We start from the raw sequence: 144,179 nt of genomic DNA on the forward strand, positions 1-144,179 counted from the left end.
TCCGAGTGAATTGGTTGAGGTTGTTTCCCTCTGTATTTGTACTCTCATATTTATAGTGGATTGCTCATCTCCTTTGTGGACGTAGGTCAATGGACCGAACCACGTTAAATCTTTGTGTCTTTTGGTATATTTCTCGTTGTCTTCTTACTCGTGGTCTTTCGAGGTTTGTTTTGCTAGCTTCCGCGTTTACACCTACTTATTTTCGGTCCTAACAAATCTCGCTCCCCTCTCTCTTTCCTCAAACATGTAGCTATGAATTATAATTAGCAAACTATAATTATAAAGCATAATTAAGCTATTTTTGAGTAGCTAAATATAAAAATTTCCCTTTTTAAGTTTTAAATTCCTTTTCTCATGGAAACAAATCATGTAAATCTTATTTTTGACCGATACATATTATTTATCATTTCAGCAGGGATAACCAAGTCCTTATTGATAAGTTTGGTGATGAAAGACTAGGAAAATGGTACATGTGGTTGTAGACTTTTAGAAAATGATTTCTTAGGGAAAAGTTGGTGTTTTGCTGTGCCAATAAGAAAAGGACATCCAATAACTCGATGAATTCAAAATTTAAAATTTATAAATATTTATTTTTATATCTTTTAAATAAAATTTACTAATTTATGTTTTCTTAAATATAATTTATTGCTCTTTCCACAAGAACTTAAAAAAATAACGAGATCCACAGTCTGTGGATATAATTTGACTTGGATTAGTACTAAATATTATCTCTAAAATTGCATTAATCATGTTCAAATTCTGAAATTGTTTGTTTTAGTTTTTCAAGAACGATTTCTCTAATTGTTTGATTTTGTTGTCTGTTGTAGCTTAAGCAAGTGATCATGTTCATCTTCTTCTAATCCTCGTATTCAAAGATGACTATTTTTTTAATCGTCTTAATTAATATTAAAGAAAGGAATTTAGTCCTCCAACATTTTTTTAAATATATGTCCTTATCTCATATTTGAACGAGGAATCGTTGACATTTCATTCGCTCTCATACCGTATATCTCGCGCATTATATTAATATATCATGTCTAAAATATATCTCGTACATCAAAATTAGTGTATCTTGCACATCAAATTAGTATATTATGTATAAAATGTACATAAGATTAATATATCATGTATAAGATTATCTAACTTAATGATTAATGCATCTCGCATTAGATTAGTATATCAGCTTTTATATTATTGTATCCGTTTTGAAAATTTTTTGTAATTATAAACTTTTAAGAGATAGACTGTAATTTTGCCTTAAAAGTATGTGATTTTTGTAATTTGTTCATCTAATTATCACTAAATATGTACTTTTAATAGCAATCGGCATTTTATATAAATGCCTCTGACGTTTATAGCGACCTTGGATTCAATGATAATTCAGCACTCTTTATTAATATGTTCATATTCTTCTAATCCTCGTATTCAAAGATGACTATTTTTTTAATCGCCTTAATTAATATTAAAGAAAGGAATTTAGTCCTCCAACATTTTTTTTTTAAATATATGTCCTTATCTCATATTTGAACGAGGAATCGTTGACATTTCATTCACTCTCATATCGTGTATCTCGCGCATTACATTAATGTATCATGTATAAAATTTACCTCACGCATTAGATTAGTGTATTTTGTGCATCAAATTAGTGTATTATGTATAAAATGTACATCAGATTAATATATCATGTATAAGATATAATGTATCTAACTTAACGATTAATGCATCTTGCATTAGATTAATATATCAGCGTTTATATTATTGTATCCATTTTGAAGAATTTTTGTAATTATAAACTTTTAAGAGATAGACTGTAATTTTACCTTAAAAGTATGTGATTTCTGTAATTTGTTCATCTAATTATCACTAAATATGTACTTTTAATAGCAATCGGCATATTTTATAAATGCCTCTGACGTCTATAGCGACCTTGGATTCAATGATAATTCAACACTCTTTATTAATATGTTCATATATTATCAATAAAAATAATTATAGTGTAGCTAGGGGTGTACAAAACCGAAGCGAAAATCGAACCAAACCGCAAATTGAGTCAAACCGAAAAAAAAACCTGACTAGTGATTTGATTTGACTTGATTTGGTGTTGGAAAAAAACACGACTATATTTGGATTGGGTTGGGTTGGTTTCAACTATGGTAAAATACTTACTTTAATATTATTTTTAAACATCTCCTATACTTTTTCATAATTTTTATACTTTAATATACTTATTTCATGTTTGGAAGTTAGAATGCTTAGTGATCTAAATAAAAGCTATAGTCCATACATGTTGATAATTATAATAAAATTTATAAAAAAATCAAATTAATACTAATGCAAAAAGAAAATCAATTTAATACTAACAATGACAATAATATTGAATATTTATTTTTTAGTTGTATATGATCTAATTTTACTTTCTTTTAATTTCGTCATGTAACTAATACTTACTAAACTTATTTTTGCATGATTTAGTATTTTAAATTATGGTCAATTTCATTATAACTTATTAATTTGCAATATTCGTTTTACGCGAATTTATTATTATTTTTTTGTTGGATATTTTACCATTAATCATATCATATTTTTTGTTATTTTCTTGAGAAATAACTTAGATAATTGCATTTTGGTAGGACTAAATAAATATTAGAAGTACAAATAAATGTATATGTTTGTTTGAATACTTTATCGAAAAAAATCCAAAAACCAGAAAAAACCCCAAGTTAAAAAACTCGAATTTTATTGATTTGATTTGATTTATAAATTCAAAAATTCGACACAAACTATTTGAGTTAATATTTAAAAAATCCGAACACGTGAAATATTTTCCTATTCCAATTATGTATCAATCCATTGGAGTTCCAAGTCTACATACATTTGACTATGAAATTTTTCTAAATTTGCAATAGTAAAATTTCTTACATATTTTCATGTTGAGTCGATTAAGTTGTAGAAAATTTTTTCCTTAGTAGAAAAGGTATTCCTTAAAAAACAAAACATAATTGTCTTAATATAAATGTCAAAATTAAATTCGATAAATAAGATTTTATATGAATTGTGTTCTTGCTATAATTATATACCAAAAAAACATTAAAAAATAGGAAAAATTTTCAAAATGTCAAATCATCCATAAATATTTTTTAGAAAAAATATTTTCCTCCCTACAAATACACCCTAAATCCTAATCTATTTTTTTTTTAAAAGAGTATGCACCCCCATCTCCCCAACCCAACAAAGAAAATGGTTAAATGGTTAATTAAGGTAATTCAAAAGTCAGACTTATAATTATAACATTTTTTCCTACAATTCATAATATATATATATATATATATTGACTTATAAGTCCGGAGTTAAATGGGTAACAAAATGTTTGAAAATTTTAAAAAGGTAACAAAATTGATTATCAAAGCAAATTTCAAAATTCTAAAACGGCGTAAAAATTTGTTATCCTTTTGATTTAATAATCAATTTTGTTGTCCTTTTGAAAATTTTGAAAGCTTTTGTTGTTTTTTTGACTCCGAACTCTAATATATACAGTAATGAAATAAGTTATCATATATAGTGGGATGATTAATATCATGAATAACTTTATCTATCTACTTTCTCAACACATTTATATAATTAATAAAAAAACAATGATTTATCCTTATTTACTTAAATTGAAAGTTATTTTCAATCTATTGATTTTGATACTTACTTTTATTGAATTTGTGTTAATTTTCTTGTGTTTTTATAGAGGATGTGTGAACGTATTTCTAATTAAATGTTTCAAATTTTTGTTAGTTCTCCCAATTTATCACCTATAAAACTATGACAAAAATTAATTCTTTATTAATTTTTTTTGGTCCAAACCGCCTAAAAGCCCTAAATTGAAATTATTGTTGGTGTTTCATTGTTTTCAATATCAATCATTAAGTTAACTAGTTGATTAGCCTTGACAGAAAGAAAATTTGTTAGTGTTAGATCAATAAGATAAATATAATACCACAATTATCTTTAACCCTGCGATAAGAGTCAAATATTTTATCCAAAAAAAACATAGTTGAATTTATATGTGATGTTTAAAGAATATATAGTTTTATTTGATAAATATAGTGAAAATAATCAAATATTTAATATTGTAAACAGGAAGAAAAATAAAGTGATTGAACTATAGATAAAATGTAGTCTGTGTTGGTCTGAGCTTGATTGAATAGACAGAATTTCAGAGTTCGAATTAACAGGGGAATAAAATTTTTCGAAATTTTTAAAAAGACAATTAAATTATTTATGACATTAAAAGGGCAATAATTTGTAACACTGTCTGAATCAGGGTTTGAAAGGAAAGACGTAGAAATCGATGAGCCTTACAAGGCTCAGCAACTTTTTAGCCTTGTAAGACTCATCAGTTTATGCGCCTTCTATTTTAAATCTTGATTAAACACCGTTATAAATTGTTATCCTTTTTGTATCATAAATAATTTAATTGTCTTTTTGAAATTTTCAAAAAAAATTATTGCCCTTTTTATTCTGGACTCCAATTTCATATTCTAAATCTCAAATTTAAGAAGATAAATTTAAAAATATACTTATTTTTTTAAAAATATTTTTCTTCGTATCAAGCACTTACTAACATAACGTACACAATTAAAACAAATGACATATAACGCGGTTTCTTGCCGAATAAGTTCTCCATTAATTTCAAAAGGTTTATTAGATATAAAAAAAACACGTTCATGTGTGTGCATGTGTCATCATTCTTTTGGAATAATTAAGAATTAAATAATTATCTTGACAAGATTTTGGATTAACATTCACAAAAATTAAGAAATGTTGAAGTCAAATATCTCAAATCATACCTTAATTAAAGCAATTAGATACATGTGGCATCCTTAATACGAAGGCTTGGGTACCAAGGAAAATGTTAACTTAAATAGTCGATCAATCAATTGTTAATTTAAATAAGAAAATAACATGCCGTTATATTGGAATATGTAAAGTTTATATATAATTAGTGCATACTTTTTATATATATCTAATAAAATAAATAATAAATCTATCCAATTATAATGAACTTTAGCTGCAATTAATTAGGAATTATCATTAAATATGTATTTTTAGCGGCAATTAGTCTTCTTTGTATATGTCTTAAAGGTTTTGACGACATCAAATCTAATAACACTTAACTAATGTCGATAAAAACTTTAACCGTTTTTTTAATGTGTCTATCAATTGTCGTTAAAAGTTATTTTTTGTGATAGTGTCTTGCTCTATTCTTTTCCCTCTAAAACAAAGTTCCAAATATGGCTTTCGAAGTTTCTTTTTACAACACTAAGCTCTCTTGTGAATTAGAATATTAGGTTCATCCCTATTGATCATTGTGTAACAAAAATGAATTCAATTGGTTATTTAATTTTATTTTATTTTTTTTTGTAATTTTTCATTTTGCCCTCTTGTGACATGAATATCCGATTTAATTGTGCTAATAAATTAATCGTAATTCAGAAAAATATATTTTTTTAGTCCAACATAAACAATTTAATTGAATTAACAAGGTAATAATCATAATTTAACCACTCATCAGAAACTTCTTTTCTTAGTTTTATTTGTCATATTTTTTTTCGATCAAGAGTTAAACTACATGAACTTTAATTTATATTTTAAGATATATTTTTTATTATATTAATATGAAAGAATCACAAGTCGTAGTAGTTTTTATATAGTTTTCAAACATCGACATTTAAAATATTAAAATATCAAATTAATCTAATTTAATTTAGCTTCAATAATTAATCAAATTAACTTTTCTTTTTTTAAAAAAAAAATAAAACTTGACAAGTAAAAGTGAAAAGAAGGAATTATAGTGTAAACTTAGTTCTTCTGTGCAATGAGGAAATATAGTTCTATTGACGGACCTACCTTGGTCCACACCCTCTGTCGAAAAATTATGTTATATATAGTGATTAAATTTTAGTTTCAAAATATAAATATGTAAGTTTGACACTTTTCGAAACAAGTTGAAGGTTTAGTATGATTAAGGCTTACAAATACTATATGAGGTTGTGTTCAAGCCCTACTATGTATAAATTCTTTTACTATATCTTTTGCTTCGTTCCTTAAACTACTCGTTTGTACATTGAAATAGTCAATAAGTTGCTTACATTTTATTTTATTTTGGAAAAATTGACTAAACCATTTAATAAATTTTTAGGCCTTGCTATAAATACTAGTCTTCACTTAATATATAGTTCCCACACACAAATCACTTCAAAGAACATAGAAAGATCATTAATTACATAAAAAGTATACACTATAGGAATATGTCAAAGTCAACAATATTCCTTGCTCTCCTCTTATGCTTCCTCCTCATTTCATCAAATGGTTTGTACTTGGCTTCTTAATTTAATTTATTAATTTTTCATTTCATTGATTAGCAACCGATCGATCTCTACGAATATTACTCATATAAACAAAGATAAAAAAAAAAATTATTAAGTGGTTTAACATATATTTAAAAAATGAAATTGAACGACGATTCAATGACAATACTAGCCCTGCCTCCCATAGACCCTTACTAGCTCCGTCCATAATTTTACGTACTCATCATCCATTTTTTCATGCAGAGATGCAAGGTGTTGAGGGGAAAACTTGTCGATGGAGGAGCAAAGAATATCGTACCCGTTTTTGCTTATTGAGTGATACTTGTTTCATAAAGTGTAAACAAGAGTATCCCAAGGCAATTAAGGGTCAATGCATTAGAAAAAGCACTTTTTCACGTTATTGTTATTGTTGGCGCAAGTGTTAAGAAGCATCAAATATTCTTAAATTATGTACTATAGAAATTATGATAAATAAATAACTAGTTGTGTGGTTATCTTGTGTCATGTGTGTAAGAATAAAAACACTAGCAATTCATGTTAGGAAAACGCGGACAAGCACAAAAGTATATATGGTAAAAGTAATGAAATAAAATGAGAAAATAACGACACCAAATCTTTTTACGTGGAAACCCTTCTGAATAAGGGAAAAAATCACGGGCCAAGAGGAGCAACTGATATTACTATAGTAAGGAATTTTACACTGTGTAGTCACGAATACAACACTCAATGTGACTACTACACACTCAAAAGGAACAACACTCTTTTGGTTTCCGTCTTACTAAAATATCGCTCACACTCTATTTTTCTTCACAGACTATTTTCTTATATAGTCTATGGAATACCTCACTTTGCTCTCAAAATGGTTTTTCTCTCTAACTTGGTGTGTTCTACAAATGAGCAAGAATGCTCTATTTATAGAAGGATAAAACCATACCTATGTCACTAATGACATATGTAAACATTGCAAAGTCAAAAATGGTTGCAAATCTTACCAATTTGCCAACTACCAAATCTTTTCTTTTCAACTCCAATTACTATTCATTTTTAACAATTGCTTGTACCAATTGAATATCTAAAGTTGACTAAAACAATGGGATGGATTCAACAAATCTCCCCCTCCAGTCCCATTTACTGGAAGAAGGTATCTTGAACTTCTTTAGAGAGAGCTCATGCCCACAAGTTCTTTGCATAACTCGAACTTGTCTTTTGGTATCATCTTGGTCAGCATATCTGCAGGATTTTCACTTGTGTGAATCTTTTTGACGTGAAATGATTCATTCTCCACTTTCTCACGAATCCAATGATATCTGATGTCAATGTGTTTTGTTCTTGCATAGTACATGGAGTTCTTGCTCAAGTCTATTGCACTCTGACTGTCACAATAGACAATATACTCCATCTGATTCAAACCAAGCTCTTGAAGAAATTGCTTTAGCCATATCATCTCCTTGCCGGCTTCAGTAGCCGCAATATACTCAGCTTCAGTTGAAGATAGTGCAACACACTTTTGCAACTTTGACTGCCATGATATAGCTCCCCCTGAAAAAGTAAACAAATATCCAGTAGTGAATTTTCTATTATCAAGGTCACCTCCATATTAGAATCTGTGTAGCCTTTCAAGATTGGATTTGATGCTCCAAAACACAAGCATTCATCTGAGCTTCCTCTAAGATACCTAAGTATCCATTTCACAGCTTCCCAATGCTCTTTTCCCGGATTTTCGAGAAATCTACTGACAACACCAACTGCGTGAGCAATATCAGGTCTAGTGCACACCATTGCATACATTAGACTTCCGACGACGGAGGAATATGGAACTTTGGCCATATTCTCTTTTTCCTCCCTAGCTGTAGGACACATCTTCTTGCTCAACTTCATATGAGCAGCAAGAGGTATACTAACAGGCTTAGCATTCTTCATATTGAAGCGCTCCAGTACGCGTTCAACGTACTTCTTTTGGGATAAATAAATCTTCCTTTTATCTCTAAGACGAGTAATTCTCATGCCCAAAATTTGCTTGGCATGACCCAAGTCTTTCATAGAAAAAGACTTACACAACTCTTTCTTTAGCTGGTCAATCTTGGAAGTATTTTTGCCCACAATCAACATATCATCAACATACAACAAAGGGATGATAAAATCATTGTCAGGAAATTTTTGTACAAATACGCAATGATCTGAAGAAGTCTTCTTATAGCCTTGCTCCCCCATAACATATTCAAACTTTTTGTACCACTGTCTAGGAGCTTGTTTTAGGCCATAGAGACTCTTTTTGAGTTTGCATACACAATTTTCTTTACCATCTACTTTGAAGCCCTCAGGTTGTTCCATATAAATCTCTTCTTCTAGGTCAACGTGAAGGAAAGTCGTCTTCACATCCATCTGCTCAATCTCTAAATTAAGACTAGCAGCCAAACCTAGAACTGTGCGAATCGAGGACATTTTCACAACAGGAGAAAATATTTCATCAAAGTCAATACCTTTCCTTTGACCGAATCCCTTAACAACCAATCTAGCTTTGTACCTGGGCTTCAAGTTGTGTTCTTCAACTTTAACTTTGAACACCCACTTGTTCTTCAAACTCTCATGCCCTTGGGCAATTTTACCAACTCATAAGTGTGGTTCTCATGCAAAGACTTCATCTCGTCTTGCATGGCTTCAATCCATTGATTCTTGTGCTCATCTTCCATGGCCTCCTCATAACATTCAGGTTCTCCCCCGTCAGTGAGTAACACATACTCATTGGGTGAATAACGGGAGGAAGGAAACCGCTGTCTTGTGGACCTCCGAAGCGGAATATTTGATTCGTCCACAACTTCATGAACAACAAGATTATCAATAACAATATCATTGTTATTATCAACATCAACATGTTGATTTGATACATGATTCTGGGCGTCACCATGATTATCAAACCCAATAACATCATGCACACTTGTGTGGGGAACTTCATCATGATGGACTATACCATCAAAATTTGAAGATTCTACCTTCTCCGATTTGTCAATATCTTCAATTGTTTGATTCTCCATGAAAATAATATCACGGCTTCTCACAAGTTTCTTTTCAATTGGATCATATAGCCTGTAACCAAATTCATCTAGGCCATATCCAATGAAGATGCATTGCCTTGTCTTGGCATCTAATTTTGACCTCTCATCTTTCGGCACATGTACAAAAGCTTTGCAACCAAATACTCTCAAATGGCCATAGGAAACATCCTTTCCATACCAAACACTATTTGGTACATCACTTTGCAAAGCAACAGCAGGAGATAGATTAATAACATGTGCAGCGGTCAATAAAGCCTCACCCCAAAATGAGTTTGGCAACTTTGCTTCAGAAAGCAAACATCTAACTCTTTCCATCAATGTCCTGTTCATCCTCTCAGCCAAACCATTAAGCTGAGGAGTCTTGGGAGGAGTCTTCTGATGTCTAATACCTTGATGCTTGCAGTATTCGTCAAATGGTCCACAATATTCACCACCATTATCAGTACGAATACATTTCAATTTCTTTCCAGTTTCTCTTTCAACTGAAGCCTGAAACTGCTTAAAGACACCTAACACTTGGTCCTTAGTTTTCAAGACATAGACCCAAAGTTTTCTCGAGCAATCATCAATGAAAGTGACAAAGTAAAGTGCACCACCCAATGTCTTTGTCTTCATTGGACCACATAAATCAGAGTGCACTAACTCAAGCAACTCTGTCTTCCTCGAAGGAGGGTAGGAATTAAAGGAAACTCTATTTTGTTTACCAGCCAAGCAGTGCTCACATTTTTCTAATTTAGCACTTTGGAAATTTGACAATAATTTCTTCTTGGCTAGAACATTAAGTCCTTTCTCGCTAATGTGGCTAAGCCTCTTGTGCCATAATGTTGAAGAGCTATCGCTCTCAACCGCATTCACCATATCAACACAAGCAGAGGCCGTAGTCCAGTATAGACCACGACGTTTGTTACCACGAGCCACAACCAAGGAACCCTTAGTGAGCTTCCATTTTCCATCACCGTTGGTACTAACATATCCTTCATCATCTAAAACACCAATAGAGATTAGGTGCAGACGAACATCAGGAGCATGTTTCACATTGTTCAAAACTAGTTTAGTTCCAACACTAGTTTCCAAACAAATTGTACCAATACCAACCACCCTAGAAACAGTCTCATTACCCATACTCAAGGTTCCAAAATCACCAGGAGTGTAGGAAGAGTAAAAATCCTTCCTTGATGTCACATGAGATGCGGCACCAGTGTCCACAATCCAGTTTGACTCATCACAAGCAATATTTATCATGTTTGTATCAAGAACGGTAACAAGTCTTCGGTGGTGACGGTGGCTAGGCAATTTTCATTTCCATCTTGTTTAGTTCCCTCTTTGTTATTGTTCTCCCTCTTCAACTTCCTGCAGAACTTCTTTGTGTGCCCTTTCATGCCACAATGATAGCACTCAATATCCTTAAGTCTGCCTTTGGATTTGCTCCTATTTTGTTCTCTATGCTGAGAACTACGAGTTTTATTTCTCCCCCTGGGGCCAGTTATCAGGACATCCGACGAAGAGGAACCTTGAGTTTTTCTTCTCATCTCTTCGTTCAAGACACTACTCTTGGCGGAATCCATAGAGATTACACCATCCAGAGCAGAATTTGACAATGACGTTCTAAATGTTTCCCAAAAATCTGGTAGGGAACCAAGAAGAAGCAAACCTTGAATTTCTTCATCAAATTTGATGCCCATAGCAGATAATTGGTTCATAATCCCCTGAAAATTATTCAGATGGTCTGTCATCGGAGAACCATCATGATACTTCAAACTCAACATCTGCTTTATTAAGAACATTTTGTTGTTGCCAGTCTTTCGAGCATACAAACTTTCAAGATGCTCCCAAAGGGTTCGAGCATGTGTTTCTCCAGAGATATGGTTCAACACATTATCGTCGACCCATTGCCTAATGAATCCACAAACCTGTCTATGCAACAGACTCCACTCTTCATCTGTCATATTATCAGGCTTTACAGTGGTAAATACTGGTTTATAAAAATTCTTAACATAAAGCAGATCTTCCATTTTCCCCTTCCAAATGGCATAATTAACACCATTCAAAGTAACCATTCTACTTGTGTTGGCTTCCATTGTTTTCCCCAAAAAAATATAGTTATCGCAAATCAAAGTAAATCTTTTCTGATGTGGAAGTTCAGACTGTGCTGCAACCACAGAGCATACTCAGATAAAACCTTGGCTCTGGTACCAGTTTGTTGGGAAAAACGCGGACAAGCACAAAAGTATATATGGTAAAAGTAATGAAATAAAATGAGAAAATAACGACACCAAATCTTTTTACGTGGAAACCCTTCTGAATAAGGGAAAAAACCACGGGCCAAGAGGAGCAACTGATATTACTATAGTAAGGAATTTTACACTGTGTAGTCACGAATACAACACTCAATGTGACTACTACACACTCAAAAGGAACAACACTCTTTTGGTTTCCGTCTTACTAAAATATCGCTCACACTCTATTTTTCTTCACAGATTATTTTCTTATATAGTTTATGGAATACCTCACTTTGCTCTCAAAATGGTTTTTCTCTCTAACTTGGTGTGTTCTACAAATGAGCAAGAATGCTCTATTTATAGAAGGATAAAACCATACCTATGTCACTAATGACATATGTAAACATAGCAAAGTCAAAAATGGTTGCAAATCTTACCAATTTGCCAACTACCAAATCTTTTCTTTTCAACTCCAATTACTATTCATTTTTAACAATTGCTAGTACCAATTGAATATCTAAAGTTGACTAAAACAATGGGATGAATTCAACAATTCATTCGAATTGTAGTTCTATTTTTAGGGTAAGTATTATAGTTTTTTGTGTTTTTTTTAATGTCAAATGAAGTAATCTAAATAATTTAAATAAATTGTTTGTTGGTTATTTTCGATTGCGTGTTGGTATTTACTTATTACGTTATTCATTATACAAATAACACCTTATTTAGAGATATAACCGGGGTGATTTAGTTATTAATTAATTATGTAATTATTCAGTAATTAAAATTTTATATATGTATTGATAAATTTCCTAAATATAATATGATAATATTTAACTATGAACACAATAATTATTATTGTATATATTTTCTTTGTTTAAAATTTGTAACAGACATAATATTATGTATTAATTAACGATAATGACACAAAATCTTTGTCTAGAAATTGCTCCAAATGAGCTTTAAATCTCAAGGAAACAATGTTTTATTATCACCAACTAAATTCTGTGTGTTAAACTTTTTGTTCATCTCTTGATAGAAAGAGGTTTTTATATTTTCTCCTTTTCATTCTTGCATTCTTTTTCTTATGAAATGGAAAAGGATCTATTTGTTAAGATTTTGGATTATTTATCAGTTATTTGGTAATTATTGCTATATTTTTATAATAAGACATACCTTGTTTTAATTTCTTATCCAATAATTTCTTTAATTGGATCAAAGAGAATCAGATCATTCTATATGAGCTACTCAGGACCAAAAACTTATATAGTTAAAGGAGCTCAACTTGACAATTGACAAATTTCATCTTTTAGAAGAAGACATAGTAGACATGAATTTATATAAAAGTTTTATTTTTTATGGTTTAAACCAAAGATATATATATATATAAATACTTTTTAATCTTATGAATTTAAACATATCATGTGGAAGTTAAATTTAAAAATTGATTCATAAAAAAGAAAAATTCTTTAATGTTTACAAACAAACTACAAAAACAACAAAAAAATTCAAAAATATGGTATAAATTTTTAATTAAAAAAGTCTTACAATAATTTTACTATTACTAAAAAAATTAAGCCCTTCGATTTTGATGCCTAAAGCATATACCTCATTTCTAAGTGCATTGAGTCACCTCTAGTTTTCTCAAATGTAGGTCAACTAGTTAAAGCATATTAAATTCTTATATATTTTTGGTATAACTTTTTTAATTTTATTTATAATTATATTCAAGATTTAAAATTATTAATTTGTGCATGACGCCCTGATTATTTCAATCTCAACATGAATAATAATATTTGAACGAAACTAAAGGGATGATAACTTTAAGCATCTAATATATGTATTACTTCACTCGTAATCTATTTAAGTGCTAAACAAAGTAAAAACTCTTCAACATCATCATAAGATTAATAATAACATATTCATTAATCAACTCAATCAAAATTACAATCAACAATTTATCAAAATATACATATATAGATTAATTACTTCATTTAACACACAAAGATATAGTACAATAATGTCATGATAAGACATAATTTAGAATTATTTCCTCATCACAATCACTACAATTCAAATGAATTGGTAGTACTTTTATTCTTTCACACACAAGATAACACACCATTTAATAATTTATTTATGATAATTTCATATATTAGACTTAGCACTTGCGATAGCAAAAACAATAACGAAAAAAACCTTTTCTAACACACTCACCCTTGGTTACCCTTGAATCCTCTATTTTGCACTTTTTGTTACAAATCTCACTAAACAAACAAAATTTAGTACGATATTCATGGCTCCTCCAATAGCAAAGTTTCCCTTCAACAGCTTGCATCTCTGCATGAAACAACAACTTAATTATCATAAAAATAAAAATTGGTTAAAATCATTTATTAGAATTGAAATATATAAATTTCTCTTCAAAATATGAAAGATTATATACTCCTGTTAAAAAATGAAGTCCCACATCGCTGGTTAATGGGATGGGTAGATTCCTTACAAGGATTGGACAATCCTCCTCTTTTTGAGCTAGCTTTTGGGGTGTGAGTTAAGCCTGAGACCTAATTTCACATTGTATTAGAGCAAGAATCGTCTCACCCAATGTTTGGACTCCCAAAAAGCACAAGATGCTAGGGCGTGAGGTGGGGTGTTAAAGAATGACAAGTCCCACATCGATGGTAAATGAGATGGTCCTTCCACAACTCCCTTTATCCCAGTTTATATGACTCATCTCCTTTTTAGTTAGTCCCAAAAATAATACAAACATTTCTATATTAATAGCAATTTAACTTTAAAATATTTATTTTATTCTAAACGAAATGATTTATAATCACACAAATATCTGACATTTATTTCAAATCATGATAGATGCTTTGTTGGATTTTAATACATTCTAGAGTAGCATATTAATATTAGTAAAATGTTGGTGGATCATTCTATCAATTTAATTTAATAGGTGTTGCACGTTGACGATATTTCTTGTGCATTTCATATTTAGTTATTTTGTAATTAATATTATTGTGAAAAATCAGAGATATTGAAATGACAAATGGATTGAGAATTAAATACAAACCATTGGATGAAATGAGAATGAAGCATAAGAGGAGAACAAGGAATATTGTTGACTTTGCCATATATCCTATAGTTTTGATGTAATTAATGATCTTTTTATTTTCTTTGAAGTGATTTGTGTGTGGGAATTATTAAGTGAAGACAAGTATTTATAGCAAGGCCTCTCAATTTATTTGATTGGCTTAGTCAATTGTTTAAATAAAAATGTAAGCAATTGGATGTCTATTGATGTGAGCCCCAATATATATATATATATATATATATATATATATATATATATATATATATATATATGTTGTCACTATTTGCCTCATATTTTAGTGTTGTTGTCAACTTCGTTTGAGTGCTAATTATATTATTTTTTGCTTTTTTTGTTTTTTTATTTGGTGTTTGAAATCTATATTAAATTTTTTATTAAATTTAAATAGAGAACATATATAAAAATTGTACGAAATGTATAGCTCAAAAAATATTTTTCAATATATATTAAAACTTTGACATTCTTAACGAAATTTTTGAATTTACTACTGACTACATAATTTATCGGGAGGTTGCGCTTTCAACAAGATTTTCTCTATATTCATGGCTTAAACTCGAGACCTCTAATTAAGAATTGAAAAGTCCCACCACTGTATCACAATCTATGTCTGGTCTATATTATTTTGTGCTTTAATATAGCATTTTGATGTGTGACGATAAAAAGGTGTGAAATTGAAAAAAAAAAGACCAAAATTGAATAAAAGTGGTGGGGGTGGGGGGCACCTTTTTTACGAAAAATGATTTTGAAGAAAATGTATGTACCCTTTGTTTGTAAATAAGGTTTCTTGAGGCATATGAGTTAAAGCATATAGTTGATTGCTCTTTCTTTCGATTGATTGTTTTTTTAAAAAAAATAATTTTTTTTTTACTATTTTCTGATGTTTTAATAAATAAGTATGAAAATATTGTATATTCTAAGAATATTTTATAAGTTATCTAACAAAAATTTTATGAAGACATAGGGATAGAGAGAGGGGGGTTCGACGGTGGAATGGTCAAGGAATATAGGTTTTGATCGGTAAAAAGGTGATGATAAATTTAGAATGTGACTTATGCAACGTATGGAGCTTATTATTTTTCTAGAAAATATATTTTTACATAACATTTTAATCAATCAACATAAAATAAAAATCAAAAAATAATTTTCTCCGTACTAAACACGCGAATAAAGAAAAAAAAATAGAATGAGAAAGAGAATGGAAGAGATTACTTGACGACTGAATGTAGAATTTTTCATCGATCGTGATGGCTGACTCACTCAACTAATTACATATCTTAGAAAAATTCTCAAATCATTTTGAACTTTATTATTTTGTTGATGACTTTTTTTATATTTAGAAATAGAATATGAAATACGTTTTGAAGGAGTAAATTAAGATGATAAAAACTATTCAAATGATGAACATTTCTTATTTCTAATATGAAAATTTTAAGTTTAAATCATCGAGAGACCATTTAAATGTTCTTCTTTAGAATCGATGAACTTCACAAGATGATTGAAAATTAAATCCTAAAGAAATTACGTCATATTTGTAATTTATTTTTATTTCTTACATTATATCTTAGTTTACTATTCAACTTCTTGACTGCATCTTAATTCAAAAGAAGAACCATTGGTTAAATATATAAATATATATATATATATTGCTTGCATTAATTATGTCAAAGTTAAGTTAAAAATATTTTTAGGTATAAGCATACGAAGCTTGCTCTTCCTTATCAACTACGGAAAAGGCTCAAATATGTCATCGAATTTTCAAAAAAGGCTAATTTTTTTAATTAAAAAAAATGATGACGTAGCCGAATTATAATTGACCACGTGTCAAAAATGATTTTCCAAAACCACCGTTAAAAAATAATGACATGAATGAGCCTTTTCTTTAACGGTAATGGCATAAATTAAATAAGCCAAACTTTTAACTGATGACATAAATGAGTCTTTTTTGAAAGTTTAATGGCATAATTGAGCCTTTTCGTTAAGGAAAATGACTTCCCTTCGAACCTTAAGAAAAATATTTTTCAAAACTCTCTTCCTACTTCAAAATACAATTTATTTTTTAAAAAAAAACCACCACCACCCGACCACCCCACCCCAAAAAAAATAATAATAATCATTTAAAGCATGTTTTTAACTTCAATTTTTTTATCCTAAGATATTTCTAATTTTAATTTATTAATTTTTACCCCCTACCCCCCATCAGCCTCCTACCAAACACACACACTCTTTAAAAATAAAATTTAAGTTTATTTTTAAAAAATATTTTCTGCTGTAAATTTTTATGTTCGTCCTTACTCTCGACCCTCCCCTTCAGCTCCCAGACCCACTCACCCCCAAAAAAATTAAGTTTGTTTTAAAAAATATTTTCAACTTCAAAAAGATTCACCCCTACCCTTCATCCCCCCACTCACCCCCTACTAGCCCCCCACTCAAAAAAAAACAATTTGATTTTGTTTTTTTAAAATATTACAACTTTAATTTTTTACTTTTTCACCCCTATCCTCGACCTCCCTCACCACCACCAGCACCACAACCCTCCCCTCCCACAAACCTTCCAACCCCCCAAAAGAATTTTAAGTTCATTTTTTAAAAAAATATTTTCAATTTCAAAAATTATTTTCTACTCTGGTATAAATAAAAGATTTTTCTCAAAAATATTTTTCATGCATAAATCAAACACTAAAAATCTTTTCCGCAAAATATTTTCTACTCACCAATCAAACATGAGAAAATAAATAAAAGATCTACTTATTTTCCAAATAAACATTTTCTAAAAAATTATTTTCTTTCGTACCAAACACACCCTAAGTGAACAACATTTTCCTTTGATACCAAACACACCTTAATTGTAGATGAAAGACAATAATACATACATCAACTTCTGGCGCAAAATAATGCACCCATATAACAATCTAACAGCTGTTCTAAAATGTCAAATCCAGGCCTCCATTATAATACCATCCGACTGTTCCAATAGACATAATACATATATTGAATTTAAAATTTAACTTCAAATTTTAATTTTGACCTTCAACTTTCATAATGCACGAACAAACAATTTAACTATCCAACTTTTAAATAAATAAACACATGATTCCTATATGGCACACTACATGTAGAACACCACATAACATAAAAAATGACATGTAAAACATGTATGGCTATTTGTGCAACTTTATACAAGTTTAGGTGTCTATTTGTGCACATCCAAAGATGAAGAACATAAATGTAATTTGAAGTCAAGTTAAAGAGCACATTTTATGTATTATGTCATTCCAATATTGTTATAAACAACATATCTATAACAAAATATAAAAGATCGAATTCCATAAAAAACATGATGGCCATTGTGAATTGTATTACAGAGAATGATAGAAGTTTTTACTATCATCCAAATGACAAACAAAGAAACCTCCTCCAAAGCATGAATGCTTCTACCATTTTCCAACATCCATCAAAACTGAAGTTGAAAAATTCTTTTGTAGTAAATCATCAAAAGTTGAAAGAAACTGTAATTTCCATCCCTCGTATTTGTCCGTTACCCTATTTTTCTGAAGGGTGCAACTCAGACCACGATTTATGATTGAAGAAAAACAATTTATTCTACAGTGATACCATAATTCATGGCACCAGGAAAAATTCAAAAATTTCCAAATTATAAAGAGGGATACTACAAGAGTCTTGAGTCTAAACTACTCTCGAAAGTGAAGATCAAGGCGCCCACGCTCACTGCTCAATCATAATCCGCACCATCATCATCTTCATCAAGCTCCACTTCAGCAGCATCAGATCCTCCAAGGAGAGAGAGGAAAACTAAAACTGCAACTAGCTGAGTGACCAGAAAATATTTAGCCCTTCTACGGAACTTTTTCTCTTCCTCAGTTTTTTCCCTCTTAGGCTTGCTTTTGGGTTTCGAACCTAAATGAATAAATAGAACAAAACAACCATATAGTAGCAAAAACAAAAAAAAATAGTAACAGGACAATAGCTACAGTAAAATAATATGATAGTCGGAGTACAAGAAACAACAGAAAGTAGAAATCAAAAGACAAAAACTAGAGGAGCAATACTACACCTACTAATATGGACGAATAATATGACAGCTATCTTTTGCGCTAATTCATGTCATTCACACCCTCCTATCTAAAGGTAATTTCCTGGATAAGCTAAAATTGAGTAATGTCCTCTCTAATCATCTCCTCCAAATACTTCTTCAGTATACCTCTACCTCTCTTGAAACCATCTAGCCAACCTCTCACACCTCCGCATCGGGGCATCCCTGCCTCTCCTCCTCACATGCCCAAACCATCTCAACTCGCTTTCCGCATCTTGTCCTCCACCAGAACGACTCAACTTTATCATGGATATTCTCATTTTAATCTTATCTCTCGTAGTATGCCTACACATCTATTGCAACATCCTCATTTCCACAACTTTCAACTTCTAAACATGAGAGTTTTTGAGTGGCCCATCAACACAGTTGGTCCAACTACCACCCTGTAGAACCTGCCTTAAAGGTTTGGTGGCACCTTCTTATCACACGCGAGCCTGTATTTATCCACCCTCCACCAATACGATGAGTGACTTCCTCTTCAATCTCTCTATTTTCTTGGATAATAGACTCAAGATACTTAAAACTTCCTCTCTTTTGGATGACTTGTGTATCATGTCCCACTATCCACAGCAGCCTCATGCTCTATGTCACTGAACTTGCACACCAAGTACTCTTTTTTTTTTGAAACTGGTAACTTAAACACACCAGGTACTCTATCTTGGCCCTGCTCAAACTGAATCATTTACAGTAATACAGTCCAAGGTCCATCTCAAAACCTCCAGCTTGGCATTAACGGTGCCACGAGTCTCATCAGCCAGAGAAATGTCATCCACAAATAACATATGCCATGGCACCTCACCTTGAATTTTTCTTGTCCATGTATCCATGACCAAGGAAAATAAAAAAGGATTATAAGGTTGATCCTTAGTGCAACTCCATCAAAACTGGGAAGTACTCCAAGTCTCCTCCCACAGTAGCATTAATTGATACGTCAACAAAAAACTACCTAATGCATGAAGTTTAAATGCAGGTGGATGTAGCAAAAACAAATGCATGGAAGGCATGTTGCAATATAAAGAAGAAAGGTAAAGACATGTAGCAATTTAATTCTTTTCCTCATTCTTCTCCTTCTTCTAAGCCTCCTCTCTGTCGTCCAAATCCAAACCCTCCCTCAACAACTTCAAGACTCAAACAACTGTCTTAACTCCCTTATCTTGAGATCAACTGCTCAGATTTGCAACTAAATTGCAACCTCAGCATCGGTGAGCCACTTCACCGGTCTTTATGCTCTCAACATCTACCCCCCCCCCCACGCAATAACCCACGCAATAACTCATCTCTTATTGCCGAGTTGAACCCAAAAATCAAAACTCCAATATTTTGTTACCCACTACATTTTTCTTCTCTGTTTTTCCTTTTTTGGTGGAGGGTGGTATTGTCAGGAGAGAAATTGGAAAAGAAACAACAATTTTCAGTTTATGGGTCTAAAGTCATTTTATTAGCTAAATCTCATATGGGAAATGCACAATCCGCCATGCCAGCATTTAGAACTTAATAATAAAAAACCAACAGGTCGAAGTGTTCAATATGTCAGAAATAAAGATTAGTTATCGAAATGAAATATCAAAAGCAAAGTTCAGGTGTCTATGGCTACTCCCAAACTAAATTATACTACTAGTGGTACACTTTCAGCTACCATTGGCTAATTCCATAAAATGTGACAGGGTTACCTCACAAGTTGCAAAAAAATTCCACATTTACATTACTTGTGCAGAAATTATAGAACTAAAAAAAGATTCTATACCAGAAACTAAGTGTTGCATATATAAAACTGAGTATTGGGATTATTAAATGTGCTTATCCCTTGAACAAACAACAGCCCTAAATTAAAAAGATCGGGGTTTTAGCAGGCATAGTAAGGAGTTCGACCAATAATAAAAACCGGAGCATAGGCCTTCAAGATTTGAATTTTTAAACTTTAACAGAAACATAGAAAAGGAAAATATATATTAATGATGCAACTAACAGACTATCACACGCAAGAATTCCAAAATAATGGAAGAGAACAACCAAAATCTATATAAAGCAGAATAATATGGTACTCTCAGAAAGTTACTCACTCCATTGTGAAGGACGCCTTGGCACAGATGAAGAAGGATCACTCTGGGAATGTGTACCGGAAGATGATGATCCGCTAGAATCTACCAGTTCACTTTTATACTTCTCAGTGTATCTTACAAGATTATCATGTTCCAAGAGCTTGCTTCGGAGCACTGAAGTTTCCTATCAGCAGAAATAAAAAAATAAAGGTAAAAAGTAGAAGTGCCAGAGTGACAATCACATCTATTTTGCACTGCTCTGATAAAACTAAAGGGTTGTGTAAGATACAAACAATCAACTGCCTGCTGTGCTTTCCAACCAGTCCCAGATTAAAGAAGTCAACTTCGGACATATTCCAAATACTTTTAAACATCTTTAACTATTTCAAATTTTTGCATAGCCATCTACTTGTGCATATTTCATGTTTGTTTCAAACAAAACCACTATCATTCAAATGAGCTTTGAAACAGCCAAACAGCACCACTTTCTTAATCAAGCAGTTTTAGTCTCAGGAAATATTATTCCCAACGATTCCAAAATGAACGTTATTCTAGTATCAGTTGACCAGTGCTCCTTCTTCATCTCAATAACTTGTTCCCTTCTTACACAATAATGTAGACAGGCACAAAATTGTTAAAGTAGTTGTTTCACATGAGAGGAAACCAATTGTTATCTCTACCTAGTAACTATAAGTTGTAACTATTATTATTAAAACAGTTACTTCCAAATTTACCATATAATTAGAGTACAAGTCTGAACAAAATCTAAGCACGTAAAATTGGTTAAATAAAGCCAAAGCGTACTCACAGGCAATGCATACAGTGTAAAAAGTGCATGACCGAGGAAAACTGCATCCAAACTTGTCGGCCTGTTAGATAACTTCAGAGATTAGTAAATAATGATGCAAAGAAAATGATAAATTTGCTTAGTTATGTTTTTGGATGAGGTAACCTGTTTTCGAAGAAATAGGCCTGCTCCCCTAATCTAGTTGATAAAGCACTAAAGGCATCATTGGCATTCCTGTAAATCTGTCCAGCAAAAGGTTTTAATTAACCTCATAATGAACAATATGTGAAATTATAGCTGCAGGAAAGATCACAAATGAAGCAAAAAGGGGATCTCATTCAACTGTCTGGATTCTTCCCACACCCACTGTTCAGGGAAGAGTGAAGCGGAAAAAATCGATAAGACCCCGCTTCACGCTTCAAGTGACGAAGCGCCCACATACTCATTCTTGTCTGTGAAGCGTAGAAGGCTCGCAACGCTTCGCTTCATCGCTAAGCACTCGCTTTCCTAAGCACTGCCCACAGCAATGCAGAGACTGCATAGTTTCTACAACACTTCGACCTCAAACTAGCTTGAGTGGGCTTTATGATTTCTAATACTCCCTCCGTTTCAATTTTATTATCCTATTTGACTTAGCACGGAGCTTAAGAAAGTGAAGAAGACTTCTGAGTCTAATGGTCTTAAATTGAAGGTATGTAGAATGTAGCAAAATGTCATTTAATCTTGTGGTCTTAAACATGTCGTGTGGAAAGTTGAAACTAAAGAGTTGCCAAAAAAAGGAAAGAGACATTCTTTAATAAATGGACTAAAAAAGAAAGTAGGACAAACAAATTGAAATTGACACAGTATCCATTATACTCCATAGTCCATTCAGGCCTATTTCATTCTCATATCCAATATATTTGTTTTTTTGCGACTATTTTAGGATTTCTACAAGATAAATAGTTTCCTACTGCAGAAAAATCCATAAATTTGATTACTCTCTTCGAGAATATAATTGTAGCTAACAGTTAATTTATAGCTAAGTTGTAAGGTTGAATGAGCACTAGACCCTTCCCTTCCCCTTCTCATGAACCTTAGAATACACTTACAGATACAAATTTAGACAAAATCTGTTCTGGGAGATTTGCTCTCATACTGTGAGTGCAGAAAAATAGAGGAAAAAAAACAGGTACCAATAGAACTATATTACCTCTTCCTCTCTTCTTTCAGCATTTTCTTTTGTAATACCAAGAATTTGTTTCACAACATGAACTTGCTTTAAGTACAAGATTTTTCCAAGTGGCCACGGGAGATCTGAATAGTAAATCTTGTGTGCGGAAGTTCCGTCAGAACCCACCCAGAGTTCATAAATAGTGGCATCTGCAAGCCATGAATCAACCATAGCCTTTGCTGATATCCATTCAGGTATACCACGGACTTGAGAGTCCAAATCAACAAAACCATCTTCACTTAAACTGCGGATAACTCCACCCTTCTCATTGTTGAAGGCTACGTATGTACCAGATTCGACATAAGGTATTTGATCTGGCGAAAACACAATAAATTGGGCAATCAACCTATAGGATGACTCAATGTGCTGAAAGAAAGGATATGGCGTATTAATTGACTCAAAATATTGCAAAACCTGATTAACAGATAAAATGAATAAACCAAATGGAGAAAACCGTAAAGGCACTCACAAATTTCTCTCATTTGAAATTATTAGCCTGATGAGAGAATACTTAGGAATTCCTACTTAAAAGGACAGTACTGCATAAAAGTTATAACTGAAATATTTTGGCAATAGAGCTTACTGGCCAAATTTATCAATAAGCTTTACCATTCAATTGCTACAAATTTATCTTGAAGCCCCAAGTCTATGCTCCTTTATTCTTGTAACAATCATCATCAAACACATCATTGTATCATCTATATTGGACTCGGCCTACTTATAGGAAAAATTCAAGGACTCAGTCCCACTCATTCTCTGCTTCCCTATTTCAAGTATTGGTAAATATATCTAACTTTATCACAAGTACAAATGGGTTTCTCTAGCTCGAGATTCTCTTAACATGGTACATATAGATGTTCTTCTAATATCAGATAGTTTTAGGATCATTTAACACATGAAATCTCCCCATTCCGAGCTAGAAATCAACTCAAACAAAGAGTTGAGCAGCTAGACCACAGCATACGTACCATCTAACGGAAAAGGCGTAAGGCGATAAGGGCCTTCCTCGCTTAGGCGAGAGCGAGGCACTCACCTTTATGAAGTGAGACATCAAGTAATACCAACAACTAAAATATTTAATTGCATCTATATATAACCAAAATCTCCATAGCAATAACATATTAACAAATATCTCAATACAAATAGTACACTAAACTGAATTGAGCAGAAAATAAAAATATATGGACTAGAAAATGAAAAAAAAAAAACTGTGCAGATCCACACAAAATAGAAAATAAAGGCCAAAAACAGAGGAAGAAAAAGCTGTGCACAATGCAGATGTGGTTACTGGTTGATGTCAGAAACAGAGGGAGAGGAGAAACAAGAAAAACGGAGAAGAAAGACTGCTGAAACAGAGGAGAAAGAAGAAAGGAGAACAAAGAAGAAGAAGAAGAAGAAGACGTCACTTTTTGGCTTTTACAGCTGAAGAGAACAAAGGGAAGAAGAGAACTCAGTGGACTCTTTGATGTTTGAGGTATTTTAATTGTTTTTTAAAAAGAAATTTGAGGATATAAACCCTAAAATCACGTTTTAAATTCTTAGTTGCTGCATCAGTTTTTTAAAAAAACAAAAGGTAATGCCTCAATCCCCTTGCCTTGCGCCTTATTGTTCCTTTTCGATGTATGCTCCACTCGCCAGGTGATTACGGCTCGCCTTGCCTCTCACCTAAGGCGCTAAGATGAGCGCCTTCAACAACGCTGAACATACCCAAGGAATATCTGAACATTAGCAGCTGTAACTAAGACCAATGCCGGCCTTACTGCCATATTTATCCATGTAACTAAGACCACTGCTTAACCCATCTAATTGGAAGATAGAAGGAATATAAACCTCTTTTCCTCCTATAGAAAAACAGGACTTTGGCACTTGTTTATCAATCAGTTAATTCAACTACAATTCAATCTCAGTTGGGTACAATCCTCTAAGCACATTCTACTGATATAGAGTCCATTTCATATATGGACATACAAAGCGACAGCACCCGGCCTTGGATCAAGGCTCTCACTCGCTCAAGACGTCGATGCGCCACCCGGTTGACCCCTTTCTTACCAGCATGGGAGTATCTTAACAAAACTAAACAACCGAGTCCGATATTATGTAAGAACAACAAGAAGACTTAGTCCCAACTTCCTAAATCTTCATGTTCATTGTGTTTGTCCAGAACTAATGCAGATTAATATAGAGAAATTGTGAGTTCTTTAAAAAAGTATATCTCTGTTGCATCCTTACAACTGAACCAAAATTCTGGGGCTATAACTAGAGGTGGCTCTAGGATTTCTAAAACATGGGCCCACTACTAAAGAAAGGAAAAAAATGAGTTAAGTGGGAACTATCCTTGTTCCTCTAGGTAGACAACTCAGCTTCCAATCAAGTGCATCATTAAGCCTTTTTGTAGAATGGGTGTCAGCAGGTAATATCAATTTTAAAATATGAAAAAAAGAAAAACTCATTTTGTGGGAAGACCATGGATTCATGTGCACTTAAACTGCATGGTAAATTCGCTCCTGCCTGTAACAATTACATTATAAGAATATTATCACTTCGCATATGATTCTTTAGTATCTAACTCGACCGGGAGGCAAGTACGTCATGGTGTAGAAGAGTTTTATGGTTTGATTAGACAGGTGATACGAGAAGATAAAGAGGAAGCAGAAAGAAACGAACAATATAATGATGGTTTGATAGAGATCTCATCAATCTTGAGCAGGAATTATATTATGATTAAATTCCGATATTATAAAGCTTGGGAGGACTTGTGAAAATGTGAAAGTTAAACAAATGATCTTTGATTATAACTATTATAAGTCTCGTGTTTTTCTAATGGCACGTGTATTTGGCATTTATTCATCAAAAATACTAGTGAAATTAGGATTGCTTTGCCTTCCGTTATATGCATAATGTTTATTTTCAAAAGATTTCCCACACTCCAACCGAGCATCCGTGCAACTTTTTTGCGCTTTATTTTTTGGAAACACAGTTAACCTATGTTAGAGAACAATAAGCTCAAAAGAAAAATATTGCTCCATAAAAATCTAAGGTCAAAAGACTCCTAATTGTTGTAAAATTACTCGAGCTCATAAATTTGGAGTTCTGCTTCTACACTGAAATGAAGACCTTCAAGAAGAAATAAAAGACTAGAAAATTTTATTTATCCATCAAGAAAATTTAACTACCATAGTTCTTAAAAAAAAACAGAATCAGGCAAACTCAAGAATCCCACTTCAACCAAAGCAATGTTTTTATAATTGTGGTGTCCGGACCAGCTTGTGCACCTCAACTTTTCTACGGGGTACCTTCAACCTCCAACCATCACAAGTACCGGGTATTCTATCAACCAAGGTTTGGACAAATGAGAAGAAATTACCTAGTATTTTTGCCTACACTAGGGATGACATTTCCAACTAAATTCATTGACCTCTAGGCTACACTCTTAGATGCTAAAAGTTTGACTCGTCCAAAACACCAAAAAAGTAATTAATCGTTGAACATTGCTAGAACAAAGGGATATGAATTATCAGTTAAAGCATCCTAATGATAAGTATCTGTCATCTGGTGGACACATATCATAAGAACTGACATTAGAGTTCTCACAATTTGCATTTTTTTCCATATTTTTCGCAGAAAATATTCCGCCACTTCATTAGATAAACAACTGTGCAATAGAACCACAAAATTTACTCTCTCTAACCTACTTTGTTTGTTAGGTTTCACACATCTAGGATAAATATTTCCAACATTTAGAGCTAAAACGAACATAAATTATCTCATTATTCAAAAATCCAAGTTAAACAATCAGAAACTTACAGAAAACACGAAAAATCAACATCTTAGATGATAACAAAATATGATCATCTGAAACAAGAAACTGACAATAAAATTATACACTTTTGCAACCCTTCAGCGCAAAGAAGCATAATTTTGATAGCATTAAGTAACTATTACCAAAAACTCAGAAAATAGCTATAACAAAAAAATTTGAAGATAAAATTTTGATAATTAGGAAGCAAAAAGAAGTACCAGAATCAGGGTTATTGAGATTGAAATCCAAATCAAATGGAGTTGCGGAGAATTTGAGGTAAACGTAAACAGGTAAACAGTTAGGGCAAGAAGTGGGTAGTCCGAAACAGGATTTTCGGGTCACAAGTGTCAGTTTCTCTCTCTCATTTGCTTCTTCCATTAGAGATTGAACAATTTATGAGAAAATCTCTGTATGAAATGAAATTGAAATTTTTTTGGTGAAAAATAAAACCCTAGAGATTTTGGGGAGGCGTTTTGTGAATTAGGGAATAAGTAAGGACTGAAAATAGTAATTTCCACGAATAGAAAGCCTCTAGCTTATAATTTACGTACGTAAATATATATTTTTTCTAAAAATACTTTAAATTATTTTTGAAAAACTGTTTTTCTGTTTAGCAAATTCATTAGGTTTCTTAGGAAAAAAGTGTCTGAAGATTTTGGTATTTTATGCGAGAGTTATGATTAAAAAAAAAAAGATAATTAGGATTTGGCTAAATATATAGATAATCTCTTTTAACTTGTCTTGATATTCTATTTAGTCACACATAAAGTGGACTTGTTACTCTATCATTTAAACATTTGAACCTGTATTTAAATTGTACAATAGACACATTTTACTTATCAACAATAAAAAAGTAAAGTCACGATAGTTTGGTAGATCTTCGTACTTGTATCGGATTGTATTATGAATTTTTGTTCTTAGCTTTTTGTCATTTGGACTCCTGAACTTAACCAAAATGAGATTTTTAAATTCCTCTGACCATATGTATATCTCACTCTCCCTTACATAGATGACATGTTATATTCATGTCATATATATTAATGTCAAGTCATAATTTTCTTCATAATAATTTTTTTGATTATTAATAAAAATATTAAATAAAAGCCAAATTTAAGAAAATCTATTTTATCAAATAAAATAAAATTATTATTTTTGTACACCTTTCCTCCACCTTCTCTAACCCACCATTACCGTTAAAACTCCACCATCTCCATATCCCCATTTTTTTCTTCGATATTTTCACAATCCATCAATCTGATGAAGTCATGAAAATACTTCACTCCCCGCTAGTGCCATTTTAATTTATTATTTACATTTCTAATTCTCCCTATTTTCACTATTTCACCACCAAGTCGGCGTCGTAAAATCCATTAGAATCCAATTGTAAAACCCAATATAGTATTTTCAATTTTCCGGCATGGATAATAATACAAACTAGTCGGAACAAGGTAGAGGATCTTGTCGATGCCGGAGAAATCGAAGGAGTCATTGCATCGTCTCCATTTTTTACGGCGCGTCCATTTTTGCCGGCGTCATCGCCATTTTTACCGGCAAGATCAAAGTAACAACAACCTAAGTCATCTAACAACCACAATAACAACAACCAAGCCACCTAACAACCAGATCTAACCAAAATTTTCATAATCCAATGCAAACTATTATTTCACACTCCAAATTGCTTACAAATATAAGAATAATTTTGACACCAAAAGAGGTCAAGTTACTCATTAGAGATATCAACAACTCTCCCAATTTCTGAGTTTTCTTTGCTTATTATGTTCAAAAAAATTTGTCAATTTCGTTTTTTATTTAAGGAAAAAAAAACAAGAAAGAAGTTGAAAAGGAGCAAGGAAAGGCAGAATGACAGAAATTCAGGTATGGTAGGGGAAAAAGAGAAAAAGTGATGATTGAAGAGGGAAAAAAATAGGGATGGGTGGAAAAGAAAGAAGTGAAAGAAAAATGAAGATAAATAACAATAGGGTGTGGATAAGAAAGAAAAATAGATTGGGGTTAGGGTGGATGGAAAAAAGGTAATGTGGGAAAGAAGATAATTTTAATAACTTAAAAGTGAAAGTTGAAATTTCAAATATATGTTCAATTGCCTTTGCAGAGGCATGTGACTACTTTTACCAACTCATCTATATTAAGGATGATCAATGGTCAAATATAAGGGTCCACATGATAAAAAGCTAAATAGAAGAGTCCATAATATAATTCGATACAAATACTTGTAATAAATTGTAGATAAATTCATATATACATTCAAAAAAATATGTAAATTCATCCTCAAACTATTTGAATTAAACGGAGAGTGCAACATAAATTTTCTTAGTAAGCGATATGTTCCGTTTCGTGAGGACTAAGTCAATTTCATGTTATCTTAAAAAGCAGCAGTAACCATCAAATTAGCGAATCATATCTATTTCAATTTACGGTACTTACTTTTTTTTCATTCTATATTAAATAATAATTTAGAATTTATAGTCACACAAAATTTTATCGGAGTATCAGGATTAAGTTTGCGGTTTGATATAATTGTGACAAAAATCCACAAGGACAATCAGTTTAAAATTGTTGATACTTTAAGAGAGATTCAGCCATTCTTTGATAATAGTAACTCAAAATGTGTTCATAGAACCATAAAAACACAATGTCATTTTAGACACCTAAACACCAAAACTGATAATCCAATGTTTTAATCAAAAACTTTAGAAGCAACAAAATGAAGCTAACAAAAGATGAAATCAACAGAAAATTGTACTACTATATAGTAACGCCCAATCTAATCGAAGAGTGAGAATCCCATATCGTCGTCACTCTCTTCTTTCTCTTCCTTCTTCTCCTCAGCTGGAGCTGCTTCTGCAGCTGCTCCACCACCTGAAGGAGCTGCTGCTGCTGCTCCACCACCAATGAAACCGCCGCCACCACCACCACCACCAATGATCACCTATACAATGTGCAAACAAACAGTACAACTTATCATCCCTTTATATTCAGCAAACCCAACAATCCATAATGAAAATATACAAATTCAGAGGCAGTCGAGGCTGCAACACCCTGCCCGTGCTTAATATACTACGATGAACGCGTTATGAGGTATTTGGAGTATGTTATCAGGCCAGAAGAACATGAGGCCCGTGTTATTTCATTCCATAATTAAGACTATGAATAATTCAGAAACAATATTCAAATATGAAACTGGAAAAATCAAACAAAGTTTAGTAAATCAATGCAGTTTGGGGATCTCAGACATCCAAGGATAAAAGCAGCATTATCTCTCAAGCCTGGCGAAGGCGAAAGATCTTAGGCGGCCACTGCGAATGTTTAGAGAAACAAGCCTTCAATTGTATCATCACAGAATCCCCCAATATAAACACTCAACCAGTAACACACAAGTCAAGCAACAAACAGATAATCAAATCCCAGTGTAGTCCCATTTCTGTTCAAAATACTAAAACAACAAACCAAATAGCCAATCAGCTTTCGTTTCTTCTTATTCAAAATCCCTAAAATTGCACATGAGGAATTCATACACTACAGATAAACCAACATATTCCGATTCACAGTTCCTCTGATCATTCAATCTACGCATCTCAAATTCAAAATCTTTCAACACTAGGTAAAATACCCAGATCCAGAATATTCATAAAAGTGAAAAATAAAACAGACCCACTAAATTTTATACCTGGAAAACAGCAGAAGAAGGTGTAACAAAGGAGAATGATGACTGAACACCACCAGAAGAGTCAGAAGCAAGAGCAGCTTTAACAAGCTTGCGTTGAAGATCATAGGTACAAGAAGCAGATGCTTCTAGATCACCCTTGAGTTGCTTAGCACTCCATTCGTCTCCTGAACCTTTGCAAACGAAGGTGAAAACTCCCATTTTTGCTCTTCTCTTTCTCTCGAGCTTTTTGATGATAACAGAGGCGTCTGCAGCTGTGTGTAAATTGGGGGGGTTTTGTAGGAGGAGAAACCCTAGGGTTGTTTACATGTATTTGAAAAGACTAATATATCCTTCTGAGCTGAAAATATTAACTATCTTGTCCTCGTTAGTTTTCATCCCATCACCAATTTATTTGATCAAATAAAAAAATTATTATATTCTTTGTTATAACCGAAATACAATTAATATTGTGAATAAATTGAAATTTTCTATTTGGAATATATATATATATATTACACTTTATTTTGAAAATTTTTATAAGATGGTCTCACCACGACTCATGATATTTTTAGGTATTTAGAGGCCATTTAATAGGAAATAAAAAATTTCTCCAGTGCGTTAATTCATGAATATTTTGATAATACGATTTTAAGGAGTTTTAAAAAATAAAACTTTACGAGATCATTTGTAAAGAGTTGGAGAGCAGTATGTATGGTCTCACCATGATTCAAAATATTTTTAGGCACTTACGATCTATTTAGTAGAAAATAGGCGATTTTCTCTATTTTTCGTGTTAGCCCATTAATATTTTGGTCATATGACTTATGATTTCCCAACGTTTTTTTTAAATAAAAAAAAATAAATTTAGGAGACTATCTTTAATGAGTTGGGGAGTAGTACGTATGGCTTCACCAGAATTCACAACATTTTCACGCGTTTAGGAGTCGCTTAACATGTAATAGATGGTTTTCTCAATTTTTCATGTGTTGGTCATTGGATACTTTAACGATGTGACTTCCGGACAATTTCTTTTTTGAGAATTTTTTACCAGATACTTGATTATGTGATGTTAACTTGAGACGTAAGCAAAATAATCGAAACACAATGTGACGTCAACTTGAAATGCAAGCGAACTAGTCCAAACATCACCATTTATGGAAAAAATACAAAAGATATAATATCATATGATACTTCTATACTTCTAGCTTATTTGTTTGGAAGTTGTCAATTGATCAACTTTGTGTTTGATCCAATTGGTAATTTCAAAGACAAAGAAGATGAAAACAATAGAAGAAATAATAGCAATGTAGGTAGGTTTCCATGTCTCTTCTTCTTGCAATATTTTGATGCCTTTGAATATGTTAACACAAATCACAATCAACAATGCATAGCCAAGAGAAAGATGATACATACTCCAATATGTGCGAAGTTCATCATTGGTGTGGGGCTTTAATCTTAGTGCCAATGTCTGTATATACACATTAACCAATTAATTAATTAGTAGTGTACATTACATTGTCATTAACATTATAATGAAAATAAACAATATCATAATTAAGTGATGGATCAATTCATGAATCATGGGATAATAGTACATCATATTAATTTTTCCTCGTTTGATCAATTTATGTGAAGGTATTTGAATAGTGGTAATATTTAAGAGAAAAAGAAAAACATATGAAACTTATGCATATATTAAACCGTAAAATTTATGCGACTTTAATTAATAGGAAAATTATGTGACTAACAGTACTAGATTCAAAGGTTTTTTCCATCGCGAATCAATGAAAAACTTGTTTTTATTGAATATGATTTTCCTACTTATTTTTCATTGAATCAGCTCACTGAAAAATTACATAATGAAAAATAAATTCTCACTAAATATACATAGTAGAAACCTTCCGAAATTTTCCGTACGAAAATAAAGTAATATTTTTTATTCAATAAAAATATGTATAAAATAATTGCAAAATATTTATCAATGGAAAAATAGTACTACTACTACTAAAAGGAAAGAGTAACACATAAATTGTCACAACAGAAGTGGTTAGAGAATAGATAGTTTTACTTGTAGGGTGGCAAATGTGAAGATGCAAATACCATAAGCTCCATGTTTGGGAAAAGAGTAATATTTGGAATAATTTCCAAGCCAAATGCCAATTACCCAACCAGTTGCACCCAAAATATATCCACATGCTTGGCATGTCTTATGAGCATGTTTCCATTGATCATGTTCATTCCAATGTATTGGTCCCTTTTTGAAATACCTAGCTATTATCACCCCAATAGGTAGTATTGTACCCCAACCTATAATGCTAAATATTCCATGAGCCTGCAAATATTAAAGTAATTTAATAGCTTGAATCAATAGTATTTGATATACATACATATAGGATGTTATGCATGACAGAAATTGACTACGTAGGATGTCACTTAGGACTCATATGCACAACCAAATGGTTTAAAATATTGTGTTCTTATGAGTATAGGAGTTCAACAAATTGATAAGTAGGAGAATCCAACTTAAAAACGGAGCCAAGTACAAAAATCTCCTAGATCATCCGCCTTACATAAAACGAATTCAACTCACATATCATGGTTAAGTAACTTAATAAAGTTTATATATTAATGTATATATTAGCTTGATATAAGTATCTTATATGGATAAGGTTTTACCCTGTTTGAAAAAAATAATCAAATTATTGATGGCTTAAAATAAATTTGCATTATCAGATCAACTAAAAGATTACTAATAGACTATTACACATAAGTGGAATTAAGTTCATGAAAAATAATGTGTATAACCTCTACCACATGCATGGTAAAATACAAAATTAATAATGTTAACATTATTTTATATATAATGTTACGTGTGTGTATAAGTTAAATTCGAAAAAAAAAAAATATAGAGCATGACTTACAACTCTTGCTTGATGGCGTCTAGCAGATCTAATGCTTATAGATGTGCCAGTCTGCAAATCAATGGTCTCTGTGCTATCATAATTTCTGATTGTTTTTTCATGAATTTTTGGTTCCATTCCAATTGCAACTTTTCCAACTTGCCAAACATGATTAATTCTTGAAATATTAACTGTTTGAGGAAGATATATAGTGGCTTCTATGGTGTGATATTGAATATGACCAAGACGACCAAATATCAAATTGGTTACATTTAAATCAATTGGAGTTGGTAAAAGATTGCACCCTATTTTAATATATTGTGTGACATTGTATGTGTTACCAAGAAATGAACCATTTGTTTGTTTGATGCCAATAAGTGCTTGAGTCCCTACCATTCTTGGTTCTGGTCCTAAGTTCAAACCCCAAGCTAACCATCCGGTTTTACTATCTAATCTTGCTCCCACCAACACCTGTTGAAACAGAGATGAATTCAGAATTTAAAGTCATGCATGATTGGAAATTCTACCTAGGGGATTGTAAGTAATGCAAGAATACCATACTTGAAATTTAATTTGAACATGTAACCTGACCCGACTTTTGAACCATTTTTACCATTACACTACAAACTTCCCACAAACCAAAAGGATTCAACAAATTTATGTATATATATATAAAAAAAATCACCCCAATGATATAATTTTCTAACGAAGGGGTTGGATCGATTCTTAGGGTATTAACAAGAAAATTCCTATAATGATTTTTTAAAAAATAGTAAAAGCCATATTAGACAAAAATGAATTTTGAAAGAAATAGGGAAACTCCAAAAAAAAAAAAAAAAAGCGTAGTGCGATAACAATCATATAAAAATGATCGAATCTTCAAACACTGCAATCCAAAAAAAAAAAAAAAGTGCTCGACACTTTGGGGTGGCCCAGTGATTTGAGCTTGAGACTTTCATGTTGAAAGTCTCAAGTTCGAAACCCTCGTCAACAAAAGCAAGGGATTTGCCTTCTGGGTCAAGCTCGTCACACTAGACTTGCCTAGTGTGGTTTCCTTGTCATAAAAAAAATGGTCAAAGTACTTAAGTAGGAGGATCATAGCCTAGCCCATGCTAAGTTTATTCAAAACACAAATACACAATTTTTTATGCATGTATTTATGTATAAATCGAAAGTAATAAGTTCAGTTGAACTCATAAATTAACAAGCTCTAGATCCGCCTCTGACCTTGAGAATATTAGTCGTCGTGTTTTCGACTTTCCATCCAAATTCAACTCCATTCCTATGTTTGTATCTCTTGCATAATGTTAGATTTCTACTATGGGTTTCAAATAAGAAATCCTGAGTGCAACGATGGGCATGAATTGTCGATGAAAATAAAGATAAAACAAAGATTGAGTTTGAGAAAAAAAATACTAAAAAAGATGGAGACATCTTCACTTCCTCTTTTTTTTTCTTTTTCTTTTAAACCATTTTAGTTTTTTATGTTACAACCTCAACATAGGTAATATATATAAGAGATAAGTTGAGTATGCATCCATGGAGTGAGAAAATTGGAGTTTAAAAGAAGTAATGTATATGTTCTCTTTTCTTTATTCATGTTTTTCTCACTTTTTATTGAATAAAGTCTGAGGTTCTTTTTTTAGGGAACAAAGTGTGAGAGTATTAGGATTGCTGTGTAGTGATAATTCTTTTGTTAATCAGATGTTTCAAATTTAAATTTTATTAGGTATGGAGTTTTTTTGTGTGTTAAAGATTGTTTTATCCTCAATCACTATAACATAAATAACTTTTAGAAGTAACAGATATGCACGATAACAAAGAGTGCAAAAATGTTTACTAGCGCTAAATAATTGTCATTAGATTCAATGTCGCTATATGATTTATAGACATTAGCAAAGAGTGTCAACGTTCACTAAGAAACATATTTAATGATAATTAAGCTATTACCATTAGTTAATTGTCTATACAGATTGATCATTTTTGAGTTTAGTAATTATTTTTTTTACGTAAACTAGAATTTAATCACATTTCAATACGATTCGCGGACCCAAAAGTGTGGCAAGGCAAAAGTAGTGTTTTAATTACTCTTCCAAGATTTTACACTTTACTTGTGTTTGGTTAGTTGCTTTTCTTGTTTAAAAATGCTTTTACCAAAGTGATGTAGCAATGTGTTTCACGTATGTGTTTAGTGTATGGGAAGGAATTGAACTCCAAGGACAAACATGATGAAATAATAAAATAAGCGTAATATATAAATATGTTCTTTTTATTTTATTTTTGAAAATATTTAAAATTTGGCTCCTTTTTTTAAAAAATTTTTTTTTACTTGAATGTGAGACACGTGTCATAGATAAAAATCAATGACTAAGATCTAATTGATTAGAATAAGATTATAATTATTATTTCTTAAAAAATAATACAATAATCAGAAGTCATTAAAGTATAATATTTTGTCCATAAAGATATTATAAAAAAATTTCTCTTTTCTAATTGAAGATAACACTAGTAAGAAAAAGATTAGAAAAAGAACTATTTTCTTAATGAAACATTCATTATCACTTATCTAAATCATAATTAAACTCTTATTTTTATTTAATTAAATCTTAACCGTTAATTTTTATCTGTTATGTGTGTCGCATTCAAGAAAGAACTTAGAAAAAATTGAGGAAAGGGAAATGGAGAGGAGTCGGATTCTGATATTTATTTTCTTCAAATTTTAGTGCGTATAAATAAACACTTATTTTTTTATAATGTTGATCACGTAGACATATTAACAACTTGTACATAATATTCACAGAATGTCTCAGCTTTAAAAATTGAAAATCTTATAACAAGAATTTACTGAAAAAATATTCCATTAACGCTTGCCTTCAACTTTTGATGTTCAGATTATTTAAAAATTTTGATAGATGTGTATCAAATTTTTTAAATATAGTGCAATTTTTAAGGATTCGATATAATCATGATAGCATTTAGGGAGTCCAACCAAATATATCATAGTTATAATATTTTATACAAAATTTGAATTAGTCTTTCACTAGTGAAATTGTAGTTTTTTAAGGAGGTTTTGAATTTGAGTTTTAGTTTGAGAAAATAATGTTAAAAGCTAGTTAGCTGGGGGTTAATGAAAAATCGAAAAAAGTAATAACAATTTGTTCATAGTGTGATCACAACAATAGCTATATTAATGTTATAATTGATATTGGTATAACTTTCTTATCTAAATGTATGTGAGAATTTACTTTATGATAAGTTATAATATTTTTTTTATTAAAAGTAGAATTTTGAAGAATTGGACTTTTTCATTGGCATACGTTTAGAAAATATAGATGAATCGAAAAGTACACGATAAATATTATTGTTAAATATTTATTTATTTATTTAGAAATTATTTTAGATTTTAATATGTGTGGTTTATATTGATATTATTCTTGGTATGTCACTTGGCATAATCTGATTGTAGGATTAGTGATGTTTCTTAGGTGAAGACGACGATGGTCTTTGATCGCTTCTACCTTTTTTTTCTCATGGTGGGAGTTATGTCTTATTATTTGAGTTAATTTCTCAAAAGGTCACTCAATTTTGTAAATTTATCAAACAAAATCATTAAACTTTGTTTTGCATCAATAAAATCACTCAATTTAATTTATATATATTTTTTATTTTTCTTCGTTATCATTATCGATTCTGAAATCGAAATTAAAAGAGAACCCTAAACCAATTTGCAATCACTTATTATAAGATGAAAACAACAATTTTAATTATGTTTCTGTGCATTCACATTTCCATTAGTACACACACAAAAGTTTGTGATATTTGATAATGAAAGAAAATTTTCAAATAACTGTAATACAGTGATTTTTGTTCGAATATTCCTTATACCTACTGAAAAATATTAGTATGGTTTTGGAGAGAATTTTTTTAAAAAAGAAAAATGTATTTAAAGTTAAATTTAAAACAAGTATATGAAAATTAAATTTGTATTTTAATATTTCAAAATTGTAATTAGTTTTAATTATTTTATTTTTATTATTTCAAAATGTATTTAAGTTTGTATTTTTATTGTGAAAGTTAAATTTTCTAATAAAATAGTAATTTTCAGCTATTTATTTATAATTTTAATCATGAGTAACACAAAAAATAATTTATTTTGTTATATCAATTTACTTTAGTAATAAATTTAGGTGAGTGATTTTATTGATATAAAGGTCTAAGTTTACCATACAAAACAAAGTTTAATAACATTACTAAATAAATTTCCAAAGTTGAGTGACCTTTTGAGATATTAACTCTTATTATTTTGAATCTAGAAATCTCTTGAGTGACCTTTTGAGATATTAACTCTTATTATTTTTGAAGGAATATTGATTGTATTGAAGTGGTCCTTCATTTTGAAGGTAGTATGCATAGCTCGAGTGACATCCTGAATGAGAGCTGCAGTAGAGCCTGTAATAATGATATCATCTACATAGGCAAGAAGAATGGTTGTACCGCGTGCTGAATGTCGAGTAAATAGACTCGTGTCGTGTACGCAACACGTGAAGCCGAGTCCCTGGAGGAACGTTTTCAGACATGTGTACCAAGCACGGGGGGCTTGCTTGAGACCATACAGAGACTTCTGGAGTTTGCAAATATGTTGAGGGAAGCGGGGATCAACATAGCCCGGTGGTTGCGTCATGTAGATAGTTTCATCAAGCATGCCATGAAGAAAAGCATTGGAAACATCCAACTGATTGATTAGCCAATTATTGCGCACGGCGAGTGACAGTACCAGGCGAATGGTTTCCTGCTGAATAACAGGACTGAATGTCTCGGAGTAATCAAGCCCATACTCCTGATTGTAGCCTTTAGCAATCAAACGAGCCTTGTACCTGGAAATACTGCCATCTGCATTATGTTTAATTTTGTACATCCATTTACAGCCCACTGGGTGCCGCCCATGGGGCTTAGGTACAAGAACCCAAGTTTTCTGATCAGTCAAAGCCTTAAACTCGTCATCCATAGCATGACGTCAATAAGCATTTTTTGAGGCAACAGAGTAGGTTGTTGGTTCACTATCGGGAAGGGGTGTATTTGGTAGTATGGTAGCCTGAAAGGTTTTGGGTTTAAAGATACCGGCTTTGCCACGGGTTAACATGGGATGAGTATTAGGGGGTGGCACGGGCGGTGGTAATTCGGGGGAGGCCGGGAAGGACCCAAAACGGATCGGGCTGGAGATGTTGTGGGTATGGGGTGGTTCGGGTTGGTTGTGAGTGTGGGTGGTGGTTGCGGGTGTATTGTGGGTGACGTTCGAAGGGGTGATGAGGGGTGGTTGGGTAGTGGGTGGAGGTGTGGGGGAAGATGGTGAGGGACCTTGTGAGTATGTTGGAAAAAGGGGAAGGACGCCAATGAATGATGTATTTGTGGAGGAGGAAATAGACTCGTAGGGAAACTCATTTTCGACAAATTTGACATGACGAGATATGTAGACTTTATGAGTTTGTGGGTCAAGACAGCGATAACCCTTGGAGGTAGGATGATAGCCCAAAAAAATACAAGGACGAGATCGGGGTTGTAATTTGTGAATAATATGAGGGCGTAGCCAAGGGTAGGCAAGACACCCAAAGACGCGGAGGTTGGTATAATTGGGAAGTTCATGGTAAAGGAGTTGATAGAGTGATTTGTTAGAGAGGGTGTGACTGGGCATTCTGTTAATGAGGTAGTTTGCGGTGGCTAGAGCTTCTACCCAAAAGGAGACAGGGAGATGAGATTGATGTAGAAGAGTAACCACCGTTTCAATGAGATGGCGATGCTTACGCTCAGCCACCCCATTCTGTTCGGGAGTGTATGGACAGGAGGTTTGATGTATAATTCCCAGAGATTGCAGAAATTGGCCAAAGATGTTATTTACATATTCCTTTCCATTGTCACTTCGAAAAAGTTTAACATGAGAATTTAATTGTGTTTTGACCATTTTTTCAAAAGTGACAAAGGTGGTGTATGCATGTGATTTGTGTTTTAGTGGGTACAACCAAGTGTATTTTGTAAAATCATCCACAAAATAAATATAATAGCGAAAACCAGCAAATGAAGGAACAACAGTAGGACCCCATAGGTCAGAATGAATAAGTTGAAAAGGTGCAGTTGTACGCTTCTCAGATAAAGTAAAAGGTAATTTATGAGATTTAGCAATTGAACATGAGTTACAATTGTTTACATGAATGGAAGAAAAACCTAATTGAGACATTAAAGAATTTATTATTTGAGTAGACGGGTGACCCAGACGACTGTGCCACAACAGACTGTGGCCATCAGCCGAAAGAGCCACCGGAGCCACAGGAACGCTTTCTGAATCTGGGAGGGCATACGAACTTGTGCCAGAAAGAACGTACAGACCATGCTCACAGGGGCCCTAAAAATCACCCTCTTGGTAGTATTGTCTAGGATCTGAAAATCATTAGAGGTGAACAAGAGTGAACAATTATTGTCTTTTGTGAATTGGTGAACTAAAAGGAGATTGGTTTTAATAGAAGAGACGTGGGTAAGGTTACCTAGGTGAAAGATAGCGGTGGGGGTTTTAATGGTACCCGTGCCAGTGTGAGAAATATTAAGGGACTCACCGTTGCCAACAGTAATACCATTGGAGCCATGATATGGATTTGGAGCATTAAGCTTGGATAAATCAGAAGTAACGTGCATGTTGGCCCCAGTATCCAACAGCCATTCAGAGGAGGGGCCGGCTTGAGATGCATAATTGGCACGGTTATCACTATTTCGGCTCTCCTCATACCGAAACCAGCAACGAACAGCGGTGTGTCCTGTTTTCTGACAGATATGACAAGTTGGACGATCCCGCTCGTAAGTGCCCTGCCCGCCACTGGAAGATGACTGCCCGCCGCTGCCGAAGGAGTGCAGGCTGTTGTTGCTGCCGTGCTGCTGACCGTCGTACGGCGAACGACTGCCCTGCCGACCGCCGCGCCCGCGGCCTCCGCTGTTTCTGCCGTAGCCGCCGCGACTCCCCTGTCGGCCGCCACCACGCCCCCCGCGATAGTTCTGGCTTGCGGTGAGGGCGGTGGCCGGCTCCATAACAGCGGCTTCTCGGAGAAAAAGTTTGCTCTCCATATCCACGTTGGTTTCTTCACTTTTTATCCACGAGGAGAGAGTAGCCAGGTCAACGGGCTTTGGACTGATGCGAACCGCCTGTTTAATGGAGGAGTAAGCTGATGGGAGCCCCCGAACGACACACATGACGAGATCTTTTTCGAGAATGATTTCGTTCACGGTGTCGAGGGCTGTGATGATGGTGGAGACCTCGTCTAAATACTCTGCCATAGTTTTCGTGCCTTTTGTAATTGTGTGGAGACGATCACGCAATTGAAAAATATGAGAGTGGGAAATTGATGCATAGCGTGTTGCGAGGGCCGTCCACAGGGCTGAAGCAGTTGTGTAGGATCGGACGTGTTTCTGAACCGTGGGAGAGATGACCGCAATCAAACATGATCGGATCTGGCCATCCACGGCTTTCCAGGCGGCATGGGCCGGATTGGTTTTTTCTGATTTGTCCGTGGCGGTGATGACTGCCGGCGGTGGTTCTGTGCTTCCATCGACGTATTTGAGAAGGTAATTGGCCTCAAGGGCTGTAAGAACGGTGATTTTCCATGTAGGGTAATTTACGTCTGATTATTTTTCGGGAATCAGGGCATGAAGATGCCTGAGAAGGAGTTTAACGCCAGAAGGAAGTGAATCGAGAGGATCCACCTCGATTGTCATGGCTGCCGCCGCCCAAGAGAAGAGAGGGAACGATCGGTGCCCTAAAGAGAGAGAAAAACCTAGAGAAAAGAAGATCTAGGTTTTCTGGCTCTTGATACCATGAAGGAATATTGATTGTATTGAAGTGTTAACCTAATAAGGGAATACATGGGAGATATATATAGAAGATATAGGAAGGAGTACTAATCCTAATAGGACTAGGATTAGTACACAGTAAATACTAATATTATTTAATACTATTTATTTAATACTATATGTTATTAATTTTGAATCTAGAAGCTTTTGTTCATATTTAGATGAGTTCTTTTGAAGGGTTCAATGTATTCTTTTTTATATATAAAAATACTTTATTTTGATTAAGTTTGAGTGTTTCAATTTTTTTAACCCTCCTCCTAGGAGCTTTCACCTCTTTTGCTCCTTTGTGACGGAAAGTCGTAACCTTTGGGCTGAAAGTGAGGGGTGCTTACCATCCGAGCAATTCCCTCTCGTCAAGTATTTCAATATTTAAATAGGGTGTTTGGCATATATTTTATTCACTTCCACATTTCTTCCGCATTACCCGATAAATTGGATCGTAACAATTTCAATACTATAAGACACTAGGAAGCACATAGATATTGGACAACATTAGTGTTTTCTAGCAAGGGTAATTTGGTATTTTCTCTATGTGATATCTATGTCAGGCGATGATTTTGAGATACTCTTCCGTCTTTTGATATAATTTCATTAGGAATTGTAATGTTTCGCCGTCTTTTAATAAATCTCTTCAATAAAGAGGATATCGGGTTTCAAAATTAGGAACTAGTTGTATAAATTATTGAAAACATTGTTTAATTAACTTGATCAGCAAATGTATCGTCTTTGTTTACCTTTATTAATAGATTATTATCAAGAGATTCCATGGTTTTGATTAAATAGATAACACTACATTTGCTAAACCACACTTACAATTTTTTTTTTAAAAAAAAGAAGAAAATTGATATATAATAGATTAAGGAATTCAAAGATTTTATCATGATGTAACGTTATTTTATTCTAGCTTAGAGCAATTAAAGTACCATTGCACTGTCTGTTTAAATTTTGAACTCTTTAAAAATTATAATATCATAAATTGTACAAATGTGCTGAGGTTTAATTGAGATAGACAAAGATTAGTAGAGTGTATTGTCACTGTTTACTTAGCACTTGTTTCACATTATTTATAAAAAACTGTTTATTTTCAAAAACACTTTTTAAAAAAGTAATTTTGAAAAAAAATAAGTTGTGTTTAACTAAGTCATTTGAGAAGTACTTTTTATAAGAAAATTTTGTTTGATTAATTTTTTTTTTTAGAAAAAGTGCTTTTGAGGGTTAAATCACGATTAAGGACAAGTATTAATATAATTTTAATATTAAGATTATTTTATAAAGAGACTAAGTTAAAAACCAATTACTGAAAATTAAATTAAAATTTTATTTTATTACACTAAAATGTTCATATACAAATTCTTAATCAATAATATATATTTTTGGAGAATTGAAATCTTTAATTGTTTTTTTTTTCTAATCTTATATAAAATATTGTTGTTACTTGTTACCTTCTTCTTGTTTTCTAGTTCCGTAAAATAATACTTAAAAATATTGTTGTTACTTGTTAACTTCTTCTTATTTTCTAGTTCTGTAAAATAATACTTAAAATAATGTGTGTATATATTATATATATGGGAGATTTTGGTCTCGAAAAGAAAATACTTTTGCACTTCTATTTTTACAAAAAAGAATTATTTTTTAAGCTTTTTTTGAATAATAGGAAAATTGCTTCAGCTTCTATTTAAAAGTAGTATAAAACATTTGACTATCCAACTTATAACGACATTGAAAAATTGCTGTAGTCTTTTTTTCTTGTAGATTCCATACAAACCCGACTGCATAGATATGTTCATATTCTTGCGATCAAAGGCGAATTCAGGATTTAAAGATAGGGATGACACTACTAAGAGTGACTCCAAGGTAAGGATAAAGTTAGCGAAGACTCTTAAGGCCTTCAAAAGTTTAAGGTCCCAATAAATTTTAATAGTGAATATATTATTTTATAATTAAAAAAAAACATCTATTTTTATCAAGAATACTATAGAAAATCGACACATTTCATTTCAAATCTAATTTGAGGATATTCATTATCCCGGTTGACAAGGCCCTTGTTGAATATAATGTTTTCTCACTTCATCTCGTATTCTAGGGCTATATTTACCAATGGATATTCTTTCTCCAGGATCCGGTTTAAGTGACTGCATAACAAACTCATCTCTAAAACGCAAAGAATTGTCTCTAAAACCAGCACTTGATTGAGAAGAAATATTTTTCGTCAAAAATCTATTTATCTCAAATCACAAAAATCAACAACAAATTATTGCGTAAAACAATACGCTTACAAAGAAGATTTTACAAATTTACGCAGAAGTAATAGGAGTAGGACTTCAATTATGCAGTGAAGAAACAACAACGCTTGTAAGTTGTAGATTTTCTAGTAGCCTTATAATTTACTTAGAATTGTGCTATGGTTTATTTAGAATTGTTTTAGGGCTTTTATTTGTTTCTAGTAATCTTATCAAAGTTTATTTTTAAGAGAAAAGGCTGAATTTAAAGTTAAAAAATTTGTTGCCTTCGCTAGTTGGAGCGTTTGACCAGTGCACCCATGACTTTTAGTTGTTAGGATGCACTATTAAATATATGTTTATTTTATCAATTTTCTCTCTCTACATATATATATATATCTATATAATTTTGTTTAAAAAATTAACGAGTACACGTGCACTCTCATGGATACATGTGAATCCACCCCGGAATACATATTCATTTTATCAATTCTCTATATATATATGACTTGTTTAAAAAGTTAATGAGTGCGCGTATACTCTCACGGGTACGTGTGAGTCCACCCCTGCTTGCAATGGATATTCAGTTAATATAAATCGCACCTTGCTCCAAAAACGTGTGCAATAGAAGTACTTGTAAACTACTACATAGCCATCGCTAACTCATCGCCCAAAAATCCCAAGGGCAGAACAGTCGAAACGATTTAAGTTCATTTTTTTTTTATATATTTCTGAAACTGAATAATGTTATACAAATATCAAAATTTTAAAAAGAAAAAATTAAGCAATATTGCTCAAAGAATGTGTTATAAGATTTCTGAATTGAAGGCAAGAACCATTTTCCTTCTTTTGGATAAGTGCAGTTCCTTGAGCATAAGAAACAGTTGGACCCTTCTAAAAGCAAGACCTCTTTGGCCAAACACTACTGTTGAGATTTTCTGTGACTTCCCTTTTAGCAAAAGACGAAAACACCCTTGTCCGACGTGACCATCCTTTTTGAAGCAGCAGTACCAACAATCCTCTCAAGCTGAATTCAACAGACAAAGTAGATTGCGCGGTAAGAACACCACAAGGAAACCAAACACTTGGAGAAAGTTTGAGATGACTACTTTGACCGGGCAAAGAGGAAAATGTTGAAGAAGCATCAGAGCAAAAGATAGAACTAATAGGGCGATTTGAAGCCATACCCGAAGCTGGTCAAAACGAGAAAATAGAACAGTGCAAGCAGACCCTTGTAGCAGATTTACAACCTGCAGGAGAAATGAAAAAGATAACTTGGTAAGATTTGCGTTCATGTGAAGCACCTAATTTGGGGGCGCAGTAGAAATGATCACCTCTGGGTAAAATTCTTTCCGCTCTGGAAGTGAATAAATGATCAAGTTCTGAATGCCACGTATCTAATTCTCAGAACAAGTTGAACACATAAAATTATTAGTTAGTATTATGCAAACAATAAATTAAAAAAGGCTGGTAATATCTTTTAGAGGAATCTAAGGATACATACAATCAATAAGTTTCAAAAAGGATACATACAACCAATAATCATGAAAGGAGACGAGATTAATACCAACAGTAACTATCAAATGGCTGTGTAATTGAGAAGAAAGTTGGCCACTACCGCACGATACTGTTTAAATACAAATGTTACTGCATAACAAACTGCCTTTCATTCTTGGAAGTGACAAGTCTACTAGATCACAAATTCAACCCCAGGAACAAAATACAAAACTATCCTTGGAAGCACTCCTAGTTTTCCCTAGAACTACAGACTTGTAAGAGTAGAAAAATCCATAATACCATCAAGTAATTTAGAAGGTATACTTCCAGGCTCAATATAACTTCCGTAGCACAGAACTATTAGCATTGAAGATCGTTTGTCTTAGACATTCAGGAGCTTTCATATTCAGCTACCAGATACAAAGAAAATTAGAAACCTTTGCAAGAGACAGGTTGTAGCACTCCTAGCTTTATCTTACCAGTTTTTCTATTTCATTCCTTTTTTTGGACGAGTACCATAGATCTAATCTAAGCATAATCCCCATCTGTTCCTCACAGTATACTAGTTTGTGAGTGGATATCACCTTGATCATGATCCTCTAAGCTCATTCAAGGAAAACTTTCATGAATCAGATCGATCAGCTGAAAGAAACCACTTCCAATTGGACGAAAGCACATTTATCCCATTTAATCGGAGATTTGGAGATTGTTCATGTCAAGACTGAAGAAACCAGGAATAACTATAAGAAGAGTTTTATAAGCTGATTAAAATTCCTAGTTAGAGTGCCTTGGACTAACTGCAATTTTCTCAGCAGAATCAGATATACAAGGTATAGACTAAAAGCATACAACATTATCCATGACAAATACCAGACCATTCTTATAAGCATGAATAGACAAAGTAAGGCAGCACATATAGTATTCAGGAGAGAGAACCTTGTATCGGTGATAGAAGTGAGCTCTTTCAGTGTAAAGCATGATTTTCTTCTTTCCATCAAAAAACCACCCTCGTGCACGAGATATGTCACTTTGCTCAGTGTACCTAGAAAGAAAGGCAAACAACTGACTGAACTTAAACTAGAACAGCATACTTATATAACAAGTAGACCACTTGGGTCACAAATTCAATTTTATACATAGAAATGCAAAGCGATCTGAACACAAGATATTACTCACTCTCCCAACAGACAAAAGGATGCCTCCTGTGACTTCAAAAAGTTCCTTACACGGATAAACTCAAAGTAAGAGCTAATAAATAGCATTATACCACCCTGCAGAACACAAAAAGGAGTCTAGGAATAACCATCTCTCACACAGCTGAATACTTAGGAAGAATGAATTGTTTCCCGAGCTCAGTCAAACATACCTGAGTGGAATCTTTTATCTTGGGGAACACCTAGAATAACAAACTTGATCAGAGTGGAGTTGACCATACATCAATAGTACAGCTCAATTGTAAGACCAACAAATTTGATGATGATATTAACTTTACAAAATCATGTTGCACAGTAGAAGGGTGTGGTTATAAGAAGTTTTTTTCTTTGACGAAAAAAAGAATGAATTTACAATTCCATAACTAATGAGTAAATGACAAATATTGAAGCAAGACGACTTCATCTCTCTTTACATTGAATAACACAGTCCAAACGCAGGTGCTAAATAGTTCAGGAAAACTCAGTGGGAAGTAACGAGATGGTATTGGATAAAATCTTAGTTTATATGCACCGCTGGATTTGAAATTTAAACAAAGATTAGGGGCAGTGCCTTAAATAATCTTTTAATACAGACACAAAAAATGATTAGAGTATCCGATTCCAAAATAATCATTTATACAAATACGTTCCGGCAGAGAAGTAAGTTGCTATATACTTATCTAGCTTCATCGTGAAAAAGGAAAAGAGTTGCATTTACGATATAAGCTAACATGATAAAATACAGGATCTAAGAAAATTAGAGCCTAAAGGATGAATCATATGGCGGCTCTGTAACAGAAGAAATGATATAAGGGTTATACAGATCAGACAACGGGAAACTGTACGTATGTTAACTTTAAAAAATGTGATCATACAATGTAGTACTATTTGAACCATACTCATTTTTATCTTCACATTCATTATTGTTTTCCTATTTTCTTTGGGTTTTTCTCATTGAAAGGGGGAGGGGATCTACAGCAGCCACACAATGATTTGGTTAAGGAAAAATTTGATTAAAGAATGTGAAGCAGGCATTATGACCCTGGAGCCTAGTAAAGAGGATACCATTTTTATAGAACTTCCGCTGAGAAGGTAATGAGGTTTCATTTTCTTAAACATTTTTTATGGTCTGGGAAATACATTACATCTTGTTAAAGGCGTAGTAGGAGCAAGCTCTGAACTTCAGGAAAGATAATATCACAATTATTTGAGCCGTGCCATCATGAAGAGAAATGATCAATAATGCAGAAGAATAACAGACCTTTTTTGTGAAATAGTCAAACCGGGCATCATCAGCATCTTCAGCAGTATTCGCATCAAATCGCTCATAAATCTGCAAGTTTGAGAAATGGCAAGGATCATAAGAGGAGAAAGGAATCTATAGTACTTCCACAGTAACAAGATTAATCAAATTCACGTCTACCATTAAAAAATAAAACAGAAGCCAGACAAGATTTAAACTTAATAATACATGTAGCATACAATAGTATGTCCACATGCTTGGCTAAGAAAAATAATTAGACTGCAGGGAAGAGCAAGAGTTTAAGACATAAAAGAAATATAAGTGTCCCATCTCTGTTAAACAAAAGTTTTAGATGAGGTGATCATAGTATCAACATAATTATAACGTGACATAACTACAGACCCAGACTCGATGTACCCCTTTTTGATAAACTGAAATTCCTGCACCCAAGGGTGTGGCCTATTGGTCAATGAAGTGGTTGAGAACCATGAGGTCTCAGGTTCAATTCCAGTGGAGACAAAAAAACACTAGCTGACTCTTCCCATCTGTCCTAGCCTAGATGGACAGAGTTAACTGGTACATGCTGGGGGGAGGTGGCAGGTATTCCGTGGCATTAGTTAAGATGAGCAAAAGCTGGACCGGACACCAGGGTCATTAAAAAAAAAAAAAAATGAAATTCTTACACTGAAAATTTGCTGGGTTCAAACCAAATTATTAAATATAACTACAAGACCATATTTTTTTTTTGATAAGGACCATAGTTTTAATGCTCACCTGCCGTATTTGAAGTACTACCTTTGGTAAAACACCTTTATACTCACTTGCCAGTTTGACCTGAAAATACAGCACTTAGATAAGCAAATATATCTCTTTTCTAAGCATTCACAGAATGTAAACATGCTGAAATTTTATATTGATGTTTTAGGACAGTAAAGAGGACATTTCTAGCAATTTTTTCTTAATTAATGTTGAATGAGCATTATAAATTCCAACGTGATGTGCAGGACTATGCATCAATCTTATCTAGTGGAAATCCAATTCTTTTTCCCCTAATGTAGCAACCCTTCAAAACTCAAATGAAGTAAGAACAACATATTGAACTCGCATCAAAATTTCCATCTCCCACTATTAAAATATTACTGTATAATGGAAATTCATTCATCATGTTGCATAAGTTTAGGCACATCTATCATCTTCATTAGAAGAACTTTTTTTTCTTTTATGAAGGTCCTCATTAGAAGAATGTAAGTGGAAGGAAAAATAGAAAGTCAAATGGAAAATGATTTTATTTTTAATTAGATAAAGGAAAAATAATAATTAAAATTACAGCTTCAAAGTGCCCCCAGGCTTTGACCTAGTGACAAGAGCACAACGTGATGTAGTTTAGAAGTATTTCACTGGCCCAATATTTAAGAGTAAAGAACAGAGGGTAAGGTCCATTCTCCATCAAGTTTTGAGTTGTGCATCATTGGTCCTCAAAATTCCAACAAAAATTACCTCTGTTATCAACAAAAAATTTATTACAAGTATAGCAACAAATCACTAGACGATTGATTAGTCCAGACACTCAAATTAACATGATGACAAGAAGGCTATCAACGTTTGAATATTTTGGGTGAAAAAATAATTCCATCAGACTGGCCCAGTAATTTTCTTTAACAAACGGACCAGCAATTGTACCCCTTTTTCGTTTGTAGATCAAAGTTAATTTTCCCTCTGAAAAGCATATACTTCTTTTACGCGCTAGATGCTCAAGCTATGCCCAAAATGCTTATTTCCCTCAGCCACCAACTTATAATACAGCAAACAAAAGGAGGTATAACTGAGGGAAAGCAGATGACGGAAAGAGCAGTCAAAAAGCAACGATATAGGACTCTAAATTAGGAAGAGGTCAAGAGACAAACACAACACAAAATCATATTAAGGGTTATCATTATTCGAAAGTTTCCCATCATTGTCACCAGAGAAAAGAGGAATATTTATATGCAATGCCAAATGGACAGACCTTTCCTTCATGGTTGAGGCAATGATGGTTAAATAATCCATTGATGTCTGCATAGGACAGAAAAAAAAACTATAAATTTTAGGCTGTACTTGTAAAAACAGTTATCAAGAATGACACCAGATTATTCAAAATTATATCATTACAATCTATCTTTACAGCCTGCACACCACACAAAAGTTGTGAACTTACCTGGATTTATATGAGAAGATAAGATTATTGATTGCCGATAGAATGGCGCTTGACCATCTAAATACCTGCAAGACACATTCACAAAACAGAATTATCTGCAAAAAGCATCAGTCATTTCAAGGGAGTGCAACGTGTTCTCAGTTTCGCCCTCATATTTATCCTCTATTTGTGTGGTCCCGGATTGTTTTACGTGAATCCGCGTTTAGAACACACAGAGCAACCCACTTCTTTTTTCCAAAAAAAGGGGTGGATAACTGAAACAAGCAAAAAGGCAGATAAAAGAGCAGTTTGAAGCTTACCACTGCCTAATGCGCATAATATCTGTTCCATGTTGCTGGGAAGGTATCCGATTTAATTGCTCAACAATTGTATTCACGTGTGACCAATTCTGCAAGTACAAAAATATGAACAGAAGATAGTGAAGTGTAGATATGCACCAAATCAATAAAAGGGGCACAGATGAACTATCTAAGTACCTGCATCAATATGACATCTGCATGGTCGACAATTAGAACCTGCTCAAATGGTAGTTATATCGTTAGATGATAAAAGGGTAATGAGCGTTGCTAAAAAAGATAAAGCACAGCCCACTACTTTCCAAACTAATATAATATTCCAACAATAATTACCTCTATAGAAGACAGATAATCAACATTTTTATCCTTGTATAATTCTGCCTCCCCAATTTTCTGGAGGAAGAAATTCAACAAAAAGTTAGTAACAGCTCAACTTATTACGATTCTCGTACATCACATTACAGCTGCATAGCGTTAGCATTAAGAGAATAAGCTTTGGGAAAATCTGTTGATATACTGAAACAGGGTATAGAAATGAGAAGAATAGAGTTCTGAGATTATAGAAGGATGCATGATGTTTTTGATTATTTCTTTTTGAAAAGGACTAGCCGGGCTCCTTTGAAGTTATGAGACTATTCAAATTACAATATTCGTGGAGAAAAAATTGTCTGTCTTAAGCCTGTATAGAATATTACAGATATAAGCCCCCTCAACAAAAAAGTCAGTCAAGAGGCGACGATTTGCAAGGTCCCTTTATTACTTCAATTTATGGCTTTAAATTAGCACTTCTTTTCCTTTCTGTTTTCTGGAAAACATATACTGTATATGTCAAACATAAGAGAGAATCAAGGATTTCATGAAAGATCTATAAGCCATAAAATGACAAGGAACAAGAGATCAAAGCATATATTAGCAAACTTACAGTGATTAACCCAAGTGGGGAAGCAACAATCATGTCTGACGAGTAGAAGTCACCATACAATCTTATGCTTCTCCTAAAATAAAGACACGCATATGATTTGCCTTTGAAGAAAAAAAAACAATAAAAATATCCCACATGCATCTCTCCATAATTTTGACATTATACCGTGGAGTTACTCATACCTATGCACACAGTTTCATTACCTTATTGAGTGTTGCTAGCATGTTCTACCCTACTCTGTAAGAAAAGAAATAAGTGTCTCGATTTGTCCATCTTCATGTATTGCTTAGATTTCAAGTTGAACCATGTGCCACATCCATCAATTTGTAGTCAAAGCTTATTTAGATTAACCAATTTAAAGCATCATCAGTCAAAGTGGAAGCGCACAACCACAAGACATCTCATGAACATACATGACATCTTTGAAAATTGTGGGTTTCATTTAATAACTTCGTTGTTCTTTCTATAAATCGTGAATTTATTTAGCAAGATGTGTATCAAGGGCTACTATGACATGCAGCACACGACATCTTAAAAACAAATAAACCAGGAGGATATGAATGCAAGGCGAAATAGACGATTAAACTTTTCTATTAGGAACCTGCTTGCATAATACAGGTACTTCAGCAAGTTGTTCATGACTGAATAATGAGCAAATTATGTGTCCTTTGAATAATGCTTACCAGCAATACATAGAGCATCGAAGTTGAAAAGTACTTGGACAAAGAAAGACAGCTTCATGGTGTAGTAAATGTTTGGGCAATTTCACAAGAGTTAAGAAACATACCTAGTGAATTTAATTCCGATCATGAAATGATCATTGTTATTTCCCCCAAATAGTGTTTCAAAATCAGATGGTTTTGAGCTCCTTTTTGATTCAGAGATTTCCGCAGCATCTTCATCCTCCTTCTCTTCACTTACTCCAGCTCCAAATTCTCTATAGAAACGTTCATGCTCCTCTACATTAGACTGAGGGAATCAAAACCACATTAATAAAGTATGAAGAAGGCCTACTGATGCCAAAATTAGAAATATAATCTTGGTCTAGTGGCGGCTAATTAAATAATGTCTTTACCTTAACTATGAGCTCCACTTAACGACTCACATCTAACAAGGCCAAAATGTTTTCCTAGAAATCTAAACGTTCACCTCAATCCCAAAAATGAAGGCGTAATAGGTCATTGTACATTCTTGTCTTCTAGAAGGAGCAACTTATCACAAATCGAACATGTAATTCATTTTACTGGAAATACCTACACACTAGCAGTTATTCATTAATAAAATTATCCCATTACCAATTTTTTTAACAAATCCATATTCACTAGCATATCACTGCTAAAAGTCTGCATATTACTGCAAAATAAAATAGCACAGTTTTTAACTTGATATATGTTTATCTTACGTAAGGTGTCTATAGAAACTTGCAAGGTGCTTGGTTCCAAACGCTAGTCAATATATCTTACTAGGCAAAGTTCTATATACTTCACAGAAACTAACTACAATTTCTAGGTCAAGCGGCAACAGCATGAATAACAATACTCTTGCTTAATTCCAAGATCCAACAAGGTTAAATATCATTTCATGAAAGCTGCTGCAAAATCTAGGAAAGGCGCTGCTTAGTTTATTTTGCATGAGAATTCAGGAAATGGAGAAACTACCTTGTATTTAGGAGGTGTCAAATCAATCAGCCGCTTGACTAACCGAAATGCAACACTTGCTAGGGGGAGAAGGATCAAAACCTGAACCAATCACAAGAAATGATCAATATTATAACAAGTTAACCAAACCACAAAAAAAATGATCAAACACTAAATGTTTTGAAGTGCTTAATGAAAGATGAGGGTACAAAATCGGACACCAGGAAATGCAAGATCATAGTACAAAAGTTGATATAGAACAAATATGGATGTAACCACAGAAGTACAATCATCAAGAAAATCAGCTGAATCATTAAGAAATTATTGAAAAAGTTGATCACGCTCGTTGAAATCCAGAATATAAAACCATCAGTGGACCTCGACGGCTCAAATGCGCTGTTAGTTCCTAAATAATCAGGTGATAGTCAACTGCACTTTTGCTATGTCTAAAGACAGTTGAACAGGTGTTTAATGTAGGAGGGGAGAGAATAAGGAAAATCTTATGATATAATGACTAAAGGTAGTGGGATTCCGAAGCTAGCTTATTCATAGGGATCTGACCATTGGCATAATCAGAAAAAACTTTTAAAAGATATATGATATGCCAAGCTGTATTACAAGTAAAATATACAAGCAAAAAAAGAAGAAAATGAACTTTAAGCTTGCGCACATATACAATAAGTAGAAGGGCATATTAACAAGAAAGGTTTCTATAGTGAGAAAAGCACTCCACTTCTCACCAAGAAGTCGGAAATTCGACTCACTGAGAAAAGAAGTGGGAAGAACCCCCAGTAGTCCCCAGTAAGAGGGTTTGGCGAGGGCATATCTGATGTGCCTAACACATTAACAGGTACTACCCAAAAAAGAAATTGTCATGTTGGAAAGAGAAATTGCTAGGCTATCCAGTATTTCTGATTCTCTGGAGATCGGCAATGTTGTGATTTAACTTCTTAAAGGCTAAACCAACTATCAGGAGTGATATGCATAAAATGTGGGTCAGGATGGAATACGTTTAAGAGTCTCTTTGAACGGAGGATTGGATAGTTATAGTTGTACATCAAGTAGTCTCCTCTGCAATAATCCAGCTCCACCATAACTACTAACAATGGGTATAACTTTTAAGAGTATTAACTCACAGACAATACACAAGGTTACGCCAGCAAAGTGCATGTACCAAGAGTAGGATGGGATGTTCTCTTTTAACCGAAATCACACAATTTCCCACTAACATATAAAAATCTTCTTCTAAGAATATCCTCAATTTTACACATCAAAGCCCTCAACAATTTCTATAAATTGTAAACAAGACAAGGATGCACCTCTAATAAAACACACAAAGCTTGATATCCGCTACTGGTGTTGGGAAATATCCAGTGCAAGTACGCAAAGGTTTTTGCTAACTTCTACTGTATTTTGTAGAATAAGCACAAAAGTAGTTACATTCATTATCACCCAATCGATGGGTACACCAAGGCAAATGAAAAATCCGTGTAACATAGATAACAAAGTGTATATTTCTCACAAATTCATATTCAAAAGAATAGGAATGAAAATAGGTAAATACCTTAGGGCGAGTAAACCCGCGGTCAAGAAAGGCTTCATTACTTAGGATATCCACCTTCACATTGTCCTGAAGCTTAGCTAGTTTTGCCTCGTTCTTCTTTACAAGATCCCTAGTTCTGAAGATATGATTGAGCTGCACAAAACGATTCCCTCATATAACCAAGACATGTTTGCAATTTGTATTATAAAACACATCACTCAAACTTGAACAAGTAAATTATGGTGAAAAGAAGTTAATGAGATGCTCTTACAGAATGCATAACATAAGCATCCATGGTACTTGAATCTTCTTCTAGACCTTTGAGATAGAAGGGTTTCTTGTTGTGGTGCAGAATATCCCGGTAGCTGTTGCCTATAATAGTAAAGGAAGCAATTGCAATTACAACACCAATTATAGCAGAACAGGAAACAGAATATAATACATGAAGAGCAAGATAAAATCCATCAGGTTAATAACGACAAAGGGTGCCACAATAGGAGTTTGGTAAGAGAACAAATAAGTAGAGAATCTAATTCACCTTTAGTATTCCTTCGATGAAGAAAATACACACCCTATCTCATTCTTGTTTCCCTCCCTCAACAATCACTCAAAATCAAATTCCCATAATCTAGACAAACTTGTTGAAGTACAAAACCAAATGTAAGCACTTGATAGTGCAAGTAAGAACGCCACTTCCTGTAATTTTTGTATACTTTGGTTTTATGAACTTTAAGCTTGAGGGAATGATGCAATAACCACATAATGCAAATGCTTGAAAGTTCCTACGACAACGTTTTGCATCACTGATGCATACATAAGGTGTGAATCATTAGAGATGGACCTCACTTGTTGGTTAAGTTGGAAATATCACATCAGAATTCAAATTGACTACGCTGTCAAGCATGTTTGCTTTTTTGAGATTAGTCAAGTTCAGCATAGTGAAATTTTGTGCAGCATTATGAGTGAATGTATGTTTACCTACCAAGAATAACAGCAGTACAAGTGGACCTCAATTTGGGGGAGGGGGTGGGGGGGGGGGGGTGGGGGTGGGGGGGGGGAGGGGAGGAGGGGCATAGTGTTAGAGCCAGCCTAGGCCCATTTGGTAAACTTTGCCCACAAAAACGGCAGAAGATGGGCTCACAGCAAGGTTTATTGTGAAGACTCGAATTTGCCAATTTGGAAATCCTCCACCGAGCCGCCTCCCATTCCCTATCCTACACCGATTTCTTCTTTTTTTGGGTAAGAAAAATAATAACTTATGTGGTCACTGGAATAACAAGGCCAGGTCTCCAAGGCCACAACGTGGACATCCACCATCAATTTTTTTCAATTTTATATTTCCTTTTTGTTTGCTTTTTCCTATGCCCTTACATGTATGGAAAATATTTCACTTGGAACAATTTTAGTTTATGACAAGATTTTACAAAATCAAATACATACACAGCTCCAAAAGTAATTTCACCACAAAAAGAGATAGTAGCTAATAATGCAGCCTAAGAGCTACGACATCTCTCTACCATTAGTAATCTCTTTCTTCTCCAATTTTTCCACAAGGTTAACTCAAATTCATTTTTTCTGCTTTAACTTCACCAAAACCCACCTAGTAGTAAACACTACTTCGGACAAGAATAGATAGTGCTATTTGTAAGACCACAAGTATCAATGCAGAACCATTAGAACATCAGGAGATAAGTGACATGAAAATTTGATTGACAAACTGAAAAAACATCGGGTTCTGGTGTCACACTAATGATCTACAACTCTAAGGGTTGCTGACTGTAACTGATATATCTTGCACAAGTTGTTGCAAAATAACTAAGAAACAGGCACATCGTTCTATCCATCTATCACACACCACAGGCAACAAACATTTGATAAGTAAAACACCAACAAAATGACCAAAACAAACTTGATGGCCTTTACTTACATATGGAGAAAAATAGTCTCTGCTTTGATGAATCAAAATCTGCCCCTACAGACTTCTCATATATACTCAACCAATGCTTGTGTAGTGTTGGCTTCAAGCCATGAAACAAAAAGCTTTCTGGCTCCTGCAAGGAAGCAATAGAACTTGTAATTGTATGGGAAGATCACTGTGGAAAAGCAATGCATAAATTTTTAATAGGTGAATCCATTGATATAGAAAAGAGCAGTCCAGCTAGGTATTGCAAGATTTGCCTATATTCAGCAATGCAAGCAGAAGGCATTCCTCCGTGAACCTTAAAATTGAGTAACCGAGGGAATTCGACATTTTGACCTAAGCATCAAAAAACATGGTACACGTGTAACTCAATACACATAGGGAGCAACGTTTTAGAAAAAGAGAGCTCTTGACTGTTGGTATCCTTTACAGACTTAAGCTGTTTATCACAAAAAATAAACACACAAACGTGCACACCCATATGCAAGTTTACAACACATAATACAGAGTATAATCCCACAAGTGGATATTAAAAAGGAAAGATTTCAAAAAGAACTGCAGAGTATCCAGACACATTGCAATAAGTATCACTGCACCTGCAAGTTTGAAGCTTAAAAACAAAAATAACCAGAATTGACAAGTATCTAACAGAAAGCCAAATGCAAGATGAACAATTTAAAAAGGGGAAATTATGCTTTACATTTACTGGGAGACAATATTTACGCCACATAATCCAATATAAAATAGTATACAACACTATTCCCGGTGTAATTCCTATTTGTGTATAAACACCTTTTATATATTATTTATACACTTCTATACAAGGTTGACACATTATGTGTAATGCTTTCCCTCAGGTATTATAATATTGCAAAATGTTATATAATATTATATATTGGCTATATTGCGAAATATGTTATGTAGGACGTATATTTTTAAAATTTCCCCTTAAAATAACTAGATTCAATATGACAATTGATCCACAATCCTAAAGAAACCCAGAAGCAAGTGGAATCTCGATCAGTGGGTGGGAGTTACCAGACACCGGCAACAGCACTTCACTGACCATGCACTATTTTCTGTTCCTTTGAGAAATACACTAATAAATCCTAGAAGATGTTAAGCAAGATACCACTTTCAAACAATTTGGACAACAAAATACTCTATAGATTTGTTGCCCAAATTTGCCCCTAAATTGGACATTAGGTCTAGCAAAGATATATGTTGCTCCAGCAATGCAGCTGGCAATTTTGCAACAATGTGGTCATCAAAAGTTCTGCAACAATGTGGATTAAAACAAATCACAGATCAATATTTTACTATTTACCGGACTGATATTACATGAACATAGCGTAATAGACATTCTGCCCAAGAGAAGGGATGAATGAAGATCTACAACAACCAAAAGTGGAGAAGGGTTTGAGCACTATGAAGCAATCTACAATAGAATAACATAGCCATAAGCAAACAAGACAGCTACCTTCAGAAAACACTTGCCTGTCCCCCTCCACTTGTAATTTGACATGGCTACCACCCATTTGTAAGTCCATTTCTTTTTCTCTAGCTCGTCAACCTCTTCTTTGGATAACTTGTGATCCAAATGAGAGTGAAATGAACTGCATGCACGGAAAGAACGTGGTAGATTAACAATTTTCATAACTTCTGACTGCCAAAATCTTTCCTCAACCATCAAACTGTTTTTGATGAGCTACGATTTTATTAAAGAAAACAGTATGAAGCTGATACTTGAAACTGGGAAAACGAAGGGAAAAAAGGAAGTTAGACTTGATTACACCAAATTCCTAAATGTTATAGCAAGTCTAACACATCATGTAAATTAAAACTGGTATTCCATCCTTCCAGAAATACGAGTGATACAGGCAGTTATATTTTATAATCCGGATATGCTCCATAGTGTCTTCGAAACATCTTTTGCTCCTTTCTTTTCAAATAGTCTATGTTATGAATATACAAATTGATCTCCACATTTTCTTCAATATACCACCTAGATAAGCTGATTCCCAGCATTCAAGAACTTCTCTGAATTTCCCAGGGATAACCCACTCTATTACAAAGACAACCAGAAACTTGGAACAGATCTGCTAAGTAAACTTGGACTGAAAATGTAAAAATAAATATGGACATTAATGCTCCACAGAGTTAACATCTTGTACATAATATCCAACCACTATTGTCTCATATGTCACAAGACACTGACCGCCAAAGCATGCAACTTTGATCAGCATTGCAGTCTTCCATATCCTCTTCCAAGGGCATTTCCAGTATAATGTGAAATAGCTGGAAAAAATCCCATTACTGCTTCAGCCTTCCAGATTAGTTTATCTTCCTTCCCTTTGTGTGACAGAAACTCTTTGCATCTTCTGAAGGAATAAATCAATTTCATGCATTTCTCTTCAAGAAGATTGCTCCTAAACTGAAAACTCCAGCCTTCCTCAATAAACATGTCTGCTAGAATGATACCGGGATTACCAACAACACAAAATAAACTTGGAAATTGATCCTTAAGAATCCCAGATTCATCCCAGTTACATATATATGTCATGCAAAAAATATGTTAAAAATTCATCCATATGTTTTCCATAACAATTAGTATATCTCTTCGCCGGTCATTTTATCATTCAATACCAATTGATTCAAGTAGAACTCATGGGCAATGAGGTGCACAGCTTAGCAGCTTACCCCACCTAAGCTCAACTTAAGCGAGGTGAAGCGCCTTCCCTAAACTTTTTTGAGCTTCAGGGCTTGAGCGTGCCTTAAATGAGCCTCTGGCGACAAGAACTTTGATTTGTCCGAAGAGGACAAGACATGAGCATTATATCAAGAACATAATCCAACACAATCATGAGACATAAACAAGTGAACTAACACAAATATAGGAATATGAAAGGAAAATAAACAAAAGGAAACAAACTCAATTAAAACTAGTAGGACCTCGTGCTTGCACAAGCCCCTCTTGTGGGTTGACCATTTACTCTCAATTCTTGTTCTCCATCTGAACCAGAAGCCTCTGAATCATCGTCATCAGTTTCAGTACCTCCAATCCGTGCCACAGGGTTTCCCAGACCACTTCCATGTTGACTAGCACCAGGTTCACTAAGTCTAGAAGACTCACTATCACTGCCTATTTCCAAACACAAAATCATAAGGGGGAGAAAAAAAGGACAGACTAATCAGTAGACGCTACTGTTATTAACAGACATATGCAGCAGTCCAAAATAAAGTTTCACCTCAAAAGAAAAAAAATGCTCCCAAATTCATATATAACAAACCACGAGATATAGCTCCAGCTTATGTATTGTAGGTCCACATAATAGAAACATGAGATCTCCGGAGCAAGATTTCAGTATTCATTGTTGGAAGATTTTCTTGGAATCCATTAACGTGTAGTGAATATTATGAATGTTTATAAGGTCTCCGATCAGTCGCCAAATTTTCAAATAAATTTTGTTTTTAAAAGAAGTATTTCTTTTTCTCAAGTGTCTTTTGAAAAATATTTGAGTTTGTGTTTGGCGATCAATTTATAAGTACTTTTGCCAATATTAGTGAGAGCAGTTTTAAGGCATTAGTAGGACTTCCTTTGCAAATATAATATACTATTCATTCTCTATTGCTTACTTTTATTTAGTGCAGCGAGTAACATGAAGTTCATGAATCTTAGAAGTTGTCCCATTTTCATCAATAGATAAATAATTAACCAAGTAAGAAGGATTACTTTCTGAATACAAAAGCATAAAAGAAGAAAAGAGAAATTCATTTATCCACCATGCATGTTTAGAGCCTGTTAGGATATATATACATTCATTAACTGCAAACTCCTGCAGATAGTATTTGAACTTCAAGTGGAATACCGAAAATACTGATTTGATGATTCGAAGACGAAGTGGCATCCATGGCCAAACATAACTTCAACTTACTAACACCTTTTTTTTCCGAGTATCAACTTCAAATACTCTTTTGTTTCAACTTTAACTGAAATATTGTCCAAACAGCTACAAAAACTCATAACAAACACTTCTTTTCTATACAGATAAAGCAATTATTTTAGACAAGAAAACACTCCCAAATCTTACTTATCCCATTAGATCATCCATGCAAATACAAGCTATGTACATAAAATTTAGCATGTATCGGTATATCAGTAACTCATAAACCCAACTGACACCAGCGACAAAATCCAGGAGCAGCAAGACGTTCTTGACTAGAAAACTAAATACTAAACCTGCAGAAAATGACATGACTAGATTGAGTTGGGTACCCCATCTCTTGTGTTACCTTGATGGTGAAAGAATACTAAGGCATTGATCTAGCAGCAAGACATTTTATGTACTCCTGTTCTTTGAGAACATAAGAACACCAGCTGACATAAAAACATCTCTCTCCTCCATACAGATAGTCCATCTGGAATCAATATTCCGGCACCTACTTAATAAGTCTCGACTTTATAGCTTATGCTGGAAAAAACTAAGATGAATTGACAAGAAAGGGTAGAAGGTTTTGCTGGCGCCTGCAACCTAAGTTCACTAATGGCACGCTGAAGACACAGAAACTGCAGTGGTACTCTTCCCAGTCAAATATTGCAAGCTTTGACTCTCTTAATAGACTTCACTGTTCAAATATCATGCCTAATCTACTGAGAATGATAAACTTGACTAAAAAGAAACAAAAGGTCCAACCTAATTTGAAATTGGTTTTAGAGTTAATGTTCCAGAAAAAGTTAAGATCAGCTATAGCTTTGGCATTTTTGAAAGAGTTTAGTTTCCAACCTCACTTGTATGTGCTAGAAGTCCCATTCTCGACCTAAACTACTTAGAATCAGCAATAACCATCTAAAGGAACTAAAGACTATGGAATATACGAGCAAATAAAGAACATGAAACATCCAGCAATAACTTTCTATTACTAAAAATCAAGTAATAACTTCCACAACATTTAAGAGTAAAATGCCAAATTCTCCCTAGTCCTTAAGCTCCTACCTTCATCGTCATCATCGGAAACACCATGAGCTTGCTCACCATCATCTCCACTTTCTTCTGATTCCGAGTTATATTCTTCTTGTTTTGTCCTATAATCGGACACAGTTCACAAACCACTATCATGATATAATATAAGAAGCTCCATGGTTTCAAAATGACATGAGAAGAGATGGATTTTGTTTTCTTATTCTGTTTCTGTACCAAAGATGTCGACTTTGCTTTAATTTAAAATTATAGAGCACAGTAGTTCAACATGAAAGAAAAACCAAATACAAAAAATTAAACAAAACTTTTCCGTTTCTTCAACAAAACAAAGCTACAGTTGACACTTTAAGAAATCATCACAAGTATTTGATAACACATTAGCAAGGAAAAAAATACTTCTAAAAAGTAACAACTTTCTTTTACCTCAATGACTCCAACAAACTATCATACATAGTTGGCTCCTTATAATCCACAACTTCTTCTTCTTCTTCTTCTTTCTTTTGTGCTTCCATTTCTTCCTCTGAATCTATCTCCGAATTTTCTTCGGCTGAATCATCTATCAAGTATCAACCCACCAAAAAAACTAAAATTCAAAACTTTGAGTAAATAACCTCAAATAACATACCACAAAGTTAATAAAAATCAGTCTTTTTTATCATCAACTATTAACCCAAACTGTTCCTTCACTATATTTTCTCAACTTTTTTTTTTTTTGAAATATTTAAAAAGTTACAGTGTTTATAGTTTGAATGAGTTACCTGGAGATGGACTTCGATTGAGCTTCTGTTCTCTGCTATTTCGACGATTCTTCTTCACATTCTGATACTTTTTAGAAGAATTTTGTTCTGGTCTTCTCTTCATACCTTTACACGAAGAAATTACGCAACAAAAAAAAAAAGAAAACGTAGTAGAAGAAACTGAGATTGAAAGTTAACTAACCTCGTTTTCTTCCAAATCGTTGATTGCCGCCCATTTTGCTGTAATTCAATGGCAGAGCTAACAAGTGAAGCTTTCAAGGGTTTAAGGGAGGAAGAAAAGAGGGGTTTTGAGGCGCTCGGTCCGTACGTTCATAAACCGGCAAAATAGGGGCTCGGTCGGTTTTTCTGAACCGGATTTATTATTATTATATATATATTATGTGTTCAAATATTTGCGATAGCAATTATCATTAAAATAAATGTTTATGTATATTAAGATGATAAGAATTTCATTTAAAGAAATTAATATTTTATTTTTAAAAAAAAATATGAACCTCTGTTTTTTTTAAGTAGTAAAGTATTTTATTTACTTATTTTGTTTTTTCATAATTTAAATAAAATTTATATAAGATAAAAATTATTAGTTTTAAAGTCATAAAAGTTAGGACCTTTTAGTACAAACAAGTAATGATTTAAGAAGAAAAATTATACCTAATTTTTAAGTACTAAAATACTAGAAATTCACAAAGATTTACTAGCTATAACTTTAATTTATTTTAATATTATTATAATAAATAAATGATGATTCTTTTAGAAAAATAATAAATGACAATTTTATCTATTGTAATAGTGAAAAGTTCGATCAACATTTATAAAAATATTCATGCTTTAAAAATAATATTAATTAACTATACGTACTTTGCACGTATATATCACGCTAATTAATAATAAATGTATACACAAAAAATACACAACCATTTTAAAATTTGTACAAAGTTAGCTCAAATTATATTTTGCTCAACTTTAATTTTGCCGCTTATTTTTTAAAAAAAAATAAAAGTAAATCAAAATTTGAGTGGGTATGAATATGATACCCAAACTTCTCCAAATATTTTGGGCTGATTTTCAGGTTAAAAGTTTGAGGCCCGATGTTTTTTAAGTCAAACACAAAGTTTTTCAATTAAGGTCCAAACTCGTATATAGTTCGAAAGATCAATCATAATAATTAAAAAAAATTACGCGATTAAGTAAATTTATATATTAAATTATAATAATTATATGTTTCCAAATTATTGAACAAATGGCCGATAGTTTCACTTTTTGAAAGGAACGAAAAATTTTATACTCAAACTTAGCCATGGTATAAAATTAATTCACTAGTTGAGTTACAGAAATAATTAAGCACTAAATATATGAGGCATAATTAATTTTAAATCCGTTTAAAAATAATATACTCTTTAGCCTAAAAAAAATAACAATTTCAAACTCTACTAGTAATTGCATTTGTGCTTTTTTAGCGATATCTAACGTACTATTCGAAAAATGATTTGAAACTCATATTTTTATTCTTAATTTCAAATATCTCTAAGGTTTAAATTCAATTACATTTGTTTTCAAAAAATGAAACAAAATTAAGTGGTGATTATATATTTTAAAAGTTTAATTTATGTGTTTTTATTAATCGAATTTTTAAAAATGAACCAGTCACATATTAGATCTATTGAAGTAAAATGACGTAAAGAATTTATCAAAATTCTTCTCTTCGATAAAGTACTTAAATGTTTGACACATGTACGATAAGGTTCATGAAAATAAAGATGAGAAGGATGTCACACCAATCTAAAATTTCAATTAATTGATAATAAATTGCAAGTTGCATCAAAGCAAAAACAAATAATTATCCATAATGTACATTACGGGTTGGGTTGTGATCTTTAATTAATTTGTATGAGATTGCAGTTAAAAGTTAATCGGTATAATACATAAAGATGATCCTTAACTTGATTTTTGCACATAATTAAGATCTCTAACTTTGAGTGTACATAAATAGTTACTTAAATTTGTATAAAATTAAACAAGTAGACATGTGTGTCTTACATGACATAATATACGTAGGACGCCATAGGAAACAAAATTGGCATGTCGGACGTCATGTAGGATAAATGTGTTTAATTGTTCAATTTTATACAAATTTAAGTATTTATTTGTCCACAGTCACAGTTAAAAGCTATAATTATTAGCTAACGTCAAATTAAGTTATGTATTATATATATGTAAGTCCATCTATCTTTTTTGGATATACATAATGAATTTTAAAAAAAGGTTAACTACATTTTCCAATAATTAATGTATGTTAAGTGTGACAATTAACTTTAATATGTGTCTTGATACACTTTATTATTACTATCTAACTAGTCTTTGCCAGTCTATGCATGAAAGCAACATAAGAGCTGAACATAATTAAATATGTCCACTTGAAAAGATAATTACTGGTTTAGAAATAGTTAAAATTAATTAAGGAACTCTTATATTTGAATGAGTGTATTGTAATTTTATTTAGGGTGATAAAATTAGCTTAATTAGTATGAGTTAGTTATCAATTAGTTAGTTAGTTAGTACTATTCAACTTTCAAGTAGTTAGTTGTAGTTGGTTATAGTTAGTTAGTATTCACATGTTTTGCATTTGTTGTTGATTTGTTAATATGTTAACTTCTCATTGATGTGTATATATACACATCCAATACACTGATTAAGATCAGACGATTCCAAACTAAAAAGGCACCTTCTTCTTCTTCTTCCTTTCGTCCTACTGCCAGGAACTCAGCCTCCATTAATGGAGGAATGAGATTACTTTCCAGCTTACATTGCTGGTTTCATCAGCTTACATTGCTGGTTTCATCATGGTATCAGAGCAAGGTTGCTCACACTAGATCTCTTGATCTAATTGTTGATCGATTCATTGATCTTCCTTATTCAAGTTGATTCTTTTGATCTGTTTTCTCTTCCCTTCTCTTCTCTTCTCTTTTTTTTTGATTTGGTTGGTTACTTGTTGCTGATTCATAAACTCTCCATTTGCTAATATCAATCCATTCTCCATGGGTGATACTTCAACTGATGTGAATGCTAGGTACTCTAGACATTATTGCTGATATATCAATTGCAGAAGGAAATAAATGATTTGGTGCAAGGTACTCTAGACATTACTGGTTACTATACTAAAAGGAAGAAATTATGGGAGGAAATGAGTGCAATTGATGTCAATTCACAGTGTAGTTGTGTGTGTACTTGTGGAGGAAAGGTAAAATTGTATAAGGCTGAGCAGGACAGAAGACTTATACACTTCTTAATGGGTCTAAATGAGATGTATACTGCTGTGCGAGGGAAGATCCTCATGATGTCTACTTTGCCTACAATGGCACAGGCATTTGCTATCCTGTCACAGGAAGAGAGGCGGAGAGAAATGAAGCCTCTAAATCATATGGCCTTGGAGTCCACTTCACTTAATGCTTCTATGTTGTCTCAAAATAATGCAACAAACTCTAGCTCTTATAGAGGAAGCACAAGTAGGGGAAATGGAAGCTACAACAACACTGGCAGCTTCAACAATAACAATACTGGCAATTTCAACAACACTAATACCTATAGGGGAAACTCTAATGCTGGTAATAGATCAAATATGTTTTGTGAATATTGCAAACGAACTGGACATGTCAAAGATAGGTGCTACAAACTTCATGGTTATCCAACCAACACAAGAAATCCAAGAGGAAGAGGCAAAGGATCTGCAGCAAATGTACATACCTCTGAAGGTGATGGGAACAAGTGTGAAGAAAATTTTGAGCAGGGAAAACAAATGCCAGTGAATCTGTCAAAGAGTCAATATGAACAATTACTCAATTTACTTGGAAACCTGCATGGTGGAAATGAGTCTGCATATTCAAACAATGTGTCAAGTGGAGCTGCAAGCCTAGCAGGTATACTTGCTTGTCATTCTTCTATCAGTAAGATAGGTGATATGTCATGTAAATGTAAGAGATTGACTGCTAGCTCTTGGATCATTGATTCAGGGGCATCTCACCATATGACCTACACAAAACACAATCTCACAAACCTTAAGCCTCTACCTTATCCCTTCTTAATCACCTTACCAAATGGATACAAGGTTAAAGTGACTGAAATTGGTGATGTGTGTTTGAATTCAACATTAATTCTGTATAAATTATTGTACATACCTAGCTTCAAGTTCAACTTAATATCAGTTTATTGTTTAGCTAATCAACTCAGAGGGATGGTTAGTTTTAACAGTGATTCTTGTTTACTGCAGGGCCCTTCTCTGAAGAGCCCTCTGGCATTTGGTAAGGCAAGGAATGGTTTGTATCTCTTTTGTTCAAAGTGTCACATTCCATCTGTAAATGATGACACTGCTTCTCATCAGAAGTGTCAATCTGTTTCTCTTCTTAACTACTGTAAAACACCATCACCACCTAGTACAAGACACTCTCATATAATCAATAAAAAGGCATGTTCCACTGATCAGATTTCTAATTCAGCTGCTCATTTTTCCTTCAATCAAGACAATGAATTCTTATGGCATGCTAGACTAGGACATGTACCTTTTGTGAAAATGAAAAACATATCTACCATTCCTTTAAAGTTTTCTAACAAACAACCTTTCACTTGCACAATTTGTCCAATGGCTAGACAAACTAGAATGCCATTTCCAGAAAGTGTTACTACAACTAGTTCAATATTTGAGCTGTTGCATGTTGATTTATGGGGACCTTATAATGTACCAACACATGATGGATATCACTACTTCTTGACTATGGTAGATGATTACAGTAGAGTTACTTGGACACAACTTATTAGGTGTAAAAGTACTGCTCTTCATACTATAAAAACCTTCATATCCTTAATAGAAAATCAATTTCACACCAGATTGAAAACTATCAGGTCTGATAATGGCTTAGAATTCTCTAGTACTGAAGCAACATGTTTCTTTCAAGAAAAAGGCATAATACACCAGAAATCTTGTCCTTACACACCACAACAAAATGGGGTAGTAGAAAGGAAACACAAGTACCTTCTTGAGACAGCAAGGACACTGTTATTTCAATCAAAAATACCTATGAGGTATTGGGGAGAGTGTGTGCTAACTGCCACTTATTTGATTAATAGATTACCTACTAAACTACTTCAAGGGAAATCTCCATATGAGTTGTTATATCAGAAGAAACCTTTTTACTCTCATCTTAAAAAATTTGGATGCCTTTGTTTTCCAACTACCTTAAAAACTCATAAAGACAAATTTGAACCAAGAATTGTACCTCACATTTTCATTGGATATCCTTTTAATACAAAAGGGTACAAGGTCTTAAACTTGGCTACCAAGAGAATTCATGTGTCTAGAGATGTTCTTTTCTATGAAACTGTTCTTCCTTTTGTCATTACTCCTGCTGGTTCTAGTTTTGACTCTATACTGCAATGTCTTGTTCATTACTCTGATAAGTTGCCTTGCATGTCGAGTAAAACAAATACTTTTATTGATGATGAAATGTTGAATCATCACACACGGGATGAAGTCACTTGTGATCAAGTTCCCATACCTGAAAATGCACCTATAACTGAATCCACAACACCTCCTACTGAACTAAATATACATTTCACATCACCTACTGGACCAAATGTATCTGTCCTTACACCTAGAAGGACAACTAGATCTTGTCATCCTCCAAGCTACTTAAAAGACTACAACTATTCATTACCTAAGCTACATTCTTCTTCACCTATAAATAATGTTGCTGATTCTCAACATTCACTCACATCTTTCACAAATCATCCTGATCATGTATGCTTCTCTACATTATGTTCTGAGAGTCAGCAGTTGATCCATAATGTTTCACATGATATTGAACCCACATCTTATGAAGAGGCAAGCTTGAATCCAGCCTGGCAAGCAGCAATGAAACAAGAATTTGATGCATTACATACTAATAATACTTGGGAGCTGGTTAATATGCCAAAAGAAAAGAATGTTATTGGATGTAAATGGGTGTATAAGATTAAACATAAGGCAGATGGGAGCATAGAAAGGTTCAAAGCTAGACTGGTGGTAAAAGGATACACTCAACAAGCTGGGATAGACTACAATGAAACCTTCTCACCTGTGGTAAAAATGACTACAGTCAGAACAGTAATTTCATTGGCAGTAAAGAAGGGTTGGAATTTGTACCAATTGGATGTCAATAATGTCTTCCTACATGGTGATTTGAATGAAGAGGTGTACATGGCATTACCTCCAGGGTTGGTAGTAGACAGTAGTGATATGGTCTGCAAATTGAAGAAGTCCTTATATGGTCTGAAACAAGCCAGTAAAGAGTGGTATGAGAAACTGGCTAATAGTCTTTGCTCAAAGGGTTATGTTCATTCAGACAGTGATTACTCACTGTTTTACAAGAAAAATGGTCACTCTTTAGTGTTTGTGGCTGTATATGTTGATGACATTATCTTAACTGGTACTGATATGAAGGAGATTGAATTTTTGAAGTTCTTCTTGCATGAGAAATTCAGAATAAAAGATTTAGGAAGGTTGCATTACTTTCTTGGGTTAGAGATATTGTACAGGCAGGATGGTGTCTTTATTTCACAGAGAAAGTTTACTCTTGATCTCTTGAAGGAATTTAATTCTATGAACTACAAGTCTACCACTTCACCATTGGATCCGACTGAGAAACTGAGGCTTACAGAAGGGAAACTATTACTAGATCCTACTTACTACAGAAAATTAGTAGGCAAACTTAATTTTCTTGCTAACACAAGAATGGATATAGAATATAGTGTCCAGCATCTCAGTCAATTCATGCAATCTCCTAGAGAACCTCATTTAAAGGCAGCTTATCATGTACTCAGATATCTACAACATGATCCTACCTTGGGAGTTTTTATCAATAATAGACCTGATATCACCATCAGTGCTTACTGTGACTCAGATTGGGCTTCTTGTCCTGATTCAAGGAAGTCAGTGAATGGTTATTTAGTTCTCATGGGAGATAGCCCTATCAGTTGGAAGTCTAAGAAGCAACCTACAGTGTCATTATCATCAGCAGAAGCAGAATACAGAACTATAAGACAAGTAGTAGGAGAAGTGGTGTGGCTAGAAAGACTACTTGGTGAACTCTCAGTGACAGCCTCTTTGCCTATACAAGTATTTTGCGACAGCCAAGCAGCAGTACACATTGCTAAGAATCCAGTATTTCATGAACGAACTAAACACATAGAGGTTGATTGTCATTTTGTCAGGACAAAGCTACAAGAAGGACTGATTACACTCCAATATGTTTCAACAGACTCTCAGCTGGCTGATGTTTTCACTAAGGCATTGACTGGTATTAAGCATACTAATTTGTTGAACAAGTTGTCTGTAAACAGTTCACTTCCAACTTGAGGGGGGGGGGGTGATAAAATTAGCTTAATTAGTATGAGTTAGTTATCAATTAGTTAGTTAGTTAGTTAGTACTATTCAACTTTCAAGTAGTTAGTTGTAGTTGGTTATAGTTAGTTAGTATTCACATGTTTTGCATTTTTTGTTGATTTGTTAATATGTTAACTTCTCATTGATGTGTATATATACACATCCAATACACTGATTAAGATCAGACGATTCCAAACTAAAAAGGCACCTTCTTCTTCTTCTTCTTCCTTTCGTCCTACTGCCAGGAACTCAGCCTCCATTAATGGAGGAATGAGATTACTTTCCAGCTTACATTGCTGGTTTCATCAGCTTACATTGCTGGTTTCATCATAGGGAAAATTAAGATTTACATTTACTAGGAGAAATACTTATATGTTTTAACTCATATTTGAATTTGTAATCACCTACTTTAGTTCATATTTGTGTACAAATAAACCACAGCTCTGTGTATACACTGTTATATACTTTATACATGCACTATTTAAACATCATTATTCTTCCTCTAAAAATATTCAATGGTTATTTTCATAAGTATTTTAATTGAATTGATGAGAGAATAAAATAATAATATTTTCATGTGAAAAAATTAGAAATTAAGTTTTTCTTTGAACCATGCATTTGTTCTATCATGAAATGCTTCAATGGGAAATGAAAGAGATAAAACATGTTTTATAGTATAAACTTCAAGTATAAACTTCTCACATATTCATAATGAGAAAAATATTTATTTCTAGTTGAAAAATAACTCATTGTATATAGTAATATTTTTTCTATAGTATAACATTATATAAATCAAAAACATGACTACGTAAAATAATATTTTAAGTGGGATCTATATTTTTGAAAATTTTCCTATTAATTATTATGGATTTTAACCATTGCATTGAATGGAGGTTGATCGCATTAATATTTGTTCTTTTTATATTTTTTGTGCCAATGAAGTATATTTTTTATTTTCTTTAATCATTTAGTGTTAGATATTTCATTGAGCTCGATTAATTTAAATATTACTATGAGTAGGCTCACCAACATGTATTGAAACAACAATTCAATCTTAATATTTTAACACGTATTAATATTTTTTATTAAAGACTAAATAAACTAATCATCTTACCGTAACACACAATTATTGATGATTGATGATTGATGAAGAAGTATTGGTTCAAATCCTTTTAAGAATTTACAACCACAAAAAATAAAGAGTTTGTTAATGATTTTGTTATGATATTTTTTAGGCTTTTAATTAGCTATAACGACTTATTAGCTATATATAACCATTATTTGATTGGATATATAAACAAACTAATTAGGCAAACACCATTTAAAGAGTGGTTACCCCACAAATTAACATTGGGTGGCATGACAATTGACAAGTGATTTTGACAATTTAACAGAAATGTATGAGTTTTACTTTATTTGGATTCACTTAACTTTTCCATAGAATACAATCGTTTCATTTCTTTATTGGTTATTTATTTTGACTTCAATTCAATTTCCTATCACTCTCAACTTGCTTCCTTTATCAAACTTTCTTGTAATTATCTACAAACGAATTTAATTTAGAATTTAAAATTTAATGATACATGTTTAATATTTGTATTGAAATATGATTAATATGAATTTTCGCTATATAGAGTACTTTATTTATAAAATGTGTTTTCTGTTAAAGATTTTTTCATATCAAAGACTTGAAATTGTGACATCTGATTAAAGGAGGAGGAGTCCCTTCCAGAAGCGAAGCCAGAATTTTCAATTAGGGGGTTCAAAATTTGTAGAATAGATAGCCGAAGGAGGTTCGACATCTACTATATACATATAAATTATTTTAATCATGTATAAATAATATTTGGTCCCTTCGATTGTACTACATCCTTTGGTGGTAAAATTTATGAGATTAATCCTTAATTAACGTTTATTCCTTTATATTTTTACAATTATGGATTCGTACTTATTATTTGTCATAATGTTATAATTTTTTGTTGATTTTACATATAAATTTTGTGCATCATCAAGAATACTGAATTTGATGTTAATCTTTTTGCATCCAACTTTATGATTATGTTATAAAGTTATGAGTACATATTGATGTTAACCTTTCGTGATTAATTTAGGCAGTGTCAGAGTTAGAAATTATAATAGGGTTCAAAATTTAAAGAAGTAAACACACAAACTAATTGAAGGGGGTTCGACTTCTACAATCTATACATAAAAAAATTTTCTAAATTAAAATAGTACTCTTATATTTTTTACCGAAGGAGGTTCGGATGAACCCTTAAATATATATACTGGCTCCGTCCGGAACTTAGGTTACACGTATATATGCAAAGAAAAATTACTCATATCCAATATTTACACCATATAAATGTACGATATGGATATGCTAATATAAATATCAATCGTAAGTAACTTTAGCCAAATACTTTCGAACGTTATAACGGCGTGGTTTTATAATTATTAAAAGAAAAACATAAGATATCACGTCCTTAGTGAAGTACCACAATATGTATCATTAGATTCATTATTATTATTGAAGTCAATATATTGAAGCAACTCAATTAAATTTTGAGTTGTTTCTATTAATAACATTATCCAAATTGTAGAAATATTTCAATAAAATACGTTATGAAATTCATTTGGACAAGAAAGTCATCTAAGTGTCCCATATCTCCTAAAAAAAATATCAAAAATTTCAATTATCTTTTTTTTTTAAAAATAAAATATTTTATGCGGTGAACGTGGATCGAACACGTGACCTTCAGATCTTCAGTCTGACGCTCTCCCAACTGAGCTATCCCCGCTTAATAATAAAGCTCAATAAAATTTAATATATCACATCATTTAAAGTTGTTTTCATCTTTTATTAAGCCACTTTAATTAGGACATGTATCTATTGAACACTTCACTTTTAACAAATTTATACTATCTATTGAATATAAATAGCAATCAGTCTATAGAATGATATTTCAGTATCTCACATGTTGATATTCGAAGAAAAAAGAGCAAAAAATAATGTGGTAATATACAAATAGCGATTTAATTTTTGTATTATTACATAATTTTAAGTTTAGTCTCTATTTATTTAACTACGCATATTTAACCTTTAATTTTTGAAGTGAGCGATTTTGATCCCAATAAAAAATAACGACTGACCTTACTTTTTTATTTTTTAATAAAATATTATCTTTAAAAATAACTAAAAGTTTATTTTAGTTATTCGCTTAGTGCTATGTGTCAGTAAAAAGAAATTAGGCATGCATTTTCAGAAAAAAATAAAATATTCGAAATGCTTCACACGCCCAACAAAAGTGAAAAGAACAATTTTGCCAAATCAATAATTTGTGTTTGATTGGAACACTAAATTGAATAATTTAGGAGTTTAATAGGTATTAATTCTAGTCAATTAGACGTTTGAGTAAATTATGCCAACAATTTTAATTAAAAAGTCATTGATGACTTAAAGTGACTTAAAGCATTTCAAATTAGGGCTGTCAAAATTAAAAAGAAACCGATAAGTCGAATCGATAAAAAAGTTATTGGTTTGTAGTATTGGATTATTGGTTTAGTGGTTTTGATTTGATTTTTTTTTGTTATCGGGTTATCGGTTCTTAACGGTTTAAAGTTTTTTCTTAATGGGTTAACCGATAACCCGATAGTAAATTAAATAATTATATTTATACCATTTTGTATATAAAGTCCTCGACTTAGAGTTTAATTTCCTACTTTTTTTTTGGTTGTCTCAAACACTTGATTATTCTACAATGTAAAAGTATTTGCTTTTGAGCAAGATGTAACTTGTGAACTCAAGTGCATGGTTTATTTGGTTTGTCACCTTCTTCTTTCTAAGTGATTTTTCAATATTTTTTCTTTTGTGTCAAATCTTAACGGTTAAACCGATAACGATTAAAAATCGATAAATCAATAACCGATAATCCAATATCTTAATGGTTCTACAAATCGATAACCAATAAGTCAACCTGATAGACTTTAAAATCGAACCGAACCGACTGATACACAACCCTATTTCAAATTATTGAATTAGGCAATTGGATAAGAAATCAACTAATGAACTTGAAATTACACAAATCTATTTATTTCATAAGATATTGCAGGATTTTTGTAAATTTAAATTCGGTGCTAGATAATTCACATGAAAGGAAATGATGAATTTTTAACGAAAAAAAGTATTTTCTAAATTGAACGTGAAAGTATTTTTCTATCCTCTCATACTAAGGAAAGGTCCTTTCAATGCTCTAATGCTCATATGAGATATAGACAAGATTGTCTCACGATGTTTTGCGCTCAACTCGCAGACTGCTTTAATGGGCGAACAAGGCCAACCCTTGGAACATCCTATAGCCCCAGGTGGCGAAGAGCCGACATCCAGGCCAAGTTCCAAATCTTTTTGTCAATGTGAACTCTCTCAGGGAAGATCAACCTATTATTCCTAGTGTACCTTTTATCCGTTGAGTCACTACCCTTCCACTCAACACCGTCGAATCACTAAGCTCGGCTCTTGTTCCTACTCGACGAGTGGGTGTGCATTAAACTCCCTTCTACCTTTGCACTCGAGGGACAATCTTCGTTCGGAGTGAGGAAACTTTCTCACGCTTATGTTATTTTTTGGGTGGCCTACGCCTTATAAATTGTACCAAGATTATATCAAAGGTGTTATTTGGTGTTCGAACCAGAACATCCCGATTTGAATGGACACCATTAACAGTACACCAAAAAATAACTTTTATCAAGGGTGTCCAACTTTAAATATATATCCTCAAAATATAGAATTTAACTTACATATACAACATAATTTTCTATGAAGGGGTGGCTATAGCTCGGCCCCTACCTACGCCCCATAAAAATTGTCTACTTGAGACTGTCCCTTGACCCGTAGGTCTTGACACAAGGTTAAAATACTAAGCCTTCAAGAGTGACAATCCATTGATGGCTTAAACCCTCTCTCCCCAGTCCCCACCCCTTCCCCCCTCCCACCAAAAGGTGGTTGTAACTTTACTTTCGACTTATAAATTATCTATTCAAATGAGCTCATTCTCAATTATTCCATATATTACTCAGCAAAGACGTAGTTATTTGAAGTGGATTATCTTCTATTTTTATTTTTATTTTTAAAATCTTTGGAATGAAAAAATGATAGTGACTTGGGGACATCTTGCTGGTTGGATGGATGACCAAATGTATACTCTCGATTTGAAGGTCCACTAGACCACCACACCTCTCTTAATTACCTCCAAATCTGAAATTGTAAATGGGATGTTCATAATCCAAATAAATAAATTAGAATTTAAATAAAATTATTTCTTATATCTAGTATCGAACTTTTAAAATTTAGTCATTAAAATCTTAAAAGTATCTTTGCGGATTCCTTAGAACATGTTTAACTAAATTGTACAAAATGACACATCAAACTATTTTAAAACAACTTATAATGTATTATGAGATGCCTAAATTACTGAATAGCAGATTTATTATAATTTAGTCAATTTATTTTATAAAAATGTCATTTACATTTTATTGCATAACTAAAGTTACTTACTAGGATCTAAATTGGACTAGATTGCTCTTAAAAGTATATATGCGTGTAAGTCGAAATATACTTTTATTAGTCTAATGTGTATTATTGCGTAAATTAAGATTAATTTTGGTCTAATTAATTAACGATACTGCATGATTGATCCAAATTATTAACGAAAGACAAATTTAATCATTTTGGCATACTTTAAAGGTATTTCGAAACTCTTTTATATTTATTAAATAATATAAATGTTATAAGACCATGTACAAACAAGAGTCCGGAGCCTAAAGCGTATAAAATGTTATTAAAAATTCCAAAATGGTATATGAATATTTATTTTGACCAAAAGGGCAAAATCGCTGGAAGGGCAGCGACTTTGCTTGCCGAAAAAAGTAAAATCGCTGCCTTGACAGCGATTTCTAAATTATTTTTTTAAAAATAATTTTTTAATAAATCGCTCCCCAAGGAGCGATTTTCTTAATTTTTTATTTGAAATTAAAAAAATTAAAAAAATAGGAGCAAATCGCTGCAAGTGCAGCGATTTGTCTCCAATTTTCTTTTATGTTTTTCTAAATCAATTTTTTAGAAAAATTGTAATTGCTACTTATTTTAAAAAATTATTAAAAAAAAATTATTTTGGAATAAGTAGTAGAAAAATTTAAAATTAAAATTTCTTCAAAAAATTTAAATTTAAATTTTAAAAATTGTAAAAAAAAAAATTAAAAAAATTGATTGGAAAAAATTAAAAAAAAAATTGGAGACAAACTAAGAGCAAATCGCTGCAAGGGCAGCGATTTGTCTCCAAATTTTTATTTTTATTTTCCAATCAATTTCTTTTAATTTTTTTTTACAATTTTTAAAATTAAATTTTAAATTTTTTTAAAGAAATTTTAATTTTAAATTTTTCTACTACTTATTCCAAAATAATTTTTTTTTATAATAATTTTTTTTAAAATAATTTTTTAAAACAAGTAGCAATTATAATTTTTCTAAAAGATTGATTTAAAAGAATATAAAAGAAAATTGGAGACAAATCGCTGCACTTGCAGCGATTTGCTCCTATTTTTTTTAATTTCAAATAAAAAATTAAGAAAATCGCTCCTTAGGGAGCGATTTATTAAAAAATTATTTTTTAAAAAATATTTTAGAAATCGCTGCCAAGGCAGCGATTTTACTTTTTCCGGCAAGCAAAGTCGCTGCCCTTCCAGCGATTTTGCCCTTTTGGTTAAAATAAATATTCATATACCGTTTTAGAATTTTTATTAACATTTTATACCCTTTAGACTCCGGACTCGTACAAACAATCACCACGAACAAATACACGACATCCGTTTTCAACAACAGTAACAAGTGTATGAGTTCAACTAAATCCATTTTTTTTATTACGTAAATATATATGTGCAAATAATATAACATTAACAAAATATTAGATTTTGAACCTATCAACTTAAAATCCAGTCCCATATAAAATTTTGGTTTTTTAAATTAGAAATGACCGTAATTAACCTCAAGATTTACACATTGTTTGAATGGTTGTTACCTTTCTATTATATTGTATTGTTAGTTCAAAAATATAATATTTGTTTTGATTATTACTTAAATTATATTGTATCATACATTTAATACATTTAAATTCATCTTTATATGAACACAAAAATACTCATTTTAAATAACAATCAATTTGGTATTATCACATTGTTACCTTAATATTTTCTTCTCATTTTATTTTTATATACTATTTAATAATTATGTTTAATCTTTCATCCTACCTTTTCATAGTAATTTTACTTCGTATCCTACTTTTATCTACTTCTCTTATAGATTTATCATTTAAATTGTAAATATATGTGATATTATGTAACGACGAAGACCAATATATTCTATCCAAATATTATGTTCATTAGAATAATATAACACAATACAACACAACACAATATAAATAGTGTTATAAATAGTGTAATAGGTATGTTGAGACTTTTTACTTATAGATATATTTTTCCTATAAGTAAACACCCATGATATTTACTCTCTCATACCTAAACACAAAATTAACATGTCCTTATGCAATATATAGCACATAAAATGTCCACACAATCAGACAGGCTTTTTAATTACACATATATACAAGTATAAACATCAAAATTTTAGGAAATTCTACCAGGCGTGTTTAATTTTAATTGAAACTCTACAAAACAAATCAATTTCATTTAAGATTTTTAGAGACTATTTTGCCCTAAACGCTAGTTCATACCTACATAAAAGTAATATAATTTGTTAAACATGCATCTCAAAAATTTCATAAATTGATGAAATATTCACCAAATCGATCAAGATCTAGTCGAACTGTCCACTCGTCACGTCATTTTAGTTTGAGAAATATACTATGAACAACCTTTCAATCATAATAGAATTATTTCACATTAATTGTTCTATCAATAAAAATATATTTATTTATATTTTATTTGTGATCGTAATCTATCGTATTAAAATTCATCGTTCCAAATTATCAATAAGAATATAATGTCTATAGATTTCAGAGGGGGCAAATTCGGAAAGAACATATATATAGACTTGGTCAATAGGGTTGGTAGAACTTCATACTCTTCAACTTTTTGTGAAGTAGGAAATAACTTATTTCTAATTGGAAGATAACTATTGGTTCTAAAAAAAATATTCTAGGTTCTATGTGTTTTTTGCTAACAAAAATAATTTCTTAAAAAATAAGTGAAATTCTTATTTATTTTCTCATTATGATCTTTTCTTTCTTAACTAAATGAAATATTAATAAATTATTTTTCGTTAAATGATATCCAACAGCCATTACGATCATTGTCGATTGGAAAACATGTACATAAACTAGGGTTTTACAATTATTCTTCAGAAGAATATTTTCAAGAAAAAACTCAAATACGTAAAATTTGTAACTTAATTACACATTTTATATTTATTATTTTTTTTCTAACGGACATGAAAATAACTAAGGCAACAGTCGTATTAAAGGAAATATTCCAAAAAGAGAGAATTATATATTTCCAAAAAGTATTGTATGCATCAGACAGGCTGTATCAAATTGATCGTTCTGTAATACACTCATATCCACCATATTATATCCATGCACGCAATGCAAATTGCTAACTTTCACGTCATAATATTAGCTGTCCAATGGCCCTTTAATTAATTCTTTCAAGCCAAGTCAACATTAAAACATACACCATCTTAGTTAAATTATTACGTTCTTTTTTTAATTGTTCTAAATTATTAAATTATTTGAATGTCTGAATTTTTACATATTTATTCTTTTATTTATTGAAGTTTTACGTACATTTCCACAAAGAGCAATAATTGAATTTATGTTCCTAAATATTATTCTCTCTATTCGGTATTATTTGTCATGATTTTTATTTTAAAGTTAAATTATAAAAATTTTGACTAATATTTTAAGATGTATTTTTTCATCATATTAATATGTAAGAAACTGCAATTTATATTACTTTTCATATAATTTTAGAATATCTAAATTTTTTTGTTTAAAATATTGAATTAATATGATTTAATTTACGTTTGAAAATTAATCAAATTGACTTTCGATAAGCGCAACATGACAAACAAATCTGAACGGATGAAGTATTTTTTTTAATATATGTGCATTACCTCACATATTCAGTTAATATGGAATGTGTTAGTTGGTTACTATACTAAAAATAGTTATCACATATCTAAATCAAGAATGCGTTATTTGATATTTATTTTTTCACGTATACCCAGACAATTAATTATTTTTAAAAGTATTCAAACTTGTTCGTTAAGTCCCAAACAAGTTCTTTAGGGGTGAATTTTTTATTTATTTATGATTTTTTGATACGCGTATAAAACGATAAAATAATTATATTGCAAGCATGCTCTTTTCTCTAACCACTTCAACTCTCACCAATATTTCAAAAAACAGAAAGTATACAATTAAATAAAAAAATTGTTTTGATATATATGTGTATGTTATATGCGTAAACATAAACGCGTACAACGAGTGCACACGTACGTGTATATATATAGAGAGATTTGGTGACTATATATGATAGGAAAATATGGAGGTAATTAAAATTTCATTCAAGTATCACAATAATGATGACATTTTTCAATTAGTAAAACTAACAGTCTAGTGATATTAATGGATAATGATAGTCGATACAATATGTATTGAGTTCAAACACGTAATATATATACATATATATTTCGAATAACTTAGAAACTCTTAAAGTTTTCACATTTTCTGAATATTGTAGTACCTACTATGTATTACCACCCGATCTCTAAGCAGTACTGGAAAGAGCAAATACATTGACAGAGGCAGAGACAGAATTTTCAATTAAGAGATTCAAAATCTGTAGAAATAGACACATGATGTAGCGGAAGAGAGTTCGACATTTATTATATATACATATAAAATAATTTTAATCATATATAAATAATTTTATTTTTCTGCCGAAGAAGATTAGGATGAACCCCCTTTGTACAAGGTGACTCCGCCCCTACGCATTGATACATTTTATGTTATAATAAATTATCTCCTTTTCTAAAAAAAAAAAAAGGTTTCACTAAATGCATGAAATCCAAACAAAAATAATTTTAAGTGGGGTCTAGAAAAATTCAAACCATGAAACGTGACAGATATATTAGTAAGCCTTATTCCCTACCAAATTAAAACAAGTAAACAAGCTAACTGTGCCACTATTTTCATAGAAGGGTCCAAAAATAATGAAATGTGAAGCAGATTTAATGTAACATTTATTATATTATATATATATATATATATATTAAAAAAAAAAAATCTTAACCTTATATGTATGTATATATTGTAACTGTTTCACAAAGGAAGTTCAAGTAAACCCTGTATCCAATTAGCTTCCCTCATGACTTATGATGTTCTTTATGTATTTTTGTTAGTGTATTGGTATTTGTCTTCTTAATTAATGAAAGTTAACTTGTTATGGTATGTCAATTTTCATTTTTACTATGTTACAAATTAATTATACTATAGTATTGTGATTAGGATGTTATGTGAAAATTTATAATTTTAAATATATTGGCGATAAGTTAGATGATAAAAACTTATATTAAAAATATAATATTATTATATAAAATTAATGTAAAAAAAATAATTAAAACTATTGAGAGAATAAAATTCTCCATGAACAAAATTCTGAAAAGCCTATGCCATTGTGTTATGATATAAGAAGAGGATATTTAATTTATAGAGTTCCAACATTTTTCTTTAAGGAAATAAGTAATTAAATGTGGAAGAGAATTATATTTTCCTTTTAGAAAAAGTTCAAATATTTATGGTAATACTTCGATTTTTATTTAAGGAAAAAATAAAACTTAAAATATGTTTTTTTTTAAAAATCAGGGCAAAATCCTAATAAATACTACGAGTTCACTTCAGTTTTCTTCCTAGGTATATTTTTCCCCCACCTATCGAAATAAAAAAAGAAATCCCCTTTACCAAGTTTAGTACGAAATCATTCTAAAAAATGTATTTTATAAATACCAAATACCTATAAAAAGGTTGAAATGAATTTTTTATCTATAATTATGTTATAAAATTTTATGTTTTGTCGGTCCATAAAACTTTAAAATGTCTGAAAAATAGGTTTAGGAGCCAAAAAAATCAACGAAAAGGAAATCCAACCCCCTCTACCTTCCCCCCCCCCCCCTCCCCAATAAAAAAATAATAATTGTTTCTTTCTCCCAACACTACTATATATAATGCCTCTAATTAACCATGTCCATGCACTTCAAACATAAAAATATTTAGAACTTATAAAAAAACAATACTCAAACAACATGATCAAAACATCAAGTTGTATATTTTCTTTCTTTGTTCTAATATGTTTCTTGGTGGTGGTGGCTTTTGGTGGTACTTTCGACCAAGAATTTGATGTTACATGGGGTTATGGGAGGGTGAAAATACTCGAAAACGGGCAACTTCTTACTCTTTCCCTCGATAGAAGTTCTGGCTCTGGATTTAAGTCTAAACAGCAATATATGTTTGCAAAGATTGACATGAAGATCAAACTAGTCCCTGGTAATTCTGCTGGCACCGCTACTACATACTATGTAAGTTAATCATCCTTAATACTATATACATATACTATACTTTGATATATTAACATATCGTACTTTTAGGTTACTAATTCATACTCTCGATGAATGAGATAACTTATAGTTATTTTGAACATAGTTATACGTTTTTCTATTACAATTTAATTTTGATCGTGAATTCAAATACAGTTATCTTCGGTGGGGTCAGCTCATGATGAGATTGACTTTGAGTTTCTTGGGAATGTAAGTGGAGAACCATATACTCTTCATACAAATGTGTATGCACAAGGCAAGGGAGATAGAGAGCAACAATTTCATCTTTGGTTTGACCCTACTAAGGATTTCCACACCTACTCTATTCTTTGGAATCCTCGAAATATCATGTAAGCACACCTTTTTTTTTTTTTTAATATATATATATATATATATAAAAATTAACCTTATGTTATAAAATTAAATAGATGATTGATATTTTAAAGTTTTTAGATAAGAGATCACCATGGAAACACAAAATTTCAAGATATTAATTAGGGATAAAATGAATGAGACATGTCTATCATTAATCAAAAGTCTTATCACTAAATTTGAAAAATTAGATAGTTATATAAATATAAAGCACTTTCAGATTAAATAGTTAAATAGTAGTAAAACATAAATTAGATGTTTTATCATTTCATATATTGCTAAAATAGGGGTGGGGGTCGGGGGGATAAAGTTTAGCAACTATATGAAAATGACAATATTAAAACTCATTTATTAAGAAAAGGATTTAACTTATATTCACACTAATACTGTTATGTTCTTTTTTTAGTTTAAATAAAGTAGAGTTTTTTTTTTTTTTTTGAAAAGTGGAACTTTCACTATAAGAAATGAGCAATTCTCAAAATTTCATAGCTAAATAATAAAAATTTTATGTTATTAACTACAAATTATATGAAAATTCGATTAGCTACTAGAAAATATTAAGTGATGGATATTAGCTAGGACTTACCGGTAAATTTTATTGCTAATTTCATGATTTCTAGTAGTGTTTGGAGCAACAATAAATTTTGTCTTTGGGTGACCATGGGTTCGAGCTGTAGAAATAATCAGTAATATAATACTACTCTAAATTAAATTAAACTGTCTACATCATGCTTCTTGAAACGCCACCCTTTCTTAAACCCCACGTGAATATTGGATACGTCGTGCACCAGATTATTATTAGTTTCCCAGACACATGCTATACAAATTACTCACATATTCTTGTAATTTATATATCAGATTTTTGGTAGATGGGACACCAATAAGACAATACAAGAATCTTGAAGCAACAAATGGAATACCTTACCCAAAGAACCAACCAATGTGGTTATACTCAAGTTTATGGAATGCTGAGGAATGGGCAACAAGAGGTGGCCTTGTAAGGACTGATTGGAGTAAAGCCCCTTTTATTGCTTCTTATAGAAACTTCAATGCCCAAACTTCCAAGAATCCCACAGCCAATTCTTGGTTAACTCAATCATTGGATAATGTTGGGTTAACAAGGATGAAATGGGTGCAAAAGAACTATATGATATACAATTATTGCACTGATACTAAACGTTTCCCTCAAGGGTTCCCTCATGAATGCACTCTAAATTAACAAGTTATTGTGTTAAAATATCCTCTATATTTTTTTTTCTTGCTAAATTGGAGTGATACGATAAGAGTTGTCGTTGTGTGAATAAAGAGATTATTATAGTTTTCAGTGGTGAAAGTCGAAACAGCTTCTCGCAGAAATGGATATGATAAAGATGAGTGTGTATCAGAAGCTTAATGTATTAAACTGTCATTTTTTAAAAAGTTGTTCTTTATACTATAAAGAAATGTATATTAGCCCACTTGAGAGTGATATTGTTTGATTGTACTTATGAAATAAGTTTGAAATATTGTTTAAGATCTTGACTTGTTCTTGTTATCTCAAAAGTATCGAGGGACACAAGTTATGCTTATCTATAATATATGGTACTCATAATTTATGTCACTACGTTAAATTTATTTTATTTATCATGTTTTATTTTGTATATTTTTTTAGACAAAAAGATTAACTAGAGAATTACTCTTCTCTATTTAATATTTTTCTCTTTTGCTCCATATTAATTATCTCTTCATATGTACTTTTCCGTTTTATATTAGGTGGACATTTTTTATTTTACACGGTTATCAAGAAATTATGAATAGATTGATCAACTTTGCTATTTTGCCCTCTGTTCATATTCCATTCGTTTCTAATTACTTGTTCACTTTTTTTTTAGTTATTCTTAATTATTTGTCGATTTTAACAAATCAAGAAAGGGTAACTTTATTTTACCAATTATAACCTCAATTAATTATTTTGAAAAAAGTAGAATTTTTTGAAAATCTTTAAGTTTTTAATTCATTCAGTTTATAATTAATAAGGATAAAATGATAAACTCTTTATGTCAATAATTATTTTCTTAATACTCTTAATTATGTCATTTCAAAAATAGACAAATAATTAGAGACAGATGAAGTACTAATTAACCTCTTTGAAAAGAAATTTATTTAAACTTCTAAAGCTCAGTAACATGTTTATCTAATACAAAACTAAAATACAACTAATATTATCTTGATTTTTTGTTCAAAATGCCAGCTATTTAAACCATTTATTTTTAAACTAGAAAAGCAGATTTTCGTCAATATGCCTCTTTCCAAAAGCCTATGCCTATACTTTGTTTTGTAGTGCCATGCACATGTTTATCATTAGACAAAAAAAACCAGCTACTTCGAAAGAGAATTCTCAACTTATTCAAAGGTTATTTATGTAATGTTTTTGTGGTTTTATATATCGAATAAAAATGAGTTAATATTTTTTATAATCATTCTAAGTTGAGAAAGAAAATTTCATTAAAATTTCTTATAAGATCATTCAACTATAGGCCTATACGTTTATATATGTTTCACATAGTCTTTCTCATACTAAGTTTCTGAGTTGATATGTCATGTTATAATAAAATCTAGAATAATTTTGTAAAAATGTACAAATACTTCTTGAATACGATCGAAATTTTAGAGATATATTTTAACTGAACTAATGTCCTATTACTTTTCTGATTCATTTTTTTTTAATTTTGTGCACCTTATCGGGTTATGTGATATCCAAATATCTCCCACACATTTCAATTACGTGGAGTCATCAAATATGTCACGTTAGATAAAAAGTGTATAAAATTATAAAAAAAAAAATCAAATAGTAAGATCTTCTTTTAGTTAAGGTATATCATTAAATTTAGGTCATAATCTAGGGAACTTATTATTGTTGCTTCATTAAATAGTTGGTGAATTGACTATTTTATCACACGTATACATCATTTGCAAATTATAAATTGTGAGTGAAGACCCTGTTGGAAATTGACAAAACTATCATCTGTATACATCAAATAATAATAATAATATATTTTTTTTCTTTTATTATATGGGTCCATATTTTATTGCAAAAACATGTGGATGGCTAAATGATTTTTAATTCTATTTTCTAGTTACAACTGTTTAGAAAAGAAATTAATGCAGAAATTGCTGAAAATCGCCCCAAGTAATTTAGTTATTCAAGATGTACAAAATTTAATCTACCTATGTTTGGAAAATTTTGCAAATTCAATTGACCTTAAATTGAAAAAAAAAAACATTAAATCATGTTCTAAAATATTTAGAGTTATTCCAAACATTAGATAGAATAATGTTTTGTTGATAAACTAAACAATGTTATCAACATAATATTATAATGGTGTTTGAAAAAAATATTTTTGAGGATATAAAATTGAAACAAAATCTAATTAATAAAAAGTCATGTCACTTGTCTTCTTCAATTGCAACAAGTTTTACCATGACATAAATTGTTGGGCCTGTGTCAGCCCACTTTGGTATCTTATCTGGTACAAGAAAATTACTGAAATATATGTTTTTTGATTCTCTTATTTTTAATATCTTTTTTTATTTCTTAAAATCTTTAAATTCTTTTATTTCTCTCCTGATATATTTAATGTATCCAAGTTACATATTTATGTATCTGAGTCAGTATTTAATGTATCCTAGCTATATATTATGTAATCGATTTATTTTATAATATATTCGAACTAATTTTTAATGTATTCGAGCTACATATTATGTATCCGATTTATATTATGATGTATCCGAGGTACTCTTTAATGAATCTGGAAGGTACAAATTTTAAGGGATTATTGTAATTAAAAAAGTAAAAATAAAATGTAATTTACTCTTTATACTGTGAGATATATATAAATTATACAGAGATAAAACTTTTAAAAATCGTTTAATAGGATGCATTAATTATAATTGTCTTTGTATTAAAATTTAGTCCAACCTAAGATTGCTACTAGTGACTCAGTGTAACTAAATAATATGACCCAATTATCAGTTTGCAGACGGGAGAATTGATTTTTTAATACTTTAATATATTTATTTTTAGTTTTATGTTAGTTTTATTACAGATTTTCATTTTGTACCTAACAGATCTTTATTTTTATATATAAGAATTTTGAGTAAATCATTCGATTCAAATTACAAATAGGAAAAAAATAACAATTCCTTTGAATAATTTGATGCATAGTTGATTTGGGTGATACATGCCACTAATTTGGGGTTATTATTTCAAAACGTCACTCAATTTTAAAAATTTATGTAATAAATTCATTAAATTTCGTTTAATATCAGGAAAATCACTCAACTTAAATATATTGCAATAAAATTAGATCAGTTCAACTTATCATTAAAAAAAGGGGAAAAAGATAAATATACCCTCGAATTACTGAAAATGGTATGCATATACCCTCCGTCATTCTTTTGGACATTGGTGTCCTTGTCGTCCATAAATTAGAGTATGCCCTTCACTCTAATGAAGGGGCAGAGACACCAATGTCCCCAAAGTATGACGGCAGGGGCATCAATGTCCCAAAAGTATGACGACAAGGGCACCTATGTACCAAAAATTATGACGGCAGGGGCACCAATGCCCCAAACGTATGACGAAGGGTATTTGCATACCATTTACAATAGTTAGGGGGCATATCTGTCCTTTTTCCCTTAAAAAATGGCAGAGGGTTAAAAATACCCTTAAACTATCCGAAATAGTTCATATTTACCCTTAAATTATATTTCAGCTCAGAACTACTTTTTCTGTCAAACTATTGGATGAAAAGTGTCCTTATTAGTGGAAGTTGTTAAATTATTTTTCGCTTCTATCTTGTTTTTGTTTTATCTTTCTGTTTTCCTTTCATTTCGTGGGGTTGAGAATGGTTTATCATGGTGGAAATAGACAAGTGTCATCACGTCCGTTTATGGGTCATGACAACAAAAAAAAGACAATTTTCTCCCTATTATACCCTACAATTTATTATTATTGAGTTATTAATTTTAAAAAATGTAGTGAGTAAATATGTTTTACACTTTATCAATTAATAAAAATAAATTATAAACTCATTATATCAATCGTTGTTTTCTCAATAAATGTGTCGATTTAAAATTTGACATATAGATTGGGGCAGAAGGAGTATGTGCCTTCACCAACCCGCTCCCCTTCTTAAGATATTTAAGTTTTTGTACATTTTTTCTTTTTTAATTTCAACTTCTTACTTTGATCATTGATATGCATAAAGTACAACTTTGAGTTTGACATTCCAATCTTTGACATGATTAAGTATAACAGTAGTGTATGACTTATAACCAAACTAAATTATTATATAAAGTAATTTATTAAAATAATATATTTTTTGAAATTTTATAAAATTAATATAAACGTATTTCACAGTAACATTTTAGGGCATATTTTATTTTTTTAAAAATTATTGTGTTAGGTTGATATACGTTATTGTAAGTAACAATTTACTCCTAAAACGTTATTTTGAGTAACTTTTTACTTCTAAACGTTACTCACGTTACTGTGAGTAACGTATATCAATCTAACGCCGTCAACTTTTAAAAAACAAAATGTACCCTAAAACATTAGTATGAAATACGTTTACACTAATTTTATAAAATTTTAGAAAAATATATTATTTTAATAAATTGCTTTATATAATAACTTATTTTGGTCAAAACCTTAATTAAGTTTATCACCAAAAGAAAGTGTTCAAATTAGCTCAAAATGTAGTTAACACCATGGAGTTTATTTCAACGCAAACATTAAAGAAGCCTCTATTAGCAAAAAATTAAGGCAATAAATAAGAGTTGTCATTTATGGGATGTTTTTGCTCTTTCAGATTAAATTAACATATTACATTACAATAGATTATAAGCTAGAAAATAAAATAATAACTCAACGTTCTGTTAGAAAAATAATACGAAATATAATTGAAGCTTTGAGGCATGTAATGACCACTTTCTTTAAAGAGATATAATCCATATACATATTGAGGTAATTAAATACAAACAATTCTCTTCAAGCATACGATAAAACCCTTTGTTTATACATGCAGATTTTTCTTAGGTTATTTATAGAAAGTCTTTATATTTATAGAACTTAGGCGATGACTCTTCATATGAGTCACGTTTTTTCGTGAACATACGTCTTCATGTTTTTTCACGAACAAATGTGCATTTGTTTAATTTAAGATCTCTATATATTACAAAATATTCAATACATTCAGTTAAATTTAATATTATTGTAAAAAAAAAACATTTTTCACCATCACATATCACTAAGAGTGTATATTATAATTCATTTTTTTTTAAAAGATTTAAAAAGAAACAAGAATGTACACATTGATTAGTTTAATTGTTTTGAGCTCTATGTAACGCCAAGAGTTGATGTCTTATTGTCTTGATGAGCAACTTGAAAGTGTCCTTCCAAAGGACAATTTGAATAAATAAATTAAAAGGTCATAGATTAGTGTGACCACATATTAAAAGTTCATAATTTGGGAGTTTCTATGACAAATCAGCAACTAAAAGAATGATAAATTTTATGTAAATTGAGGTTATCTAGGATTAATTTAATGACTGTTTTCAGCTCCAATAAAAGATGTACTTTGTCGCTTTTATTTGCTTCGTTCATTTTTATTTATCTCTTTTTAATTTAATGTTTTTATTAAAAAATAATTATTAATATATTTTTTACTAAATTATTCCCTATTAAATGATTAAAAAATTAGTATTTGATGTTGATGATAAAAGATATTTCATCTATTCTTATTTACTTGTCTATATTTCCTTTTATATTTAATTCTAGAAATTTTCTATTACTATTAAGTTGTAATGTATACTTTTTGGAATCAGAAAATACATTTAATATACTTGGAGAGTTGTATAATCTTTTAAGTTAAAGGGTAAAATTGTAACTAACCTATGATACTCATTAGTGCCTTAATATGTGTGTGTAACGACCTGTTTAGTCGTTTTGAGCAGCAGATTTTATTTCTGGAAAAACAGGCTGAGACGACGGAACCCACGACGGACCATCATGGGCACGACGGACCGTCGAGGGGTCTCGTTTCAAAATACTTAGAAAATCTGAAATTGGGTACTGAAAATCAACTCTCTGAATTTCGTGACGGAATGGCAGGACGGACCGTCACAGAGCCTTCAGTGAAAATCCATTCTCTGAACCTTGCGACGACCTGCAGGACGGACCGTCGCAGGTTGCGTAATCCCAGTCTGGGTTGGATTTTTTTACATGTTTTAAAGGGGCGTTTTGGACTATTCCTGCTATAATTATATATTTCGTGGGTTTATATTAATAACTCAATTTCTTGGGGGATAAAAGAGGTAACCTTAAGTTAATTAGTGGGTTATTATTGCCATCTTTTATTCTTAATTATATACTAATTAGGGTAAAAGAAAGAGGGTTTGAATAAAGAAAATAGAAAGAACAAGAGAAAGAGAGAGAAAGTCGAACGAGAAAGAGGATCGAACGAGAGGAAAAAAAACACAAAGCTTGGGAAATCACTTGCTTGATCACGAATCTTCGGTGGAGGTAGGTTATGGTTTTTATACTATTCGTAGTAAACTCTTAATAGCGAATGATATGTATGGGTAGTATTGTAAACCCTTCTATATGCTTAATTATATGCTTGCATGATTGTGATTATATAATTGTGATAAAATAAGCATGATGAAGCTATTGAATCCTAAATCTTGAAAAAGAAACCCTAATTTACTTTGTCAATGATGATGCCTTGGTATAAAGGAAGGCTTGATGAACGAAAGTAGTGAGATTAGGGGATCGGGTGCCACGTTCCGGTACCAGGATAGTATATGAGGATCGGAGTGTCACGTTCCGACACCAGGATAGTATATGGATCGGGTGCCACGTTCCGGTACCAGGATAGTATATGAGGATCAGAGTGTCACGTTCCGACACCAGGATAGTATATGGATCGGGTGCCACGTTCCGGTACCAGGATAGTATATGAGGATCGGAGTGTCACGTTCCGACACCAGGATAGTATATGGATCGGGTGCCACGTTCCGGTACCAGGATAGAATATGGATCGGGTGTCACGTTCCGACACCAGGATAGAATGAGGATCGGAGTGTCACGTTCCGACACCAGGATAGTATATGAGGAACGGGGTGTCACGTACCGACACAAGAGGAATAAAGATAATGAATCTTGAAAGATGTTAACATACTCAATCTAATGAACCTAATTCCCAAATGAGTATGATGAGGAGGCGTGAGTCCTCATTGATGAGCTTGGTGTTGTAACCAAGGGTTATGGTAATTGTAAATGCTGCATGCTAAGGATATTAGTTGATTTTATGATATTGCTTAATATATATTGTTTTCTATTTTGAGTTGGCCGATGATACCTACTCAGTACTTGTGTTTGTACTGACCCCCTACTTTTATGTTTTCTTCTTGTTTATTTGTGGAGTGAAGCAAACGTACCGTCATCTTCAACTCAACCGCAATTCTAGCCAGTCTTCGGCACATCGGATCTTCAGGGTGAGCTAATGCTTCTAGTTTGGACTGGATCTTCTTCCTCATGTCTTGATGCCTTGAAGTTCCGGCATGGACTAGCTTTTACTTGTTTTAGCTTTTAGAATACTCTTAGTTTAGTAATTTGATCATAGATGTTCTTGTGATGATGACTTCCAGATTTTGGGGAATAATAGATGTTGAATTTTAGAAGTTAATGAATTGAGTTTATTTAATGAGTTTGAGTCTTCCGCATTATTTACTGTTGATATTATATTGAAATGTTAGAGTTTAGATTGGTTGGTTCGCTCACATAGGAGGGTAAGTGTGGGTACCAGTCACGGTCCGGATTTGGGTCGTGACAGTGTGTCACTTCTAAAGTGGACAACTAAATAGGGACAGAGGGAGTAAAAAAAATTATTGTCATTTTTTTATATGTAGAAAGTAACATGTAAAAAATGAAAATCTATTTTAAGAATAAGTGACAAGTAAAAATGAACAGAGAAATACTTTACTTGACTCATATATTTGACACTGTCTTTAATTTTTTTATATTACATGTATAATATACTTAACTATTACTAAGGATATTTTGGGATTTTAAATTTGATTGTATATTATTGCAATTGTTTTATGTAGATATTTAATTTAAGTGTGATTTAAGGAATTCTTTTTTCCTTTTTGAATTTATAAAAAGAACAAGTAAGAAGTTTTTAATATAGGATCGAGTAAAACAAATAAGGATAGAGTATTCCTTCGCTTCCCACATTTACGTAGTTAGTATACTAAAAATGAATATTTACTTTTACTTCTTTAATTTGAAAAAATCTAGAGATAATTTATATTTTATTATTTTATGCTTATTCCTCATTTATTAAGTAATTCATGTATTCATTTGTATTTGTTCAATATTGATTGAATTTGACACATTTTTTAAGAAATAATAAATAAATTAATAATTTCATTATATTACTTTTAAAATATGATGAATTCAATATTTTGAAAAATAGCTACTCCTTTGGTTAATTTAAAGTTGCGTATTGCGCTTTTTGAAAATTAATTTGACTAATTTTTAAAGCTAAATTAAATTATATTAATTTAATATTTTAAATAAAAAAAATTAAACTTTCAAAAATTATCGAATAGTATTATAAATTATAATTTTTTTGCATATCAATATAACTAAGTGACAAATTATATCTTATTTTTTTCAAACTTAACAAGTAAAACTTTCGTTATTTTTTTTTATATTTAGATAATTTATATTATAATTATAATAATTTAAAATGACATAAAAATATTATTTATTTATTTTTTACTTCTTTCAAGGGTGTGGTAAATAAAATATACAAACAAATAACAGAAAAAGACATAGAGTCATCATTGAAGTTGTTTTGAATTTTCAACAAGACACTTAACTTTGTCATCGTTCTATTATCCCAGTAAACAATTTTGAACATATATTATTATATAATTTTTTGTCAACCTGACATAGAGAGTTGAGTGCACTCGCTCAAAGAGAGTGAGGAACCCAGATAACTAATATAATTTTGTTTTTACAAGTATGTTATCATAAAATATATTTTCTTATTATTTTAATTTTTTCTTTTTATTTTTTCTCTTTCTTTCTTTTTTCTTCTTCAAAATTTAATTGTCATCTCCATTGAAGCTTCTCACTTTCAATGTCACAATTTTTATTATAACTTCAGCTTTCTTTTATTATTACTATTAATTTACTCTCTTTAATTTTGAAACTTTATCTAAATATTTCTTACATTTCGAACAATTTGATAAACCCATTAGGTCTCAAGAGTAGGAAGTATCATATAGTTTTTTTGACCGATTCCAATTAAGTTCTTTCAATTATCTAGGAATTCTTTGATTCTTTTAAAATTATCATTTCTAATTTTGAAGTTATATGAAATGGAATAGTTGATGATACCTTCATTTTAAATTTTCTTTAAAAAATAATTAATTTCGTTATCAATAATTTAATAAAATCTAAAAAATAGTATGAATTCTATAAAAAAATTAGACCGGAGAAGAAAAAAAAAATGAGAGTGAAGTTCAACTTGACTTGAGGATGGGGTGAGTGTGAGAGGTAAAGAAAAAAAATTAGAGAGACGAATTACTTAAAGTGGAAGGTGAAAGATGAAATGAAATTTAAGATGAAATCGAAACTAAAATAAGACAAAAAATAAGAGAGATAGAAATTAAGAAAAAAAATTAAAATGATTTTTTTTTACATATTTAATTAAATTAACACATATTATATAATAATTGGTACGTAAACACATTTATTTTTTTAAAGGTCTGGACTAATAAAAATAATAAAATAATATTTATACAAAATTATTTAATGAAATAATAAAATAATTACAAAATTAAAATATTTTTAAAAAAATTCAAAACAACTATTTAAACAAATAATTATAAACATTGTACAGAAGGAGTAATGATGAACATCATCCCAAACCATGAAACCAATCAAAACTAATGTTAGTGCATATCTATTGGTCAATTCTAGGGGCAAATGCTAGTGTGAGATTGTATCCCAAAACAGTGTACTATATATCATTTTGAGGAAATTAATATTTATTCCATTTGTTTTTATTATCCATTATATTAAAATAAATGATTATTTTTATCATTTAATCTAAAAAATAAAGAAATAATTTATTACTTCAGTTTTAATAGTTGATTATTAAAAATAGTCACTATTCAAGGTTGATATAATAAACTTATACTTTCATTAATTATATCCCTTGATTTATATTAGCTAATCTATATTGACCTGATATATTATTTAAAAAAAATTTAATTTCAAGTGTATTTTATTAAATTAATCTTGTTTGGATACTTTAAAACTTAATTTTAACTAGTACTTTATATAGTTATTTACTATTGAGGGTAATACGAGGGGAACATAATAATAGAACTCTCTTAATTTGTTAGAAATAGACAAGTAAAATAAATTTTGTAATTTTGACATATAGAACAAAATAAAAATGAGACATAAAATACTTTCTTAAAAAATATGTCAAATTCAAACATAAATGACAAAGGGATAAGGAGGTATAAAAAGGGATGAAAAAATTAAGTGCTAACATATATATTAGACAAATTTTAAGTTCGCATAACACATTTTAATTATTTTATATTAATCCAATTCACCTATTTGATATCCTCAAAAACAGATTTTTTTTAAAAAAAGAATTGAGGACTTTTGAAAGAGCCACATATAATACCTAAAATGGATCTTACATAAAAAAGAGACATGATATTTTCTTTGTCCCTTTTTAATCGTTAGATTCTTTCTATCGCCTTCTAAAAAATCATAAACAAAAAATATTTGCGTTACTAAACTAAACTACTCTCATTGTCGGCTTTTAATAAAAGGAAAATTGTATATAATAGCAAACTAATAACCTAAATTAAATGGAATAGCTAGGGTTTGATTTAATTGTGCTTCATAGCAAACGTTGACAAAAATTTGCCAGGCGTCTCTCTCCCAGAAGTCTCGCTCGCCACTCTCCCGTTCTCGCCTCTCTCGCTTTATACACAGAAGTGTATAATTTCTGTTTCTGTTTTGAATAAAGCGAGAGAAAATTGTATGTACACATGCAAAAATGTATATCTTCGTGTTATACACTTAATTATATAATTTACAAACATTTTACTTCAAATATTGCAGAGAAAAAGGCCAAAGAATTATACAATTGCAGTGAAATATAATTTTTTCTAGCTTTATACAACAGAAGTGTATATGTTGTGTTTCTGTTTTTGTATAAAGCGAGAAAAACATATATCTTCTTGCGATACACTTATAATTATGCAATATACATACATTTTAATTTGATTCAACTGTATGCAAAGCTAATTATACAATTGCAGCGAAATAGGCCAGCGAATTATACAATTTAGGCCAGCGAATTATACACTTGTATATGTATAGCGAATTATACAGTTTTTATGTTTGCTATGGAGCGCAATTATGCAAAGTTTGCTATAGCATATAAATATGAATTTTTTGTTTGCTATATGTGAAAGTTGCCCTTTAATAAATATGCACTCTATTTGGTTCTTATGCTATTTAAGTATATTATTACTTCTAAAAAAGAGTAATTAATATGAAGAATAAAGAAAATAATATTCAATCAAATATTGTTTCTTAAAATTTTTAGTGTAAAATAAAATTCACATGTCAACACAATTAAATAGAAATTTGACTTAAAATAATTAAGTGACTTTGTGATTGATATACCAATAGCGAAATGATTTGGGTTATAAAATTTAAAAAGATGAATTTCTATGTAAATTATTCTTGATTAAGTGATCATTTTTCAGAAATTAACTTTTCATGAGATGTTAACAATACAATGAAACTTTGTTTGTTGTTCAATATATATCAACATAGGTTGTCTTGTCAATTGACAGACGCCTAGTTACGTTACATGATTTTTTCTTTAATAAATCCCTTTAAACTTTGAATTTTTCATTAATCAATTAACAAATTATAATTATCAATTAACAATGATCTACTTTGATTTTGTTTTTTCAAAATTTGCTCCATTATTAATTTCTCTTATTCATGAAGCGAAATTGGTTGAATTTAATGGCAAACGTAACAGTATTGATCAGACATACATGAAAATGAAACGATGAAAATTGTTATATAAAATATAATATTGATGGAATCATGTTGAAAGAATATACTTCATATTTTGATTTTGTTGAATTAATTTCGAATGAATTAAATATTGATCTGACTACGTACGGCGTTTATCACCATCAAATACAATGTCAAAGGTAATGATACTCCCTTGAAAATATGCAACAATATGAGAGTACATGTATATGTTCAATCAACGAATCAGCCTACTGATTCTTTGATCCTTTGATTGAACTAGCTTCTCCAGTAATGACTGTGAAGAATGGCTCTGCTGTCATTGTGAAGTCCATACCCATTGTAGATAAACATAGCAAAAATGGCTGAATTTTGTTTGTTGATTATTGTTAAAGTCAACAAATGTTGCAACGAAATTCAAAGCTCACCATTTCTTTTTTCAACTAAAATCTTAGCAAGATTTCTACATAAGTGAAAATGATGAAATCTTGTGTTTCTTGTGATGTCATTGGTGACATCATTAGGAGTAGATTTTCCTATAAATAGAGAGCTCTTGCTCATTTCAAAATACACCAAAAAAAAAAAAGAATTACAAAGGAGAGAAAAGAAGAGTGAGGCATCACAAAAGAAAATAATCTGTGAGGAAAAATAGAGAGTGTGAGCGGTATTGTAGTGAGGTGGAAAAATCAAAAGAGTGTTATTTCTTTGGAATGTGTAGTGGTCTTTGAAGTTTTACTCAGACATACAAGTGTAAAATCCTTACTATAGTGATATTTGTTGCTTCTCCTGAGTCGTGGTTTTTCCCTTATTTAGGAGGGGTTTCACGTAAAATTTTAGTGTCATTATTTCTCTTTTATTCTCGTTGATTAACCGTATTGTTGTGTTCCGCATTTGTTGCCTTCATTACCGCAAATATTATTTCTGTTACGGATTTATTCCTAACAATTGGTATCAGAGCACAGGTTCTGCTCATTTACAGAAATATTTTTTGCAGCCTATTATACTATACTCAATAAAAAAAATGTCTGGAGTAAAGTACGAGGTAGCAAAATTCAACGGTGATAGTGGTTTCTCAACGTGGCAGAGAAGGATGAAAGACTTGCTCATCCAACAGGGTTTGCACAAGGCACTAGGCGGCAAATCTAAAAAGTCCGAATCCATGAAACTTGAGGATTGGGAAGAAATGGATGAAAAGGCTGCTAGTGCAATCAGATTGCACTTAACAGATGATGTAGTTAATAACATCATCGATGAAGAGAGTGCATGTGGCATTTGGACAAAGTTAGAAAATTTATATATGTCCAAAACGCTGAGAAATAAATTGTACCTAAAGAAGCAGTTATATGCACTACATATGGGTGAAGGTACAACTTTTTTGTCTCATTTAAATGTACTTAATGGACTAATCACGCAGCTAGAAAACATCGGAGTAAAGATCGAGGATGAAGATAAAGCCATAGTGCTCCTAAACTCGTTGCCATCTTCCTACGATACTTTAGCAACAACCATTTTACATGGTAAGGACTCTATTGAGTTGAAGGATGTCACATCAGCCCTTTTGCTTAATGAGAAGATGAGAAAAAGGCCTGAAAATCACGGACAGGCTCTCATCACAGAAAGTAGAGGCAGAAGTTACCAAAGGAGCTCAAGTAACTATGGTAGATTCGGAGCTCGTTGAAAGTCCAAGGTCCGATCAAAATTGAAGGCCAAAAATTGCTACAATTGCGATCAACCAGGACACTTCAAAAGAGATTGTCCAAATCTAAAAAGGGGCAAAGGGGAAAGTAGCGGCCAGAAGAATGATGACAACACAGCTTCCATGGTGCAAAATAACGACGATGTTGTTCTCCTCATTAATGAGGAAGAAGAATGCATGCACTTGGCAGGTATAGAGTCGGAATGGGTGGTTGACACAACAGCATCTTATCATGCCACACCGGTAAGAGATCTTTTTTGCAGATATGTAGCTGGTGATTATGGCAATGTGAAAATGGGTAACACAAGTTACTCAAAGATTGCGGGGATCGGAGACATTTGCTTAAAAATAAATGTTGGATGCACATTAGTGTTGAAAGATGTGCGCCACGTACCTGATTTGCGGATGAACTTGATCTCGGGAATTGCTTTGGACCAAGATGGATATGAGAACTACTTTGCAAATAAAAAATGGAGACTCACCAAAGGGGCATTGGTGATTGCAAAAGGAGTTGCTCGTGGCACATTATACAGGACAAATGCAGAAATATGCCAAGGTGAATTAAATGCGGCTCATGAAGAAAATTCTACAGATTTATGGCATAAAAGAATGGGTCATATGAGCGAGAAAGGATTGCAAATTCTTTCCAAAAAGTCACTCATCTCTTTTGCCAAAGGTAATATGATAAAATCATGTAACTACTGCTTATTTGGTAAATAACATAGAGTCTCATTTAAGACATCATTTGAAAGAAAGTCGAATATACTTGATTTGGTATATTCTGATGTTTGTGGTCCAATGGAGATAGAATCGATAGGAGGTAATAAATACTTTGTTACCTTTATTGATGACGCTTCTCGAAAATTGTGGGTTTATATCTTGAGAACCAAAGATCAGGTGTTTCAAGTATTTCAAAAGTTTCATGCTCTGATAGAAAGAGAGACAGGTCGAAAGCTAAAACGTCTCCGAACCGACAATGAAGTGAGTACACTTCAAGAGAATTTGAAGAGTACTGTTCAAACCATGGAATCAGACATGAAAAGACAATTTCTGGAACCCCACCACCATTGTTGAGAAGGTGAGAAGCATGCTCAGAATGGCTAAATTACCCAAGACATTCTGGGGTGAAGCAGTTCAGACAGCGTGTTATCTTATCAATCGTAGTCCATCAGTTCCGTTGGAGTTTGACATTCTGGAGAGAGTTTGGACCAACAAAGAGTTGTCTTACTTGCACCTAAAGGTGTTTGGTTGCAAAGCTTTTGCACATGTATCGAAGGAGCAAAGAACCAAGCTAGATGATAAATCAGTTCCTTGCATATTCATCGGATATGGAGATGAAGAGTTCGGGTACAGACTATAGGATCTTGTAAAGAAGAAGGTCATCAGAAGTAGAGATGTAATCTTTCGAGAAAGTGAAGATGGAACTGCTGATGATCTATCCGAGAAGGCCAAGAAAAAGAATGGTATAGTTCCTAATCTTGTTACCATTCCTTCTTCTTCTAACCATCTCATAAGTGCAGAAAGTATGATTGATGAAGTTGCTGAGCATGAAGAGCAACCTGATGAGATTGTCGAGCAGGGGGAGCAACTTGGTGATAATACCGAGCAAATGGAGTACCCAGAAGAAGAACAATCTCCACCTCTGAGGAGATCAGAAAGACAAAGGATAGAATCAACCAAATACCCTTCCTCAGAGTATGTCCTTATCAATGATGAAGGTGAGCCAGAAAGTCTTAATGAGGTATTGTCTCATCCAGAATAGAGCCAATGGATGAAAGCCATGCACGAAGATATGGGACCTCTACAGAAAAATGGCACATACCATCTAGTTGAACTTCCAAAAGGAAAAAGACCACTTAAGTGCAAGTGGGTTTTTAAACTTAAGAAAGATGGAAATGGCAAGTTGGTGAGGTACAAAGCCCGATTGGTTGTAAAAGCCTCCGAACAAAAGAAAGGTATTGATTTTGATGAAATTTTTTAACCTGTTGTCAAAATGACTTCTATTCGAACTATTTTGAGCATAGCAGCTAGTCTAGATCTTGAAGTGGAGCAATTAGATGTGAAAATTGCATTTCTTCACGAAGATTTGGAAGAAGAGATTTATATGGAGCAACCAGAGGGATTTGAAGTATCTGGAAAGAAACACATGGTGTGCAAATTGAATAAGAGTCTTTATGGGTTGAAACAGGTACCAAGACAATGGTACAAAAAGTTTAACTCTTTCATGAAAAGTCAAACGTACACAAAGACCTATTCTGATCCATGTGTATACTTCAAAAGATTTTCTGACAACAATTTTATTATTTTGTTGTTATATGTGGATGACATGTTAATTGTAGGACAAGACAAAGAGCTGATTGCAAAATTGAAGAAAGATTTGTCCAAGTCATTTGACATGAAAGACTTGGGCCCAGCACAACAAATTCTAGGGATGAGGATTGTTCGAGAACGAACAAAAAGAAAGTTATGGCTATCTCAAGAGAAGTACATTGAACGTGTACTATTACTTCAGTTTTAATAGTTGATTATTAAAAATAGTCACTGTTCAAGGCTGATATGATAAACTTATACTTTCATTAATTATGTCCCTCGCTTCATATTAGCTAATCTATATTGACCTGATATATTATATAAGAAAATTTTAATTTCGAGTGTATTTTATTAAATTAATCTCATTAGGGTACTTTAGAACTTAAATTTGACTAGTACTTTATATAGTTATTTACTATTAAAGGTAATACAATTCTTAATTTGTTAGAAATAGACAAGTAAAATAAATTTTGTAATTTTGACAAATAGAACAAAATAAAATGAGACATAAAATACTTTCTTAAAAAATATGTCAAATTCAAACATAAATGACACAGGGATAAGGAGGTATAAAAAGGGATGAAAAAATTAAGTGCTAACATATATATTAGACAAATTTTAAGTTCGCATAACACATTTTAATTAGTTTAGATTAATCCAATTCACCTATTTGATATCCTTAAAAACAGATTTTTTTAAAAAAAAAAAGAATTGAGGACTTTTGAAAGAGCGACATATAATACCTAAAACGGATCTTACATAAAAAAAAGAGAGACATGATATTTTCTTCATACCATTTTAATCGTTAGATTTTTTTCTATCGCCTTCTAAAAAATCATAAACAAAAAATATTTTTGTCTTACTAAACTAAATTACTCTCATTGCCGGCTTTTAATAAATATGCACTCTATTTGGTTCTTATGCTATTTAAGTATATTATTACTTCTAAAAAAGAGTAACAATATGAAGAATAAAGAAAATAATATTCAATCAAATATTTTTAGAACCATGACAATTTATATGTATATAGAAAACTTAGATCACCACACATAATTTAACTCGAAAAATGAAATTGTAAAGCTTATTTAACCATTAGTTGGAGTGGGTTGGGTCAAGTGTAGTGAATCAATAAAATGATTAAAAGGGGTAGCATATTGTTTCTTAAAATTTTTAGTGTAAAATAAAATTCACATGTCAACACAATTAAATAGAAATTTGACTTAAATTAATTAAGTGACTTTGTGATTGATATACCAATAGCGAAATGATTTGGGTTATAAAATTTAAAAAGATGAATTTCTATGTAAATTATTCTTGATTAAGTGATCATTTTTTAGAAATTAACTTTTCATGAGATGTTAACATTACAATGAAACTTTGTTTGTTGTTCAATGTATATCAACATAGGTTGTTTTGTCAATTGACAGACGCCTAGTTACGTTACATGATTTTTTCTTTAATTAAACCCTTTAAACTTTCATTTTTTCATTAATCAATTAACAAATTATAATTATCAATTAACAATGATCTATTTTGATTATGTTTTTTCAAAATTTGCTCCATTATTCATTTTTCTTATTCATGAAGCGAAAATGGTTGAATTTAATGGCAAACATAACAGTATTGATCAGACATACATGAAAATGAAACGATGAAAATTGTTATATAAAATATAATATTGATGGAATCATGTTGAAAGAATAGACTTCATATTTTGATTTTGTTGAATTAATTTCGGGTGAATTAAACACTGATCTGACTACGTACGACGTTTATCACCATCAAATACAATGTCAAAGGTAATGATACTCCCTTGAAAATATGCAACAATATGAGAGTACATGTATATGTTCAATCAATGAATCAGCCTACTGATTCTTTGATCCTTTGATTGAACTAGCTTCTCCAGTAATGACTGTTAGGTAGTGGAGCCTGATTAATTTTAGGTTTTTCTATTTATTCTCTATTTTAGGTTTTCCTATTTATTCTCTGTAACCAAAAATACTCTGATTTATTGATATAAATATACCTCACCGCCGTGGAAGTTTACTCACGGGGTTTTACCACGAAATATTGGGTTTTCTCTCTCTCTCTCTCTCTCTAGATTTCTCATCTCTTTCTCTTGAATGTTCTTGTGTTCTTCATTCATCTAGTGTGTGTGCGTGAATTCGATCCTAACAACTGGTATCAGAGCTAAGGAGATTCAACATGATCACAGAAGATGGATAGTTCGAAGCTTGGAATCGAGAAGTTTGATGGATTCGATTTCAGCTTCTGAAAGATGCAGATCGAAGATTATCTATCCAGAAAGATCTTCACGAACCGTTGACCGGGGTGAAGCCGGAATCCATGACGGAGGAGAAGTGGAAACTCAAGGATCGCCAGGCTCTAGGGTTGATCCGGTTGACTTTGTCAAGAAACGTGGCGTTCAATATCGTGAAAGAGAAGACTACATCCGGTCTGTTGAAGGCACGTCAAACATGTATGAAAAACCATCGGCTATGAACAAGGTATATTTGATGAGTAGATTGTTCAATTTACAGATGTCTGAAACTGGATCAGTTTCTGATCATATAAACGAGTTCAATATGATTGTGAGTCAACTCAATTCTGTGGATATTAATTTTGAAGATGAAATTAAGGCGTTGATTTTGATGTCATCTCTGCCCGAGTCTTGGGATACTGTTGTTGCTGCGATTAGCAATTCCCGTGGATCTGAGAAACTGAAGTTTGATGAAATCCGTGATATTGTTCTTAGCAAAAGTATTCGCAAACGAGAAGTGGGAGATTCATCGGACAGTGCTCTCATCGTTGATCAAAGGCAGAGAAGTAAGACGAAAGACCAAAATCAACATGGTCGATCAAAATCAAAGAATCGAGGAAAATCACTGAACAGATCAAACGTGACTTGTTGGAATTGTGGAGAAAAAGGGCACTTTCGGACGAACTGTACAAAGCCAAAGAAAAAATAGAATCAGAAATTTGGAGATGACAATGATTTTGTAAATTCAGCAGAGGACATTGGGGATGCTCTAATCCTTAGTGTGAACAGCCCTGTTGAATCATGGATTTTGGATTCTGGTGCATCTTTCCATTCGTCTCCAAGTAAGGAGTTGTTCCAAAACTTCAAATCTGGAAATTTTGGAAAAGTATATCTTGCTGACAATAAAGACTTAGACATTGAAGGAAAGGGGAATGTTTGCATAAAGACCACCTCGGGAAACCAGTGGACATTGGAGGATGTCAGATATATTCCTAGTATCAAGAAAAATCTGATCTCTGTTGGTCAGTTGGATAGCACGGGATATGTAGCAGAGTTTGGGAAAGGTTCGTGAAAGATCGTGAAAGGTGCTATGGTAGTAGCTCGTGGCACCAAATCTGGGACCTTGTACACCACTGTAGGGTGTATAAACATGGCTGCTATTGCTGAAGGTGCGTCCGGTTCATGTCTGTGGCACAACAGACTTGGACACATGAGTACTAAAGGAATGAAGATGCTGGTTGCAAAAGGAGCATTAGAGGGTCTGAAGTCTGTTGATATGGGTCTTTGCGATAGCTGTGTTATGGGCAAAAAGAAAAGAGTAAGCTTCACAAAGACTCCTAGAGAGCCAAAGAAAGTGCGGTTGGAAATGGTCCATACAGATGTTTAGGGACCATCTCCAGTATCATCACTTGGAGGATCGAGAATCTATGTTACCTTTATTGATGATTTCAGCAGGAAGGTATGGGTTTACTTCTTGAAGCATAAGTCAGATGTGTTTGAAACTTTCAAGAAGTGGAAAGCTGAAGTTGAGAATCAGACCAGTTTGAAAGTCAAATGTCTAAGATCTGACAATGGAGGAGAGTATGACAAATCAGAGTTCAAGGCATTCTGTGCAGCTAAGGGAATCAGATTGATGAGAACAATTCCTGGTAAGGCAAGGCAGAATGTAATTGCTGAGAGGATGAACAGAACTTTGAATGAGCGTGCAAGGAGTATGAGGATACACTGTGGGCTGCCCAAAACACTTTGGGCGGATGCTGTGAGCACAGCTGCATACTTGATCAACAGGAGACCATCAGTTCCTTTAGGGTTCAAGATTCCAGAGGAGGTGTGGACAGGAAAAGAACTCAAGTACTCACACTTGAGGACTCTTGGTTGCACTGCTTATGTTCATGTTGATCCAGAAAAGAGAGACAAGCTTGATGCCAAGGCTGTGAAGTGTTACTTCATAGGATATGGTTCTGATTTGTTTGGTTACAGGTTTTAGGATGACAAGAACAGAAAGATACTGAGACATTGTGACTTGACATTTGATGAGTCTGTCCTGTACAAGGACAGAGAGCAGAAGGTTCTAGAGATTACAAAGCAAGTGGGAGTTGAGGTTGAGTTGGAGAAGAGCAACACCAGAGATGTCGAAGTAGATACTCAACCAACTCTTACTGAAGAATCTGAAGTGGAGCAAGTTACACTTGAGCAGGTGTTAAGGAGATCATCCAGATCCATCAGGGCACCAGATAGGTATTCACGTTCATTACACTATCTATTGCTGACTGATGAGGGGGAACCAGAGTCTTTTGATAAGGCCCTACAGGTGGAGGATTCGATCAAGTGGGAGAAAGCCATGGATGATGAGATGAGGTCACTTGAGAAGAATGACACATGTGGTTGACTGAGTTACCTGCAGGGAAGAGAGCTTTGCTGAACAAGTGGGTGTTCAGAATCAAGACTGGACCAGATGGCAAAAGAAGGTTCAAGGCTCGTTTAGTGGTTAAAGGATATTCACAAAGAAAAGGTATTGATTATGCTGAAATATTCTCCCCTGTTGTGAAGTTAACCTCTATTCGAATTCTGTTGAGTATTGTTGCATCAGAAAATTTGCATCTAGAGCAAATGGATGTAAAAACAGCATTTTTACATGGAGATCTGGACAAAGAGATCTATATGCAGCAACCGGAAGGATTTGTGGTTCCAGACAAGGAACACATGGTGTGCAAGCTCACCAGGAGCTTGTATGGACTAAATCAAGCACCAAGGCAGTGGTACAAGAAGTTTGACTCTTTCATGACCAAGAGTGGATTCTGCAAAGCTGAAAAGAATCCTTGTTGTTACTTCAAGAAATACACTGATTCATATGTCTTTCTACTCTTGTATGTGGATGATATGTTGATTGCAGGATCTAGTATGAGAGAGATTAACAATCTGAAGACAAGGTTGTCTGCAGCGTTTGAGATGAAAGATTTGGGTCCAGCAAAACAGATTTTAGGGATGAAGATTTCTCGGGATAGATCTGCTGGCACGTTAAATCTATCTCAGGAGTTGTACATTGAGAAGGTGCTGAGCACATTCAGGGTTAATGATGCTAAACCTAGGACTACTCCATCGGCAAATCACTTTAAATTGTCAAAAGAGCAGTCACCCAAGACTGTCGAGGAGCGTGATCACATGACACTTGTTCCATATGCTTCAGTAGTTGGTAGTTTTATTTATGCTATGGTCTGCACTAGACCTTATATAGCACATGCAGTGGGAGTTGTTAGCAGGTACATGGCGAACCCTGGGAAAGAGCATTGGGAAGCTGTGAAGTGGCTTCTAAGATATCTGAGAGGTACATCCAGTACTTCACTTTGCTTTGGCAAAGGCAAGGTAACTCTACAGGGTTTTGTGGATGCTGATCTTGGTGGTGATGTTGACTCTAGCAAGAGTACATCCGGGTACATTTACACCATAGGTGGAACAACAGTGAGTTGGATGTCCAGGCTTCAGAAGTTTGTTTCTCCTTCATCTACTGAAGTTGAGTATGTGGCAATAGCTGAAGCTGGCAAGAGATGATATGGCTGGCAGATTATCTTGAGGAATTGGGCAAGAAGCAGAGCGAGAAGATTCTTTACTCAGATAGTCAGAGTGTCATACAGTTGGTGAAAAATCCAGTCTATCATTCGAAGACAAAGCACATCAAAAGACGATACCATTTCACTCGCAGGGAAGTGGAGGATGGTGATATGTGCTTGAAGAAGATAGAGGGTGCAAAGAATCCGGCAGACATGTTGACGAAATGTGTTGATGTTGAGAAACTGAGGTTATATAAAATCTCGGTTGGTCTTCTGTAGTTGTTGCTACAGATGTTGCGGTGCGGTAAAGATGTTGATGATGAAGAGATTTTTTTTTGAGAATGTATTTTTTGGATGACGGAGTCAGTATCCAAGTGGGAGAATTGTTAGGTAGTGGAGCCTGATTAATTTTAGGTTTTCTTATTTATTCTCTATTTTAGGTTTTCCTATTTATTCTCTAACCAAAAATACTCTGATTTATTAATATAAATATACCTCACCGCCGTGGAAGTTAACTCACGGGGTTTTACCACGAAATATTGGGTTTTCTCTCTCTCTAGATTTCCCATCTCTTTCTCTTGAATGTTCTTGTGTTCTTCATTCATCTAGTGTGTGTGCGTGAATTCGATCCTAACAATGACTGTGAAGAATGGCTCTGCTATCATTGTGGAGTCCATACCCATTGTAGATAAACATAGCAAAAATAGTTGAATTTTGTTTGTTGATTATTGTTAAAGTCAACAAATGTTGCAACGAAATTCTAAGCTCACCATTTATTTTTCAACTAAAATCTTAGCAAGATTTCTACATAGGTGAAAATGTTGAAATCTTGTGTTTCTTGTGATGTCATTGGTGACATCATTAGGAGTAGATTTTCCTATAAATAGAGAGCTCTTGCTCATTTCAAAATACACAAAAAAAAAGAATTACAAAGGCGAGAAAAGAAGAGTGAGTCATCAAAGAAGAAAATAATCTGTGAGGAAAAATAGAGAGTGTGAGCGGTATTGTAGTGAGGTGGAAAAATCAAAAGAGTGTTATTTCTTTTGAATGTGTAGTGGTATTTGGAGTTTTACTCAGACATACAAGTGTAAAATCCTTACTATAGTGATATTTGTTGCTCCTCTGGGGTCGTGGGTTTTCCCTTATTTAGGAGGGTTTTCACGTAAAATCTTGGTGTCATTATTTCTCTTTTATTCTCGTTGATTAACCGTATTGTTGTGTTCCTCATTTGTTGCTTTTATTACCACAAATATTATTTCTATTATGGATTTATTCCCAACAATTGGTAGTAGAGCACAGGTTCTCATTTACAAAAATATTTTTTGCAGCCTATTGTACTATACTCAATAAAAAAAATGTCTGGAGTAAAGTACGAGGTAGCAAAATTCAACGGTGATAGTGGTTTCTCAACGTGGCAGAGAAGGATGAAAGACTTGCTCATCCAACAGGGTTTGCACAAGGCACTAGACGGCAAATCAAAAAAGCCCGAATCCATGAAACTTGAGGATTGAGAAGAAATGGATGAAAAGGCTGCTAGTGCAATCAGATTGCACTTAACAGATGATGTAGTTAATAACATCATCGATGAAGAGAGTGCATTGGCATTTGGACAAAGTTAGAAAATTTATACATGTCCAAAACGCTGAAAAATAAATTGTACCTAAAGAAGCAGTTATATGCGCTACATATGGGTGAACGTACAAATTTTTTGTCTCATTTAAATGTACTTAATGGACTAATCACGCAGCTAGAAAACATCGGAGTAAAGATCGAGGATGAAGATAAAGCCATAGTGCTCCTAAACTCGTTGCCATCTTCCTACGATACTTTAGAAACAACCATTTTACATGGTAAGGACTTTATTGAGTTGAAGGATGTCACATCAGCCCTTTTGCTTAATGAGAAGATGAGAAAAAGGCCTGAAAATCACGGACAGATTCTCATCACGGAAAGTAGAGGCAAAAGTTACCAAAGGAGCTCAATTAACTATGGTAGATCCGGAGCTCGTGGAAAGTCCAAGGTCCGATCAAAATTGAAGGCCAAAAATTGCTACAATTGCGATTAACCAGGACACTTCAAAAGAGATTGTCCAAATCTAAAAAGTGGCAAAGGGGAAAGCAGCGGCCAGAAGAATGATGACAACACAGCTTCCATGGTGCAAAATAATGACGATGTTGTTCTCCTCATAAATGAGGAAGAAGAATGCATGCACTTGGCAGGTATAGAGTCAGAATGGGTGGTTGACACAGCAGCATCTTATCATGCCACACCGGTAAGATATCTTTTTTGCAGATATGTAGCCGGTGATTATGGCAATGTGAAAATGGGTAACACAAGTTACTCAAAGATTGCGGGGATCAGAGACATTTGCTTAAAAACAAATGTTGGATGCACATTAGTGTTGAAAGATGTGCGCCACGTACCTGATTTGCGGATGAACTTGATCTCGGGAATTGCTTTGGACCAAGATGGATATGAGAACTACTTTGCAAATAAAAAATGGAGACTCACCAAAGGGGCATTGGTGATTGCAAAAGGAGTTGATCGTGGCACATTATACAGGACAAATGCAGAAATATGCCAAGGTGAATTAAATGCGGCTCACGAAGAAAATTCTGCAGATTTATGGCATAAAAGAATGGGTCATATGAGCGAGAAAGGATTGCAAATTCTTTCCAAAAATTCACTCATCTCTTTTGCCAAAGGTACAACGATAAAATCTAACTACTGCTTATTTGGTAAACAATATAGAGTCTCATTTAAGACATCATCTGAAAGAAAGTCAAATATACTTGATTTGGTATATTCTGATGTTTGTGGTCCAATGGAGATAGAATCGATAGGAGGTAATAAATACTTTGTTACCTTTATTGATGACGCTTCTTGAAAATTGTGGGTTTATATCTTGAGAACCAAAGATCAGGTGTTTCAAGTATTTCAAAAGTTTCATGCTCTGATAGAAAGAGAGACAGTTCGAAAGCTAAAACGTATCCGAACCGACAATGGAGGTGAGTACACTTCAGAGAATCTGAAGAGTACTGTTCAAACCATGGAATTAGACATGAAAAGACAGTTCCTGGAACCCCACAACACAATGGTGTGGCTGAGAGAATGAAGCGCACCATTGTTGAGAAGGTGAGAAGCATGCTCAGAATGACTAAATTACCCAAGACATTCTGGGGTGAAGCAGTTCGGACAGTGTGTTATCTTATCAATCGTAGTCCATCAGTTCCATTGGAGTTTGACATTCCGGAGAGAGTTTAGACCAACAAAGAGTTGTCTTACTCTCACCTAAAGGTGTTCACTTGCAAAGCTTTTGCACATGTAGCGAAAGAGCAAAGAACCAAGCTAGATGATAAATCAGTTCCTTGCATATTCATCATATGGAGATGAAGAGTTCGGGTACAGACTATGGGATCTTGTAAAGAAGAAGGTCATCAGAAGTAGAGATGTAATCTTTTGAGAAAGTGAAGATGGAACTGCTGATGATCTATCCGAGAAGGCCAAGAAAAAGAATGGTATAGTTCCTAATCTTGTTACCATTCCTTCTTCTTCTAACCATCTCATAAGTGCAGAAAGTATGATTGATGAAGTTGCTGAGCATGAAGAGCAACCTGATGAGATTGTCGAGCAGGGGGAGCAACTTGGTGATAATACCGAGCAAATGGAGTACCCAGAAGAAGAACAATCTCAACCTCTGAGGAGATCAGAAAGACAAAGGATAGAATCAACCAAATACCCTTCCTCAGAGTAAGTCCTTATCAATGATGAAGGTGAGCCAGAAAGTCTTAAGGAGGTATTGTCTCATCCAGAATAGAGCCAATGGATGAAAGCCATGCACGAAGAGATGGGATCTCTACATAAAAAATGGCACATACCAGCTAGTTGAACTTCCAAAAAGAAAAAGACCACTTAAGTGCAAGTGGGTTTTTAAACTCAAGAAAGATGGAAATGGCAAGTTGGTGAGGTACAAAGCTCGATTAGTTGTAAAAGTCTTCGAACAAAAGAAAGGTATTGATTTTGATGAAAATTTTTCACCTGTTGTCAAAATGACTTCTATTCGAACTATTTTGAGCATAGCAGCTAGTCTAGATCTTAAAGTAGAGTAATTAGACGTAAAAACTGCATTTCTTCACGGAGATTTGGAAGAAGAGATTTATATGGAGCAACCAGAGGGATTTAAAGTATCTAGAAAGAAACACATGGTGTGCAAATTGAATAAGAGTCTTTATGGGTTGAAACAGGCCCCAAGACAATGGTATAAAAAGTTTGACTCTTTCATGAAAAGTCAAACGTACACAAAGACCTATTCTGATCCATGTGTATACTTCAAAAGATTTTCTGACAACAATTTTATTATTTTGTTGTTATATGTGGATGACATGTTAATTGTAGGACAAGACAATGAGCTGATTGCAAAATTGAAGAAAGATTTGTCCAAGTCATTTGACATGAAAGACTTGGGCCCAGCACAACAAATTCTAGGGATGAAGATTGTTTGAGAATGAACAAAAAGAAAGTTATGGCTATCTCAAGAGAGGTACATTGAACGTGTACTAGAACGCTTCAACATGAAGAGTGCTAAACCTGTTAGCACACCTCTTGCGAGTCATCTGAAGTTGCGCAAATAGATGTGTCCTACAACAAAAGAGGAGAAAGAGGGAATGGCTAAAGTTCCTTATTCTTTAGCAGTGGGGAGTTTGATGTATGCGATGGTGTGTACAAGACCTGATATTGCTCATGCAGTTGGTGTTGTTAGTAGATTCCTTTAAAATCCTGGAAAAGAGCACTGGGATGCAGTTAAGTGGATACTCAGGTATCTAAGAGGTACCACAAGAGATTGCTTGTGTTTTAAAGGATCTGATCCAATCTTGAAGGGCTATACTGATGCTGATATGGCAGCTGACCTCGATAATAGAAAATCCACTACTGGATATTTGTTTACATTTTCAGGGGGAGCTATATCATGGCAATCAAAGTTGCAGAAGTGTGTCGCACTCTCTACAACTGAGGCAGAATATATTGCAGATACTGAAGCTAGCAAAGAGATGGTATGGCTGAAACGATTTCTTCAAGAACTTCGATTGCATCAGATTGAGTATGTCGTCTATTGTGACAGTCAGAGTGCTATAGACTTGAGCAAGAACACCATGTACCATGCAAGGCCGAAGCATATTGACGTGAGATATCACTGGATTCGTGAAAAGATAGAGGATGGATCTATGCAGGTCATGAAGATCCCTACTAGTGAAAACCCTTCAGATATGCTGACCAAGGTGGTAGCAAGGGACAAGTTTGAGCTATGCAAAGAACTTGTCAGCATGTACTCAAGCTAGAAACCTAGAGCTACCTCCTTTAGGTAATGGGTCTGGAGGGGGAGATTTGTGGAGTCCATACCCATTGTAGATAAACATAGCAAAAATGGTTGAATTTTGTTTGTTGATTATTGTTAAAGTCAACAAATGTTGCAATGAAATTCAAAGCTCACCATTTATTTTTTCAACTAAAATCTTAGCAAGATTTCTACATAGGTGAAAATGTTGAAATCTTGTGTTTCTTGTGATGTCATTGGTGACATCATTAGGAGTAGATTTTCCTATAAATAGAGAGCTCTTGCTCATTTCAAAATACACCACAAAAAAAGAATTACAAAGGAGAGAAAAGAAGAGTGAGGCATCACGGAAGAAAATAATCTGTGAGGAAAAATAGAGAGTGTGAGCGGTATTGTAGTGAGGTGGAAAAATCAAACGAGTGTTATTTCTTTTGAATGTGTAGTGGTCTTTGGGGTTTTACTCAGACATACAAGTGTAAAATCCTTACTATAGTGATATTTGTTGCTCCTCTGGGGTCGTGGTTTTTCCCTTATTTAGGAGGGTTTTCACGTAAAATCTTGGTGTCATTATTTCTCTTTTATTCTCGTTGGATTAACCGTATTGTTGTGTTCCGCATTTGTTGCCTTTATTATTGCAAATATTATTTCTGTTACGGATTTATTCCCAACAATCATGAACGTAAATGAAAGCTCATAACTGTGAGATTAATGGAGACTGAGAGAAAAAAATTTTGTCTTGAATTTTTTGAAGCAAAAATACAATCAGTAGTAGAAGCTATATTTATAAGCTCTGTTTTACACTAACTCGTAACTAAATATTCTAACTACCACTAGGACAAGTTGTTATTCATCAAAAACTAAACCGCTGCCTTTCAATGTGATCTTTTTGAAGTGAAAAGTGACAATTTATGTAGTTGATGAATCAATCACTTAAGAAGTAGTTTGTTTTTCGATTTTGTTGAAGAATGAATTATATTAATTTATTATTTGTGTATAGCCTCATGTGTGTAGATAAAATGAATTCCAGTGATCCCACTGTTATGGAAGATGATGCCCCTCTTGTGAATTCTTCAACAGAGGTTGTCGTCATTCGATTTGGTAATGATTTTATAGAGACTCTTGAAAAAATAGAATTAGTAGAGCTTTTCCGATTTTGTTATTAAAGAATTAGTTATATTAATTTATATTATTTTTGTTTTGTCTCATGTGTGTAGATAATGTCTATCGAAGAAACAGAACCATTACTGCAAGAAAGGATCCTAGAAGAATAGAAGATTCATTGCTTGCTAATCATGCCACCATAGAAAATAATGAGGGTTCTGACTCTGAGGCGGTGTAAGTCTCATTTTATATTTATATACCCTTAATTTTTATTTTTATTGTGTTTCCAGCAGCAGAAAATAGACGCAATTGTCATATATGAAAAATTATTCATACTTATTTATTTTTTCGTGTAGATTGTTTATCCATGGTTAGCTCCTTCAATCATTGAGATTGAGATGAAATTTGTTCCCGAAAAAGAAAAAAAAAATGGATCCTAAGCTTGAAAAGTATTTGATCGGAGCAACAACCATTAAAAGAAATTTATCTGTGGTTGATAGTGATGATGGTACCTCTCAAGACGAAGCCATCGAGAAATTGATTTCTGAGGTGAACTCTTAAGCGGAAGACATCAAGACATTGATATACAAAAGGGGTATCATTGCATCTTTGAGACTTCACACTCGTATTGATGCAATAAAAAGAAAGAGAAGACTGACTGATAAGATAGTAGCAAGTGCTAAGAAAAATGCTATCAAAAGTTCGAAGACGATAGATATTTATCAACATGCAAATGCGTCACTAATGAAGAGCAAAAAGGCAGTCAAATAAATGTATACATTTTGTCACCTTCTTGGGAGTACCACTTTCAACCATTGTAATGGAGAAACAAAATCTTCAATCGAGTCCCTATGAGAAATAGATGAAAATATATATATGTATATCAATATAATATTCATAGAATCAAGAAAAAACTACAATCATGTGATACATAATTGGTATACACCATCAATTTTTTTTTTTTGAAATCGTGCAAAATGATAATAAATCGGAAGAAATAATTTGGGGAATGAATCAAAAAACATTAATGTAGAGAACTTGAAGAAATAGAAAAAGTTGATGATGACAAATTTGATGAGATAGAAACATTGAAAAAGAAAAATAATGATTACAACTGTTTAAGAAAAATGAAAATATGTATGACTAATTAATATTATGTAATAATAAGCATCCTATTTAATATTTTTTTTTATATATAAATGTATATATAATAACAAATTATTTGTATACCACTAGATTTGCTATTAATTGTGTATATATATCTATAAATATAAAAATATTAAAGTATAACTATTTATTTTAAATATATATTGATATTTGTCATACTCTGTAATTTTTTCTTTATAGAGCTTAACTATAAATTTGTGTAAACACACTATATAATCCATAGTTGTGTACACACTTTTAATACACTATTATACACTTTATGTAAGATTGATATATTATATGTAATAATTTTTCTCCAAATATAATATTATATTATATTATATACGGAAAAGGGTCTAAAATACCCTTAAAGTATTAGAAATGGTAAAAAATTACCCTCGATCCACCTATTGGCTCCAAAATACCTTTCCCATCCACCTATTGGGTCCAAAATACCCTTGTCATCCACCTTTTGGTTCAAAATTGACCACTTATTTAACAGTTTTATATTTAAATTGTTTAAATATTTTTTAAAAATACATGCCGCTCTACTATTTGTTATAATTTAACTTATTAGTATAATTTATAAATCAATCCACTACCCACCCATTACTAATTAAACCCCTCTAAATTAATAAACCCGTCACATTATTAATGCAAGCTACTGCCAATTGAGTGTTTTTAAAAATTTGAGGCGAAAATATCTATAGAAGTAAATTATCATACATTCAAGTGTCTAAGTAAAAACCACCGATAACTTGAAAGTCTGACTATGTTCATCTTAATTATTCTTACGTCTCAATTATGTGATGTTACTTCATAGGTAACTTTTTTTCAAAATAATATATTAAAGGTTTTAAAACAAATCATAAATATTTATAAAATTATATTTAAAAAAAAGTGCATGAATTAATTCGGGATGTATTACTTCTTTACCTTTAATCATAAATTTCTTATCAATTTTGAAAGAAAGTGTCCTCCTAAATAAGCGGCTCAACCTAAATTTAATATGGGCTTCGATTCGGACTTGAATAATTTTGAATGTCATTTTCAGAAATCTATAATTTCATCGTGTTTTAGTAGTGTTTATGACGATTTTGATATTATAATTGTATTATTAATTGGGTAAAGTTTAGTTAGTAATGAGTGAGTAGTGGGTTGGTTTATAAATTATATTAATAAATTAAAATTATAATCAATAATTGAGCGCCAAGTATTTTAAAAAATATTTAAAGCGTTTAATTTTAACACAATTAAAAAAGTGGTCAATTTTGAACCCAAAGGAGGATGTCAAGGGTATTTTGAAGCCAATAGGTGGATGAAAAGGGCATTTTGGAGCCAATGGGTGGATGAAGGGTAATTTTGTATCATTTTCAATAATTTAAGGATATTTTAGGCCCTTTTCCGTATTATATATTGAACTAATGCTGACAAGTTTATTTTAGGAACTTTTGTATACTATATAATAGCCCAACAAAACCCAATAAAGTGGCCAATATGTTTGGACTGAAAGTGATAATTTAACTCCTAATTGTCCACAATATTTTTGAGTTGTATCTAACTATTTTTGGGCATTGTTACCGTTTTATTGAACTATAGTCTAACTTTTGCATATATAAGGCCTAATTAGAGCATCGTTTATGGATACTTTTTTATTTTATTTTATTGTTATAGTAAATTATCGTAGAAAATATATAAAATATAATATAATATGAAAGATGAAGTTTAAAATAAACATAATAATGAAATGTTATTATTAAGAATGATATTATATATAGGTCTGAATGCAATAGAAAAATGTTTATCAGTTGTAATTTTTTAAAAGTAAATGTATTACTAATAAGGGAAATTTGTAGAAATCTCACTAATTTAGGAGTTCATTATTTAGATATACTCTATTTTATATCATGAATCTTATCAGATTTTGATGTATCCAAACACGTTTAGATATATAGTTAACTCGGGATATACGAGGTCAAAATTAAATATAATTTGTTATAGATACATTGTATTCAAGTGATTTCACATGTATCTGAGATACATAGATAAAATCTTGCCCGCCTTCCTCGCTCGTATGTGGTGTAATTCACACGCACGCACGCGCGCACGTACACACGGATTCGGCTCCTCCCCATTTCTCTTCTCTCCATTTTCCTCAAGTTCTAACTTGGATTTGAGACACATGTCATTGTTTAAAATTAATGGTCAAAATTTAACTGATTAAAGTAAAGTTCTAACCATAGTTATTTACTTTCATATTTTTGCTTCTTAAATATTTTTGCAATCCATTATATTTTCCTTAAATATATTTTAAAAAATTATTTGATACCCGCATACATATATTAAACTTTTATTAACTTTTGTTTTTGAAAAAAATTATAATAAAGTTAAAACGTTTTTATTATTCTAATAGATTATTAAGACCCATAATATCTATAGAGCAATATGGACTCCAATTAGGGAGTAAGAAAGAATTTAAAGTTGAGTGACAAAGTTCATTTTACTCCTAAAATTAGAAAAAAATGTTACATCACAATTTTTTTAAATTTTTTATTTGGCAATATTACTTGAGAAATGGCAAACGTCATGGGAAAAAAAGTAAAAGTTAGCAAAAAGTTATTCAAGTAATTAAGAAAAGAAATTCTTTTAAATATACTTAAAGAAAAATATAATGTAAATCTAGGATTATTAAATTGTAAAAATATTTAAGAAATAGATATATGGAAACAAATAACTATGATTAGGACTTTCTTTTAATCAATTAAATCTCAAACATTAATTTTAAACTATGACGTTTGTCTCTAATCCAAGCTAGAACTTTGGAAAAATGGAGAGAAAAGAGATGGAGAGGAGCCGGATTCCCATATATATATAATCTTTTTTCATATAAGGTCTTTTAGGACTATGGCTTTGAAGAAGAAAGTATGGTAGAAGAAATACCTTTAGAAGGAATGAATATAGAAATAATATTAGAAGAAGATTTTGCAGTAGATTTAGCTATAGAAAAAGCTAAAGAAATAAGTAAAGATAATAAGAATAGACGATTTACATGTAAAGGATGTAAATTAAAAGACTTAAATATAGAACAAACAATATCTCATTTTAAGCTATGTGAACAAAGAACTGATAATAAAGGATATAGATTAGAAAAAGGTTTACAAGATAAATTAGAAAAAAGCAATAATATAATGACACAAATACAAGATAATAATAGTGAAATATCTGAGTTAGAATCTATACTAAGTCAAAAAGAATTAATGGAAACAGCAAGTTCTAGTAGTCCATTCCAAAGAACAAATGAATAAGGATATACTGCAGATAATAGCACAGGAAATATACCACGTAGAAGAGTATATAGACAAGGAGATACTCCAATAACAGAAGTTAAACCTATGGGAAAAAGAATGCCTATAGAAGAACCAATAATACTCCAAGAAGGAGGAAGTAAAGGAAAAATTCTAAACATAGCAGTACATGATCCACAAAGATGGAATTCAGTAATAGACTTATGGAAAGGAATAGTAGTAGCAGACTTTATAAAAAATTATACAGAGACCGATGCTGAAACTATGTATAAATATTTAGAAACATTCTTAGGAGAATCAACTAAAGCTCTATGGGAAGCTTATAAAGTAGAATTCCCATCAGAATTTCAGTATTTAGTATCTTTAGGACCAAACCCATATAATTTTACAAATAAAATACATACATTAATAACAGGAGAAGACCCAAATAGTGGATTAGTAGCTCTACAACGAAATGCAGTGATAAAATTAGAACAATTAAATATAAGTAATTGGTATTATATAAAGAAATTCTTAAATGATTATTTCTATTATTGTACAATTAGTGGAAACGCCTTTGACCAAGACCTAGGTAAAAAATTATTTAACAAACCACCAGGAGCATTAGGAAGGGAAATAGAATAAAGATGGATTAAAAGAGAAGGAATAGCACAAAACCCTCAAGCTAAATGGTCAATAGGACATAGAATACAACATATAATGGAAATATTACAAGAAAAATGTACTAATCTACAAATACAAAAACAATTAAAGCAGAATGAAATGAATTTCTGTAAAGACATAATATATACAATCCAAAATTATGATAGAAGTCAATATAAAAAGAAAAAAGTATAAAAAATATAACCCACAAAAGAGATATAATAAAAAAGGATATCTTCTTAGAAAATCTTCAGCTAGAAAACCATATTTGAATAGGGATAGACATGTTAGAAAATATAGAACAGATAGAAATTACAAAAATAAATTAGAATGTTTTACATGTGGAAGTATAGAACATTTAGCAAATACTTGTCCTAAAAGATATAATGCTAAGACTAGAAACGCTCAATTAGTAGAAGAATTCAATGAAGCATTATTAAATGTAGATGAATATATGTCAGATAATGAAAGTGTTTATTCTATAGTAAGTATTGATATAAATGAGGTAACAAAGAAGAAGACTCTTCTAACTCAGAAGGAGAAGAATTAATTAATGAAATAGGAATAGAAAACTTAGACATAGATGACTTAAAGATAAATTTTATGAATATAATAGAATGTGAACATAATTTTGAAAAAGATACAGGATTAGATAGTAATCCATGTAATTGGTGTAGATGATATCCTAGTATTTAGTAAAAATATAAAAGAACACTTAGGACATTTACAAACAGTTTTTAGACTATTTGTTAATAATGGGATAATAATTAGCAAAAAGAAAATGGAACTATGTAAAAACTATATAAATTTTTTAGAAATTATTTTAGGAGAAGGAAAAGTCAAATTACAACCTCATATAGCTAGAAAAGCTCTAGATATGCCAGACAAATTAAATAATTTAAAGGATTTGCAAAAATTCTTAGGAATAATAAATTATGCTAGACCTTTTATTAAAGACTTAGGAAAAATAGCAGGACCTTTATATTCTAAGACAGAAACTAAAGGACAAAGAAACTTCAATATTGAAGATATAAAACTAGTACAAAAAATAAAAGAAAGAATAAAAAATATTCCTGATCTTAATATGCCACTAGAAACAGACTATTTAATAATAGAAACAGATGGAAGCTTTGAAGGTTGGGGTGCAGTATTAAAATCTCGACCACATAAATATAGTTCTAAACAAGAAGAAAAAATATGCGCCTATCAAAGTGGAAAATTTAAAGAAAAAGGTAATAAAACTAGTATAGATGTCGAAATTTTAGCCATAATATATGGTTTAAATAGTTTTAGAATCTATGTTCTAAATAAACCAGAAATATTAATAAGAACGGATTGTGAAGCCATAGTAAAATTTCATCAAAAAATTAATGATAAAACTAGTAGTAGAAGAAGATGGTTAAATTTTTTAGATACTATATCTATTTATCATTCTATAATCTTTGAACATATAAAAGGAAATGATAATAATATTGCAGATCAATTAAGTAGATTACTAATCAAAGTTTAAATTTTACAGAATGAGACCTCTACTACCAGACAAAGGTAAAAAGGTTCAACCTTCAACCTCAGGTTTGACAGACTCTTATAAACAGACAATGCTAGCTAATTTACATTTTAAATCATTAGACAAAATCGATGATGTTAGAATAGAAAGGTTGCAATTTGGACAACAAAATTTAATTGCATATGGGCCGTCCAATTGGACATTTAGACATTTAGCTGACTGTCAATTAGACAAACAGCAGACATATCTTATAGACAACATATGGATAGCACATAATAAAAAAGACACTAAATATGTAATTGCAGTCTTAAATGCTTTAGGATATTATTTTACTAATAAAAATAAAGAAAATAGATTTAAATATTATGTAGTAGTTCATGGTAAAACAAATGGTGTTTTCCAAACATGGATAGAAGTTTTAGATTCAATCAAAAATTTTCAAAAACCTCTTTTCAAAGGTTTTAATGATTTTACAGAAGCCTTAGATTATGCTAGAGGAATACTAGGACCAAATTATTATATTTCTCCAGCTCTCAGACAAAACCCAGATAAAATTCCACAATACAACATCCAGAGAGACACAGACAAAGTTATATTTTGTGACCATTGTTCATCCATGACCGAAGCATTCAAGAGGCTAAACTTGAAAAATGAGGCCTTAATGCAAGAAAATGCCAAGCTCAGGGAAAGACTTAACAAAATGGAAAGCAAAGGTAAGAATGTAAAAAATCAGACAGATACTCAGGGTTCTCCATCCCAAACAAAAATGGATGAGATGGGTGTGCATTCCCCACTGAATGCTAAGAAATCCACTGTATCGGATGAAGATACAGCTAGTCCGGTTCAAACGGTGGCCGGTAAAGACTTCTCAAACCCGTTAATGACTGTCACTTTGCCAAAAAGTGAAAAAGATGAAGGTTCATCTTCCAGAAGAAGATTACCACTTTCATTCAACCAGACAATTAGACAGAAAATTAAAAAATTCCAAAAAAATAAAGACTTAGAATTTCTAATAACCCAAACTGTAGAAAAACTACTTAAACAAAAACAAGAAAAAGACAAACATATAAACCCAAGCCCAATACAAAGCCCAAGACAAGATTCTACTCCAAGCCCAAATAATTCCGATAATTTTTTAGACTCGATGCAATTTGCCCAAGACCCAAATGATGATGATTCCGGAATGAGTTTTGATTCAATTGAATTACATAATTTAGACACTTAAATATATATATATATATATATATATATATACACACACACACACACACACACACACACACACACACACACACACACATTATTGCTATAGTCTTAAAAGAGGAATGCCTCTTTTATAAAAAATGTGAGTCCCACTTTACTCACTACCACACATGTGAAAAAACCCTTGGGACGCGTCTTATTCAGGTAAGAGATAAGATAGACAGATATATCAGATTCCAAGGACAATAATGTAAGAAGAGATAAGACAGACAAATATCAGTTTTCAATATCAGATTCCAAGGACAATAATGTAAGAAGAGGGACATTATTTCACGTGACGATGGGGCCCAGATGTGTACTCGGCTGAGATAATAAGATTCCCTTTTCATTTGAAATCCGGAGTTTGAAGTCCGTCCGAAGACATCTATAAAAGCAGACATTATCAAGACAAGAAGAGATAGAAGGCGAGAAAAAGAAAAGACAATCACTACAAAAAAGCTCTAAAAATCCTCATACCAACATCTTTACCATAAGTTATCTTTTGGTTTGTAAAAAAGTTTTCAGTTCTTTAGTGCTTTATTTTAATAAGTTTGTTTAAGAAAAGCTTGGGAGCTTTTTCGGGTTTCCCGAAAGGGAAACTTCACTCTATTCTAAATAATGTAAGTTTTCATATTTAAGCTTCTAGTAAACTTCCCACATATGTAAATTATGTGTGTTAAATTATGCGTGTTTATAAAATTTTAATCTTGTAAATTCATGTAAATTTATAAATATCATCATGAATCTATATTACTTAGTATATGGTTAGTCTCTTAGCTTCTTATTTGTATCGATGGATTAACCTGTAAATTCCTAGGACATTGTCAGGTTAAATGTTCTCAGAAAGGAACTATGAATAACCAAATCCAGGGTGTGGTTAAAGAAGATTACTTTTAAGAATAAAAGCTAAGAGAAAGAGATGAACAGTAATATTAGATTCATGAATGGACAGAGTCCATAAAAAAAAAGGAAGTTAAAACTAGAACCTAATATGATAATTACATAATAGAACAAGAGAGTGAAGGAGTACTGAGTAGGATTTTACAACATTAAAAAATTTACGAAATTATTGAACCTTATATCACCTTATTTTGAACCAAAAATTATTTCACCTTATTTTGAAATATCACCTTATATTGAAATATCACCTTATTTTATTGAAATATCACCTTATTTTGGTATATATATATATGTGTGTGTGTGTATATGGGATATATACATGACTATCTCGCCCTTTTTCCTCCCCAGCTTGCTCGCTTCTCTTCCAATATTAATGTATCTGATAGCAGAAATATATGTATTTTAAGTGTATTGTTTTCAATATATGATATAAATTCTTAATTAGTGATAAATTATGTAATTATTTACCGTATAATCGAGTATAAGTAAAATTTAAATATATAATATGAAGATAAGTCTAATCGTATTTATCCTACAATTAACTTGTGCAATCTCCCCATATATACACGAATACAATTAAATAATTTCTTTTTCTAAATATTATAAGAAGAGTTTGGTCAATTAATTTACTGTTAAATTTATATTCAATCTTTTCAGACCTGTTTTCCAATTAGTATCTTGTGAAAACTTAGTGATGGTTTGATCGTTTTTTAGAATTATGCGAATATTAATAATATAGGGATTGGTTATGAGAAAATTTATATATTATTTTCTGTATGTATTAATCATGTTGATTTAGTTATTTATATATTAGCTACTCAATATTTCACATAAAATAATACATTAATTTCTCTAATAATTTATACATATTGAATTTTCAAATTACAAATTAAATATCATATTAATTTTATATATAAATAACTTACCTTTTAACTATCGATTAAACATAATATACTTATTTATAATTTATACATATATAATTCATCTTCAGACCAGCTATCAAACAACACATACCACTACAGGATTGAAGAAGACAACTAAAAAAGGGGGGAAAGAAAAATAATATGATTAATAATTTTAAGTATTTCAACTTTTTTTGAAATTTGGGGGATACACACTTGTGCAAATGCAAAGCCAACACGATTATGACAGTGAAACTTAGGGTTTAACATAATTAAGAATATAAAAATGTATAGAAAGTAGAACCAAATAAAGATTAAAAAGGCAAATCCACCAACTAATCAGTGGACAGGCAACATTAAATCTTGGAATAAAATACAAATAAAGAGAGTCCTTATCCAATGGGGACTTCCACTTTCTAGGGTTGCGTTCATACCACTTTCTCTACGCATGGTTTGTAAATTAAAATTAATTAATTTGGATTATTATAATTAATTAATTATGAATGAAAGATTAGAAAACCTAAATAAGGAAAGATTTAGCAAGAATGAGATTACCTACCTCTTACACTATATTTGAATCATTGTTATCCATTGTATTGTATTGTATTGTGTCGTTACTATACCTACAATGTTTGTTTTGATTGTTACTTAAAATGTATTATATTGTGTTGTTAAATTTCATTGTTACGTAACAATGAAAACCCCTATTTTATGGAACAGTTAATTTGGTGTTCCCGTTGTTATTTAATTTCTTTTTTCAATTATATCTTTTACATAATATTTCAAATACTATTTTACCCCTTACCTTAATTATTCAAATCTAGTCAAGCCTCTTACCCTAGAAAAATTAAGGATATTTTAATAAATTTATAAATTACAATACAGTACGATACAATCAAATCTAACAACTACAATGTTATTAAACAACAACAAATAATACAGTCTAACCAAACATTGTATCTATCATACAATACATACAATAGAGTACAATATACTACAATACATTATTAAACATGAGTAACAATGATCCAAACAAAGTGTTAAAGAATAAATAAGGCAATAACCTTTTTATTAGTAATATTTGTCTCTAGTACAAGTATCAAAACATGTTGTACAATACTAATAGGCTTACAATGTAGTTATCATATGTCAATGAAATTAATAAAAATAAGAATTAGGTTAAAATATTATTACAAGAAAAAATTAAATTAAGAGAAGTAAACATGACCACAAAAGAAAAAAGACCACAGATAATTGTTCGGATGGAAAGTAACCCTCACTTTCATTCTTAAAATTGTAAGTTCGAATCACTAATGGAGCAAAAGTAGAAGCTTTGAGGAAGGGATAAAAAAAAAGCATTATTACAAAGCAGGTAAATGAAACAAAATCAAACCTGAGTGAAGAATTCATTAGGTTCAAGTAATTTAGATTGGTATTATACATATGTTCTAAAAGGAATAAAGATTTAAATTTTTCGAAGAACAATGTGAATATAATACTTTAATATTTTTAATATCAGGTCTTCTCTATATCGTATTTTCAAGATAATTATCAGACAAATTTTTTTTGTCTCAATTTAGGTAATTATTCATTCATTTTTAGTTAGCTAAAAGAAAGTCATCTTTCGATATTTAATTACTTCACTCTTTATAACCTAGTTGATTTAATACAAAGTTTAAGAAAATAAAGATTATTTTTTAATTTTGTAATCTTAAATTAAAATTATAATGTATCGAAATACTCTTCAATTTTGTCACCCTAAGCATTCACGTAATCAGTGGAAAACTGAAACTAAAATGTTGTAAAAAAAAAAAGGATCATTCATTTTTAACTGACTAAAAAAAAATAGATCTTTTTTTTAAACAAAAAAGATATAATTTAATTTTAAAATTTTTTATTTTTGCATAACTATTTATGAGTTAAGTTTTATATTACAAATTTTAAAAACCTTTCCTTCATTCTTAAATTATATAGTCAATGAAATACCTACACATAAATTAGAAAGAAGTGATTATTATAAAAGGAACAATATTTTGTTCAATGTGCATTGATTCATTTTATAAGTTTTCACATTGATAGTAGATTGTGATGCAATAATAACCACTACTACTTTGGTAGATGGTTCATGCCATAATCTAATTGGTGGATTCTAGCCAATTGCTAACTTTATTTTCCTCTTTGAATAATTTATTCTTACTTTTTATAATAATAATATATAATATAATATAGTACTCTATAACTGCCATAAGAGTTTAGTACTATGGTTTAATATAATAAGTTTCCATTAGCATATAAAATAGTATAGTAAGTGGTGAAGTTTCTCCACTTGCCATAACCTTGTCTCCAACCCCATTAAAGAGAAATTTTTTTTTAATAAAATTAAACAACAAAGCAAGAAAAGCTGGAGCTCAAGAAGGTGAATGAAACTCAAAGAAGTGAAATAAAGGAAGAGAAATTGTTTGGATTTTCTCAAAATCCAATTTAATTTAAGGTAAATTAGTTTTTAGGTTCTTTTAAACTTTATTTTGGAGTAAATATAATGTGTATGTTATTTCTTTGTTCTTTATGGATTTATGGTAAATTATTGTATGTTATTTGTTTTTGTTTTTTCAAATTTTTGTGTGTGTGTATTTATTGTTCTTGAGTTTAATCTTGATTTAATAATGAATTCTTGAAATTAAAGTTAGTATAGTTTTCATATTGAATTTACATGTGGAAATTAATTTTGATTTTGACTTTATGTTATAAACATTCTAGATGGAAGAGATTTTTTTTTTTTAAAAAAAATGTTATATATAACTTAATTCCTTTTGATTTTTGTCATTTGAGGCAAATTATGTTTGGTATTTGGTATATGTGTTATCAATTACAACAATTAGTTATGTTTTATTAGTCTCAACATCATATCGTTGTCTAGCAAAATACGTCTAGTTCTCCCTCTACTTACCTATCCATTAGGAAAGTGGAACTTTCTTGGCCTTCCAAAAGGTATAAAATGGTTTTACAAATATGGTATGTTATACGTAGTAATTTGTTAGGTGTTACTTGCTTGTTTCAAGCTCAATACTTTGATTTCTTTTCAAAGGTTTTAGACAGAGGCAGAGTCAAAGATTTAAAATTTATGAGTTTTAGATTCTAATCTTTTATATTACTAGGTAAAATGTATAAATTCAAAAGATTTTAAAGACAATTACATGGTTTAAACTTAGATCGTAGCTGATATTCTAGCTTCGGCCCTTAGCATGCCCAAACACTAAAGTGGTCTTGTTGCCCCCTTTTTTTTTGTCACACTTCTTAGCTAGTTTTCTCAAGGTGAAAGGGATTACAATGTCGAGAATCGAATAGTGACATATAAGGTGAAAGTTTAGGCAGATAACCGAGTTATTGAGATTCTCCTTTATCTTGATTTCACTTGTTTTGTTGTGATCCATGTTGTTTGTCTATTTTAGCTCTATTCCTATTTCAGGCTAATTGCATATGATTTGATGCTTTGAAGGTTTAAGAGGATGTTGGACTTAAACAAAACAGTACCTGAAGAAGGAAAGCTAGACTTGGATCTTCGTCGCGTTAACTATGATGTTGATGTCAAATCTCATCTTAGATATGGTGATTGGGTCACTTTCAAGAGCCATTCATCTAAAAAAGTTAGAATCTCTCGACCTGAATCTTCGAGAGGTGAAAATTCAGATAGACAACCTCAGGATGCAGATTATCCCTCACTTAGCTATGAGCTTGAGAGTGAGATTTTAGCCAGGTTTCCTAGGTGGGAGTATTGGAAACTTAGCCTCGTTAACAAGAGATGTTCAACGCTTCTAAAGAGCGGTGAGATATTTGAGATTCGTAAAGAGAATGGATTTAGAGAACCTTCAGTATATATGTTAGCAAGTGGGGAGACTAACTGGTGGACGTTTGATCGTGAGTTTAAGTCCCGGAGGAAAATCCCTGACTTACCATCAGATGTGTGTTTCAAATTTGGCGATAAGGAATCGCTTTGTGCAGGCACACATTTACTTGTTTCGGGTAGGGAAATCGATGGCCTAGTTATATGGAGGTTTGAATTAGCAACGAATTGTTGGTACAAAGGTCCTTCTATGGTTAATCCAAGATGTTTATTTGCATCAGCTACTTGTGGCACCTCTGCTTTTGTTGCTGGTGGTGTTGGTATAATGGCGAATAGTGAGGTCTATGACACAGCTGAGAAATACAACCCCAATAGCAGATCGTGGGAGACACTACCGAGGATGAAGAGGAAGAGGAAGCTTTGTTCAGGATGTTACATGGACAACAAATTCTACGTGATTGGGGGGAGGAATGAGAACGGAGAGCTTACCTGTGGAGAATTCTTCGATGAGGGTAGCAACAAGTGGGAGCTGATTCCGGACATGTTGAGGGATGATCCAGTCCTAACATGCCACTCACCACCCCTCATTGCTGTCGTGAACAACGAGCTGTACTCACTCGAGGCATCTTCAAACAAGCTGAAGCTTTACCTGAAAAAAACCAACACTTGGAAAATGTTAGGACAAGTGCCAGTGAGAGCTGATTCAAACAGAGGATGGGGCATTGCTTTCAAGTCATTGGGAAATGAACTTCTTGTAATCGGAGCTGCTTCGTCTTCAGCCTCTTATTCGGGTAATTCCATGGCGATATATACTTGCTGTCCAGATCCTGATGCAATTGAGTTGCAGTGGAAACCTCTTGACAGTGGTCGAAATCGACTTAGTAGCTTTATCTTAAACTGTTCTGTTATGGTAGCTTGAATAATGCCATTTATCTAGCAAACAACTTATGTAATATGATCAAAATATATAAGTGGCATATGGCCACTGGTTTCTGATATTTTCTTGCATATATTCACTAGTGTTTGCTCTGCTATGTTTGATGTAATTTGCATTATTATGATTTATATTGAAGCTGTTATTTAATACGGGGAATGGGTCTGATGCGCTCTTCTACTTTGTCATTTAAACTTGATATACATCTCGTTATAAAAGTGGCTCATATATACTGCTACCTTTACATAAAAAATGTTGGGTCGCTTGGCATGATGTTTCAGCCATATTCGTGTTATGTGTAGCCATCGAAATGAACAATCATTGGCTTCTACTGCTCTTTTTATGCTTCATTCTCAACAGTAATCTTGGAGGGGACACTATTTCCGCGAATAAATCTCTTTCATTTGGCGAAACAACAGTCTCATCAGGTGAGAAATTTGAGCTTGGTTTCTTCAAACCAGGTAATTCTTTCAACTACTACATAGGCATATGGTACAAGAACACTATTTTATGGCAAAATGTAGTATGGGTAGCAAATAGGGATAAACCACTTGATTATGGTACTACTAACTTAACAATTCTTCATGGCAACCTGGTGCTTATCGATAAATTTCAAGGTATAGTTTGGAAAACACATGCTGCTAGTATTATTACTTCAAATCATTTAGTCATAGCAGTTCTGCGTGACGATGGAAATTTGATTTTGAGTGATATGCCAAATTCATCAACACCTTTAATACTATGGGAAAGTTTCGACTATCCAACAGATACATTGTTGCCTGGTGCTAAGCTTGGATATGACAAACGTCGTACACAAAGGGGACAGGTTCTGATTTCATGGAAGAGTTTGAGTGATCCAGCACCAGGATTGTATTCTCTAGAACTAGACCCCAGCCATGCTCGATTTGTTATAAAATGGAATAGGACTAAACAGTTCTGCGCAAGTGGTTCATAGAATGATCATACGTTCAGCCAGTTCCCTGAAATGGGGTTAGACTACACGTACAATTACAACTATATCGACAATGGAAATGGATAATATTTTACATATTCTCTTTCTAATTATACTAGTTCAAGGCCACCAAAGTTGAAAATAGATGTCTCAGGAAAAACTAACGAACTCGTATGGTTGGATAGTCACTCTCATTGGACTCTATTGTGGTCTCAACCTAGAGAACAATGTAATGTTTATGCTTATTTTGTGGGGCATTTGGAGTTTGCAATAATGCTAATTCATCCTACAACTGTTTAAGCGGTTTCAAGCCTAGATCATATAGAGAATGGAGTTTGAATGATTATATGAGTGGCTGTGTAAGAAATCATAAGTTAAAGTGCAGTGCAATTAATAAAGATGAGGATAGTTTTTGGATGAATTCAATTATGAGATTACCTGCTTCTCCAGATACTAATATCACCATTAGCGAAGCGTCAGAGTGTAGATCTACTTGTTTCAATGATCGCTCTTGCACTGCTTATACTTATGATGGTTCCAGTACCTGTTCAATTTGGAGAGGTAATCTATTCAATCTGCAACAACTCAGCGAAAGTGAAACAGGAAGGAGTATCTTTGTCAAACGCGGCTAGCCTGAAGGTTAGAATAGCTTAATATAACATAGCTTGGTTCTTTATTTCATAATGGTACTACGTTACAGATAGAAATTCTTATTAACATTAACACTTAAAACAACAATGATTCTCCTTTTCCCTGTCCCGTGTTGAGGAGTTGTTCGAGCAAACTAGAACTTAAGATGGAATAATTCATAAAAAGAATTAACGATAAGTTCTGAGGTCCAACGAATATTTGCATCAAAGTTCTTCAAGATAGATGTTAGTATATCTAACATGGTTTTGGATTTCTACATTCAGCTCGAACTAAAGCTAAGAAATCGATGAAGCTAAAAGCAATCCTTTCGTCCATAACAGTTTTGATATTTCTACTCATAGACAGCTTTAGCTACATTTACTATAGAAGACGAATGGCAAGAAGAGCAGGTATTTGCTGAATGAATATAATTCTAGAAGATATATATTTTTTTTAACATTTTGGACTTGATTTCAAAGTTCATTCTCAATCCAATTGAGGTAATGAAATCCTCCCCCTTCCTATTTCAGATAGAAGTAAGGGTACTGAAGGGGCACATAAATCTCAGTGGCACAAAGCTGAAGGAGAAGCGAAAGTATTGATAAAATAAAAACAGTGATGAGGCGATTGATGTTCCATGCTGCTACAGACAACTTCTCAAATGCAAATAAGCTCAGATAAGGAGGATTCGGTCCTGATTACAAGGTTAAAATTAAAATCTTACATCTCTGTGGACTAGTATGGACAGACCACATTTACCAATAGTACTGAGTTGAAAAACTTTTGGCAGGGCATCTTTCCTGGTGAAAAAGAAATTGCAGTGAAAAGGTTATCTAGTCATTCAGGACAAGGCATAGATGAATCTAAGAATGAAGCAACTTTAATTGCAAAACTTCAACACAGAAATCTGGTCAGGCTTTTGGGCTATTGCATCAATGCAACGGAACAAATTTTACTATACGAATATATGCCACATAAAAGTTTAGATACATTCATATTTGGTAAGTTTACCAAGGTATGTTCTTTATTCTCAAGCTCCTATACTATTGACAAGATTTAATCTTTGTCATGATATTTATGCAAGATGGAGAACTTTGCAAATTATTGGATTGGGAGACGCACTATGACATCATATTGGGCATTGGACGAGGTCTTGCTTATCTCCACTATGATTCACGACTAAGGATCATTCATAGAGATCTAAAAACCAGCAACATTTTACTAGATGATGAGATGAATCCAAAGATTGCAGACTTTGGATTGGCGAGGATTTTTGAAGGAAAAAGAACAGAAGCAAAGACAAAGAAAATAGTGGGGACCTAGTAAGTATACAACATCCCTTCCTATCGATCATTTTCTCCTTTTGTTTTTGTAAAATGCATCTAATACGTTTTCGACATGGTGTAATCAAGTGGCTATATGTCTCCTGAATATGCATCAGATGGTCTGTTTTCCATCAAGTCAGATGTATTCAGTTTCGGAGTTGTCATACTTGAGATAATCAGTGGAAAAAAGAATACAGGATTTTACCAATCAGAAGAAGCATTAAACTTGTTAGGTTATGTAACTCAGACCTACATCATTTTTGTCCTTTTTGCAAGTTTTGATATCTAACTGGAAGTTATCACAGGCATGGAGAATGTGGATAGAAGAAAAGTGCAATACAATTAACAGAGAAGTCGTTACTCGACTCATGCAATAGAAGTGAGGTGATAAAGTGTATCAATATTGCACTCTTGTGCATGCAAGAAGATTCAAATGATCGTCCTAAAATGTCAGATGTCATCGTAATGTTGGTAGGAGAAGGTACGAGTCTTCAGAGACCTAATCGGCAAGATTTTGTAATCAGAACACACACGTCTAGCACATACAAGCATCAACAAAATATAAATACTACAAAATAAGCAAGTCGGTTTGAAAATTGGCTAAGTCTTACTACTTCACTTAGTTTTGTGTCCTAGAGCTTAGGCGGTGAAGCTTGGAGAAGAGGAAAACATTTTCACTATGCATTACTTGGAGACAAAGGGAATTAATACTTGTTGATCAAGTTGTTGACAGATGCATATCACCAAAATATGTCTCAAATTATTTTAAAATAGCCAACAAGTATATTTCTGGGGCTGGTGAATCCCGTCATTGCTCCACCCAAAGAAGAACCGGCCTTGGGAGTGGACGGAGAGCTACCAAAGAGCCTTTGAAGAGTTGAGGAACTTAAGGCGCATAGCTGTGTTAGAAGTCAATGAAGGTTGTTGTCACTATTAAAAATAACAAGTAAAGCAAGGCTGTCTCTCTCTGTCGCAGCTAATTAATAAATTAAAAAGTATTCAAAGTCTCATCTTCATTACTATATAATACTAATCTATACTGGAGATATAGAAGATGAAGTTAACAACTTTGATTTTTCTTTCTTTCTCCCGCCACAAATTAAGCAGTTGAAGAATGGATACTCTGCCTTGTGAAGTCTTGGTGAACATACTCTGTAGGCTTTCACTCAAACATGTACACCAACTTCAAACTGTTTCAAAGTTATGGTTCAAAATAATCTCTAGTCCACATTTCAGAAGACTCTACAACGTGAAATCCATGAATCGTCCTCAAGCACGTGTAGTTCAAGTACCTGACACCAAGTTTTCACCGAGCTGGGAAATGATTAGTCGAACCATCATTATATCAGCTATGGACCTCAATATTGACAACGGTGAGATCCATGAAGAGTTCAGTTTTGAGGATATTATGTCCCCCCAACACTCCTTCACCATATCATCCAATCTCATCATTTTCAATCACAAGGTATGCAATCCTACAACAAAAGAGATCATAGACATACCAATATCAAGTCATCCATCAATTAGTTTCGATGCTACGTATATCCCATCCAACAATACATACAAGGTTGTCCATTTATATGGTACCAAACCTGGCCATGACTACAACTTCAACTATGGTAATACCCCTGTAGAGTTCCGATTTGAGACTCTTACACTACGAGATGGAGGACCAATTCCTAGTTCTTGGAAAGCCCTGACACACCAAGAATGGTTTTCTAGTAAGATAGAGTCAACATGTGTAAATGGTGTAGTTCATTGGTTGCTTGAAAGAGGACTTCGAAAGGAAAGGCGTATCATTTCAATGGATATTGAAAGTGAGAATTTCTTGAGTTCCATTGGTTGCCCCAATAATCCTTATGTGGAGGAGGCACCGATACTCGAGAATGTTCAGTTAGCAGATTTGAATGGGAGGTTATGTTTAGCTTACTACTCAGAAGAATTACTCAGGATGGATCTATACTTTGTCAAGGATCGGACGAACCAAGAATGGGTAAAGGAACATACTATCAATTTATCAGCTGGTATGGGGAGTTGGTTCAAAATAGTAGGGTATGTACAATTACAAGGCAACAATGGAGACATTGTTATTGATGGTAAACAACTTATCCTCTATAACATCGAAGAGAATAGGTTTAGAAGTCTACCTAGGCCTAAAATGAACATTCATATTGGCTTGTACTTTGATAGATGTTTTAAGTTAGAAAGCACAATGCAACAAACTGATAGATTTTCTATCTAATTAATGGATCTTTGTATTAATGATCTTGTACTCCAAATATGTGTTGAGTCTTCTACCTAGTGAAGTTTTAGCTATGTAGTTCATTGAAAAGGGATGCAAAATGGCTCAAAGAGACTCTGTTAAGGGAAGGGTATCAAGAATTTAAATATGCAAAATAGGAGTCTCTTGATGAGATGATTGTGGAGATTTAGGGGTCGTTCGGTAGCTGATTAGGAGGTAAATTGTTCATGTATTAAATTATGCGAAAGTCATATCATGGTGCTTAATTTCCATTATAGGTATAACTTATGAAGAAATCTATGTATTATTTTATGACAGACAGAAGATAAAATAACTAGAACCTGCATAACTATTACATAGCATAACCACACAAATCCTGAAGATTGACAGATAAATGTTAAATGTTTCATGAAGTTTAGAAAGTTGGATAGATCAGCTGCATATCATTTTTTAAAAATTTAGGCGCGAATCAAGTCATAGTATGTCACAGTTTCAAGGCTTCGATGGTAAATCTCTCACTCCTAACGTAAAACATCTATCGTAATACAAGCAAGTATAGTTGACATTTGATTTTTGCACCTTTCTTCCCCTTTTCTCTTTAATGTTGTAGCGGAAGGGCGTTGTACCATTAATAAGGATGTCACCATTGTTACCTTCAAGTGGTACATACCCTACTATTCTCACCCAATCTTCCATACACGATAAGTTGATATCATATTCCCTGACCCATGTTTGATTCGTAGTACGATTGTTGAGCAAGAACAGACTCATTCTTGACAACACTTTCGAGTAGAAAGCTAAACAGAGTTTCCCATTCAAATCAACTAACTGTCCTTGCCTAAGTAGTGTATGATCATATTCTTTAGGACAACTAATAGTTAAAAATTCTTCATTTACACTTTCCATTGATATGATATGTGCCCCTTCTTCCATTATTCTAACTAACCAATACATTACACCATCTACACATGTTGCATCAATCAAATAAGAAAAGTATTCTTTACGCGCAACTAATTGCCAAGAGGTAGGAATTGGTCCACCATCACTTAGTGTGAGAGTTTCAAATCCAATCTCCAAGACTTCATGAGTATCTAATAATTTGTTACGACGAAATAGATGGACAATCTTGTATGTATTGATAGAAGGTCTATATATACGTCACCAGCGAAACAAAATGATGGATCACTTGAATTATTTGGTAAATTTATTATTTCTCTAGTTGTAAAATTGCATACTTTATGTTGAAAAATGATGAGGTTCACAAAAGGAGTATTCATGTTCAATGATTTTAAAACTTAAATGATATATCTGAATATTGATGTTGTGGCTAGCAAGGTCTATAGTAGAAATTGTGATAATTCGACTAATAGGTCCGAGGCCACTGGCTGAATATGTTTCATCAGATTGTTGAACTACAAGTGCGCGAGGACGAGTCATGGATTTTATGTTGTAGAGTGTTTTGAAATGTGGAGTAGAGATGTTAGTGAGCCACAACTTTGAAATAGTTTGAAGTTGATGGACATGTTTGAGGGGAAGTCTAGTGAGTATATCCACCAAGACTTCACAAGGAAGATCCATGATGTTGAAGTTTAGTTACATACTAGTAGTAGACATTTTTCCTTTGGTATGTGATCTAGAAAGGATAGAGAGAGATTAACTTCATGTTTTCACATGGCTATAGTTGAAAACTTGTTCAACTAAGGGTGTGTTTGGTACGGAGGAAAATGTTTTCCATGGAAAATGTTTTCCTAGAAAATGTTTTGCTGGAAAACAAGTAGATTTTGGACTTATTTTCTCATGTTTGGTTGGTGAGTAGAAAATATTTTCTGGAAATGATTTTTAGTGATTGATTATGAATGATAAATGTTTTTTGAGAGACATCTTTTATTTTTACTTGAGTAAAAAATAATTTATGACATTGAAAATATTTTTCAAAATCAAAATTATTATTTTTTTGGGTGGGGGTGGATGGAGAGAAAAAATAAAAATTTGAAGTTGATAGTATTTCTAAAAACAAAATTAATTTTTTTGGGGATTGGGGTGGGTGGGGGCTGGCCGGAAGGAGGGGGGGAGGGGTAGGAGTTTTAAAATAAAAATTTGAAGTTGAAAATATTTTTAAAAAGCAAAATTAATTTTTTGGGGAGCGGTTGGGGTTGGGGGGGGGGGGGGCTAGGGTCAATGATCAGGTGAAAAAATAAAATTTTGAAATTAAAAATATTTATTTAAATTGATGTTTTTTTCCCCCAAAAAAAAGTAATTTGAAATTGGAGGAGAGTTATGGAAAATGTTATCCTTAATTTTTGAAGGGAAGTCATTTTCCTTAATTTTGAGGAAAATGAGCAGATTTGGAAAACATTTTCCAAAACTTTTGTCCCAACCAAACATGGGAAAATTGGAAAACATTTTCCAGATGTTTTCCAGAAAATGTTTTCCTTCATACCAAATACACTCTAAGTGTTAGGATCGAATCCACACACATACTTGATGAATGAAGAACAGAAGAACTTAAGAGAGAAAGAGATCAATATTTTGTGGTAACACCCATGAGTAAACTTCCACGGCGGTGGGTATATATATTAATAATTCAGAGTATTTTAGATTACAGAGAATAAATGGAGACTAAATATTGCAGCCTAAAATTTGGGTTTAGGCGCTGCCCCGAACCAACCTCACCACGGAGGTTAAACAGCGTAAACATTAATATGTGACAATACATCAAATATTAATCAGATTCCACAACCTAACACTAAGGATGTGTTTGGTAGGAAAGAAAAATGTTTTCTTAGAAAACAAATGGATGATTAACTTAGTTTTTTATTTTTGGTTGGTGAGTAGAGGTGGCTTGGGTGGGGGTAGGGGGTAGATCGGCTTAAAGATTGAAATAATAATTTAAATTTGAAATATTTTTTAAAAATAAATGTTTCTTAATTTTTTTTTATAGGAATGGCCTGGGTGGGGGGAGGGAGGAGGGTAGGGGTACGAATTGGCGTAAAAATGATTTTTTTTTTGAAATATCTTTCAAATTTTTTTTGAAGATCTTTTTTTAAACTAATCAATCCTTACTCGCTATCCAAAAAATTGCTTTTGAAAAGTATTTCTATTTAATTTTTCAAAAAATTTCACATCATTTCTGCTGTCACCTGTTAATGTTTTTAAAAAATAAAAATTATTTTTGATAAATATTTCAAATTTTTTAAAAAATCATTTTTTACGCCACCTCCCTCCCCCTTCTCCCCTCTCCCCTCCCCCTTGCGCCACCCCAATCAATTTTATTTTATTTTTTAAAAAAAAATTTTTTGAACAATACTTCAATTTTTTTAAAATTTCATTTTTATGCCAACCCAGCCCCCACTCCACCCAAGCCATACCTGTCAATTTTTTTAATTCAATTTTTTATTTTTTTGCTTGAGGTGCGGAGGGGGAGGCTAGTTTAGTGCTAGGGATAAAAATATATTGAATTTTTTTTCAAAATGGAGAGTGTTGGGTAAAAGGTATGTGTAGGGAAGAAAAAAAAATTAAAGGAGGAAATAGATTTTAAAAAAATGTTTTCCTTAATTTTAGAAGAGATGTCATTTTTCTTAAATTTAAGGAATATAAGTTGATTTTGAAAATATTTTTCAAAACATTTAAGTCAACCAAAATGGAGAATTGATGACATTTTCCAGAAAATATTTTTTCTCCATACCAAACACATCGTAAGCATCTATCTATGCACACCTAGTATTAAAAAATATTGATACCCTTTTAACACTAAAATAAAAGGCTCGTTTGTGTGTCATGTTATTTTTAAAAGTAGATAAGACATTTCGATATAATAACGTGTAAATACGCAAAAAGAGGGATTAGATTGTAATATTATATAAATTAATCCTTGCCAAGTTGAGATTATCATATGTTTTGCCTTCTAAACTATCATCACACTCATACTTAGAACAAAATTTCTTCCTATATCTTAAACCATGGAAAAGTTTCCACATTAAAATATTTAAGCAACTTGCCAAAAAAGTCAGATTTAGGGAGACAAAGACAACTTGCCTTATTTTCGTAAATAGTAAACTAATAATCCCCTCTATCGGGACAAAAAAAAAACAACATCATATAAAATATTACTCCCTTCGTTTTATTTATATGGGCTAATTTGATTAAATACGGAGTATAAAATAAAAATAAAGACTTTTAAAATTTGTAATCTAAAATAAATGATAGACATTCTTTTAGTTATAAATTATTTCATTAAAAATAAAATTAATATTTTAAATTAAATTATTATTTAATATAAAATTATATTATTCTTTTTTAAATTAACTAAAAAGATAAATTATATAAATTAAGATAGAAAAATAGATAAAATAAAGCAACTCGCACAGAACTGGATTTATTATCCCTATAAATTTCTCAAGTTTACAATGAGATAGACACAACTACAATATCTAGCAACATAATATAGCAAAAATGGATTGCAAGATTTCTTCAACAAAGTTGGCTTGTATTGTTGCTTATTTACTTGTTGCATGCTGTAAGTAATTATTTTTATTATTACTTAAGTAATTATTTTTATTATTACTTCTTTCTCATGTGTGTATTGTATATACTTCCTATATCTCATATGTACTGATACTTCTTTCGTTTTAATTAATTTTTTTGGTAATACTATATTAAAAATAATTATTAGCGGAAATTAATTCTTAATTACTTTTAAATATATTTTTTTAGTGGCAAAGTCTATAGCGACATTGGTTCTAATGACAATTAACTAATGTCAGTGAAGTCATTAACACTCTTTATTAATATCAATATTTAATGTCGCTAAAAGTTATTTGTGTTGTACTGTAATGACTTGATACATAATTTAAAAACTAAAAAAATATAAAATTTTGTTGTCTTTACGTTATATAGATATGTGAAATTTATCAAAATATTATTTAATATAGTGGTCTTAAAGATGTAACATAATAAGTTAAAACTAAGACCGTTTGGTTTGAAGATAAGTTATCTTCGGATAAATCATATTGAAATAAGTTACGATAAAATTAAATATGTTGAAATTATTTTTAATTGGTTGTTTAGTTTGTCAAATATGCATGGCATAGTTTCTAAGAATAAGTTGTTTGTTTACAACAATACCACCTAAAAATATGTTGTTTATTTTAGTATAAAACAAGTTTAATGGGTTACTTTTGGTATTTAATATTTTTATTCCATAATAAGTTATTCCAATATTAGTAGAAATAACATATCCCAATCACAATTATCAATCTTGGGATAAGTTATATCATGTTTTTCAATTAAACAAAGAACTGATCTAGGGGTACAGACAACTTATCCTGAGATTATTTTTCTCTATCCAGCACATCAAATATTGTAAAAAATAAAAATAAAAATATTCTTTTTTAAACGGATTTAAAAAAAAACAAGATAAATCAATTGAAACCAATGAAGTATTACTTATTAGTCCACTTAAAAAATTGTTTAATATTAAACTCTCCTTTGTTTTTAGAAAATTTCATCGCAAGTTTAAAAATACAAACTCGTAAAGTTCTTCTTTATCCTTTCAATCTCGCATCTAATTAAATTATGTCACATAAATTAAAATACGTGTGTTGCTCTCTAATATGCAGTTTTTCAACTTCTTATGGCAAACGAGGAGGTCAAGTTAAATGATGAGTTAAACGTCATACAACTTCCAGAGGCAAACTCAGAGGCACTTGATGGTGTGAATCAAGTGTTTGTAACACGATATGGTATGATCAATATTGTCTTCAAATTATTTGTTTCCCTAATTGGTATATACTGTTATGATTTGCAAATCGAAAATATATTTAACTAGAAACGGTTTTAAAATTTTAAGTTTATGATTTTTATAAGTCCAACACATAACTGAACTTTTTAATTTTGCCTCATTTCGTATTTATGTCCTCCATAACTTTGAATTTGCACAAATAGACACTTAAATTGATATAAAGTTTAAACAAATAGACACATGAGTCTTATATGACATAATACACATAAGAAACACAAATTGTCATATAGGATATCAAATAGGACGTATCCGTCGAAGTGAATATATGCTTATGCAAAACCAATGTTGGAGGACAAAGGCAAATTAAATACTTCCTACGTTCCACAAAAATGATCTAGTTTAATTTGATTCGACACGGAGTTAAGATAATAAAGAAAACTTTTGAATCATGTAGTTCTAAATTAAAGTTATGTTAAATTTATAAAATTATTTATAATCCTGTGACCTTAAACATGTCATGTGAAAAATGAAAAATAAAATATTATCAAAAAGATAAAAGGGTCGATCTTTTTAAAATAGATTTAAAAAAATCATTTTTTTTTAAAACAAAGAAAATAACATATTTATATATCATAAATACTTCACAGCTAAATTCATAATCAAATAACTATAATATCTAGTAAAATATTAAAATATATATAAAATCTAGACAAAAGTTACTAGATTCACGTGAATCTAGAAAGTATATCGTTATAATATATAGAATATTATAACATTTTTTTTTTTAAAAAATTTTTTTTTTTGCAGATCGACAACATGTTGTTGGTCCAAATAAAATTGGGGTATGTATAGACCCACCTCCTTGTGGATCTGACAGTGAGTGTGCAAACTCACCTTGTGGTCACAGATGTTTGAGGGATGGGTGGGGACTTCGTTTCTGTCGTTTTTAATATTCTATGCCATGGCATGGAACTCTTCATGTTTTATTTTATCGGAATAAAATTGCGTGTATTTAAAAATTTGTAATCACAAATATTTAATTTTTTTTTAAAAAATAAAGATTTGTGATTTATCGATATAATATCTTATGATATTTTTATTAAAAAAATGATGTAGTTAACATGTCTTAGCTTAATTCATGAGATCTGGTTATTTGCAATTGAATATTGTGATATTTATAACCAAAAAAAATAGCTTCTGTGCATGGTCCATTCAATTATAAGACCACTAAAGTAATGAATCGGTGCTCTAATTTTTACTAAGGATGTGTTCTATATGTAAATTGTTAAAAAAATATAAAAAAATGATCAAAATTGTCACTGAACTATGTGAAATAGATCATTTATACCCTTTGTTACATTTTGAGATAAAAAATGTCCCTGCTATTATCTTAAAAGTTCATAAATGCCCTCAAGAGTAAACACCCCAAATTTTTATTGAGGTTACATGCCACATCGGACTAATCCTTCCACCTAAGCATTGCCAACTAGGATTGACTACAAAAGAATCAGACATTTAGCAGTGACAACAGTCACCACAAAAGTCTAGAAAATCGTCACTGAAAACTTAAACATTTCAATTCTAATTTTGTGTTTTTTTCTTCATTGTTTTTTAAAAGAAATTATATCGATTAAGTAGGGGTTTGAAGACACTGTGTGCTTTAATTTTATGTCATATATAAATTATAAAATGTACAATGTTACATTATATAGTTGGAGATTCGAATCAAAAAGTAATTTTGATGATTTTTCATATAATATTGAATGTTTTTAATATTGGTATGACAAGTTGTTTATTTTAGAAAATTAGGTTGCAATCGAAAATTAGTTATCATATTTTTTTTGTTGAAAAATTAGGTTTTACTAGCGAACGGTTGTTGGAGGCTTTAGTCGCCACTAAAAATCCATCATAACCCTTAGTGACAATATTTTAAGATTTTGTGGCTACTTTGTCACCGCTAAAGGTCAAGTTCTTTTGTAAATAATTTTAGTTGGCAACGATTAGGTGGCGGGATTAGTCCCAGGTGACTTTCCACGTCACTAAAAATTTGGGGTGTTAATTCTTGAAGATATTTGTGGTCTCCTGGGATAACATCGGGGGTATTTTTTTATCACAAAATATAATGAAGAGTATAAACAATGTATTTTCTATAGTTTAAGAGCAATTTTGATCCTTTCCCAAAAAAAAATATCGGTTAAATTTGAAAAGAGAAATGCAATAGTTTTTCGATAATTATAGTGTCATTTCTTAAGTGGCTGCTTAATTTGCTGCCTTATTTATATTCCGACAATTAATATCAATTCACATTATTTTATTCATTTTTCTTTCACTATTTTGTTATCTAAATTGACATAATACATAAATATGATCCTTAACTTGGTGTTAGTTGACAAATATGAACTTTTAACTTTGAGTGTGCACAATTAGACACTTACTTATATAAAATTAAATAAATATACACATTAAATTTGTCCTTTATGGCACCTACATGACAGTTTTGCGTCTTACGTGTACTATATCATGTAAAATACTTGTATAATTTTGTACAAGTTGCACACTCAAAGTCAGTTGGACATAGTTGTTCGCTAAAGTCAAGTTAAGAATTATGTTTATATATTATGTCTATCGAATATTTTGAAGTCTCCCAAACAATCATACATATTACTTTACGTAAAATCTATTGTCCCCTGTCTACAAAAATTGATCAAACTTAGCTTTTGATGTCTTGTTCAAATTTCAAACACCGGAAAGAGTCTACATCATTTCAATATCACGAAGAAGAAAACTGATAAGCCTATTTAATTTCATGATTCAAAATGAACTCTTTCAAAAATTGTTGGTCAGATCGGAGCTTGTTCAACTGTAAGTGCTCAAACTCTTATTGTTGTTGTAGAATCTATTCAAATCATTACATATGCATACTGGGCAATATTGTGGCTTTAAATGGCTTCACTAACGTCCTTCTTCCACTGTAATCGTCACCTGATTGTTGGATACGATGTATTTCTTATCCGAGGAAGAAGAAGATGTGCTAGAAGCATGTGTCCTTATTACAAAAGCTGGTCTATTAGGTGTTGGAAGGTTACTACCTTCCCCTCCCAGCATTAAAATGACATCTGACATAGTAGGACGATGATTTGGATCTTCTTGTACACACAGAAGCGCAATGTTTATGCACTTTAGTGCTTCACTTCTGTTGCATGATTCAAGTAATGACTTCTCTATTAATTGTGTCTCGGCTTTTTCTGTCCACAGTTTCCATGCCTGTGATCATTTTTCAATCAGAGAAACAAAGCTAAGAAGAAGATATAGTAATTAGGTCATGGGAAGTTTCTGCACTTACATAGCCCAACAAGTTTAAGGCTTCTTCCGACTGATAAAATCCTGTATTCCTTCTTCCACTGATTATCTCAAGCATGACTACTCCGAAACTGAAAACGTCTGATTTGATGGAAAAAAGTCCATCCAGTGCATATTCAGGAGACATATAGCCGCTAGAGATGAACAAAACATTTGAGTATAAGATTTTATCCAAAGCTCCTTTTGTAAGAAATTATTTGATATTATACTTACTAGGTCCCCACTACTTTCTTTGTATTTGCTTCTGTTACTTTTCCTTCAACAATTCTTGCCAAGCCAAAATCTGAAATCTTCGGGTTCATCTCCTCATCTAATAAAATGTTACTGGTTTTTAAATCTCTATGAATGATCCTTAGTCGTGAATCGTGGTGAAGATAAGATAGACCCCGTGCAATGCCCAATATGATGTCATAACGTCTCTTCCAATCCAATAATTGACAAAGTGTTCCATCTTGAATCATTGGAAAAAGTTTGGTATGTCAATAAAACAATTAGATCATTATAAGAAACATATGACTTTGAGAATAAGGAACTTAATAAGGCTAACTCACCAAATAGGAATGTATCTAAACTTTTATTCGGCATATATTCATAAAGTAATATTTGTTCCGCTGCATTGATGCAATAGCCCAATAGCCTCACCAGATTTCGATGTTGAAGCTTTGCAATTAGAGTCACCTCATTCTTAAATTCATCTATGCCTTGTCCTGATTGACTGGATAATGTTTTCACTGCAATTTCTTTTTCACCTGGAAAGATACCCTGCAAAAGAATTTCATCTCATTAGGTCAATGAGGCCATGCCAGTCCACATAGATGTAGGAATGAAGTTTTAACCTTGTAAACTGGACCGAACCCTCCTTGTCCGAGCTTATTTGCAGTTGAGAAGTTGTCTGTAGCAGCCAAAATGGTCTCCAAGTGAAAGTAAGGAACATCAATCGCTTCATCACTGTTTTCATTCATCAATACTTTTGCTTCTCCTTCAGCTTTGTGCCGCTGAGATTTATATGCCCCTTTACTTCTATCTGGAATAGAAAAGGAGGGATTTCATTACCTCAATTGGATTGAGAATGAATCAAGTCCAAAATGGTATAAGAGAAAATATCTTCCTAAAGCTAGATTCATTCAGCAAATACCTGCTTTTATTGCCATTCTTCTTCTATAGTAAATGTAGCTAATGCTGCTGCTTATGAGTAGAAACATCAAAGCCGATATTGACGAAAGGATTGCTTTTAGCTTCTTCGATCTCTTAGTTTTAGTTTGAGCTGAAAGGCGAATCATTGTTGTTAAGTGCTAAGGTTTATAAGGAATTCTATCCATAACATAGTACTAATATGAGATAAAGAATCAAACTATGTTATACTAACCTTGAGGTGAGCCACGTTTGACAAATATAGTCCTTTCTGATTCAGCTGTGCTGAGTTGTTGCAGATTGAACAGATCCCCTGTCCAAATAGAACAGGTAGCGGAACCATCATAAGTATAAGCAGTGCAAGAGCAATCGTTGAAACATGCAGATCTACACTGTGAGGCTTTCCCAGCTGTGATATTAGTATTTTGAGAAGTGGGTAGTCTTATACTAGAAGTTATCCATAAACTATCTTTGTCTTCAGTAATTGCATTACACTGCACCTTTTGGTCTCTTACACAGCCACTGGAATAGTCCTTTGAATTCCATTCTGTATCTGATCTTGGTTTGAAACCATTCAAACAATTGCAGGTTGCATTCGCTTCATTACAAACTCCAAATGCTCCACATTTAGCATAAACCTCACAAAATTGTCTTGGTTGAGACCAGAACAGATTCCAATCAATGTTACCATAAAACCATACTTGTTGCTTAATTAGTCCGGAGACATCCATCATCCATTTTGATGTGAGTGAACTATTGTTAAGGGAATATGTAAAATACGACTCATTCTCATTGTCGATATAACTGAAATTATATATGTAGTTTGTCCTCATCTCAGGCACTAAGCTAAATGTCCTGCCATCCCATGAACCACTAGCCCAATACTCTCTAGTCCTATTCCATTTTACAACAATTTGAGCACGCGTTGGGTCCATTTCCATGGAATATAATCCTGGTGCTGGATCGCTCAAATTCTTCCATGAAATCAGAAGCTGTTTTCTTTGTGTCCGTTTGTCATATCCAATCTTAGCACCAGGCAAAAAAGTGTGTGTTGGGTAGTCAAAACTTTGCCAAAGTAGTAAGGGCATTGATGCCTTGGACACATCATTCAAAATCAAATTCCCATCATCACGAAGAAGTGCAGTAACTGAAATATTTGGATTGATGTTCCCAGCAAGTGCAGACCAAATTGAGTTTTGAAGTCTATCGACAAGAACCAGATTGCCTCGACTAATTATCAAGTTAGCATCAGCACTATCAAGTGGTTTATCCCTATTCGCAACCCATACTACTTCTTGAGGATATAGTTTCTTGTACCATATGCCTATGTAATAGGATCGAGAGTCGCCTGGTCTGAAGAAACCAAGCTCAAAATTCCCACCTGAAGACATAATTGTTTGGCCTGAAGAAACAGATACATTCACAGAAATGGTGTCCCCTCCTAGTGAAAGACTAAAGCATAAAAACTGCACAAGTATCAGAATTGAGTAGCTCTTCTTCATTTCTATGGCTACCTACACAATTTGTTGCTAGAATGAATGAGTGGCTGGCTGTTGAAAAATAAGATTGACAGAATTTTCTGAAATAAAAATCATAATTTAGAATTCATTTTTTCTTTAGGATAGTTTGTCATCTGTCAATATCAGTATTTAATTATGATATGAATAGCTTGACCAATGCTGAAATAATATAGTTCTAGTTTTAATCTTAAAGTTAACTTGTTCTAATTTTATGAATGCATCTAGTGTACGTCTCTTTGTTTAAATAAGCCCAAATAAAGTTACATGATATAGGAGATAAATAGATAACATATATCTCTACTATTATACAAATGATCTTAGATCTATCTTAACGGCGTGAAAAATATTAATTTTAAATTATTATTTTTTAATTTTGTGAAAAAATATTTTTTTTGAATTTTTATTTTTCACTTACGTAAATATGAAATGAAAAAAGTAAATTGCTTCACTTATGAAATGAAAAAAAATAAAATTATACACGTGTTATTTATTTAACAAAGAATACATCAAATTTTATTTACAATAAAATTGAAGGATGTATTGTCTTGTTCCCTTAAAAATATAGTGAGCCTAACAACAAAATCTGATTGGGGTGATGCCTGATGGAATGAAATTCTATATAAGATTCACTTAACGCATGAATATGGTTATATGATTGGGTTAATTTAAAATTCTCAAATATTAAATTAAATTAAATTATTTGTGTTAAATTTTTAAATTTATAAATCAAATTAAAATAATAAATCTCAAACTTTTTGACATGAATCGAATTTTTCAACTATCAAATCAAATTATTTATGTCGAATTTTAAATTTATAAATCAAATCAAACTAATAAACCTTAGGTTTTTTGAATTTTTAGATTTTCTCCAACAAAGTTTATAATTAACTTGTGCTCCAAATATTTCTTCGCTCCAACCAAAATAGAACTATTAAGATATTCCTTAAGAAAATAACACAAAATATGAGATGAGTGATGACAACAAAATATTCAACAAAAGTAATAACGAAATCATATATAATAAATGTTCCAAATTAATAAGTGATAATGAAAATTATCATAATTTGAAAATACTAAATCATGCTAAAATAAGTCTAATAAGTATTAATTACATGATTAAACATTAGATAAAAATTAAAATTAGATAATGTACTTTAATTTTCTAAACCAACGTAGAACTAAAGAAAAAATATTCAAAATTATCGTCATTCTTAGTGTTAAATTAATTTTTTTGTTAGCGTTAATATTTATTCGATGTTGAATTGAGTTTTATTAGAGTTACTAATATCTATGTAATATAACCTTTATTGGAATATTAGAAATTCCAAGTCTAAAAAAAATTGAAAAAATTATGTTTTATATATATATAAATATATATATATATATATATATATATATATATATATATATATATATATATATATATATATATATATATATATATATATATATATATATATGAAAAAGTAATAAGGAATATTTAGAAATTATATCAAAGTAAATAATTTTATACATAAAATAAATTTTAAAATTTATATATAATGTCGGATTAATTTAATTTCGGGTTAACTTTTTTAAGTAAAACCAAATCAATCCAAATATTATCAAATTTTTTTAATACAAATTAAATTAAATCAAATCAAATTACTAATCGAGTTCTTTTTCAATTTGACTCAATTTACTGCTAGTTTAATTTTTTTGTTCAATTCTGTATGCCACTACTTATGAATAATACTCTCTCTAGTTCATATTAAATAATTTATAGGGAGTATGCTTCTTAAAAAAAATATTTTAAAATATATAAAATATTATTTACTATTTTTATCTTTTTAATTGTTCTTAAATTATTCTCTTAAAAAATATTTAATTACTAAATAAAAAATAAATATGAAAAAGAATTTCATAATTTTTCAAAGAGATAATGCATAAGTACCCCTAGTCTATGACCGAAATTTCAGAGACACACCTAAACTTAACTAAGATCCAATCATCCTCTTAACTCATTTTATTCGTATTTTTGTGCACCTTTTATGCTATGTGGCACCTTCAACCATCCAAGTTGGTTGTGTTTGTACACACTCGTCCCGCCATGTGTAAATAATTTTTTTAATTATAAATTATTTTTAAAAAAATAAAAATATTTTTTAATTTTTTTCAAAATAATATTTCATAATTTTTTTTAAAAATAATTTTTTAAAGAAAAAAATTCTTATTTTTTATCTTGTATTTAAATTTAGTTAACATTTTTTACCTTGTACCAAAACTTTTTTTTTTTTACTTACATTCAATTTTTTACTTTAACTATTTTTTTTTACTTACATTCATTTTTTTCTCTTTTATTTTTCTATTGAGTTTTTTTTTTGTCTTTCCTTTTGATTTTATTTCAAATTTCTTGTATTTAATATAGGTTAATTTTAAACGGATATCATAATACATGAAGAAAATTAAATAAAACATTAAAATTAAAGGACCTTTTAATTTTTTT

At 31.9% G+C, this 144,179-nt stretch overlaps 10 protein-coding genes, 4 long non-coding RNA genes, 1 other non-coding gene and 1 pseudogene across 18 annotated transcripts; 8 read left to right on the forward strand and 8 right to left on the reverse strand.

Annotated features, from left to right (window-relative positions):
* Positions 1–13,527: 13,527 nt before the first annotated feature.
* Positions 13,528–14,823, reverse strand: LOC138337274 (uncharacterized). Its single transcript, XR_011210860.1, has 2 exons — positions 14,702–14,823; positions 13,528–13,965 (listed from the first exon to the last, which is right to left on the reverse strand). It is a non-coding gene; the product is annotated as an uncharacterized lncRNA (long non-coding RNA).
* A 3,396-nt stretch (positions 14,824–18,219) lies between these two features.
* On the reverse strand, positions 18,220–27,128 carry LOC101245773 (metaxin-related protein). Its single transcript, NM_001346572.1, is given in 6 exon segments — positions 18,220–18,655; positions 20,912–21,074; positions 21,699–21,759; positions 21,843–21,919; positions 22,870–23,204; positions 26,908–27,128. Coding segments are annotated over 6 exon segments (981 nt in total). The 5' UTR covers positions 27,068–27,128; the 3' UTR covers positions 18,220–18,470.
* Positions 27,129–29,249: 2,121 nt separating this feature from the next.
* LOC101246068 (60S acidic ribosomal protein P3-like) lies at positions 29,250–30,617 on the reverse strand. The gene is given in 2 exon segments (NM_001322803.1): positions 29,250–29,636; positions 30,375–30,617. Coding segments are annotated over 2 exon segments (363 nt in total). The 5' UTR covers positions 30,573–30,617; the 3' UTR covers positions 29,250–29,471.
* On the reverse strand, positions 29,931–30,050 carry LOC107546762 (U14 small nucleolar RNA). The gene has a single exon (XR_011210947.1). It is a non-coding gene; the product is annotated as a small nucleolar RNA SNORD14 (long non-coding RNA).
* An 848-nt stretch (positions 30,618–31,465) lies between the features above and the next one.
* LOC101246358 (cytochrome b561 and DOMON domain-containing protein At5g47530) lies at positions 31,466–34,741 on the reverse strand. Its single transcript, XM_004242810.5, has 4 exons — positions 34,481–34,741; positions 33,275–33,724; positions 32,422–32,685; positions 31,466–31,821 (listed from the first exon to the last, which is right to left on the reverse strand). Exons 1-4 carry the CDS (start codon positions 34,685–34,687, stop codon positions 31,555–31,557), a joined length of 1,188 nt encoding a protein of 395 aa, XP_004242858.2. The 5' UTR covers positions 34,688–34,741; the 3' UTR covers positions 31,466–31,554.
* A 9,322-nt stretch (positions 34,742–44,063) lies between these two features.
* Positions 44,064–61,952, reverse strand: LOC101246643 (protein NUCLEOLAR FACTOR 1). The gene is made up of 25 exons (XM_004242811.5): positions 61,724–61,952; positions 61,543–61,647; positions 61,208–61,340; positions 60,800–60,888; positions 58,758–58,947; positions 57,286–57,421; positions 55,812–55,935; positions 54,156–54,256; positions 53,906–54,037; positions 52,363–52,443; positions 51,492–51,673; positions 50,705–50,777; positions 50,116–50,175; positions 49,963–50,001; positions 49,786–49,874; positions 49,487–49,551; positions 49,298–49,344; positions 48,067–48,126; positions 47,311–47,382; positions 46,223–46,252; positions 46,033–46,127; positions 45,793–45,898; positions 44,694–44,756; positions 44,547–44,609; positions 44,064–44,386 (listed from the first exon to the last, which is right to left on the reverse strand). Exons 1-25 carry the CDS (start codon positions 61,755–61,757, stop codon positions 44,312–44,314), a joined length of 2,244 nt encoding a protein of 747 aa, XP_004242859.2. The 5' UTR covers positions 61,758–61,952; the 3' UTR covers positions 44,064–44,311.
* Positions 61,953–71,678: 9,726 nt separating this feature from the next.
* Positions 71,679–71,751, reverse strand: TRNAF-GAA (transfer RNA phenylalanine (anticodon GAA)). The gene has a single exon. It is a non-coding gene; the product is annotated as a tRNA-Phe (tRNA).
* Positions 71,752–80,270: 8,519 nt separating this feature from the next.
* On the forward strand, positions 80,271–82,587 carry XET2 (xyloglucan endotransglycosylase LeXET2). The gene is given in 3 exon segments (NM_001247413.2): positions 80,271–80,597; positions 80,772–80,965; positions 81,846–82,587. Coding segments are annotated over 3 exon segments (828 nt in total). The 5' UTR covers positions 80,271–80,324; the 3' UTR covers positions 82,207–82,587.
* A 26,984-nt stretch (positions 82,588–109,571) lies between these two features.
* Positions 109,572–111,305, forward strand: LOC101267822 (uncharacterized). The gene is made up of 3 exons (XR_742237.4): positions 109,572–110,372; positions 110,489–110,609; positions 110,732–111,305. It is a non-coding gene; the product is annotated as an uncharacterized lncRNA (long non-coding RNA).
* Positions 111,306–118,632: 7,327 nt separating this feature from the next.
* Positions 118,633–124,953, forward strand: LOC101246939 (F-box/kelch-repeat protein At3g27150-like). 4 transcript variants are annotated; one of them, XM_069286709.1, is made up of 2 exons: positions 118,633–118,837; positions 123,516–124,953. In XM_069286709.1, coding segments are annotated over exons 1-2 (1,266 nt in total). In that variant the 5' UTR covers positions 118,633–118,835; the 3' UTR covers positions 124,780–124,953. The 4 variants fall into 4 exon arrangements, with proteins under 4 accessions (XP_069142810.1, XP_069142811.1, XP_004242861.1 ...); XM_069286710.1 differs by having other exon boundaries at positions 118,635–118,837; positions 123,486–124,953; XM_004242813.5 differs by lacking the exon at positions 118,633–118,837 and adding an exon at positions 122,066–122,510 and having other exon boundaries at positions 123,486–124,953.
* Positions 124,954–125,104: 151 nt separating this feature from the next.
* LOC112941824 (G-type lectin S-receptor-like serine/threonine-protein kinase At2g19130) lies at positions 125,105–125,749 on the forward strand. The gene has a single exon (XM_026031946.1). It carries the CDS (start codon positions 125,105–125,107, stop codon positions 125,747–125,749), a length of 645 nt encoding a protein of 214 aa, XP_025887731.1.
* A 1,245-nt stretch (positions 125,750–126,994) lies between these two features.
* On the forward strand, positions 126,995–128,063 carry LOC101268118 (G-type lectin S-receptor-like serine/threonine-protein kinase At4g03230; annotated as a pseudogene).
* Positions 128,064–128,815: 752 nt separating this feature from the next.
* LOC104644294 (putative F-box protein At1g19160) lies at positions 128,816–129,943 on the forward strand. Its single transcript, XM_010325064.4, has one exon. It carries the CDS (start codon positions 128,816–128,818, stop codon positions 129,941–129,943), a length of 1,128 nt encoding a protein of 375 aa, XP_010323366.1.
* A 4,385-nt stretch (positions 129,944–134,328) lies between these two features.
* LOC101247440 (uncharacterized) lies at positions 134,329–136,764 on the forward strand. The gene is made up of 3 exons (XM_004242814.5): positions 134,329–134,459; positions 135,562–135,684; positions 136,491–136,764. Exons 1-3 carry the CDS (start codon positions 134,396–134,398, stop codon positions 136,631–136,633), a joined length of 330 nt encoding a protein of 109 aa, XP_004242862.1. The 5' UTR covers positions 134,329–134,395; the 3' UTR covers positions 136,634–136,764.
* Positions 136,765–138,405: 1,641 nt separating this feature from the next.
* On the forward strand, positions 138,406–139,280 carry LOC138337132 (uncharacterized). Its single transcript, XR_011210558.1, has 2 exons — positions 138,406–138,545; positions 138,939–139,280. It is a non-coding gene; the product is annotated as an uncharacterized lncRNA (long non-coding RNA).
* Positions 138,539–142,631, reverse strand: LOC101255782 (G-type lectin S-receptor-like serine/threonine-protein kinase At4g03230). The gene is made up of 7 exons (XM_004253476.5): positions 140,410–142,631; positions 140,179–140,307; positions 139,880–140,067; positions 139,595–139,805; positions 139,257–139,494; positions 139,027–139,177; positions 138,539–138,947 (listed from the first exon to the last, which is right to left on the reverse strand). The coding sequence occupies exons 1-7, from the start codon at positions 141,674–141,676 to the stop codon at positions 138,636–138,638; spliced, it is 2,496 nt and encodes an 831-aa protein (XP_004253524.5). The 5' UTR covers positions 141,677–142,631; the 3' UTR covers positions 138,539–138,635.
* Positions 142,632–144,179: the final 1,548 nt, after the last annotated feature.

Source organism: Solanum lycopersicum, chromosome 7, assembly GCF_036512215.1.
Source record: "Solanum lycopersicum chromosome 7, SLM_r2.1".
NCBI classification, from domain to species: domain Eukaryota; kingdom Viridiplantae; phylum Streptophyta; class Magnoliopsida; order Solanales; family Solanaceae; genus Solanum; species Solanum lycopersicum.

Excerpts from the sequence above, each read along its gene's own strand:
- LOC104644294 (XM_010325064.4), top strand. The coding sequence starts at position 128,816 with ATGGATACTCTGCCTTGTGAAGTCTTGGTGAACATACTCTGTAGGCTT.
- LOC101246358 (XM_004242810.5), bottom strand. The coding sequence starts at position 34,687 with ATGTCTCCATCTTTTTTAGTATTTTTTTTCTCAAACTCAATCTTTGTT. Across the intron at positions 33,725-34,480 it reads CGACGACTAATATTCTCAAG|GTGTTGGTGGGAGCAAGATT; the intron begins GTCAGAGGCGGA and ends CTGTTTCAACAG. Across the intron at positions 32,686-33,274 it reads GACGCCATCAAGCAAGAGTT|GCTCATGGAATATTTAGCAT; the intron begins GTAAGTCATGCT and ends TAATATTTGCAG.
- LOC101246643 (XM_004242811.5), bottom strand. The coding sequence starts at position 61,757 with ATGGGCGGCAATCAACGATTTGGAAGAAAACGAG. Across the intron at positions 50,002-50,115 it reads ATTATCTGTCTTCTATAGAG|GTTCTAATTGTCGACCATGC; the intron begins GTAATTATTGTT and ends CCATTTGAGCAG. Across the intron at positions 44,610-44,693 it reads GGAAAGAATTTTACCCAGAG|GTTGTAAATCTGCTACAAGG; the intron begins GTGATCATTTCT and ends TTTCTCCTGCAG.
- LOC101255782 (XM_004253476.5), bottom strand. The coding sequence starts at position 141,676 with ATGAAGAAGAGCTACTCAATTCTGATACTTGTGCAGTTTTTATGCTTT. Across the intron at positions 139,806-139,879 it reads GGTTCGGTCCAGTTTACAAG|GGTATCTTTCCAGGTGAAAA; the intron begins GTTAAAACTTCA and ends ATTCTTTTGCAG. Across the intron at positions 139,495-139,594 it reads TTTAGATACATTCCTATTTG|ATGGAACACTTTGTCAATTA; the intron begins GTGAGTTAGCCT and ends CAATGATTCAAG.
- LOC112941824 (XM_026031946.1), top strand. The coding sequence starts at position 125,105 with ATGAACAATCATTGGCTTCTACTGCTCTTTTTATGCTTCATTCTCAAC.
- LOC101247440 (XM_004242814.5), top strand. The coding sequence starts at position 134,396 with ATGGATTGCAAGATTTCTTCAACAAAGTTGGCTTGTATTGTTGCTTAT. Across the intron at positions 134,460-135,561 it reads TTATTTACTTGTTGCATGCT|TTTTTCAACTTCTTATGGCA; the intron begins GTAAGTAATTAT and ends TCTAATATGCAG. Across the intron at positions 135,685-136,490 it reads AGTGTTTGTAACACGATATG|ATCGACAACATGTTGTTGGT; the intron begins GTATGATCAATA and ends TTTTTTTTGCAG.